Source organism: Lagopus muta, chromosome 12 (assembly GCF_023343835.1).
Source record: "Lagopus muta isolate bLagMut1 chromosome 12, bLagMut1 primary, whole genome shotgun sequence".
In the NCBI taxonomy this organism is placed as follows: Eukaryota; Metazoa; Chordata; class Aves; order Galliformes; family Phasianidae; genus Lagopus; species Lagopus muta.
In genome coordinates, this window is record NC_064444.1 from 16,031,077 (window position 1) to 16,149,513 (window position 118,437).

Sequence of the window (118,437 nt, forward strand, 5' to 3'; positions counted from 1 at the left end):
ATTAGATTAGGCTATGCCCCCTATCAAGTTCCTCTTAGCAGTCATCAACACCAGATGCTCCAGAGGAAGCCGAGACAGCTCTGGTATATCGTATTCCCCAGCAGACATTCCCCTCCTGTTTTCTGTAGTCAGCATTTGGATAAAGCACTGAAGCATCAGGGAAGGACTGCTTCCCTCAGTACTCAAAAGAGCTCAGAGGAAATGCATATAAGTTGGCCCCTGGCTGGTAGGTCTCTGGATCCTTTCAGAGTAATTCAGGGTTAGCTCTAGTCCAAAGAACGTTTCATTTGTAAATGTTTTTCATAAAGCCAGGGAAACCACCCACATTTTGCTGGGACAGTAGGGTTTGTGTTTCTGAGCTTTTGAAGGATCTCATTCCAGTGAGGTGCTTCTCTTGCAAAAAATGGGCACACACTAGCATCCTTTAAATGCTGTAACAAGCAGTAAGGGATATCTTGCATGGCAAGCTAATACATTTTTTATAAAAAGGAGCTAAGTTTTTGCTACAGAAACACACAACAGTAGCCCTAGCTCAAATGTTTATGCAGGACGAGTACACAGCCCACTTCTTTCCCTATTACCTTTTGAGAGACAGCAAGACAGCCTCAGGCAGACCACTGTCTCCTTGGGAACGTCACTGGGGAGCTGTACCACTTCAGACTTCTTCAAAATAAGAAAACATTTCAAAACCAACCACATACTTTAATTACTGGCAATTAGAAATTCCTGTTTTGTGTGTTTACAGCTCAAAAATGTTAATGTGTGCCAGTTGTGTCAAAAAGTTTGATTAAGCTTTTTAAATTGAGCTAGAAAAACTTAAAACACTCCAACAACTCTGTGATCAGAGTATCTTGGGGGCCTTTCCAAAGTGACTTGTGGAAGTCAGAATCCCTTTAATAGTCTCTTCGCTGTTCCCAGAGGACACAGCTTGTGTTACAAAGACACACACCCAACATATTTCACAGGAGACATTTCTGTCTGACAGCTTTACAAAGACTGGTCAAAAACTTAAGCATGCTTAAGGCACTTCTGAATGGCAAACCGGAGTTACAACTGAGGTTTAATTGAATATACCTGGTATGTAACAAGAGACAAGCTGCGAGCAAATAAGATAAAGGTAGGCTGTAAGTGTTAGTTTCTTCTTTTACTAATCCTAGAAAATCAAAGTTTGAAAGAAACAGCATTGATAAGAAATTGATGCTACATAAGTTCATAAACAAAATACAAAGAGAACACAAGGTGCTCTTGCTGGCCTAACAGAGATGCTATTTCTATAGATAGATAAAGGTTGATGATGAATGCTTGCTAAGGAGCTCTCCATGTGTCATAAAATATGAGCAATAAGATTAAGACAAAGAATTGAAAAGACAAATGACAAGCCTCTGTGCATCATTAATGAATGATGAGGGTAGAAAGACATAAGATAACTTTCCATGCATATAATAATGATGTCTTTGACTGGTGGTGCTTCTCTATGCTCGCACATTTAATAAGACGTGTTAGAATTAAAAATTTAAAAATCAAGTCCATGTGCTCCATAAAATATGAGGAAAGTAGCAACTCTACCCTAAGTTAAGATCTTTGCATTCCACATCTTATTAATGAGTGAGATGTGTTGATTTATGCAAATGCTCATAAGTGAAGCACGGCAGTATTCTATGCTGGCAACAAAACAAGTCACACAGTCAGTAACCTCACATCTCCCTGCAGGAATAATTTTGATATGCAGCCAAGAGTTGAGAGTTCACAGGAGTCTATGCATTGTCCTGTCCACCGACATTCTGCCAGCTGCTTTATACCTAAAGCTGCTGCAGACACCAGGCGAGCTACCAGGTGCCTGTTTGTTCCTGAATATCATGCGTTATAGAAAGGCCACTAAGAGTTTGTACTTTCATTGTGGCACTATCCATTGCAAAGGAACTGAACACACTTGATTTAACAAGCAAAACCAAATGGTGCAACTCTTTTAGTATCACACATGCTTCCTAGAGGACAAAGGAAAGCAATGAGTGATGGCTGACTTTTATCACAACTTTAGGAAGTGTTTTAATGCTGTGCTCTATACCAAATCAAATTACAACATAATGCTATCCAACCCAACATTTCTCAACTCGGAGTCAGCCCTGCTTTCTCCAAGCTTTCTCCAGGATTAATGACATATTCACTACGTTCCCACTGGCACCCTCAGACAGATACACAACGAATAGCTTTCCACCTGTCAATGCTTTGGAGACTTCTGAAAAGTAAGCCCCAGAATGGAAATGCCAACAAACTGGCCGAGCAACAGGTGGACCCATCAGCACTGAGCCTTAAAAAGCAAATGGATATCAGCGATGGAGATGTGCCGGGGCTCCTGGTAAGAGCCACAGCTAAGTGCAGCTCTGAGCTGCTGGCTGCAGGGTATCCAAAGACAAGAGTCAAGATGCATCTGGATCAGATCACAGCTTGGTAAAAGGGATAAAGACCTGCCCACTTGCCTGCATTTTGTCTAGCACAGGGAGGAAACAGCAGTATGTTTGAGTCATAGAGCCTATAAAATTGTGGTTTTGGGGAGATAATTGTACCTCTGTAACATCCACTTTGAGAGCGGTCACGGGTAGTCACTGTTCCATGCCACAATACTGGAGCTGTTAGCTTTACAGCTCACAAAGGGAGTGAAACAATCTCCGGCACATCAAACACACCAATTATGCAAAAATATTTTATCAACCAATTAACCACATATTTAGATTACCCAAATTTTGTCTGTTAGACCAAACCCAAACTATACTTGATATTATCCTAATCACATCTGGACTGTGCCGTGTTGTTTCTGAAAAATCCAGCACCATTGTATGTGGGTTTTTTCCATGTTATTATTATGATGGGTCTGTTCACAGATGTCGGGTTCCACTCTGTCTTGTTCATTTCTGCACACTGCTGGAGAGCTATCTCCTAACTTCGCCTTTGCTGTCTGTCATATTACTATCCTCCCCGTGCCTTGTTCATTCAACTACTGAAAGTCCAGGAAGGAATAGGCAGCAATCTCCAGTAAAAAATGTAGTGCTTCCTGTACTGTAGATACAGGGACACAAATAAGGGTGTCAGTATTGCTCTCTGGGACAGACGCCGCCAGCCTTGGCTGCTCCGTCACCATAACCTCAGCTGAACTGGCTGACTAAACAGCACTGACAATTGTTTTGCATTATAAGGCAGGAAAAAAAACAAAAACTTTCCGGCTCTAGCTCTGTATATTTAAAGTCGTGCTGAACAGCAAAGACATGGCAGATATTTAGTGTTCAGAATGTGAGAGTGGCTCAGCTCCCCTCAAGGTCCATTTGATGCTGTGTTTTCAGACATAACAAGGTTATTTTGCAGAGCACTGCAGCAGTGTTGGCTACCTGCAGACTGGGTCCTCCAAGTAACATGTACATTTGAGGAAGAAGATAGGGATGTGGCTAACACATGCAGCAGGAGGCTCCTGACTCACCTTAATAACCATTTAGCAAGCATCTTTGACTTGAAACACCAACAACCCAGTGGTTAAACCACAACAGCTTGGGTTTATTACAGCTGGTGCAAAGCATTCTTACCAAACTCTCTGAAACAAGCAATCACTTTCTGAAAAGTGCTGCTAATAGAAGTCTCCTATATCAACGTAACCAGAAGTAGGCACTGCATGATCATGGTGGTGCTCAGAGATATCACTGCATTGAGTTTTCCACTGAATGCCAACCGTGAGCTGTGCCTCTATATAGTATGCTGGAGGGGTAAAAGGAAAAGCATCTTTATGCAGCAAGATGAATGGATGAGGCTGAAGTCCTAGAGAGACACATCACGAAATAGGTCACAGAGTAAGAGCATGTCATATTTATTAAAAAAGAATGGCTCACAATCCGTCATGGTTTCTCTCATACCTCGATATATTTTTTTTACAATCACCATAAGCAGATCTTTTTTTTTTTCCCCCTTCAAACTCTGAACTTCAAAATAATGAAAATGTGATTTAATGAACCATTAGTCATCCACAGTGTCTTCCAAGCTACGTCTACTCAATTTCCAAAGCAAGTAGTTTTCTTCTTTCTTTTGTACTCTGCCAGCACTTCAGACATAACCTAGAACCTGAAGTCTTATCCAAAGAGCTCAAGTATTACCCTCTAATAAAAATCTGCTGAAATTTACCTGACAGTGATGCTGTTAACGTGCCAGACAGAGAAGAAAACTAAACTGCCAGAGTAGAAGACCTTCCCACTATATTGTCTCTTAATTGTTAGCAACAACAAAAATTCATCTCTTTCAGGTAAGCAGATATGTCAGACATATGAGGTACAGGTCTGTGGGATATATGGCATTGTTTTACAGTCATTTCCTTCACTGTTACAGCATTTGAGAAAGTTACATGCAGCATGTCTACTAGAAGTGGTATATGCATGCACAGCTCACATGAGAGACAGCTGGGCTAAGAGAAGCATCTGGCTTCTGTATGATAGAAATCTTAAACCTTAAAATAATGAAAAGTCTTTAAAGTAAGAAACCCTGTCCTCCTCTCCAGAGAAATGAATGGCTGACTTTCCAAGGTCTGCAAAAAGAAGAGTCCACCATCAGAACTGTGAAAAGCAAACAAGCAGCTCTGTGTTGTACCACATTTGGAAAGTTCTTGACCAGAATACAAAGATTTGTATTGTAAAGAACTCATAACATCATGGTTCTTAGTTATGCAATTTTCCATGATGAGAAGAGTATTTCTAGCAGTATATTCTACATGTGAAGAACTGTTAAAAATCCATTCTCAGTCTTAAAGAGGAGAGAAAGGACAGCTAGCATCTTTAGCACACAGGGTCTGGGAAAGAGAGGAGTGTCCCTGATCTGTGTGACAGAAGGTCCTGCCCATGCTTCAGGGGAGAACTGTATATCCATTAAAGAAACATGGCATAACTCTCAAAATGGGAAGCAAGTAACATAATTCACAGCTATTATTATATACCAGTAAGAAAGAAATGACTTTCCCAAGTCGCATATTTATTTTAGCAGTGCACCATCACCAAACAAGATGACTTAGCTTGTCCTGTTCAAAGTTAAGACCAGAATTAATGCAGTAAAAATTAAATCCAAAGCTTGGTGTTATAGGAGAGGAAAAGGCAAACCTCATGTGAAACAAACAAAAAACAACGATCAAAACTGCAGAATGATGAGAATTGTACAGAAATCATACATAAAAATTATCTTTCTCCAGCTGAATGGCAGAACTTGTCACTTCCATATAGTACAAATGACTGAGTAGTTGGGATGAGCAATAATACCACAGCAGGTTGAGCCAAGCCACGACTTGATTCTTAGCTCTGCTACCAATTCATGCAGATAAATCATTCAAAGTCTTTGTGCTTTGACTTTCCCATCTGAGAAATTCAGCTTAGTTCACAGAGCTGTTGAAATGTTGATCATTGTTATTCATACAGCAGTGTGAACTCACTGGGTGAAAGGTGCTTTGAAGGTATTAAGCATTCGTTTTGCTATTATGCCTGCTTTCCTCTTCACACTGTTTATGAGTAGTACTGTTCTTCTGACTGAACTTCAACATATTAGAAGTTGATAGTATAGGATTTACATTATTTGCAATGATAAATACATTTAATTTTCTTCCCCCAAATGCATTCTAATCCACCATTTAAGCATATGAATAATCTCTTTAGTTTCATGTCACTTTTGAGTAAAAGCAAGTGCTTAAGCACTTTGTCAAACTGAGGCCAGAAGAATAAACTGCCTTTGCCAGTTGATCCCTAAGATTTGAAAAAAATTCTCTTTCAAATCTTGAGTAAATCATTAATAATTTGGTTACCATTCCATAGGAAGGGCCATGTTGTACTATCTCACTCATACAGGTTAAAAAATAAATAATAAAAAGATACTTCCAGTCAATCACAGTCATGATTCTTCCCCTAGGACTGCAATATTCCCTGTTACAGATTGCTCCAACTTTGGAAGTAAGAGAAGCACCGACTGCACTAACAGTGTAAGAAAGTTTGAGGCAACAGACTCTTCCCTTCATGACCCTTACAATGACTGGGTTTCCTTTCATAGTTATCTGCGGTGTAGTGCATTTTGTGAAACTAGGAGAATCAAATACACCAACAGTTTGTTTTGCCAGCTCTGCTGTCTTTATGTAAGAAAGCTAAATACTACTTTTGGGTAAAGCAATCAAAGAGTTGATCAAGGGTAGAAGGTTTGTGCAAGCACTGAGGTGAAAACCTGTGAAGTCTTCTGGAGCACGTGCAATAAGCTATATCCATACATGTTTCATGGGCTCATATTAGCTTATTCAAATTAATAACAAAAAATTGCTATGAATCAGTTCTAATTATATCTGTAATAAACCAGGAAGCAACAGAAACAATGCTGAGACTTTTTCCTGAAACACTGTATTAGGTCAGAGATGCACTGTGATGAGGTCAGGATCTTGTGATCTGCAACACTTTGGGTTATTGGGATTTCATCTGACCCAATGAAAATATATTTCCTTGATTAGAATTAAAACCAAAAGGGTAGGAATGATTTTTCTTTTTTTCTTTTTTTTTTTTCCCCCCTCCATGTCAAAACTTTGAAATCCTGAGATATGACAAACCAGGTAAATACAGCTCCAGCTCCAAACCCTGTGCTGGAAGCCTTAAAGATCATCTTGGAATCATCTCCTCGGTCTTATTGAAAAGACAAATATGATGAACTTAAGTTCATCATATTAAACATATGTAGGTTGGCATCTTTGAGGTTGTGGATTTGTTCCTGAGAGCTCTGTGATGGACCAATGATCTAGTACATCTCTTTAAATGAAAGTAAGCTGACCTTGATATCTAGTAATACAAAAAAGGCAAGCTGCTAAATAAAAGCCATGAAACTGGTGTACTTAGCAGCCTTTTCAAACAGTTCCTGCAACACATACAGTGCCTGTAACCACCAGAACTACCTTGGTATAGACACTAAGCATACTCCCTGCTGATCTGATCTTGAAAGTAATCCAAAGGTTTTCTAATACGATGCCACAAACTGCTGCTCAATATGACTATGTTGAAAAATAGCGTTACTGTGCTCTTTTTATCTGTTGTAGTTTCCATGGAGATAAATAGGAGGCATTACTTTCAGAGCAACAATCACAGACTGTCCTTCACATGTGGGATGGGGAAATTCAGCAATTCCAAACAATCAACTATTGCCACAGACAGGAAGACCCAGCACTCAGTAGTTCAGACAGCAATCCTTAAAATACTGCACACAGCTGTAAAATCAAAGCCACAAGCATCTTCTAAACCTTTACCCTAAGAAGGCAGAGGGACCAGTAAGACAACAAAGTCCATTCAGAGGACTTATGGAAGTCGGTGCAATAACATGACAACATACAAGGCCCCTAGATAAAAGCGTATTTGAGAAGAAATTTAAGTGGCTCATGGGATACAGTAAGACCAAACTGAAACAAATTGAATTGCCCTAATAAAACCACATTCCCCTGTACTACCTGTTAATCTATGAGCAATGTACTGTTACATATTTGCTCAGGTTCAGCTACCATAACATAGTTGAGAAAAAGATATAATTGATGATCACTGCACCTCTCTGAATTCATTAAAACTACATTAATTTCCCCTTCACTGCCTAAAAGCAGTGCATTGGACTCGATGATCTCTGGAGGTCCCTTCTAACCCCTACAATTCTGTGATTCTGTGATTAGTTTCCTTTTGTGTGAAATAAGAATTTGCCTACTGCTTTAACAAGTCTTTGAGTGAGTCCCTGATACATACACAGCATTTTCACACACTGTCTGTATAAACATCAAGCAAATCTCTGTCCTTCTATCTTGTTTCTACTAATACAGACATGTAAAATATATGAGCATTTTAGAAGGAGAAAAGGGGAACTGGAGGATGAATCAAATGACTGCAGGCCTTTTGGCCTTACCGTTTTTCAGAGTCTATAACAACAGGGACCAATCTGTTTCAGAAAAAGCCCTTTCTGTTCTCTGACTCTGCTGTGATGAAATGGAATTTGCATTCAGCATACAGCACTGGTGGTCAGAGGGAATCACTTTCTCTATCAAAGATTGTGCACTTTAAATCCTTTGCTAGTTCAACTGCTGTATATTTGATTTTAATTAAAGTTCTGTCATGAATTATAAAAGACCAGATCTTCAAAGTCATTAATTAAAGCCCCTTGGTGTCTGAATACTAACATTATAATGACAGGCGAGATGTACAGTGCCTATCAACAAGCGGCTGCTCAGCAGCAGCAGCAAAGCAAGCAGAATTATTCTGACATGTTTGGGACTGCACTAACTGGTTGTTCCAACAAAGGTATCTCTCATGAAGCCAAACAGCAGAGCAGTGGGAATAGCCCAGCTTTGGCATGGCCCTGTTTGCAAGCACCATGCATCCTCCCAGTTCTTGATAAATGGGTCACTCAGCGAGGTACTCCTTTCGAAATCTGAAATGCTGAAGTTACGTAGCTCACTACCGTGTGCCTTTGGAGCCCATCCCAAAAACACATCAGCTTAGCTCTCCTCTTATTAATGTGTGCAGTAATATTATGGCTACCTTACCAGCTACGGGCTGGGCAACATCATGCTTTCTCCCATCCTTCACGACAAGGTGCCTCATGAAGATCAAGAGGGTCACTGACAAAATATGTTGCAAGCTAATGTCAATACAGATTAGTGGCAGGATCCAGCCCAGTGCTACTTACAACCATGCGGAGTTTACCAAACTTAAGCAAATACATAACCATCAGGACTTCACTCTTCTGCCAAGCTCCCAGTGATGTGGAGCTTTAAAGGCAAGTTCATTCTGCATGCTTTATCCATAAGATCCAGCACATTTTCAAATAGAGAAGCTATTGGCCAAAGGTCCCCCTCTCTTCGTACAAGAAACCCCGTTCATTTTTGAGACACTCACAAAGTGAAATGCAACTGAACACACAATTACTAGCTGTTACAAATCATAAACTCACTTGTAAATTATTGTGTAATTAGATGCTTGAGAATAGGGGAAGAGCTAATAAGTAAAACTGGAGAAATAGAAGTATAACATCAGGTACTAATAGTCACTAAGTTTTTCTTTGAAACACCCCAAGCTGATGCAAGTGGAGTGCTTGTGAGTACGTTGGAAATAACACAATTTTTCTCTGCACTTCACAGGTGCACTGCCTTCAGAGAATCCTGATAATTCAAAACTAAACAAAAAAAATCGTTACACAAAATCAGTTTGACTCACTTTCCAAAACAAGGTTTCCTCATACTCCTCTGCAACTGAAAGCTTGACACTAAAACCTTGTTCTTGCCTCGCTGCTGAGGGGCAGTTGAACCCTGTTTTCCCTTTACACACCAGAGGGTGCAGGGACAGGCCAGGCCTGCAGGAGCTGGCAAACAAGGCTCTTGAGAAAACCAGAGACAACTTCACACTGGGTTTGGCTTTCCTTGAGCAGCTTATCTTGACCAATCTGATTTTCTTTACATTCAACATCTCTACAAGCTACAAGGGAATTACTTGAGCTTGTGCTAAAATCATATCAGCACACTATTTTACAATAAGCCAGTCTCTAAACAAACACACCTGAAATTCAGGGAGGATAAGCAGGTAACAATCAACTTCTAGCAGAAGTGTTTGAAATTACACAGGTTCTAACCAAATTCATTCAAAATTCTGAACTAACTAGCTAGCAGAATGCTCAGCAACAAGTTTCTAGTGGGAACACATGCAAACTTGGGCTGGGGTTTGATTGAAGTTGTTCAGCGTATTTCTGCTGAACTAATTCACCCAACAGAAGCTTTGCAATGTCAATTAATACCAACTGAGGACACAAGCAGGAATTTCTGGGTTGGGCAGAAGCACAACAAACAGATGCAGTGAAAAATACCTTGTCTAGAGGTATCAGACTTACTTAAAATTCATTTCTAATTTAGTAGTGAGCTAACAAACGAAATCCATGTGCCAAAGGAACTTCACATCTCTGGAAGCTAACTTCCTAAAATGGAAGGCATGAGAAAAACAAAAGCAAGAATACAGCTATAGCTATATTGCTACCTTATAAGGTACCTTATACTTTATAAGGTAGCACTAGCTATATTGCTACCTTAAATGCTGAAACTCATAACTCCTACCAACTGTTGACCATTCATATATTTTTCATCCTTCTTTTCTCTCCACATGCACACACGTGTGCAGCGATTTCCAAAGTTTAAAGACTCCCTCATGTGGTGGTCAGATACGGTGACTGGGATCACAGGAGTCTGAGCAAGCTACCGAGAGCATATCCAGATAATAAATTATGTGAATATTTAAGGCGTATGCTATGTTAGGATCAACTCTTCACCACGTGTCTTAGATCAACTCAGTTGACTGCAGTGCAAATGACTTCTTGCTAAAGTTATTAAACCTTCTATACCCAAATGAACACTGCTATGAGTAATCATTGCGTCCTGAAGACAAGTTTATTGAAACAGATAAAGTGCTAATATTTGCCTTTCTCTGTCCCTACAGAGGCATATACCTCTATCAGTCAACAGCAGCAAACTCCCACTTTTTCTCTTACAGGTGCAGAATAACACACCTGCAGCTTAGTGTCTTGCCAGCATAAAACACCAGAAAGAATCTATTCCAGTACTATATTAATACAATTACTTGCATAGACAGTCTATCTTCAGCAGAGGTGCCATTAGGAAGTGGTAGTGAGTAGCTAATCGAGTCATATGCCCTCAGGTTCAGTGGAGCTTCAGCCTGGAACTACTATGGGAGCTTTTCTACTCTTTACTGCAGCACCCTACAAGTCAGACATGTGGCAAAAAGCAATTTAAAACACGAAACCCTGCTATGATAATAAAAAACTTACTAAGAATAAATCCATCATCCTCCTATGGACTGTGTTCACTGACATTCTGCCTAATATATTTCTCTGGAACCTCCAGGAAATCATCAGTTTTTGATATCATTTTGGAATTGACAGTATGAATGACAATAGGAATTGCTACAGTATATTTCTGGAGGGTTGACTACTGTGTCAACAAATTGCCCAGGACATCATCTGAAGTCTAATTCAGAAACCGCTGAGTGTTCCTGAATCATTTAAAAATAATTATCTGAAAACATAATAATCCTTTGATTAAAACAGCATGTTAGTACATACTCATGTGTCTCTTATCACAGTCAGATCTCCTAAGAAATGTAGCTTACGGCTCAATAACAGAAGACAACATGATTCCCTTTTTATTGTTATTACTGAAGTATGTCCCAAAAAGAGACATATGCCATCTTAGAATGTGTGGTTTCTGCCATACAGTTCTTATTAATGCATGGAAATATGCAATTGAAAGGCAAATCTGGCATCATACTTCTTGAAATAGGTGGTTTTAAAGCCTCAGTATAGAGTGATTCTGACCTGAACCTAACATAATAACCAGAGACCAACTTTTTATGATTCAAGAGAGATAATTTAATATGCATATTCCATACATATCCTAAATTATATAGATTTTATGTGCAACATTGAAATATTTTTTCCACAAATAGATAAAGGATGTAGTTGTGGCTATAACTGCATTTACTTTACATAGGTAATCCAGAGGTAGCAACTGTTTGCAGAGACAAAAGCGTTTTGCTGAGTACGTACTAAGGTAAGAGGAAGGAGGTCTACATTATGCTTTCAGCTCTTCCATGAAGTAGGTAGTTGGCCTTACGTTACCTTCTCAGGGAGCCTTGTTCCTCTTTCTCAATTTGCCTTTTTGCTTTCTCCCTTCACTTTTAACTGATTTTGAACTCATCTAATCAGAGAACAAAACACATCACACCATGTTATTTCCAGTTCAGCCAGAAACTAGAAAGGACCATGATGTGATTCAGCCTAGCCGTGGGCTCAGAGCAAGGCTGGTCCTGAGGCTCAAGAACAGCAGCAGTTCCCAGCTCCCAGGATTTAGCATCACTGCAGTCCTAGCACCTGCACAGCAAGTTGAGTACAGGATGGTCCCATGGAACCCAAAGAGAAATCTATGGAAACAAGAAACGTTTTAAGCCAAATTTAATCATATTATGATGGTCTTCGACTCTCAGCTACAATCTGATAAACTGCTACTAACTGCAGTCAATGTATGAGTTCACCCAGTAACCACCAATCCAATATCCCTGTATGTTTCTTAACCGAATACAACTGCTCACTAGCTGAAGCAGCACCAGGAAAGCAGTTTACCAGCAGAACTGCTGTCAAAAGCAAGAAACAATATCCCACTCTAGGTCTGTATGCTTCTGCTGCGGATTCTTTGAGGAAATGTATCTAAATTTACCTACAGGGACTCTCACTGCCAGCAAGGATAAGTAGTACTGTAATACAGAAATACAGTGAGATTCTCAAACTGCAGGGACCTCGCAGCCCACACACAGGCTTTCCTCATCCATTGCTGATGCTCTGTTCACAAACAAGAGCAATCATCACAAAGCAGGAGAGCCATTCTCCACAACCAAGTGCAGGTTGTAGAAAAACTTGATGAGATTTTCAGAACTGCCACTTATTAAAGCAACTACCTGAAAAGACGATGACAATCTCAAAGCTGAACCATGAGGGGAAAGTTGTTCACTTTAACTCAAGTGCCATTGGAATCACACGCGGAAGGATTGGAGAGTTACTTGCTTGCAGAGAAAGCCCTGCTCACAAAAATTACTGCAACTCTTTTTTTCCCCTCAAACACTAAGGACTGCTTCCCATGGCTGTTCAGCCAGTGGCTGAGCATAGAACTGCTGTGCTTCTCAGTCAAACTGTACGAGCAGCAAAACCTCCTGTGAATGTTTTTTTTTCCTGAAGGTCTTGGCCCACGGTTTGCAACCCTTGTCTTCGTATAAGGTTCGTCAGTTCACAGGCAATAGGCTTCAGTTAGCAAAACAACTCAATATTAGTGTAAGTCAATGAACTGTCAATACCAAATATTCCAATTAAATATCAAAGTACTTTGAATAAATACCAAACACCAGCAGAGTATTTACTTTTCATTAACAACACTACTTGGTAACAGGAGTTATACCGAGAAACCCTTAGTTTAGAAACATTCAGTGGAAAGCTGTCACAGCCTCACTGCTGACATACGGCTCAGAGGAACCCTGATGGCTGGACTCACCTTGAATAGAAACTGTTCTGTGACATTTGGCTGGCCAGAACACAGTTTGCATTCATGCAGAATTGCCAGTCTCCTGTCTTAAAAAGTCGTGAGCCAAGCCCCTAGATTAAGGCTATTCAGCTAAAATAATATTCAGCTTGTATTAACACCTCAAAGCTGGCAGTATTATGAAGGCCAGCCATGACGAAGGCAATATTTGCACCAGAATTTCAGACATACAGCTGCACCAATGCACCAAACTCATGGTGCAAGCAGACCTGGAATTCTGTACAAAATTACCCTTTGCTGCTGAGCATAGTTGCTACTTGCTGCATCTGCGAGATTCTCTCTAACTCCATAGAAAACCAAAAGTGACCCACCATGCCTATTGGTGGCAAAGCTTTACGTTGTTACAAAAGCTGCACCAAGCCCCAGGAATCTTGTTCAGAGCTCTGGTTATTCTCTGCACAGAGCAGGGCTGGAACGGTGAGTCCCATACACAGACACCAATATGTGCAGCCTGGGCAGGAGATGGACACAAAGCCTCTGCTGCTACACCAGCCCATTCAGGGTCTGCCTTTAACTATGTCATCAAAATGGTCACCAAGAGACACCGTGTAGGACTGTAACCACATCTCGCTAAAGAAATACGTGGCAAGAAAATAGGCTAAAGAATAATACAAACGCTTAGGAAGGAAAATCATGTTTGGGGGTAGTTCTTTTGTTCTAATTTAATTTGTTCTGTTCTGTTGTTTGTTCTAATTTAAAAAATACAAGAGATGCTTCAGCTTTAATGTTAAATCAGGTCTTGCCCTTTGCTGCTTTCTGGCATAACTAAAAGATTTAATGTATGCAAATGAGAAGAAAATGTGGCTTCATTCAGCAGTAATAAGTATCTGCCTGTTGCTACCTTAAAATCACAGCAATCACATCTGGTAACTGCCCTTTTCTCATGTTTCCACTAGTTTTCAGACTTCCTCTTGTGGTAGCTTGAGACTGCGCATCTGGATGTTTTAAACATACAAAGGAATTGCTAGAGCAAGCAAAAGGGAAAACGGTGCAGAGAGTTAAGATGTGCAGATAAGCAACTAGTGCACTGTACAGCTAAAGTAACTGACAGCCAGTTAGAAAAATCTTTTTTCAAAGAGGATTGCAAAAATATAGGCAGAATGAAGACTCACAGTGTATTTGGCTTCGTTTTTAAAGTACTATTAATCCAAGTGTATCTTTTTAACAAAACTTTAGCTGCACCGTCACCAATCATTAAGTTCCCTGGGGACAGCACTCCAAAAACAGACAAAGAGCTAGCAGTGGTAAGTGTTGGTTTCATCTTTGCTTCAGATTTGTTTTTCTTTCATAAGCAGATGTTTCTTTCTTCTTTCAGCTGAGGCTAGGAAATGACTGTAGCGCTCTCTCTCTAGTCTCTGCTAGTGCTTGCTAGCTAGCAAAGGTATCAGCTTTCAGAAGTAAAAACTAGAGCCAAGTAATGTTTCTCCTCTCATAAAAAATTTAAAGGCAGCAAAATCTTTTTCTTTTTCCTTCAGTCTAAATGTACAAAATAATTTCATTAAATCATCGTAACTGTAATCAACAGATTCCAGTGGTAAGAGAGGAAAAGGGCAAATGTCTAATTTTTTACTTATATCAAATAGAACTGTGGGCTATCAAGATTCACTTACAGAAATCAGGGCTTAATGCATGTATCACACAGCTTTCAGGATCTTGTTTTCCAGACTGTTTACTGTGCACTGCATAAACACAGCTTTAAGGGACAATTACAATTGAAAGCTGGCTCGAGTTTCAGAAGGCACCAGGACTGGTTCTGACTTCAAAAAAACCCTCAGAGGTTTAAAGAAATATTCTTTTCCAGATTAATAAAAAAAAAGTTTGGATTTCTGAATGTGACGTTAGCAAATTATAGCTATAAATCTACAGTATTTTATTCTAACTTCATTTTAAGTCCTGTGGACCTTCATAAAAACAACGATCTATGGGGAAGTCCATTTAAGGGGAGATTGAGATGGATCCTAATTTTAGCATGTAAATTATAGACATTTCTCTTCTTCAGCAGTAACTCCATTTTAAGGAAGATTGAGATAAATTATTCTTATTTCAGAATATAGAGGGTTGGAAGTTTGTCACTGTTCTTTAGGAGCTGGTGTGCATCCTGGGAAAGCTTGCCAGGCTCATGGTCTGGGGGAGGGTAGAGAGAGGAATTCCAGATGGGAGCTGTGGTGGAAAGTTGAGGAAAAACAGATAAACTGACCCCAAAAGGGCACTCCCCAGCCTTTAACAAGACAAATTCACCAGAGCTTTTGTCTTGGCAGCACAGCAGCCAGGGGGTGGGGGCAGCACGTGTGGGAAAAGAAAGGGGAGTCATACATGTCTAATGGTAATTTAACCATCCTGAAAGAATCTATTTTCCTTACACACAGTTAAACTTTTACTAAATAGCAGCAATCCACATCTCCCCTTGTCTCTACTTCTTTAGAACAACCTATTTATTATGTGTACTCAGAGGAAAATTACAAGCTGGTTTAACACTGCAGTTCTGCTTTGTCTTTCTGGTAATATTCTTGGGCAAGGTTAACTGGCTCCTTTTCTCTCACACCGTCCATCTGTACAGCCCCAACACTCAGAATCAGAACACAAATTGCTATGTTGCAGCTGGACCCTGTTTCATTAATGGGCTGGATCAAAATTCCAGATCACCACAGCTCCCTGCTGACTCTGGGGAAACTGAATTTTGCAGTCTAGGCCAAGATGTGGTTTACACAGACACTGCATTTTCTTCAAGATTCTCTCCTCATAGAACAGCTGGTCATGTTCATTTCTCATCTGCAGTAAAATCTCCATTTTAGGAAAAACTGAGAGGGGGGTTAGCTTTTTATTCAGAAACTTAAATACAATTCTTTATTGTGCCTCGTTTTCTATTTTGTTCATTGTTTATCATACTTGCAAACCTAAAATGGCAAGAGCAGCATCCTCTGTCCTCAGTAAAGTTCAGTTCTGATGGTATACCATCAGAATACATGGTGCATCACTAGCAGATACCATGGTATATCACTGGCGGATACAAACAAAAGTGTAAGACAATAGATCAAGCTACATTAAAATTATCATTAGTATAAGAACAAATGCTCCAAACTGGCTTGCTTATGTTCTTAGTGCATTTCACATTAGGCCCTAGGCCCCATTTCCTCTGAGTAGACAGAAACTTGCTGGTAGCAAAGGTGAAACCATTGCGTATCCATTTCTTGCCAGTGTTGTATTCTCCTCAGGAGAAACACCATATCAGAATTTGATGTTATGAAAATTATTAAAACTAAGCAAAATCTGTGCTTAGTCAGTAGGTAGATGGAGGACCTCCTGAAGGAAATGGTGTAACATCCTAATTAAATTATTTTCTGATTCAACTATGAACTATTTCCTTTACAGGGTAAAGTGAGGTACTCCTGGACTTAATGTTGATGAAATCCAGGTTCTGACAAACTGCAGTCATCAAATGACATTTCGTATGTTTTGTTGATGTAGATGATGATTAGATACATAAAGTAAGGTTTCCCTCAGGAATATTTATGGCCCAAAGACTGAAATGCACAGTCATTTTGTCAAGCTTCTTAGAATCGTTGGTAAAAAATAGTTCTGATACATTTACCTTGTTTCTTACCTTGGATTTGTACTTAATAGTTTGGATACAATACCTGTTGGTCTCTCCTTCCTATGCTAAAGAATTTTACCAGAAAAATCAGTAACCCACAACCTTTCCATCTACCAGCATCACTGGGAATGGCTCAGCTTTGTGCCATGCTAAACACCGGTCCAGATGGCCTACACACCAGTTTGGGAACACTCGGTGTTTGATGTGGCTCTAGCACTTCTTTTAGAGCTAGATGTAGAATACTGTTAACCCAAACTGCAGTACGGAATTACTGAAAGCTCAAGTGGAGAGAAGGAAGAAGAAGAAGAGAACTGCAAAGTTCACTATATTGGATAAAGCCTATAAGTCCTGACTGCCAGATTGTTAGTCAAGCTGTGAATGAATGATAGGTAATTATCATTCAAGATGTTCCCAAATTAGCATATTCATCAATCACTTTATCTGCTCTTCATAGGAAATGTAAATTTAGCAATCTAAAACTGTACCTAGCCTAAACAGTGCAAGTGAACCTACCCTTGTAACAGTCCAAGCAAAGGCAGCAGCTTGAAAAAACAGGTTTTCTCAAATTTAGTTTGGATCCAAACACTGAATCCAAATCTTCAAAATAGCCATCTGTCTTTGTTTCGGATTTGTTAATTCCCAGATAGGAATAGAGTTGATTAAGATTCTACACAGTTGAAGATATAACTGAAAGTTTTATTGTCTGACTCTTATGAGAGGTCACGCTTTTCTTTGGATGACAATGTTGTCATGACAGGTTTCACCACATGTTACAGACTGCCAGACTACCGGGCATTTGCAGAGGGTGTCTGCCCAAAGACATTCTGTTATTCTGGCACTCAACGCTGAATTTAAGAGGAAAAAAAAAAATACTGAATCCGAAACAGCTTATGTGTGTTCTACACAGAAGGTGGAGACCATGAACAGATATTTAGGACCACAGCTATTAATCTACAGTTCAAAATAATTATAGAGCTTATTAACACATTTGAAAGACAAGTTGCTTAACTGTAACAATTGCCAGGGAACAGGCAAACCCACTGGTCCTCTGGGACAGAGGGAGCAGATCACAGCAGGATGATTTAATACACTGAAGTGGAACCACAATGGTGTGTCTGCAAATTTCATCCAGTAGGTCAAAGGTATGACCTGACAGTGTGTCACATGCTCTTTGCCTCATTTATTCCTTTTTTCCTCTTTTTTTCCCCCCCATGCATCCCGTGGAGCTTTTACGTATGCACATACTGTTCAGATACAGCGTTCAGCCAACTGAGATATACCAAAGACTCTTCCTCAGGTCTTTGCAATGGTTGACTCAAAAACAAACACACATGACATTCAAAGAGCTGTTTGTGGTATGAATTAATGATTTTTTTGTGTGCGTGGCTGCTTTGATACCTTAACTTGACAAGTTGCTCAATAATTCAGAGTCTTCCAGGAAAAAAGTACATGTGATCTAAGACTGTAAGCAGATTTACACATCATAAAGAAACCAAAAGAGATAAACTCATTTTCACTTTGTAGTTCAACATTAAAGGTCTTTGCTTGACTTATTAATAAAGCAATTCCTCCAATGGCTAATAGTGGAAATTATTAGGGAATTAGTAATGTTGTGTGATCAAGGATGGTTTGTGTCAATTGAGGAGATTCTGCTGGCCTCTGAGCTACTAATAATTGTAATTTTGAAAAGAAAACTTGCAAATTTCAGATGGAAAGCTAACATGGAATTACAGTATTTATTTGTAATGACTACTTATCTCTTTTATGAATTTTTAAGTCTTTGTTCTGTGCTTTATTATTCCCAAGCAATACCTGAATAAATATTATGGATGCCCAAAAGACAACTGCAACTTATTTGTACTGAAAGATACTTTGAAGAAAATGCAGAAGTTTTTTGGGCTGCCTGAAACAGGAGATTTGGATCAAAACACAATTGAGACAATGAAGAAACCCCGCTGTGGTAACCCAGATGTGGCCAATTACAACTTCTTTCCAAGAAAGCCAAAATGGGAAAAGAACCATATAACATACAGGTACTGTCTGGGTTTTGCTCATACATAACCTGAACACACATACATTAAGGACCAACCAAACAAGGCACTTCAAAGTGGAGAAGGTGCTCAGTGGGTTACACGGTATTTCTTGAATTACAGTCTCGTGTTTGGATGACTACTTTACACAAACCTTTAAACAAACATCAGAAATGTCCATTAAAAAGTTCCAGGAATAATTACCTAAAGCTCAGTTCTAGGGTTTTGGTTGGGCCCAAAGAGATTTTGGTTTTGTTCTTTCTCTGCTGCAAGCATCCTATGGGATCTGGAGCAGGAGCGCATTACTTGCCCATCTCCTTGATGGAGACCAAAGGACTCACTGACTGCACAGAAGACAGAGCCCTCTGCAGTCAGCAGTCATAAAAACATTGCTCATCAAATAAGTTATAAAGTAAAACAAATAAACATATTTATTATTTATCAGCTGATAATCTTCAACAATCAGGAACCCAATGAAATAAAATTCAGCTTCAGTAGCCAGTCAGTGAGGAAAAAGTTGTAGGTAATAAAGGGAGCAAACAACTAAATAAGGCATGGGATGAGCATCTATCCACATTAAACAGATGATCTATCAACATAAGGAACACAAAAAGTTAAATATATTAAATATGCCCATTTGTGTACTGCTTCTGAAAGTTTGACGCTTATTTATGACCACAGAACTTTCTAATGACTAAGATGCAATCAAGTTACCACAGTTTGGTAAAGCACCAAACTTTTTTTGTGTTTCCATACCTTGGTCAGTAGCAAACACAGCAGATTCCAGCCCTTATGAAAGAAGGCCACAGTATCATACAGTTGTTTGGGCATCTAGGTTGCTCCAAAGTTACCCTACATTTGTCACAGACCAAGCACATACATGCAACCAGCAGCTACTGTCAGGAGAAATCATTTAAAGCAAGACTGTTTTGATAGGTTTGACATATTTTCATTTTTCAGTCATACTTTACGGAGTCATGAACCAATATAGTTAAATTCAATAATAAAAACATTCCTGTGGGTCAGATGGTCTGGGACAAAACATTTAGTAGCAGCAAGAAAAAACAGCAGATTTGTCTTAAGTGCTTGACTTGGTCTGCTGCTCCCTTACTAGTTACAATTCTACATACTACTCATTTTATGACAGTCTGATGAATGCTGGAAACCACATTTGAAGTCTAGGGCCTTATCCTACCAACACACTGCTGAAGATCTAGCAATCAATTGGCATAAAACAATATATAGCTAACTACCACAGTGAGAGAGAAGGGCTGCTTTTTTTCAAAAACAATCCAGTCTTGAGACTGTCAGAATTTTAGTGAGCTCTTTATCTGGCAAGTCTCAGAAAACAGGGATGCATTGGCACGTTCAGGTCTAAAGTGACAGTGTGACTTGCAAGCTTGTTAAGTAGTTTACAAGAACACAAATCTCAAGTGTAATGGAGAGAAAGAATGTAAGGTGTTGTCTTGACAGCAAACCAGCACTGATGCAAAACTGAGTATCTTATGCAAGGCCCACCACCATGCAAGCCTTACAGCCCCTGACTAGATAGTTAATGATGCTGTGTCAATTCCAAACAAAAACTGAGTAGCAACTACCACCTCTGAACGCCCTTGGATCAGCATAAAGTCTGTACCTCATGTGGAGCAGCATTACTTCTTTAACCGGTTTCAAAGTCTTTTCAGCATTTTGATCAGTAAGCAACATATACTGGGAGGGAAGGTATGTGTTTCTTAATTCTCCTTTTTATGTCTAAGGATTATAGGCTATACCCCGGATTTGGATCCTGAGACAGTAGATGATGCCTTTGCCCGAGCCTTTAAAGTCTGGAGTGATGTCACACCACTGAGATTTAACCGAATAAACGATGGAGAAGCAGACATTATGATTAATTTTGGCCGATGGGGTATATTTTCTATTTTTACATGTGTTTTTGGTTTTGTTCCTTTCATTAATCCTTCACATTGGAATGACTTACCCTCAATAAGGAGGCTCATGAGCCTTTCTGGCAAATCTTGTCCTGGCTTGCACTTGGCTCATGCTGGCTACGATCTAATTTCACTAAGACTTTTTTTCCTAAAATATATATACATATAAATATTTTTCTCTCTAACGTGTGTGTATAACATATCCTTATTCTATATTTATCTCTGCAAAAGAGGATTATTAGGAGTAACATTTTATTTTTAAATTTACAAACCAGAAATAGAAATGGGAAATATTGATACAATTTTCAGATGCAAGATGGCTTTTCACAACAGAAGACTACGTAATGCCATCATCTTCATTGACACCTCCATGCTTGTTTTTCCAGTGGTAGTGGCAGAGGTCCTAACATATGGGGAGACCTTAAAAACAGATTTGAGACTTTCAATTTATCTCCATAACTGGTCTCTGTTCTTTAGCATAGCAGACTAGAGACTTTCAACACATTCTTTGGTCTTGAAAAATTTCTAAGTATGGCTCTTAAGCTGAATCCTGGTTTTAGTCCTGCTGATGATAAGCAACTTGATTCATTTCGGTTGCGCATGCCTCCTCAATTAATTTTGGTTTCCTCTAACAGAACACGATTTTCAGTGTATACCTGGGCATTTCAATTTCTAACAGTCACAGAATTTTTAATACTAATGAAGACATTTCTGAAGCCAGTCACTTGGGAGGTAGACTTTGCAAGTGAAGCAAACAGTTTAAAGAATAACTGAGCTCTTTGTAAAAGCCTCCATTTCGAGCTGGTCTTCTTTGCTTTAGCTACTGATGAGTTGACTTCAAAAGCTTCAGAGATTGTGCACAGAACCCAAAACTTCAGATCCTCATCCAGGCTGGCTTGGTTCACAGGGCAAGCCTTACAAAGGCAGAAGTGTTCCTGCTGATTTTAGCACTTGCAGATTACACTCAGCTCAGAAATAGTGGGAGAATTTTTCCCACAGTCATTCATTCTCATCATCTTATTGCCTACAAATTCACAGGATTCGGGACATCCACAAAGTTGTTCATTTTTCAGCTTCTCTTAAGCAAAGAACAGGAGTAAAGATTCTAAATTCACATCAAACTCTTGCTCCCTGAACAACTGACACACTAGTCTACTGAAATGAATGAACTGAACTACTATTAAGAGGCTGACAGCAGCATGAAATCAGTGCAACAGAGCAGAGATTCAGGCCTGTGTATTGAGGGTTTCTGTTAAATGGAAAGACATCAGACTGAGAAGCTTGAAATGATGCAACTGGAGATGCTGGCAGCCAGCTTTGCTGCACAGGTCAGTGTGGTGGGAAAGCTATGAATACCAGGGTTATGCCCTTGCCAGCCTGCCTTACCCACACACAGTGTACTTCCAAGAAAAGCCTACAGTGCAATAACAGGAGAGTTACTTAAAGTGCTGTTGCCTGTGAGCAGCCTGCATCTCAGAGTGGTTGATGTGGGGAAGGGACAGGCTCATTCACAGGACTCCAGGTGTTGAATAAGAGCTAGAGTTCCAGAGATTCTCTACTGAGAAGCACTCAGATGATTTGCTTTCCCCAATATACTATGCAAAGAAAATAACACAGCAATCAGAGGTGTAACGGACAAAAGAAACCGCAAAAAAGAAAATCCACCTTTACTTTCAAATCTGTGTTTCAGACTGATGCAAACTCTCTGAAAAAAATACCTCTCATTTGCAATATTTTACAGCTCCTGCTAGTCTCCACTGAGAAATAACAGCACACGTGTTGTTGCACATCCAGTGTACAACATTTCACTGCTCTTCACAGTCTGATTCCCTTTCACAACACTTTTGTTATATAAAATAACATGTTGCCACAACTGCAAAACTGTCACTTGAAGTTCTTTGCAAGAATTGGCTTTCTCTTCTCTATTTCAGTCTTGCGAGCCCAGCCCATACCACTCGCTAGAATATCTATTGCAGTCTTGGATGAGAAAGTGCATATAATCATCATCATTCATGTATCCATTTTGACAGCTGAGGTCATTAGAAACTGCTTTTTTGGTCTGATTTCTCCTGCAGAGCATGGTGACGGCTATCCGTTTGATGGCAAAGATGGTCTCCTGGCTCACGCCTTTGCGCCGGGGCCAGGAATTGGAGGAGACTCCCATTTTGATGATGATGAACTGTGGACTCTTGGAGAAGGGCAAGGTACTAAACTTCTTCATGTTTCAGAACATACGTCTGCTAACTGTTTCAGGATGTTGCTTCAGGAACTGCACTAAATGTTTTCATTGACACGTCAAAAAGTCTTAGGAGACAATATCACTACAGATGAAAATAAGTTCATACAATTTAAATTGTTCTCAACAAAATGTTTATGTAATTCCTAAATGTTTTCTAGAATTCCCATTCATCTCCTCTATCATTACCCCTTGAAAAACTGAACTAATAGACCTGATACCTCAAAGCCTTGCTGAAGGGTGGAAAAGTACAAAGCCATGACTGATTTTGAATGCTTCAGTTCTCAGGTGCCCAAGATGCAATATTGCTATTAGGAGGCAGAATGCTGGGAACTTTTCTACTTGTATTCTCTTTTAACAGAACCTAAGCTATGATTCCAGTCTTTAAAAATTGAATGAACCACCTGAATCATAACTTATGTACTCATGGTATCTGTCAGAAACAAATGAAACATAAACCCCTTGTGCACAGTGGGTTAAGAACAACTTCAAGAATCTTTAGTAGGCAGTAATCTTTATAAGGAAGTAACCAAAGACCCTTGTGTGACCTCCGACAAGTGAGACCAAGCAGTAGTAGCATGGAACACGTTTTATCTGCTTAAGCTTCTCCACAATCATATATTACTAACTGTAATTCTTTCACTGTGAAATAAATTGGGAAGCTAGAAATAAGAATACAAACTCATGTTAGCTTTTCATTTCAAGATCTAGTTTTCCTCAGCTGCCCTCCCACTCAAAGGAAATCACTGAACTTCAATACAAAATAGCCCAAACCCTTCACTTTGGCTTTATTTTATCTCCAGCACAAGCACTGATGGGTAGCTGTAAGTAACTGGTAAGCATCCCTGCCTCAGAGCAACAACAGTGAACAAGAGGAAACTTTTTTCCACATGTGCAGATATCCTACACAAGCATCCAATTAGTCACTGCCATTAAAAGAAATACTACAGATATGCCAGTTTTTTGTACAGAACAGAGCACCAGTACTGTAGACTTAAGTGTTTAAGAAATAGAAATAAAACCCAGGATCTGTGTGTGCCTGCATTACCACCAATTCACTCAGTGCACCAGCAGATCTCATTCAAGTCAAACTGCAAATACCAAAGTCATTTATGAGGCACGAGGTATGTTGGATCTCATGCTCAACATGAACATGCTGCCTAGAAACTTTCAAAATATACTGAATATTCTAGACCACATTACCAAAGAAACTCAATTATTAAACATATTAACAGCATGTATATAAGTTTGCATTGCCAGAGTAACACCACTGCATTTATTTTTCTGGGCTGATTTTAAGGACTGTTCATTCTAACACTTCACCATGAGTAATATCTATGTAATTCTTTCAAAATTACCAGTTATTACTTCAGCTATGATCACCTTGCCAATAGAGAGACCAATAACATATAGAATTTCAAAGCAGAAATCCACACTACATTTACACCAATATCCTCCAGTCAGTGACTCATTTTAGCATTGCATCTGTTCTCTTTGCAGTGGTTAGAGTAAAGTATGGAAATGCAGATGGTGAATACTGCAAATTTCCCTTCTGGTTCAATGGTAAGGAATACAACAGTTGCACAGATGCAGGACGTAATGATGGATTCCTCTGGTGTTCTACAACTCAAGACTTTGATGCAGATGGAAAATATGGCTTTTGTCCCCATGAGTGTAAGTAAAAAGTCATTTCTAGTGTTCCTCTTCCTCCTAGATTGTTCCCTTACTTGACCGATCTATCCATTCTCCTTTTACTTTTCTCCCCACTTCCCTTCTGGTAGATTCAGATTTACTGGTCTTTAGTATCCCCACTGTAATTAAGCAGAATCAATTGGTGTAGAAGAGTATGTAATTGATAATGGCCCAGGCCAATTCCTTTTTCTAAACACAAGAAAATACTGAAAATATGCCTGAAGCAATGCAGGCTCCATTCATACATCAAAGATACAAAGGTTCAATTTCACAATCCAGGAACAAACTACATTAAGGATAAGGTCAAATTCAGGAGTGCACTGAAGGACAGAAATCTCTCCCTAAATTGCAGGCCAGTCCACTGATAATTGCACTCTTTCAAGAGCAGCAACTGCTAAAGTCTGGCAGTTAGGGATGAAATCCATTCAGGCAAATTTCTAACCTCACGTATCAATTTACTTATTTTAGTAACTGGTAGCCCAAGTCAGCCCAGTCTGGAAGCCCTTTTCATGTACCATGACATTATCATCACAAATCATCCTATAAATGCCATGTTGCTGCTTTTCAAAATAAAAACAATTGAATTTCAAGTGGTTATCCATGCTGGTAAGAAGGGATTTTTATGTTAGTACATTACAAATTACTAGCCAGAACAGCATGCACTTTTGTAAAGTTTAGATTTTTATTTTAATGTATGCTTTAGGACCCTTCATTAATGAAGTAGTTCCAATTGCTCGTTTTACATATAGCATCAACACTATTTCAGAGATCATCACTGCATCATCACCTGGGCAAAAATGTTAGCGGGCCTAGGATGGCTAGGATCATACTTAATTTCTAGCTTTTTAGAGAATCCTTGCCTTTACAAGTAATTTATTTCATGTTTGGACTTTTAGGATACAATCATTAACAGACAGGACAATTTGTATTGTGCCGTCATGCTGCTATTACTTTTTCTACAATACACAAAGCATGATTATGATTTTAAAATGAAGTTATAAGCCAACTTGTCCCCCAGTAAATGTTGGGAATTTATTCATGTTCTTGAAATTCTTGATTAATCTGAAATCTTGTGTCCAGTAGATAATTCATTACTGTACAAGTGTTAATTTGATCTCCTCTATATCACACAGTAGGGAGACTTCAGAGAAGCATTACGTATAACTGGCTGTAGCCTTGATAAATCAATGCCAGAAGAGAAAAGGATAGAGAAAATAAGGAGCTTTTAACCATTAGCTTTGTTCCAGTACTGCAGTTTCCCATATTTATTTTTGCCCTTTGTACATAACCAATTGCTGTAAACTGCTGGGAGCAAGCAGTGTTTCATCATTCCTATTACCTGACACCTGAGCAATGAGCACACAGCACCACTATAAGTGCTGCTGCTATGACAGAGCAAATAACGGCAGTTATGAAAGAGAGCAAAACAGAAAATAATGGAACTTTCGCTGGACTCATGATAATCATGTTTGGAACAACAGCACTAAGTTTATTTTCAGGACTACACACTTCCCAAAAGAAGAGAATATTTCTGTATAAGCAAGCTAACAACTGTCAGAGAAAATCTGTTGCAGAATATGAAGAGTCTTTTAGCATTTATACATGTACAATCAATGGGTGTACAACTGTACAATCAGTAGGTGTACAGAGGTTAGGTTTAGTAAGATTATCATGCTGGAAAGGCAACCAAAATAAACAGAAATGCTCACCAGTGTCGTAGGGTCACAGCAAACTCCACGAGGAGCGATCTCCAAAAGAGATCCTTCCCCACTGGCAGTCAGCTCTTAAATGGGATCTAGGAGAGTTGCAGCCAGGCTCCCTCCCTTCCAGTAGCACAGAGGAATTGCCTTCACCTGTGCTCCTGCAGCTGACTCATGGCTTGCCTCAGGTGGTCAATCAGAGGTTCAGGACGTGATCAACAGATCCCACACAATATGTTAAAGGAAAGTATGCTTTTCTTTCCAAAAACCTAACTGCCCATTCTATACCACATCTAGAGCTGGGATCTATCATGGTGATGACTATTTCTATGGGCATAGCAGATGAAGAAGGAAGAGCTTGAACTTCTACCAGATTTCAGTTAATGACAAGAGATTCTGCAATTACAATTAGCTACATTCCTTGCAGAACTCGCCTCTTCAGTCTAACGTTTACTTCAGTAAATGGCATGTGCACACATGCACAGAACTGCACAATCATTCTTTCTTTTCCTCAAACTTTGCCTTCTCCTTTACTCATTCTCTCCCCACCCTTCCTCAGATCTCCCCTCTCATAGGTTAATCCTTCCAGCTGGAAAAGAGCAGAATTGGGTTTATTTTTTTAAGATAGCTGAAATGCTCAGAGGCTATATGAATTAGGCCTCTATTACAAGAAGCTGGACAAACAGACATCTGCATACCATGACTGATACCTTTGTAAAATGCTGAAACCATACAAGACAGAAAATATGAGCAGTGAAGCACTCTCAGTAGGAGTTGGTTCTGGAATTTGGTCTTCCTGGAAATGCTTGTATCAAGGTTTCTGAAACGGAACAGAACGATTTCAGCCTTTTGTTTCTGATGTAATTGTTTTGCAAGATCCTTGAACAGTTCTGCACAGATGTTTCTTATTAAATTCAGAGCAGCATTGTTCACTCATTATTCCAAGACTCCATTTGCTAAACCCTGTTAATAAATTCAGATAGGGAAGGATTTACATCATACAGCTTGTATTGGAGGCAACATTCCTAGTTGTCAGTGTTCGTTTCTGTCTTTTAATTCACAAAATTCAATTCACCTCAATATGCCACAGTGCTCATTTGGAAACATTTTTCTTAAAGCTGTGGTACTGCACTAGGCCTTTCTAAAGTTCATCTCAGATCTGTACCCTCATTTTGCAGGCTGACTCAGAAATCATTTTTTATGGGAAATGGGAAAGCAGAAAGTTGTCTATGTACTACACAAATTTTATACAGCTGTGTAAAACCTCTCCTTTGCCATATGGGATCAAGGGACGTTGAATCACTCTCCCTACCAAAGTCCACTTACACTACAGGGAGTTAAGGTTCCAAATCTTGGCCCTCCAATACCTAACATTACTGCTATCTGTCTTACTCCAGAGCTTTCCACATCAACAAAAGACACATAAGCTAACCAGCTGGTCGCACGTAAAAGTTCATTTAACCCAGTGGGGTTCTCCCTGCTATGCCATCTTTAATACCAAGATCTTGATTCAAGGCAGCAGGCTGGACAATGTCCTGAATAGGAGAAACAGAAAAAAAATGTGTTTCCTCTGCAAGTCCCACAGGCCAGAAACCTCTCCTTGCAGCAGTCACCACCTCCTGTAGGCTGTCACTGCAGCTTGACTCACAGGTTGGTTACAGCCAGCCTAAATCTGCTGTTGCAACTGTAGAACTTCACAGATTTTGAAACTGCTGAATTTACTATGAAGCAGAACAAGAGACAGGCCCTTTTAAGATCTTACAATCCACTAAGCTCCTTGCTTATTTGTTTTGGGGAAATAGTCCCTTTAATTCTCATTTACATCAAAGCAAAGACTTTTCTAGTAACTGCTGGGGAAGGAATCCTTGAAAACTTAAACCTCTGATATTACCATCACATGATGTTACGTCAAACAAAATGAAAAACTGTCTTTTGACTGTGACTCAGAAGGACTCCATGAAAAGCTGTGCAAGACCGACTTTCTTTATGTTTTCTGCAACTAAGCCATGTTTTAACCTTTTTTTTTTTTAAAAAAAAAAAAAAGCTATTAAAATAGAATTTGCCAGATCCAGATTTGGAAGCAGCCCATGTGGTAAATGAGTCATCTCAAAAACTTAGATTCATTTTGCTTTCCAAATCTATCTTTTAAAAAGGTTTTCTCCAATCAGCACAGACACAGTCCTAGTAAATATGTTTCCTATTTTCTTGCAGAATATTAAAAATACAAACACTTGCAGCTTGCTCTTTTGGGGAGGCACAGTGTGTGCTGCCGTTACATCAGTGAGCACCTTTTGCCTAGAGATAGGAACTCTGTGGCTGCCTCCATGTCAAAGATGCAGAAGGACCTAGAGAAAAGCTTGGCCAGATCTGAAGTTCAGAACACCCGCCCACGTGAGCCAGGCCCGCAAGATCCAAGTCCTCTCTGTACTGGGGTAGGAACTCACGTCAGTAATGTAGTGGTTCATATTCTTGATTCTGTGGCCAATTGCTGATTTAAGTGGAAAAGCAAAATGAATCATTTGTGTCACAATATCCCATCATCAGAGCCCTTCTCAGCTACCCTTCAGCCAGAAAAAAATCTTGGCTTATTATTTATTCCTACTCTAAAAGGTAAAGCTTGCTCATAAACATTGTCTCTTCCCAGCTGTGTATCAGACTAAGCAAAGACATAAACCCTCAAAACCTACACAAAGACACTGGGGCTACAAGAGCTATTTGGTCATCAGAAATGATAGCAGCAAAGTTATAAACAACTTGGTAAGCCTTCCTGCATAACATTTGGGTTTTAGCTTTGGATTTATAGCAGGGGAGGAGGAGAAAGATATCCTCCTGGTGATCTTAAAAAGGCCAAATCATGCATTCTTTACACTGGGAATTCACAAAGTTCATAGAATCATAGAATGGCTTGGGGTGAAAGGGACCTCAAGGATCATCAAGCTCCAACCCCCTGCCACCAACCTCCACATCTGATACTAAACCAGGCTGCCCAGGGCCTCATCTATCCTGGCCTTGAACACCTTCAGGGACGGGGCATCCACAACTCTCTGTGCAGCTGTTCCAGCACCTCACCACTCATAGTAAAGAACTTCCCCCAGTAGCCAATCTAAATCTTCCCTCCTTGAACTTAAAACCATTTCCCCTTGTCCTGCTATTATCTACCCCTGTAAAGAGTTGATTCCTCTCCTGTTTCTAGGCTTCCTTTAGATACTGGAAGGATGCAATAAATTCACCCAGCAGCATTCTCTTCTTCAGGCTGAACAAGCCCAACTCCCTCAGTCTGTCTTCATAGTTTCATTCTGACGTGCTGTGCTTAAATCTCAAGGAGAAATAGTATGTGGCAGCTTGGAGGATGTTTCTGTCTCAGTTTGGTGCAAGTCTGGCCTAGCCTTTTGCCCTGAGGTTTCCTCCGACCAGCACAGGGCATTCACATGGACAATTGTACCACTGAGGATTCCTGCCCATAGAGTGGCTCAGAGAAAAGACAGGCAGATTCAAATCTTTTGAACGCTCTGAACCATCTATATTTTCATGCAATTCAGCTTGGATGCAATTCCAGAAATTTCACTCCAATCCTAGAACAGGTCCCAGGACTCTTGACTCAGTTTAACCTACTCCATCTATGTGAGAGACTTGCAGTTCTCACAGATGAGCCATGGGACCTGTTTGTGTATGTGCACAGACAACAATCAGCCCCTAGAAGATCAGCTTGGGAGCACTAACAAAGCAAAAGGCAGGAGGATCTCCCAGTGTTCAGCTTTGTTAGAGGAATCTTGCTTGTCTAGGGAGTGCTTGAGCACAGCTGTGTGGATGCTTGGAAATGAGAAGCAAAGCCTAAGGGAAATGCCTCCAGGATATAACATCTAACTAACTCTACCACAAGCTAGCATCTTAAAGAAGCATGAAACTCAAACAAAGAGCTATTAGGAAAACTGTCCAAGGCTCTAGAGAACATTTTTGATGAAAGGTAAACTAATTAGCAAAGCACTAAGGAACATGGATGATTTTATCAGAATGGTTTTCAGAAACCCTGATTTAAAGAAGATATATTAAATGTTTTATGTAATGGGACAGGCTACAGAGGATTCATACAATCCATACTGCATTCCAACAGCTTAGTAGAGTTCTCTTCCTTCCCAGTTAATTTGTAGTTATTCCTTTCTGCTCTTCATTTCCCTCCTAGTGATACACTATACCACATCCATCTCTCTTATCAAAATATTTTGGGTGTAAAATAGAGGCTTTAAGTGAACAGTGCACACAGTGTGTACCTAATCACTGTCAAGACCTCAAACATCACCACTGGCACATCATGATTTCTCACGGATTCTGAGCACTGTGTTTTAATATTTTCCTCTTCTGGTTTCCCAACAGCACTTTTTACAATGGGTGGCAATGGTGACGGACAGCCATGCAAGTTTCCCTTTAAATTTCAAGGCCAGTCCTACGACCAGTGTACAACAGAAGGCAGGACAGATGGATACCGATGGTGTGGAACCACTGAAGACTATGATAGAGATAAGAAATATGGATTCTGCCCAGAAACTGGTATGAGGAACACTGTTTGCATAACAGTGTAATTTGTCATTGTTTTAAATAACAAAAATACTTTTTACACCTTTACCAGAGCATATAGAAGTCAGTGAGCCAGGTACAACTTCAGTATTGGTGGCTATGAGCAATCTGTGTAAAAGATACTGAATGTGGCATGCAGTACTACACTACATCTATCCAAGATACACAAAAGTCATCGAACCATAGGACTAAATGTCTACCACTGCATGATAATTATGAGTAGATTACAATTTGTTAATGGCCCTAAAAGAGAAGACTCGTGACAGAATAAAGCATGAGCAATATTTTAACTAGCAACTCTCAATAAGTAATATTTTAACATTTTCACATGGGAAAAAATAAATCCTGTTTAGTATGGTAAACTTGACCTAATGGATCTTTTTAGCAGATCAGGGGAACTGAGGAAAATGTTTCATACAGGAAAATAAATCTCTGCTTTCTTTACAATTTTTTTAATGCATATATATTTTTAACTTGAATTACATGAATTTTATTACACAAAAGAACAAAAAAATAGCTTTTTGTAGCTTGGCATTTTTCAGTTTAAGGATACTGGCTACAGATACAATTATTTAGACTTAATGAGTTAGTAGTTGTGGTTCTAAAATCTCAGCCTTTTGCTGGAGGCAAGGTGAAGCTATGCTCATGCACAACGGGCCATAAGCCTCTGTGCACAGCTGGCACAACCACCAGCTGAGAGCACACGGGTGTACCCTGCTTTTCCAGTCTTGTGAAAATGCCCTATCATTTGAAATAGGGATTTGTATCAGTGTTTGGTTTCCTGATACTTCTGATATTCAGGAGTAACCTTTCAATTTTACCTTACAAATGATTTAAAAAGGAAAAAAATAAAATTTAAATTGAAGAAAGGATCAAATTCTTTGTAACATGCTACATAGTTGAGAAGATGAAAATCTGAAGCATAGGTCAACAGGCAAAAGAAGCGATAGAATTCACAGCTCAACAAGAAACTAGAATCTATATATCAAAACTCCTGGATAAAGAGTCTCTATTACTGAAGCAATGAAATACATGTTGTTTAAACTTTTTTTTTTCTTTTTCTTTCTTTTTTTTTAATTTATTATACATTACCATATATTTTGGAGCTCTGAAAAGATTTAGGGGAAATTTTTTGCAAGTTTCTGCATCAGTATTGTAAAAAAAACCAAATGTTCAATTAGAGAAAGTTTGAAACCATAGGTTTTCAGAATGCGTCTTGCTGTCAACATAAAGCAATTCCTCCATCTATTAGATATGACCTTTTGACTTCTCCACTGGACCTTTTTTCTATGAAAGCTTATATTTCAGTGGGACAACTAACAACCACTTGATGCTCAGGGGCCTTCAAGTTTTCTGACACTAAGCCTACTGCGAATCTTCCTGAGCTACATTAAGACATCAACTGGAAATTATCAACAGCATTATCAAAAGGACAACATAAAGATATTTGCTATGCAATCTTCCTCCTCGAAACACTGCTACCCATTTCCTTCTCAAAGCTGTACATATCAGGCACTTCTTGGCCAGCACTTCTCCTTCCCACCAAAACAAATGACAAGTTCATAGCAATGGCAATAGCTAGACATTTCCCTCTTTTCTGTGTTAGAGGGTTTTCTTCTTAAATAATGCTTTTAATCTTACTCTTGACATTGTTAAGAGTATTTCAGATTTTCTGCTCACTTTGCCTTTTAATGTTTAGCTTCAGAAAAGAGACATCAGATTAAGCTTACAAATGGGATTCCCTTCTCACTATTTCTCTACCATTTTTCACAGCCATGTCAACAGTTGGTGGAAATTCAGAAGGAGCTCCCTGTGTATTCCCCTTCATCTTCCTTGGGAACAAATACGACTCCTGTACAAGTGCAGGTCGCAATGATGGCAAGCTGTGGTGTGCTTCTACCAGCAGCTATGATGATGACCGCAAGTGGGGCTTTTGTCCAGATCAAGGTAACACAGAGCCATACAATGGTATCAACATTCTGAGCTGGAGACACTGTGAAGATTTCATTTTCATCCATCATTCCTGTCTGTTTGACTACTTCCTCCCCACCCAATATCTGAGCAAAACCTTTACTTTGGAATCTGAGAAAAATCTTAAGAAGTTCCAGAGTTGGTCGGCCTGAAACAGATTTTTTAAAATTGTGATGAGAACGTATATGTCTAAAATACAGTAACAAAAACATTATAAAAAACAAAACTCAAGTTTTTATTCCATTACCAAATTTTCCCTCAAATTTAATATCCACATGGACTGTAGTATAGCTCATTATATAGTATTTCTCTCATTATACAGGAATGAGACTCCAATGCCAGTCAAATCAGGAACAAACACTAAATGTAAAAAATGAATCCATTTGGAACAGATATTGCCAGAGATGAAAGGGAAAAAAAAAAAGAGTACTGGGAATTGGAGAGCTCTGCTAAGTTTATATAGTGAATACAAGTATTGAAAGTTAATTGTGTTAATCCTTGCCCTTCTTCGTAACACTGATAAAATTAAATGATATAAACAGTATTTTACACATCTACAAACAAGTGCTAGATTCAAGTTTTTTATCATTTTCCTTTTTTCTTTTAGAAGGAAAACAAATGCCACATTTTGGAGACTGTTTGGACATAACTGACAAAAAAAATGTTCCAATGGCAAAAGATTTTTTAAAACTTAGTCTTTGGTACAACAGGGCTGATTCAGGCTTCGTTTAGACACATGACCTGTTCGAGACTTTCATGATTTGGGATTTAGATTGCAAGTTTAATTCTTCTGTGCTTAAAAAGTACGATTTTATTTATTACACTTTCTCGTTTCAAGGAGTTATTAAGATTGACTGTGTTCAAAGATACATGCAAAACTCCAGCAACATCAGCTGTAGAAGAGGTTTTAGACTCTCCTGAAATACCATTCTGGATCTATGTATGACATGCATATTTGGAGGCTGTAAATGCTAACTATTTTGGTTAGGATTGGGAGACTTTTGACAAATGGCGAGGAAAACAAAACAGAGACTAACCTGCTTGGTGCCTTTTTATTTAGATACAAGGCAGCTGATACTAACTTGCTGTGTTATCCAGGATACAGTCTCTTCTTGGTTGCTGCGCATGAATTTGGCCACGCTATGGGATTAGAGCACTCGGAGGACCCCGGAGCTCTGATGGCACCAATCTACACCTACACCAAGAACTTCCGACTTTCTCAGGATGACATTAAGGGGATCCAGGAGCTATATGGTAAGTTGTCCCTCATCAGCAGAATTCATCAGGAATGTATGGAGCACAGGTTGAGTTTTGGGTCTCAGAACTCGCAGTAGATGACAATGCACAATACCACAAATGCCAGAAACTTCCTCTGTTTCTTTCCCTGGTTGCTCCATATTACTACCAGGGGTCTTACTTTAAACAAATATCACAATTTAAGGATGAGGAGTCATTAAATTTATTGCAATAACAAGAGTCTCCAAACCCCCCTGACAAATGGCTTTCCAGGACAATGAAATGCTGTGTTTTCCTCTATCTTGAAATATCTGATGTGGGTGTTTTTGTCTACACAACCCTGATCTTCCTGGCTCACAACCCTTCCCCACAAGGGCAAGAGTTTGTTTCCTGTCCCAGCTGGAAAAGAGTTCACGTTGACTTCCCGCTACTCAAGTTATGTAGTCACAATAACATTTGCAGATAATGTGTGGGAGATTACAGCTGTGTGTAAACAAATTTGGAAGGCTCACAGATAAGTACTTTTATGCTGGTATATCTTTAAAATTCATTACTTTTCTCACAGACACTTAGTAAAATGCATAGAAATAATTATGATTGAAGGCCCTTCTTTTATCCATCTTCCTCCCTGTGGAGGCAAAAATATCCTACAGTCAATTAAACAGTCTAGAAAAATGCATTTCATTTCTCTTTCTGCACTTCATGCTTTTCTACCAGGATACCTTCCTATGACTACATGGCATAGCACTCAGGACCTCAGAAATTATTATAAGGATACATCAAAATGATTTCCACATGAGACCTTCTTTGCCAAAAAACAGATTTAACTCTTTTCTTGTTTTGTTCTTAGTTGCTTTAATTAACACTGAGAATTGAGACGTGGGCAAGGTTAAGTGAATTTTCTGAACTCACCCAGCATGTCATTGATAGAGCTCAGAATTTTACCCAGTGCTCTCCAGTTACATCAAAAGCCAAGACAAAACTATGATGGTTCTTTTAATAACACTTTGAAATAATACTTAGACAAACTGCATTCTATATAAAATAACTGTTTGGAAAAAAAATAATTCTTCCATTACTGTTACCTCAAATCAGCCACTTGCACATTAGTGTTTAACAAAGTTGATCAGTCTGATGTCTAGGGTAAGCCTCATAACAACAAAAAGTAAAGAACAAACCAGGCAGCAAAGAGCATGTTCTGAAAAGCACGTTTTCCTTAGTGTTAAAGACACAGGGACCATACACAAATTACTCAAAATTCATCTTTATAATCTGCAAAATATTAGCACTTGTAAAAAGAAGAAAAATCCATTTTGATGCCTCTCTCAGCTGAGTTGCAGAGAATTCTGAATAGAAGGACTTGAAGGTGCATTTCTCTTCATTCTACAAGTCACTATAATAAAAAATGTAATGTTAACATTCAAACTCATAGTCAACCCTGGATCTTTCACTTAAACAGACAGACAAACAGCTAGGTGCAGTGTCTCAAATGGCATCACAGCACATTCAGGCAGGACTGGAAGCTAAGGCCTTCTCACCTGGACACAGCCACCCTTCTTTATAAGACTTCATTAGACTTTTTTGCTCTTCAAAATCTTTCTCAAAGCTATTCCCTTGTATTCATTATGATCATTCATGACCTCTGTTACGGATGCAGCACTGCATTACATAGTAGAACACCCAGCATCCCTCTGTTCACTCTTGCAGAAGTATCACCTGATGTGGAACCCGGACCAGGGCCAGGACCAGGGCCAGGACCACGTCCCACCCTTGGACCTGTCACTCCAGAGCTCTGCAAGCACGACATTGTATTTGATGGAGTTGCACAAATTAGAGGAGAAATATTTTTCTTTAAAGACAGGTAAGTGAGATAAATTGCTTACTGATGGCATCTGAAGTATCAGAGTTCACCAGAGTCTAGGAAGTTGTAATTAAGTACAAATTTATTTCTTCTGTATGCTCAGAGATAGCAACATGTCCTCATCAACTCCTAGGAGAAAGAAATGGCACATTCTCTTGTTATGATTAGATAATGCAGCCTCCTGTACACTGCTGGCTCACTGTCAGACCAGTGTTCACCAGGACCTTGCCTCACCAGTAAGTAGTGGTGCTTGGGGCTGTTACACCTTGCAGTGTGCAGGACTTCCCAGCCCATTGTGTAACTGCATGAGGACCTGTCAGCCTGCTTCTGCTGCTTGTTGAGGTTCCCCTGGATGACAGCTCCAGGTAGCCCTCTCAGTTTTCTACCACCAGCACGCTTTCTGAGGACACGCTGTCCCTTCATCTAGGCCATTAACAAAGATGCTGAACAGTGCTAGATCCAGTACTGTCCCTTGAGGTACACCCGCAGCGACTGACCTCCAAACAGACATCATACCACTGATCACAGCCTCCAGGGCCTGCTCTTCAGCCAGTCTTCAGTCCACCTCACTGACTGCTTACCTAGTTCATGCTTCACCAGCTTCTTTATGAGAATCTTAATAGAGACAGTGCCAAAAACCTTTATGGAGTCCCTTCCCCTCATTCACCATGCCAGTCATTTCATCACAGAAGGTTGGTCCATGCTGACTACTCCCAGTCACCTTCATGTCCAAAAGGTTGTTTGTAATTACAGCCAAATGAGGTAGCTCACATGAGCAATCATTTTGAAATAAATTCATCTTCTCTTAGAGCTACTCTCAAAGAACTTTGAGATTCTGGAACTTTCAACCTCAATTGTTTTAATGATTTTTAAATGATTTTTAACTTATGGCTTCTGTCTGCACTGGGAATATTCATGCCAAGATGTTATGACAGCTGGGGTGGTACTAGTCATAACCAAAACCTGAGCAAAATGCAAGTTACCTCAAGAAAAAAAGATCCTGTTCTTATGGTATCTTCAGCCCAATTTTACAGACTGGAGAGCTAAAATTAATCTTCGTGTCTCTGCAGGCTTCTACAGAGTTGCAACCAGGTCAAAAGTTTCAAGGAGCTGGGAAACATATCCCAGCTTCTAAATGTTTACACAATATCTGACCCCCCTCCCACATCTTAAGAGATTTACCATTCTGTAATGTTAATCACAAAATTAGCAATGGAAGAGATGCATTATGCAGTCTATTACCTGCCAAAAAAGGATTCACTCCCTATAAAACATTTCTGAATGTTTCTACAAGGATAGTAACTCAGCACTGGAAATCCCATTACTTTCAGCTGAGTACAGTTGTGGAGGCACTATCCTTCCTTATTTCATTCCACATAATCTGCACTCCAGAGAAAAGATTCAAATCTGATTCCGGGAACATTTCCAATCTGAACACGTCTCAACAGAAGTACTCTATCCAGAACTGGTGACAATAATCTGCAATGCCTCCTCTCTCACAGAGACAATGTTTAAGCAAAACTTGAGTGTAGGCATTACAATGGTCTGGTCTAAAGAGGGTCTGTTTTTCTCCCATGTGCACATAGACACAGTTATGGAAATCTGCCAGCAAAACTGTCCTTGGACGGTTTAGTCCAAAGTCATTAAATAATAGTGTTATGTGGCACACAGCTGCCATAATTACACATCAAAGACACTGATGATTAGAACAGGCTCCATGAGTGCAAAGGCTCCACAGCAGAAGACACAAGAGGCCTTTTTGGTCCAAAAGAACAAATTCCTGATATGTGGCAGGAAAACGAGGCAGCTGCACAGCTGCAGCTTCCACTGCCTTTGCCAGGCCCTGTATTACCCAGCTGCTCAGCAATGAAGAGCATCTCCTAAAGACTATGAGACTTGGCATCACCGCGCTTGAAATACTCTAAAGCTCTACTTTCCCTTCCGTAAATCAATGCCTGGTTGATTCATTCATCCTCAGTTGCTGAGAACATTCTTCCAAAGCAACCAAAGATCTAGGACCGTGTATTTTCAGTGTGTATGCTCAAATCAAACATCATTTCCTTGCATATATAAACATACAAGTATCTCAGACCAACACACTGAAACTCACATTTTCTTTGCTCCTTGACAGATTGTCAACAAATCAAAAACAACCTTTACTGAATGCTTTCAGTTTCAGCAATGCAGAGGCTGTGATTATGTTATTGTAACTGGGAATTATTAATGTTCCCCATTTGTATTACAACTACTATAAGCAAAAAGGATTTGTTCATTACATCCAGGGGGCTGAGTGCAATACCTTCTGTACTGAGCAGACTCTTGCAGCTGCAGGCTCCTTACAAGCCAGTCATCTGTAATGGCTAGAAATAGCCCCTGCTTGGCCAAGAAATGGTCCCACTCTAACAACAGGCCAGCTTCACAGAAAGCCAGCTTCACAGAAAGCCAGCTCTGGACCCTTCCTCCAGTAAGCTGCAGAGCTGGCCTCAGTACCATAGCCTAACAAGTTTGCCAAAAAAAGTGTTCCCTTCTGTTAGCATACTGAGAGAGCTAAAGTATTCACCTCAGCTCAGTGCTTTCAAAAACAAAAGCACATTCTCAGAGCAGTAATAATCCTTACAAGTTCCACAGCATCCTTTGGCTCACCTGTGGGCTTTGGCTTTCAGCCAGGACCTCCACCTCACTTCTGCTGTTGTGAAGCAGTAACCACACAAGGATTGATTCAGCAAAGAACAATTTTAAATCAATTTCTAAATCAGCAGAGCAATTCACTACTCTTTGTAATCTGAACAAAATAGAAGCATTTTGCATTCAGATCCAGTTGGTCAAAGAACTATGCAAATACAAGACAGTCTGTTCATCTGCCTCACTCCTGATCTAACATTCAGCAAAAGCAGACAATTGTTTAATTGTTTTGCTCTGGAACAGATTTGCCTGTCAGTCTTACGGCTTTCAAAATATCGGGCAAGCAACATTATGATTCACTTTTGGAATTCAAAAAACAAAATGTCTCTTTTGTCATGCGACTTCTATGATTCCCGAAAATGATCCCAGCTCTCACATAGCCGTAAGGGGCAAGTAGCAAAAAAGGAGATCAGATCAGATGAATTCTCTCAAAAAATAATTTTTCCTTTTCCTTCAAATGGCATCTCAAACCAAATAAACAAATGGGAATACACAGAGAACCACTGAGCCTTTCACTGGGACAGTATTTTCAAAGCAACCAGAATGTTTGACTACAACCCACCAGTTTGGTCCCTCTATATAACTGCATATAATAGTAACAGTACAAGTAATGATGGCAAATATTGTGTTACAGTAGAATGTAAAATATTGAGCATAAAGAAGTGCAAAATGTCTATATATCTAATATTAAAATTTAACATGAATGAATTTAAACATTTCACAATTTTCAAAGAGAAATGAGAAAGCCAAAGAAGTATTTCCACCATTTCCTCAATAAGAGGAGTAGAAATAAAAACACTTCTTACTCAATCCAAAAACAAAAGGAAATACAACTTCGACCAAGTTTCCCTTTCCAAGAGAAAACCTCACCATTCCAACGAGTCCCTCAAAATGTGTGCTTTAAGAAAAGCTCCTGTGTTCAAGTCTCCATTGGCTCTAAAAAGTTTGGAACTCGTGCAGATAGCAATTATTAGTGCTGACTCAGCCATAAATCAGAATTAGACTAAGAATCCTATAACCTGCATTCTTAAAGGAGCTGCTTTTATGAATACAGTGTTGGAAACATTCGTTATGTGGATTTCCATTTTATATCATATTAAATCTAATTTTCTGTCTAAAACAAGATGCACAAAATAAATTTTATCATCACCTTTTACAGTATTTCACATGCACTTTAAAACTGTCCTAAGAGTAATTAACTAAACACCTTGTTTTTCTCCTCTTTTCTGAACAGAAGATTATGATATGCTGATATATTTTTGTATACACTAAAAATACATCTGTGCTTGCAAAATGAGAGTGAGTTGACTTATTACTACATTAATTATTAGTACCATATGTCTGATTTAATTAATATATATTTTTAATGGAGAGAGAACAAAACAATGCACTTTGCCAGCTGCACTGTTCCTCATTTCAAACATTATCTTAATTCAGTACACGGCAACTAATTATACTTGCAGATGCATCTCAAAATGATTTATTTGTCCTAGCTAATACTGTTTGTTCACAGTCAAATGTCTGTTAATAAAAACACAGGAATTTATCACACGAATTTAGGAGTGATTCTCCAAGTTTTGGATTAAAATATATAAATAAATCACTTTCAGCTCTTAGGGTTCTGAAAGGTTTAATTATTCTGGTTAGGAATGGGTAATGATAACTTATTCTCTGCAAAAAAATCGTATGCCAGTAGCACCTTGATCTTTGGCAACAAAATAATAGTGAAAGCTGCTTGACCTGAGAATTTCATAGCGACAGGCTTGGGGCAAGAATGATTCCACAAGCCTGCTGATTCTTCATTTTATGACAGTGGCAAAACTTCTATTTTGCTGAGGAAAAAAGCTGCTTGTTCTGTGGAGGAGGAAATGGCAGTGCCATTTGGAGTACCAAAGGCCCTCAGCATAAAGCTTTGCCATTTGAAGATAATTACAGCTTTTTAAAGTTTAACTCAAACGGTGATCCTACTTACACAGAAAATTTCCAATGAATTATCCTCTGCATTTCTCTAATGAGCATTTTTAGAGCTAGCAGTTTCTTTTACTGCCAAGCTCACTTCCAAGCAGACTGATACACCGCTGTTAAACTTGAACCTCTAGTCACTACAATAGTAATTGCAAGAGCAATCCATGGAACGCCCATCTCTGCTTTTGTCAAATGCTCATCCATCTGCTCCACACACAACAGCAGGAGAGCTCTAATAGTTTAAATGCTCTGTAAATGAGTTTATTTGTATAATCAAAGCAGAGAATACATTTTGTTCTGATGCAAAAAGCAACATGTACTCCAAAGCAATCAGCATAAGCAATGTAGTCTGCAGTCCAGCTTGCAACTTATGCAACTGTTTTAGCAATACATTTCTAAATGATTTGGTTTTGCAGCCACTGCAGGAAAGCAATTATAAGTGTGTGCTGCTGCTAACGTGTGTGCATGTACGTGTATACATGCACATGTGGCCTTTGCCAGAAATGATGAGAAACAGATGTGCTGGTGAATTAGTTCATTGTAAACCTCTTACTATTCTGTGTTCTGCTCAGATTCATGTGGAGGACTGTAAACCCTCGAGGAAAACCCACAGGTCCTCTTCTTGTTGCTACGTTCTGGCCTGATCTACCAGAGAAAATCGATGCTGTCTACGAGTCCCCTCAGGATGAGAAGGCTATATTTTTTGCAGGTACTGCTTTTAGTTTTAAAATATAATTACGCATTTGCATAAATGCTGCATTGAAGTTCAGGTTCCTCTGAGTTGTAACTGGGCCAGGGAACAGTCTGCTGAGAGTAAGCATAGCCAGTGGGTATGGATGGCAGATATCAAATATCCTATGCTGAGGGCATCGCAACAAAAGCTGCATCTGAAAGGCTCCAAACAGCATACAGCCCCCATTACAGCAAAAGGGAGCCAGCAGCACCCAGAAAGAAGCATTCAACAATAAGCAGGTCTAAACCACAGTTACTGCTTCATACACAAAGCCACCCAACAACCATTCCTATGTTTTCTTTCTGTTTCCTCTCACGATAAGCTATTGTCTCTGGGCATGTTGCTTGGGAATATTACATCTTTTGTTCCCATGCTTCTCCTCCTCTTCTCCTTTGCCAAACACTGACTTCTACTCTAGCATCCAAGGATCTGCCTTGGTGGCTCACCAGCAGAGGACAAAGGGGCCGTGCTCACTGCCTGCACCAGAGGAGGAGATCAGGCAGCACTGCAGCACTGCTCTGGCCATCTGGAGTCACACGTATGCTTCAGCTGTACCAGCCAACTTAGCAGAGCTGGGAGGCTCTATGAAAAACTGAGCCAGCAAAAACTAGGCTCCAATATCTACCAAAAACATGACTAAACATCTCCAAACATATAAAAACCACATGGCCCACGCTCCTGTACATTTTCTGTACGGGACGGAAAAGAGTAATGGTAATCTATTCCATATATCTCAGAGGCTATTTCCTTTAGTTTACATGAGAGAAAAAAAAGCTTTAAGATGTTTTATTTCAGCCAAGTCAAAATGCTTTAAAAGTTGGGTATACTACACATAACCCATTACATGTGCATCTCTCTCCCTTTCACTATATTTTCCAGGAAAATAAATATAACTGACCTGCTTTAAATAAGAACTCTTCAGACCGTCAAAGACTGGTTTGAAAGTGGCCTGTAACTTAACTATCTCAAAATGCTTGTGAGTGAGAACCCTCCTTTGCTTCTGAAGTGGCAACTGCTCAGGAGCTCAAGTGCTACACTTCATAGTTTTCTTCTATTAAATGCTTTCCTTCCCACTATCTGTATCACAGAATCCAGTAAATCTCCTTTCATGAACCAGTCTTTCCGTGGCTTTCAGTGAATCTTATTAGGTATTTACTAAGTTACAAATCTATGTAAGGAATGTAGAAATAGACCTCTTCCACCACAACGTATTTGGAGAGAAATTAGAAAGTGTCATATGACAAAAAAGACAACACAAATATGAATTCTGGGCAAAAACATCCTGGTAACAGCTCAATAAAGTTGCTGAAGAAAACAAACCAAGGAGAAAAACTGCTGAAGAAAACAAACAGGATGAGCATGAGTTTCTGCATTTGATCCATGTTGATCCAAGTCTGGTTAACAGTGTGTGATAACACAGATTACCAAATAGTAACTATTTGTTTTACAACACTCAAACTATACTTTTTTTTTCTTTCTTTCTTTTTAAAGAGCTGTACATCTGGCAATCTCTTTGGCTCAGAGCTCAGAAAAATGAAACAGACAAGAAATAGGAAGCAAAAGCACACTGAAATGATACATTTTACTGAGAGGCAAAAACAGAAATTGTGATCTCAGTACATCTGCACTCTAATTTAGTACTCTAATTTACTTTAATTTTTTCTGTCGCAGACAGAAAAATACTACAAAGACTAGTAGTACAGTTAGCACAATGAAAACTGCCATATCCAAGTATAAAAGAAGAAATATTCCTATGTGCCTGATTAAAAGCAGTTTGTTTTTTCCCTTTCTTAGGAAATGAGTACTGGGTTTATACAGCCAGCAACCTGGATAGGGGCTATCCAAAGAAACTCACCAGCCTGGGACTACCCCCCGACGTGCAACGCGTTGACGCAGTCTTCAACTGGGGCAGAAACAAGAAGACATATATTTTCTCTGGAGACAGATACTGGAAGTAAGAGACATGGAAGGGGTGGTATGCTGTTAGACAAAACTATATCTCTAGTGTTGAATGCACATTCAGGTTTGGGAGACAAGAATTAAGCTGATCGTTTTCATCCCTGGCCAACTCAAAATGAGGGCTGCTGGGACAGCACTGACAGTGGAGCTGAGCAAGGGTGGTGAGAGAGGATGCTGACCTGAGAGATATGGCCAAGAGAGAGCTTCCATATGGTAGCAGGAGGTTAGCATGTAATCGAGGTAACAGCTTCCAAGAGGAGATCTGAGTGTCCATATCAGTCTGCCCCCCACTAACAACTTACCCCCTCAAGCCCTGTGTCTGAGCAGTCACTCCAGTCAGTCCCAGCTCTTAAGAGGGGCACAATGTCTCCACAGTCAGTCCAAATCTGGTGGGAGAAAGCTCTGAAAGGACTTCCTAAACACCGGGGTGATCATCAGCCACCTGAAACTAAAAACTGGATTCTTGCACTAAGCCAAAAGGTTTGAAGGCGCTGCATGCGAAAGAAACAACAACCTGTGACTAATAAAACACACTGCAGATGACTGCAGGCCCATTGGCAGTTGATGTACCAGTCACTAATGCATCTGTCTACTAATAGAATTGGCACTGAGGAGATCTGAACAAACCGCAAAAAGTCTGTTAGTACTTTGGGAAAAATCTAGGCTTCTATTTGTTTTGACCATCTTTGCCATCTTTTTCATGTTTCCAGTACATCTCAGGGAAGCTTTGTTGCAAGTAAGACCACAAATATTCACAAAAGTCTTTACATGTGTATTTGGGGTAGGTCTCCTGTTCAAAAGACTGTCCAAGATGCAAAATATGATGTAACTATCAACTAAGCTCTTATGCCATTTTATTATCAAAAGAATTCTTGGATTGCGATGGAGACTAAACACCCTAATCAGTATGGGATCTAATTGTGTTAGTATAACCATCAACAATTTCACCAGAGGCTTCATGTTTTAGGTAAATAAGGCTAGCAAGGGCCTATTTCTAAGGAAGGAAATAAGATGCATGGACTTGCCTAAGGTTATACAGCAACCTGGGTATTGAACTACATTTATCTAAGTATGTAAGTATTTCAGGGCGCCCAGACTGCAGTCGAGCTGGCCAGCAACCTGCTGCAAAAACACACTGTGCAGAAAAGATATCAGACAGAGATGAGGAAAGAAATGTCAGTATCTTAATCACTAGGAAGATGTGGCACAAAAGATCATTTTAAAAAGCAGACACTTTGGCACTTTGAGGAACTGGGTGCTGCCCATCAGAACAGGGTGAGACCAGAACAGAAACACTAACTTCAACATTCACTATCAGAAATCTCTTCCTGAAACAGGACTTCACTCTAGGAATGCAGCCATTAAGCAAAGGGCAGAACGTTGAACCACTCATAAACTGACAACATAGAGAAAAGTTACAAATCAGAAACATTAACCATGAAAAGATTCACAAGATAGGAGTCCTTGCTGAGACACAATCTATATAGAAATATAAAAGAAAGTATAACTGAGTCCATTTTCCATAAACGTTAATTCCATATTATCATCAAATTGGATTACTGTCTTTTTTATAGCCTATTGGCTGGGGATTCCCATAAGTAAATAACATATCATTTCACAACTGCCCATTAATCATAACATTATGACAGAGCACTGGAACAGGTTGCCCAGAGAGGCTGTGGAATCTCTTTCTACAGAGATTCAAAACCTGTCTGGATGTCTACCTGTGCAACCTACTGTAAGGAACTGCTTTAGCAAAGAGACTGGACTCAACGATCTCTTGAGATCCCTTCCAACCCCTGCAATTCCATGCCTCTGGGATTACTTTGAAGATGCTTATCCATTACCTCCAGGAAAAATGAAAACTTAAAAGCTAAAGATCTTACTCACTTTATAATGTTGCAGAGATCATCTTGTGAAATGAATTCAGGCAGTTTTAATACAGTCATTTGCAGTACTTGCAATTCCTAAAAAGAGCTACAGACTATGAGTTAGCAAAACTGCTGGTCTGTATTAAACATTGTTTTGATTAACTGTACTCCAGGGCCCCCAGGTAATTCATCATTCTAGCCACAGACTGTATTCCTCTCACAGTACCTTATCAACTGCAGTCACTGCAAAATGCATAATTTATTAAGAAATAAGAATAACCTGAGATGATCTGTATCTGTTTAAAGATGAAATCAAAATATTTGAGGAAAAAATACATCTAACAGATTCAATAACATTTGAATCTTTTTTATTTTATACAAGGACTCTGCCACAGAATCGAAATAGTGACATACCATAATACTCTCCTTGCTATTATCACGCTTGCTTTAAATGGATTTTCCTCCAGCCTCAAGCTGTTTGAGTGTTATTATAACAATATTATTGAGCAAAGTGAAGTTATGCGAGGCAGAGGAAGAGAAGCTGGCTCAGGTTCCACACCTGAAGTTTTAAAGCTATGTAGCAAGTAACTGGATTTTCTTTAAATATCCAAAGAAAACACAGGAAGTAATTTAAATTAATTACACAAATCATTTTTAACCAAGATGCTGCTCATTTGTAGCAGCGTACCATGGGATACAAACCAAGTACCTCCAGGTGGTAATGAGGGAAAGGTGACCAAAAACAGAAAGATCATACAGACCATACACACTTTCCTCCCTCCAGTGTTAGCCACAGACAACCTCTCTGAAATCTGCTGGGTTTGAAGAGATGCTGCTAGAGTGACTGAGGCTTCGTATGCATTGGAAGCCAAACTACATCCTGTGTCACTGCTCCCTGGGGCAACCCCACCTTTCAAACTCAGCACCGATTCCAAACTTTAAGTCAGAAAAAGGGGGAAGCACCTTCTGCAGAACCCCTGATCATCTGCAGCTGCAGATACATGCAGGCCCACTCACTTCTGCAGGACTTCAGCTACAAGATTTATTGAAGTTGTGTGGATTTGCTTCAGATGAGGTTTTATTTTCAAAGCACAGTGTGAAAACCATTGTGTTTTCAAAGAGATGAATATATTTTTTAACGTGGCTTTTATCTATTGACTGTCACAAAGAGAAAAAGAACTGTGTGAAAATAATAGAGTTTTTAAATGAAAAGTTAAGGAAAGTAATTTGTAATTTAGTAACAATCCATCAATCAAGTGGTGTACAAGCATAAAATTTCAAGTAGGATTGTTTTTAAACCCACATTAAAACCTTCACATGTTGGTTGCTGCTTGAAAAGCCGCCCTCCCTGGAATTTGGCATTTTGAAGCTATGCTTGTGAAAAATGTTTTGCTAAGCAAAGTCTCAGTTCAGTGAGAGCTGCGTTTCCAGAAGAGATTTCACAGGGTGTAACGTTAGTCAGGAGTAAGGACAATGAAATGGAAGCAGTGTTACAATCTCAGTTATCGTTTCCATTGGATTGCTTTGCACAATCACAGGAGGACTCCCTGCAAAATTAAGTTACATTTCTACACTAAGTACAGATATGTCAAATTTCTACATTAAGTACAGATTTGTAATGTATGAATATAATTCACTTCAGGTACAATGAAGAAAAGAAAAAAATGGAGCTTGCATCCCCAAAATTCATTGCGGATTCTTGGAACGGAGTTCCAGATAACCTCGATGCTGTCCTGGGTCTCACTGACAGCGGTAAGCTATCGTCTTATTTAAGTCACTAACTCTTTTATTGGCCTCCTGTGACATTACTGGATACTTCAATTTCTTCTGGTCCATAAATAAGAGCCAAATTGCCATTCAGATTTGCAGGCTTCCAATTCAAACTTCATATTTTTCCACTGAACATCAGTTGATAACTACATCCTACTGATCACAGCTTAAGCTTTTTGAAATGAAACATTTACAGAACACAACTTCCCCTGGAATTTTTTTATCCAAACAAGTAATAATATTTCCCTAATATCTCTTTTAACAAAGCTTATTTAATTTCAATTTAATCAATTTCTATCAGTTACTTCCATTACACTGAATACTGTGCAAATATTAAGAAGGCAAGAAACAGCCTTTAGGAGAATTTTACCCCTATTCTTTCCTTCTATTTTCTTAACAATAGTAACAGCCATAATAAGGCCATATATGACTTGTTAAGGTGCTTTCCATCCATATGCTGTTTTGACCTAGAAACCTCCTACACAAATGTCAAGCTGTTACATAAATGAAGAGCTACCCATAATGGAGTCACTTTGAAAAACTAAAGAAAACCTGCATTTGAATCTGTGACAATTTGACATCAATTTTGGCATGGGGAAAATCAGCTTGCAGGAGAACTCTTTATCTCTTATAGCTTGAGAGAACAAATAAGTGGCTTCTGCCTTCCAGCACCTAAGGCACAGGATGTCTTAATGCCAAAGGCCACGATCAGGCCAGGCCCAGCTGCTTGAAAGTCTCCCAACTTCTTGACTACCCTTCAGGCATGCAGACCCAGCACATTTTCTGCATCATCCTCTGGTGGCACAGACAGAACTAGAGCATGATATTCCCTTGATCACAGACACAAACAGGTGGCATTTTCCTTCCCCCACTTCCCAATCTTCATTTATTTATTTATTTTATCCTATCAATTGCAGCCGAGAGCTGGGCCCAAGGTTCCACATGGCCTCTTATGTTGCTCAGATAAGTGTCAATATCTGGAAGCATCGCAAACCTCACGAGTCCCAACTTGATTACAGTTTCAACATCAATTTTGCCAGCAAATATTTCTGCCTGGGAAGTTCTGGCTCACAGAGTGGTTTTAAAAAAACAAAATACATTTTTAATGTGTGTAAATATTTCAGGAAATAGCTCCTGTAGTTCATTAAGATTTGTGAAATTAAACAAAAAAGCTTTGATCAAAGATTTTGTGCTCTATAGTTGATTGAGTGTATCATTCTGTTTACCTTCACAGGGTACACCTACTTTTTCAAAGACCAGTACTATCTACAAATGGAAGATAAGAGTTTGAAGATTGTTAAAATTGGCAAGATAAGTTCTGACTGGTTGGGTTGCTGAACTGTAGAATATATTAATAACCAAATATTTACTTTCTTGTTATATACCTTATCTGTAATTAGAAATAGATCTGAATGTCAATTACTGGACCAGTCTGGTACTGGCACCAAAACATTAAGTACCAGTACTGTACACATCTGATAATTTAAAAGTGTTTGCCTCCTCAACATACAAAAGATGTTTACGTATGTATTCTGGTACAGTTTTTCAGTTTTTGTGCTAGTCGTAGCAATGCCAGTAACAGAACATGCACGGTTCTTTCTTTCCCTGGTGCTTGAAGAAAGCATTGAAATCATTGGAGACTGGATCAGGCCCCTGTGTTAGATACATCTCAAATAGCCTCAAGTAAGATGTACCAGCAGTGCACTTTGATTTTTTTAATTTTTTTTTTAATACAACTCTTTTATAAATAGATGGTTTGTCTTAATGTTTTTAACCCTCTTGCGAGTTTGATCATTACTTCCATTTATTTACATAATGATACAGAAAGACTGTCAAAGGCACAGGTTGCCTCGGGATTTGATTTGTATTGATGCATGATGGAATCATGGCAAGAAACTGTATTAAAGTATTGTTTTAAAGTACTTTCTATTTTAAAACCTTAGTTCAACTTAGCAATTTGCTTCCTGCACTTTGTTACTACTCTATAACTTGTCTATACAGACAGAATGACTCAGATTTTTTAAGTCAATGCATTATACACAGAAGTCAAGTATTACTGTTTACCTTGTTTTATTTTTCTGTTCTTTATAATATTGAGTTTTTGTTTGGTTAGGCTTTCTGCTTACGCATTGGGAACAGAAGGAGTTCTTTTCACATTTGATGGAATGTTTCTCATTTAAAAAAAAAGTAAAAATAAATTCAGAAAACAACGTCCCAAACATGAAATGCCAATGATACAAATAAAATTAAATTACACTGCCAACACTTCTCATGGCTGTGCTTCCTTGTATCATTTGGAATTAGAAATTCAGTAGTACATTACAGTGAAATAGCTGTCGAGGGATGGGCAATATAGGATATAAATGTGTACTGGATTTATTTAGAAATCTAGGTTAGCTTTTCTATCACTACAAAGCCCTCTGCCTTTTCAGAACAGTTTACAGCCTATTATCCACACTTTTCCTTCTTTATCAGCAGGCTACCCCACCATAACATAGAAAGATACAATCAGAATACAAATTGTATGCATATCTTACAGTGAACATAAATTGGAGAAACAGAGACTTAAACCTTTACTCTGCACATGGAGCCAATGCTGTTTGGAGCTTATTAACTTCATGAACACGAAGCACTTCACACAGATATAGGTTGCATCATGCACGTGGTCAACCCAGCTCCACGGGGTTCTCTCAGTGAGAGACATTCTCAACATGTCTTTGAGTTCACTGAGATCATAAAACTGGCTAGTAATCAGCTAATAATCAGTTTATAGCTGATGTCCTCTTCACACTCAGTGCTTCCCTTTTATAACTAAAGGATTGTTTTTACTGTTGTTTTGTGGGGGGGTTTTATTGTGTTTTTCTGTTTGTTGTTTTTTCCAACCGTATTCTGAGAAGATACTGCTTCTAAACTGGCTGCATTTGCCAAATAATCTGCACTGCACACTATCCAGACATAAATCTACTTACAGAGAACTATCACGCGGATGAACCATTACTATTTTCACCAATGCCAAAAGCAAAGATAGCTGTCTCCTGAGAATCCTTCTCTGTAGCCTTCCCAATTAGTCCTGCACCACGGTCAACAGCTGTTGTTCCTTGAGCTGAAGGAAATTTTCCACCAGTTACTCCCAGGACAGGTCCAGTGCACTCAGTAGGACAGCTCCAATCCAGTGGAGTAAAGGGCAGTGGTTTAGTAACCATTCTGTCACAACACATAAAAGGCAGCCAATGCTTCAGTGAAATGCCACGATTTAAACACCAGTCTGAACTAAGAATCACGCGTTATATTTTGTAACTCACTAACACTATTTTTTGTTTAAGATGCATTTTCTTCCTGCTATTTTGTCATGACTTAACAGGGCAATAATCACCTGTAAATGTAAGCAATTAACAGCAACAGTGCTGTTCTGTAAATCAGAAGAAAGTACATCCTTTGGGCTGATTTTAAACAAATTAGTTCTACTACAAACATAAGCATGCATGTTTTTAGCAGCAAAGAGAGAATGAAAGAACATCCTTCTGAGTTTGGAAGAGGCTAAACCAACAAATGACCAGGCACTGGGTGCTGTGGGATGTCTGCAAGTGGAGAGATGTCTACCTGCAGAAGCAGTCTGCTCCAGACTGGTCATATAGAAAGCTCTGAGCACTAAGGTATTTCAAGGTAGCAAATTGTAGGAATGACAGAAATACTGAATTAAAACAATCCTCCCAAACCAACAAAAAACAGTGACTCTGAGATTGACAGAAATATAAGGGAGGGTCGAGCAGAACTGGAAGCATCTCAAAAGCTGCCAAGAAAGTTTCTGCAATAGCAGAGCTTGCCTCATGTGCTGTTACTTATAATATATCTCCCTCTGGCACTACCATTTAAAACACAAGTGAGAGCAAAAACGGCATACCAATATGACAGTGGGAAAAAGAAAACAACTAAATGCCAATCAACCTCAGTAACCTGCTCAGCACAAAACTTCCTCATAAAATACACCATATTCTGTACAAAAGAAACGTATTCCTGAAATCTAAAGTATGCATTCTTCCATGGGAGCAGTGCTGGAGATAACAACCAAGAATTCAAGATTTCAAGACTTGGGAGTTTACTTATCCACAGCCACAGTAACTGAGTGTGCAACCATTCAACAGGACACCGCAGCTTCTGCATCAGCTTAACAAACACTAGGAAAGCTTTATCCTCACAGCCTGCTGATAGAGCCTCAGGATCATCCTTTCACCTCTTTTTGCAAATGCCCAGATTGCTGTTACACTTCTAACACTTCAGCCAACTTGCCCATGCTCAGACTAACAGACAATCAACAAACCACTCTGAGAAGATAAGAATGAAAGACTGCACGTCACTACAGTTCCATGTTTCCTCTGCTAACCCTGCTGCAGACTGTCTGCACAATGAACTGGAGGATGACAAAACAAATCTCATGAGCTTTCTGCTCTCTGTTGCTGCCCAGTGCTTTCCTCTAGGTTTCTCAGAATTACTCCTGAGTGACTAACTCACTTGGACAGCTAAAAACTTCAGAATACTGCCAAAATAAACTTAAAAAATTAAGAGGATAATTCTTTTAATCTGTATTAGCCTGGAGCTTGGCAGCACGTTCCTGGAGTTATCTGGAGGTGGTCTCCTCTTCTACCAGACAGGAATTCACAGTATTAAGCTGAGTGGGCTTATGTGGGGGGTTTGTAAACACTGCTTTAACCATGGACTGCCTCACAGCCTTATTCAGTCTTCCCCATGCCCATTACAACCACCATAACACTGCTGCCAAAAGGGCTGAAGCTAGAAAGCAGCTCTGCATTCTGTATTTGGAGACTAGACAACAATGAAGAGTGGGTGCCTTGATTGCAACAAGTTTCTGATCACTGCTAGCCAAAGAATTAGGAAATTCAACCATAGGTTTTCCACCCATTGTCACATCACAGTCAGTAAAGTCATGGAGACATTATTTCTCCTGTGGTTGAATTTATAACAGACGATTCTGGCCACTGTCTCTCTCCATTGTTCTCCTTTCCAAGTCCCTCTATTTGTCCTGCACTGGATCTCACCACAGCAGAGCCCACTGCCACAGGACAGCAGCTGACTATTGCATTAGGAAGCCAAGCCGAAGTAATTTATGCAGAGGCAAGCCTTGAGTATAGAAGGAAGAAATTCATTCTGCTTTCTAACTGTGCTCTATGCTCTAACTCTTAATCTTTTAAAGAAAGAGGGTGACTTCCCACTATTTGAGGCCTATTTTTACATGGATATTCTGTATTATGGATGGAAAAAAATAGGAAATTGGTAGCAAGACTGGTAGGGTCCATGCTTGATTTGCTGTATTTGTATCTTAAGTGAAACCAGAACATTATTAAATAGAGCTTTTTCATTTCAATCTCAGTACTCCCTTGGCTATCAATAAATGCTACACAGTCTACCTTTCAGTGATAGTTCAGTATAACAAAGTACCTACAACCTAAAAAGTGTTTGAGTTGGAAAGCCATGTAATCATTTAAACTATAACTTCATTTATTATATATTTCTCTTAGTAAATACACATAGGCATTTATAGAAATATTTAATATATGCAGTATTCATTTAAATATGGTGTAATTGTATTAAGCAGAAGTTCAAAATTTTAAGTGGACATGCAATGCCTGGTAAACAGACAGCAAGAAATGTCAGTGTGTCTGAAATATTAGCATCTAAAATAACTACAACCGTGTTGCAGAAAACAGAGAAATTAGGTATAGTAGGGCTTAGACACTTATTTTATCTAAATCTCACAGAAAATCTGCTACAGGCATAGGAAATCAGTAGCACATCAGGATTTAGGTCACATGTTCTAAAATATTTAGGAGCCAAAAAACTGCAGATTAGCCTAAACTAACCCACATAATCACTTCCTGCTTAACCCCATAGCATTTTATAAAACACCCAGCAGGTATCTAGCTATTTTGCCACCTTATTTTTGGCTATTCTATACATCATCACACATACTGATGTGGTTACATTAAACTGAAGACTTCTAAACAAGTCTACTTTATATCCTTTTTAAAACCATTTACTCTTCAGCATATACTGATGCTTTTCACCACAGAGTCATGCTCCCAGTAGGTACTCCTCACTTTATCTGCAATAAATACAGCATATCATACAAATGATACACAAATGATTTTGAGGCAAGCATGCTTTTCTGAAACATAACCAAGCATAAAAAAAACTCGAGCAAAAATCTACAAGATCATCGTATGAAATCACAGCTGAAGTCACTAATGAACTGACAACTTCTGAGCTTCTGATATCCCTGATATCCTTCTGATATTCTGATATCAAGATCTGAATCTGCATTTCTTCTTTACATTGCAATCCCAACTGACTTTTAGAGGTGAGAACAGAGTAAAGAGCTGGATCCACCACTCCTCATGTTTGGGATCTGAAGAGGAGTGAACATTTCCACATGAAGATGCCAACAGCATGCATGAGCTGATTTTAGCAGGGAAGTGCAAAGCAAGTTTTCTTTTCCTAGTAAATAATCAGAGATTTGGAGCAATATGAACACATCATCATAAATCCTTCATTTGGGATCTCTGCAATCATAGATAATAACTACACACCAGTCTCATAGACACCTGCAGATTGTATTCCTATCAGATCACCTTCAGTACAATAAACACAATTGATTTTTCTACTGTCTTAGCAATCCTTCGCATTACATTATTGAAAGCCCCACTCACCAATCCATCCAGAAAGCTATCAAACATGGACTGGTGATAATTCTATCAGATCTTTATTCACTCATGAGATAAACAATGTGGTGGATTTTAACCTGTTGAAAGCTTAAGTCGTTTAGGGCTAATAACCAAGCCATGCAAAAGCATTTATCAGTTCTCACAACAGATTAAAATAGCAAACAGAACTGGACAGGCAGGGTAAAACTCTGCAGCACTCTTCCTGTGCACAGTGGGAAGCTTGCCTGGCAATCTGACATCACTCCGTGCCTTTGTCTATACCATCACTTTTCCAGCTGTGAAGGTAACACCAACAGTTCTGAGCACAAGTGGTTTTGCAGCTGTGCAATACTAAGCTCCCACAACATAAAAGAAACAATTCTTTTTTCCCTCTTTGAGAAGAGTTTTTCTATCAAGTCTGGCTTGAGACTGCACATTTGAAGTCTACTTTTCTTAAAGGAGGAGGAAATCAAACAAACAAAACCAAACAACACACTGGTAGCTGCGAAGTTGGCCCAGATGATGTCAAACAACCCAAGCAACCACGGTTTCCTCTGGCTTTTGCATGTGCAAAGGAATCCTATCATGCTACAAAGAAAGAAACACATCGTTTTGGAGAAAAGGGTTCCATATAACTTGTTCCCAACATCCCAGAAGGGAACATGTCCCCCAGACATCCTTCCTTACCAGACATCTCTGGAGAGCAGGCCCCAAGTATCTGAGACTGCCTTGGTCCAGTCACAGCTTCTACCAGCACAGTGCTGCCTACTGGGAGCCACGCAACAGGGAACACCAAGAACAAAAGCTACACAATGAATTCTGTTGCTAAACCACCATTCAAAAAGCAACCTGAAAAACAGTTAAGCTGAACTGCTGATGATACTTTGCAATTAACGCAGGCCAGTGTGACTTTCTCGGAAAACTTAGAAGCATGAAAGTCCCAGCACACTTTGCTTGAATGTGACAAAATACACTGGAGACACAGCACTGCAGGCAGTGCTAAGTAAAACTATTTGCACTCACTAAATAACTTCGGAGAACTTATTTGCACTAATTGACAAAATACGTAACTCCAAAGTTAAGTCTGGATTCAATTAGGAGGAAAATCCCGTAACTGGATTCAGGAATGTGAAAAGTTCCTGCAAACACAGGAAAGAATACTCCCAAAATTGAAAGGTTTGTGGATTTTGTAACCTCACAGAGCCTCTGTGTGTGAAAAATGAAAATATTTCTTTTAAAATAATCCTAGTCCTTCAAAAGTTCTGCTCCATAAATTCCAGCCGTGCAAAACTAGATGTGGCCTCTGGAAATTAAAACTATAATCATAACAAATATTGTTAAAATATATTATGTTTCTGGGGCACACTGGCAGCTTTTAGTATTCCTGAGAAAACTCTGTGTCTATTCAAAGGCTGTTGCACCCACACAGTGATGTTCTGAATTCATGGGGATTTTTTCTTTCCTTTTATGAAGCTGAAGTGCTCAAGAGTCAAGGGAATGCATCCTTTCTCTCCTTTTTCAACCTTACAAGTAAACACTAAGACTAACTCACCTTCCTCATCTCTCTTAGGAATATTGAATTCTTCTTCATTAGTACTTTACTCACTGATGGCAAAGGTTATGCTTTACAGAACCTGAAGGGCTTAAGAACATACATGACACAACACCAAATTAGTTGTTCATTTCTGAAATTAAGCAGTTCTTCTCACATATTGAATTGGTATTGATTTCTCTACTTCAGAAATTAAAGACAGTGATTAATACCTCCAGTGTAAGTATACAATGAATCCTGACTAAATACTTCAGTAGCTATGTGAATAGGTCTCCCAGTGCAGTAAAAGAATCCAGACTGCAAGCTCCATATTCCTTCCTCAGCATAATGCAGCCTCATAGGAAAACCACCTTCCCGCATTTCCTAATCAAAATTTTATGAGAAAAAGGACCCTCCTGAGCTTCACACTTTTAATGGGAATAAATTTCAGTATTGCAAAAATGAAAATCACCCCAAACAGACCAACAAAAAATGCTGTTCTCAGGTATACATGGAATGTGCTACATACCATACACGGTTAGCAAACTACTCAAAACTTCTACTTAATTTTCTCTTTGAGAAGATCTATCGTTAAAATAACTGCAGTGGGTAAAGAAGTAGCCCCAAGAAACAGCCACAATGATTTAATACCTGTATCCTTACAAATAATGTAGCTCCCTTGCTTGCCAATGCTAAAATTCTTAAGAATCATATTTAAATAACAGAGTATGACCTGAATAACTGTGGCACAAGCTGACCTTAATGTAGTCCACTGTGAAAATACCATAGGAACTTCTGCAAAAGTTACTGAGGAAAGAATATAACTGAAGTTCATTCAACTTGAAGAGCCTCACTTTTTCTTAAGCTTGGAAATAGCTGGCATCGTCCTAGACCCCTACATATAATCCCAAGGCAGGCAGCTCATTCAGAAGGGCATTTATGAAGTGTATATGTAAACTGCAAGCGTCCCTGAAGTTCAACAACAGAAAAGCTTTTGCAGTGCAGAGAAGCATCGTTACAACAATTGATGGGTTTAGGGCAAACCCACGGAGAACTACTGCAGTTGACACAGCATCGCTTCTAGCTTCATTTTATATCCAGACTCAGCACGCAGGCTGTCACATACAAACATTCGGAAAAACAAGAGTGATGTTCAAATATTTCGGCCGACGCGCGGCTTCCAGCTGAGCCGGACCCCGAGGCCGGTACCCGGGCGAACGCTGCCGCTCGCAGGCTGCAGCGGGTCACTGCACGGCCAGCGCGGCGCCCGGAGCGCAGCGAGCCTCAGAGCCCGGAACGGCTGCGTCCCTCCGACGCGCCAGGGGCTGCCAAGCAGTGGGCTTGCAGGATTTTGTTCTCTTTGTGTCGGTGATTTTGGGGTAGTACCAAGCTATTGAGGAAGACAAAGGGTATTTAGAACATTAAAAGGAAAGCATATTTTGTTGGGAATAAGTGTGAAAAGGCATTTACAAAGACATCGCTTTAAAGAGAGGGAAAACGGTCACACCGCCTTCCACGACCCTCCCATACAGCCCCATATACACTCCATACCGACGCAGGGGAAGCGTTTCCCCCAGCTCGCTCCCCTCCCCTGCTCATTTCGGTACCCAGCCGCTCACGCCAAAGCAGGAACGGCACCCAACACCCCGCAGCCCCCAGCCAGGAGAGGGCGGGGAGGGGCTGAAAGCGGCTGCAGGCATTTCCTCCTCGTGGGAGGTACGGCCCGCAGCGCCGCCTGCCAGCCCGAGGAGCAAAGCGGGTCTGTGGAGCGGCACGGCGTGCTGCCAGTAAAACTCTGCGCCTCAGCAGTGTCCCAGCCATGCTCTGTTTGTATTCCAACCCATTATCTCTAGTTGTTCTTCCAAACGTGCACGCTGTTAAACTATGTTTTAAACAGACACCGCCTAAATGTAATGTTAACCGGTCGTCTACCCAAGCATAATTCAACATATGATACTGATTAGTTCACTCTAGAATTGGCCTTCCAAACCTTGCCAGGTTTTGGTTTTTGTTTGTTTGTTTAATAGAGATTTTGGCACATGACTAGTGTGACCAATGCTCAGCCTGGAGAAGAGAGATTTAAGCAGGCTGTGCCTTGGAACGGAGCTGCAGCAATTGATGGCTGCTGCACACTCACTCACACCCCTACACACATCTTAGAGAACAGATGAGGGCAGGCAGTGCCAACACAGTTTTGGATTCAAAACAAAACTGCAGAGTTACAGGCCAGTCGCTCCAGAGGGTTAACCAAAACGTACAGAGGCCATAAGTGAGGATACTGTAAATGGCAGAGTGCGTCAGCGCCCTAAAGCAGCAGCCACGTGGTGATCTCCATAGACATGATGGCTGTTTCTTCTTTGGGAAGCCAGTATTGGCCTCGTCTTCCCAGTGTTGCCCCACCCTGTCCATCACTTGGCCATGGATCCTATGGGGAAGCAGCTCTTCCTCTGAAACCACACAGCTGTCCCTGCACTTAGTTAGACTGCAACATTTGAAGCATCACAGAAATGCCAAGATTAATGAATTATTGACAGGATAACGTAAATACTCAAGCAGCTCAAAACTTGAAGATGAACTACCTTATTACTAGGGAGGAAATGCAAAGGTCATCTTTCTGCTTTTTATGCAAGAAAAGAAAAGAAAATCACCCGAAGAAACGTCACAGATGAGGTAACAGATAACATACTATAGACTGAACTACTGAACTCCACTCCAGCATTTGGGCACATTTCACACAGTTATCATGATAGAAAATCAATTCAAAGCATGCTCCTGGTAGGCTCTTTACTGCAGCACGTTTGTCAATGAACAGAAATGTAACTGTGTCTCTATGGCATTTCATTATTTGGAGCTGAAGAATGCCTCTAAATAGTTCCCTCTCACACAGATTAATCTATTCTCTCCCAGTTTCTAATATCCATCGTGACCTAATCTACATCAGCAAGATGCCTTCATTTCCCAGATGAAATGGGTATATTCTATTAACATGTTTTATCAATACCTCAGTCCTGGTGGCTATTTGCAAACATACTTACAGTTTACCAGCGTGCAAGGTTTTCTTACTTATTAGGGGAAAAAACACTGACTTAAACACCACAGCCTTACATTACAGAAAAAGGTCAGATGTCCTTCCTTTCCATTTGCATGGCACTTTAAAACAACTCAGTTTTCACAACAGCTTTGGGGAAGGAAGGGTTAAAGTGAAGGTGTTCCCCCCACCAAGTCCTTTAGAATACCACGTACCCATTTCAACATAAAGTGCTTCATGAAATTCTAACTGTATTTGTGCTGAGTATTGGTTTGGTAGCTTTTGCTCATGAAGGAATGTTGAGATAATTTAGCCTGAACTCCTTCACCGACTCCTCAAATTTCAGCCCACTGATTACTACATTGTTGTCACTTTTAGATAAGGGATAACTCTTGATTTAAAGCCTATAAAATGTCAAGAACTTACCACATCCCATGACTTCTCCTTTAAGCAGCTCTGTTTCCACAATGCCATGAACAACAGCTTATTTTTTTATCCAACATAAAGGATATGAAGAAACCACAGGACATGACTGGATTCCAAATCCTGCTGTTTACGAAGTATGTGTAAACATACAAACCCTGGTAGCTGAGCATCTATCCAAAGCCCTGTATCACATCTCAACAGCTTAAGAGTTATACTGCTTATACAGAATTTCATTTCAAGTACAGACTTTGCTTTCAGTGAATTCCTTCATTACACACTTTTTACCTTTCCATATAATTGTCAGCACATGTATGTTAAAACACACTTCACTGTAGTTGGTTGTTGGCAACTTTGTTTGTAGAGTATTGGCTAACTCAGGTTCTCAGTGGTGCCTTAAGCAGAAGCTACATCTTCCTGGAACCGAAGACTAAACAAAGCCAACTTCACGTTCTCAGCTCAGGAAATGGGGTGGGAAGAAGGGAAAGAGGGGATGAAAAAGAAAAAAAAGAACACTTCTACAAATCTTCACCACAATTACCAAACTAAAGCACTTCTTTCTGCCGTTTATGCACAGCTTGACTTCTGGCAGCTGAGCTGCGCTCTCAGACCACAAAGTAATTGTATTTTGGTGCATTATGTACATGTTGGATAGATAGGCTACAGCATAGCATTATGTTTTATGGCATCATGCTCTGTGTTATTCAGATTTAATTTATGCTAACTTAGCAGTACTACCACTGAACTAATTAATCCTCAGGGCGTACCTGGGGAGTCTGCTGTGGAGCTGAGGAGACATCTGCTAATCTTCAAGACTTGAGTGGCAAGCCATGGACAAGGCATGGTGGAAGGGGTCATAATCATCACTTCTCCAGAAAATAACGGGAACTTCAGCATCCATGGCAGTATGTTCTAGCTTATTACACAAGACATTCCCAAGTGAATGACAATCAATCCAGCATGCAACAGTGCAGCTCAAGATAGCAGTCAGCTTCTTCTTTATTTCAGCAAGAATTCTACCCATTCTGTACCACAGAAATACTTAGCAGTATTTGATCAGCCTGCTGTGTACAGGACATCAGCAATTATTCACATTGCTTTTTTTTTTAAATGAAACACAATAAGTTGGAATGTTATTGCATGACTGCATGCTAAGATCCATGACTTTTCTTGTAGAAGTTCCTTAAACATGATTAGCTTCCCCTCCTTGATATTTTAAACTTGGCCAGAAACCTCGAGCTCAGCTTTGCTACAAGAGGAATTTCCTCATACTTGGGAGAAGCTCTGCAGTTCAGGCTATCCAGGCATCCTTAGAGGTCCTGATATATACTTCAATTTGTACATGCAAAGACAGAATGTTTGCTTTCAGATAGAGAACAAGAAACTGAAATCTCCAAAAATAACCTGAGACTTTTCTGGTGTTTCCATCCCTCCTTCACTCAACTTCATTCTTCTACAATTACATGCAATCTGCTTTAGGTCTGTGTGAAAAACAAGCCACTTGGCTTTCATGGATAGGCACTGCTGCAATGAAAGATTTGCTAAACCAGCTTGGGAATCGATCCAACCTCATAAAAAAAAAAACACCATCAGATTTTAGAAAATGACAACGCCAGGCTTTTTCAGTCCCTGAATAACTAAGCTGTCAACACAACTCCGAACACAACACAGGTAGCAATATTATTATTATTATACTAGCTTAGTGTTTTTCTCTGGAAAGAATAAGAAGGGGAAAAGAGCTCAGCTTAACAGATAAAGGTTGTCTCACCTGCAAAATTACACAAAAGCTCTCAGATGCCATGCAGAGGAGGGCAGTATAAAAGCACCAGCTGAATATAAAGCTAAAATTGAGACCGTGCCCTTCATTCTGAAAGTATGATTCAAGTGATACTTCTGCAAAGAAAGGCGTCACAAATTCACCCTGTTAAACTCTGTCCTCTTTACTTGTCATCCCACTTGCTCCTTCAGTTGACCCTTAAGAGATCTAAGTGAAGCACACAGAGATGACTGCCAGAGAAATTTGCAAACATTTAAAATATATCTGCAACTGTTCTACAGATGTCCCAAGGATGTAAGCCTGATTTCTTGGGAAACCAAAAGCTGTGACTGAGAAAGTTCAGGAGAGTTATTGAGGGAGATTTCAGACAAGGACAATGCTGGCCTTGCACTTAGAAAAGTCCTTTGACACCAGAGATAGAAACTGAAACACAACTGGCAGCAAAGCATTAACACCTCCAGCACCCAACGTGAATGCATTAATGATTACCCTAACCCTTGCCACCCTCTGAGCAGCGTTCTAAGTGGGTAAAAACGCTATCAAGGAAAACGTGAATAGAAAGCATTCTAATGGAAAAACTTAAATGCCTTTTACTAAGGTGCGATAAGCACTCAGACATAAATCTTGTGCTGCACCACATCTGCTAAAAGTGAAGCTATAAAATCTAGAGTAAGATGTTAAAAAAAAAAAAAAAGAGGGGGCTAAATGAGTTCATTAGTGTCCTTTAGAAGTTATTGGCTTCCTCCCTTCTCTCATTGTCAAACCTTGAAGGTACATAAAAACTTAGTGAAGATAATTCTCTACGGCATTTTTGCTCTATGGCCATGAATGGCAGCCCAACAAGTACAGAGAGAGATTTCAGATATTGAATTCCATAACTCATGGCCCATGTGTTTTAGTTTGCTTGTAGGGATTTACCACTGTGGTGAGAATACTTTTTTTTTTAAAGAAAAGGCAAACATTGCTATTTACATCGAGAACATAATTCCCTGCCTCCTGAAACGTGAGCTCTTAAGAAAAGCGTTCATTGAAATCTAAATGCAATAAGGCAGGGGTTCTGTAGATTGCAGATATGCATGGCAGCGTGGTTTTCTTGAGAGGTTCTTTGTTTTGCTTTATCATTTTTGACATTTCATATAGCAATTTATGAGCTTTTGCAGAAGAACACCAGAGCAGCACAAAGCACAGGGGTGGGAGAGGTTCATGTTAAGTATTATTAAAAGATCTTCCTTTCCAAAATAAGAAATGAATGCAAAGGTATAAAACCATCTGCCAACACAGATCCTTTACAAAACATCAGAAACATGGGATACTCTGATACTTAATAAGAAAGTCACCTGTAACATCAGTCCAAGTTCTACTTGTTTTATGGGTGTTCAGTGGTCAGATGAGACACTGCACCCTGATTTAACAAGACAGTACACAGAGCTTAGAAGAACTTTCTGGATTTGTCAGTCATTTGTATGGCAAAAGAATCCAGCTGACATGGCCAAAGCACAGCTTTGCAGGTCCAATTCTGAGGAGTCGGAAGCCCCCATCCCAAAATCAAAATCAGATTTTAAATATTTACATTAATATTCACTTTCATAGCAACACTGAGATTAACATTACTTTTAAATCATGATAAAGGCAGCTTCTGGAAGTGATTTGTTGCTCTGCCTCTCCAGCCCATTTGGTGACTGCTGTGATATATAAATTGTTCACAGATCTACATACCCTGAAATTCTTCAGAGCAAGAGCCACGTTTCTTGTTTGACTTGACTGTCAGAGACATACCCCAATTATCAATACATATTAAACTATACTTATGTTGGGATAAATTCCTACAGATTGTTTTGCTGTTGTTTTTATTATTTCCTCTCCTTTTCTTTCTGTTGAGTTTCTCCCCATCTACCATTGCTCCCAATTTCTACATCAATGATGCGCAGTATTTGTAACTCCTTTCATGGATCATATGATCTATTTTAACTGCATACATATTTCTATCTTTTGTTCACTTACTGCCAAAATGTCTATAGGCTGTTCAAGTGTTCTTCACATGTTTTTATATCTGGAAACAGCACTAAACATAGCAGTCTCCTTCAAATTCTGGCTTAATAAAACCCTGAGTAATTCACTAACATATTGAGCTGTACTGCACATAGAAAAGTCCTTTGACACCAGAGATACTGAAGTACTGGAGCTAGGACTGGCACTGCATAATGTAGCTTTTCAGAAATGCTAGATCTCTTGTTTTGGAAACTCTTTCATTTACTTAAAGCTTCCTGATAAATGGCTGGATCATCTTCAAGCTGAAATCAGTGACATAATTGCCTCTGACTGTACTAAGAACAAGGCTCCAACACCACCAACCCAAGGCTTTATGATTTTCAATGGCTCTGTACAAATCGCAGGCATTAAGAAATGTGTCTCCACCTCAAAATTAAATCCTTTGGGTGTGCAGCAGTAGATAAAACCACTTTGCACTGAGATAGCACTTTCTATTTCAATGCCTTTTACAATTGATTATGCCTTTGAATCCCTTCTGCAAGATAGCCACATCATACTGGAAAACCAGCACAGAGATGCTGTCGTTTACCCACTGAAGCATGGGTGAAATTCCAACACCCAGCCCCTGTGGGTCCGTGCCCCTTTGCTGATGGGAAGAAAGCTCACAAGTCTCTGTAACGAATCATCATTTCTCTTTATGACAACGGAGCTACAGCTCCATAATCCTCTGTTAACATCCACATTTGTGATCTGATTCTACTGGAGAAAAAGAAGTTGTTGCTTTATTGTTCGAGGCACAATTCCAGGCTGTTGAACCTGCCTCATTTTGCAGCTTCCAAAAGCTTTTCCAAGCCATCTGGAGAGAGTTTAAGCAGTGTTTCTAATCCTAATGCATATTTCCAAGCTGAAGCCTTATTTGAAATAAGCAGCACCAATGCAAAGCACCTGCAATCAGTATCTGTAATTTCTCTGGCACTTGCACACTTTTCCATAGAGCTTCTTCTGGCTTTTGGCATGCCACAAGCTTCAGTTACACTCAACAAGCAGCAAAATTCTTGCTGTCAACCTAGCAACAGGTTCCTGAAAACCAACAAGTTCTATCGAGCTCTTTCTCTAGTCTTCACACCTTCTTTCTTGGAAGAAGTACCCCAGTATTAACAATACCCCTCTACTACATGCTTTACAGCAAAATTCTAGCCTGGACCCTACATGAGATATCTTCCTTTCCCCCCTTAATTATAGTTATGGTATCTTACTCTTCTAGATACATCAAGTGAGTCGGTTGGAAATACTTGCTCTTGCTTCTTCTTCTCTCAACTACTAAATTTCTGTCAAATACACAAAAAGAACTGGCCTATTTGTGTACTTGATCCCCTACGATCACAGTGCACTTAGAACTTCAAACATGACAGAAATATGCATCTTTCTGACACGTGGATGGAGTTCTGCAGGGCATATAGTTGTGGTGAGAGCCGTTTGTTTTCCTTAGCTGGATACACACAAGCTGTACATTACAGTGAGGCACATTATATTTGCAACTAAACTTGCCTTATTTGGACTTTCATCTTCTCAGATGCAGAGCAGAATTGTGACTGCATCTGCCAACTAGTTATGGAGTGGTGATGAAGCACACAGAACTTTGCTGCTTTCTGGAGGAAAGCTGCTGGTAAACCAACAGGCAATCACATATTTCTGTTGTGTAATTTTGGTTTTAACTAAAATGGCCAAAATACCAGACCGTACTGAGAGAATCTCTGTTAAGCAGCTCATGTTTAAAGTGGAGTTTATGAACTTCTGTCTGTGACAAGGCAGCCATTAAAACCCTTTGGCACTAGAGTCAAGAAAATACAGTGAAGAGGCCATATCCTTTGTCTGGTGCTTAGGAAAAAAAGGGAAGACTAATTTCACTTAAACAGAGCAAGTGAGGCCAGAGTTTTCTCCCAGAACTCCTCTCTGCTTCTCTTCCAAGCACTGCTTGTTGACTAAGCACTTACCTCTTGCATTGCAGTTATCAGTAGTGCAGAACTGGTGCTATGCTCAAGGACAACTCCGCCTTGCAGCATGCAGTCCCTGTAGAAACTAGGGCTGAGGATGGGGATGACAGTCAGCAGAGGTTTTTACAGGCAGGATAATAACAAAAGAGTTAGCTAAGGGTTAGCCCCACTTTCTTGTGGCTCCTTTCTAACACAGTCCTGAAGTAATCAGACTGGGCAAGGGGCCAGACAAGCCTCTGGATTCCTGCAACCAAAGACTAGTAAAAGCTGTTGAAAGACAATATAAAAGTGTCTTAGTTTCAGGTGTCTGAGACAGACCTAGAACTCCATTCAGACTGTAGTCTCAAGAGCCGTGGGTTTGTCTATCATTTAAAGGATATACTGGAAGTCACATCATTTGAGGCACTGAAGCTCAGCTGGACACTACTAACACCTCAAGCAAATGTCTCCATGTGCTGCTGGAGACTTTGGACATCTCTTCATTTTTCACATTAGGACACAGTGAGAGTATTCTTCAGAGGCCATACTGTACAGTAAATTATTAAAAGTCATTCTAATACTGACAGCTTAAAAACTGCATGAGCTGGGTTGTTGGAACTGAAATCCAGCTCCTTGAAATAAGTGAGCTGGAAGAAACACTACAGTAACATCAACAGATCCATAAAGTAATTTACTGTTCTGAACCAATTCTTTTTTTTTTTCCCCCATTATTCCTTATTCTACATGAACTTCCTAAATCTATTCTACTGTACAGCAATAAACAGAAACTACTGCAGGGAGACAAAGTGAATAAATCTACATATTTAAAAGGATAATAACATGCTAATAAAATTCTCTACATAAAAAGAGAAATCACAGTGCTTACAGCAGTTTCCCATGCCAATATTTTCAACACATTAAGGCTTAAAGTTGTGGTCCTTGCATTTAGGTAAAATATCATTGCATTTAAATGAGTTGTAACAGAAAAGATACTTTGATGGAGGCAAAGGATCAAAGTTAATAAACTGAAAATTCTGACTTCCAAGGACTGTTTCACCGTGAGGAAGAAATAACACAACAAAGTTTAGGAAATGGGAAACTCTCCAAGTACACTGAAAATCACATTATTTGAGGCATTTGACATGAATCTGAATGTAATCCTTGTAAGTATACCATGAAGAAAACATTTGTGGTGGGGGCAGTCCTCTAAATAACCTTTCCACGTGTAGTTCGTACTGCCAATAGGATCTGCAGTGGTGTGAAATGACCTGAGCCTAGCCTGGACTTCCCATAAAACAACAGAAAAGGTGTCACAATATTTTATACATGTCTCTCTACATATCAGTTATCAGACAGCAAGATGCTTGTTGTGCAGTAACTGCTGAGCACTCAGTAGCGGCTGAGTAACGATGACTGGGGATTTATCGCCCTCTTGTGAATAGGAAAAAAGCTGCAGTCTTTTGGAAAACGTGTGAGCAGTGCTTCATACTAATGAATGCTGTGATAAAAACACATCTGTACATTAAAGACAAATTTGGATAGCTCAGAGGGCCTACCTTTAACAGTTCAAAGGCTGCTGTCAGCTTCCTCTTTAACTTGGTCTGCAATGTAACTGTAAGCTTTCCCAGGCAGGCACAGGCCCTTCTTAAGTGCATGCACAGCACATCCCATGTTAATACAAATTAATTCCACTTTTCTATCACCACACCTAGCAGCAAGATGGCTTTTTCCTGTAGTTCTTCAACAAGGAAATCTTACCAAAATTTTCTCCTGAGATTATTATCAAGCTCTTGTATCAACAAGCCGACTGCCATTTAATCATGAACAACAGAGGTCTCTCTTCATACAGAAGCAGGAATAACAGTTTTACAGTAATTTAAAAACTTTTTTCTTGGCAATGCTGCCTTCTTTAATGTATATTAAACAAAGCATAAATCCTATCCAAATGAAGGCACCCCCAAGTCCTCCCAGCACAACATATTAACTACTTCCACAGAAAGCTCTGTATTACTACCACTTAGCATAATAAATACTTAAAGCAATACTGCAATGAAGAATACAAATCCACCTATGACTTCCCTGTTCTTCATATTGACACTTAACCAACACAGCTTTATAGCTACTATATTTAAATGCAATTAGTTCCATACATTTCCAGCTTAATAAGAAATAATACATATTCATTTCTGCTCATTAACAGTCAGTATATAATTCTTAGCTAATGAACATTCAATTATGTTCCCTGAATACATTGTGGGATAAATTCTCTTTTTGTTGCTCATATCAGTTCACTTCAATTCATTGGCTTCTAATTAAAATTCTTTTGCCTCATGTAGACAAAACTGGTTTTTTTTTTACTCCCCAGAGACTTCTTTAAGAGTTGTTTTATCTTTATGTACAGTCAGCTCCCTAATTAATGCTTTAAATAGGGTAAACTTTACTGAGGCTCCTGGGTTCAGTTCAAAGGGAAAAAAAACAGTTAATTTTATATCTCATTCTCACGCAATTCACTGGAGTCACTCTTTTTCTTGTAAATCTACTTTTTTCTTTTGTTTTCAAGTGAATTCAATAATCAGGGAAGGCACTAGTTTGGGAGCACTGGGATTTGGAGATCCCCCATCATTAGTCCAGAGCTTTCCTTACCCAGAGAAACAGAAGAGAAAATCTTGTCAAGTTGTCCAGTTTTGCAGCCACCACAGGTGAGGAAATGTTTTGGAAGGGTTCTCCAAGGGAACAGCCCCAGTGGATTCCCTGAGATAAACACTGCCTTTATTTTCAGACAGCATCAGCAAGACACAATGTTAATGTGTTTTTTCCCTTAACTCGTTAGCTGAGCTAGCTCAGCAATCTATCTGCCAGACTAGGACCTAAAATCTAACACAAGTCCTACTTCACCAGGATGAACAACATGCAAGGTAAGCATTTATTCAAGTGCCTGCCTTTGTGCAGGACTTTATCAAGTATAACTCGCAAACTGAAGTGGCTGGGTTCTTGCCTCTCGTGTTACTCGTCTTCCATCAGTTAAGCAATGTCAAAAGAAAGCAATTCAGTAGACGCAGCTTCAGGGAACTCTTAGCACGAAGCTTCTCTCTCTGATGTAGCACACCAGGACATACTTGTAGATTATTTTATGTAGATTAGGGAATGGGCCGGACTCCTATCATTCAGACTGGGTACAGCAACTTCCAGTTAATAAAAACAGCTATAAACAACTCTCAAATGTGATGAATCATTTGAAAACTTACCAAACATTGTATGAACCCTACACGCACAATTCTAGCACAGAACATCTAACGTTTAAGGAACAAGGGGAAGTGGAAGAGAAAGGAATTTCTGTAAGAGAATATGTCAAGCAGCATCCAGGAGGCACGTTAGCTTTAGAGGTGTTTCAGTTACATTTAATATTAAACAAAACCCAAAGATACATTTATCTCTGCAACTGATTTGAAAAGAGAAAAGCAAAGCATGGGGTGGTTGTGTATGCATGCATGCACATGCATGTGTTTGCTTGGATGGATTATGTATGCCTGTCACTACATCCTCTGGTCCACAAACACTTGAGCGCTGTGAAGGAACAGGCCAGAACTGCTTCCATTGTTTACAGTGACACAGAAACAATAAATTCTACTGAAAGACATGCAGAGCTAGATTCTCAGCAGTCTGAAATCGATTGATGAAGTCCTAACAAATTACATTGTCTGTTATCTGGCCCATTGAACATTCCCACGGATGGCATTTTTTACTGAGTGTTAAATAGATATTAGTTATAGAGACTGTTAAGTAATGTTTGTTTCAGTTCCCTTCTACAATCAGATCTTATTTCCATTACTGTATACCACTTAATTAGTCCTTTATCAGTACTTGAAAAAGTGATTTTGATTCCTCTTTCATGGTAAGTATGTTGTTTACTATTGCAGCTGCTATTAACGACATGACAGGCCATGTTTACCCCTGTGGACATCACTGGGGAGACAGGTATGTCCACACTGCTTAGCACTGAGTTTGGGTTTCCTTGGAGACTCGTGCTGGCTTTCTGATTCTCAGATACAATCATCAAAAAAGCCTGTGGCTTTTTAGTTTAAAATATCTGTGGCAACCTGCCACAGTGCCATTAACATAAGCACGCCACAGAGGTTTTGTTGTATGGCTGAGGTATGAAGACCTCTGAGGATACATGACTTACCAGGATAACACTGCAATGCTGTCTCAGGTGGAGAAAAACAAACTTGATGTGACTTGCCATTCATGCTATTTGGCTTCACTGGACACTGGAGAAAACATCTGCCGTCTGCACCCAGGTTTTCTCTTGGGAGGGATCAGTAGGCATTGCTCCAGGAGGGGAGCAAAGAACGAACTGGTGTTAGTAGATGATGATCTGCAAAGAAAGAAAGGAGAAGTTAAACTCACAGTGGAAACACACTAGAAATCTATTTCTGATTTCATACCCATTATGTAAAAGTAGCTCACAATCAATACCACAGAAAGTAAGACAATAATCAGAACGACACTTTGCATGAAGAAGTTTTGTAGTATTCCTCGACGAAGGGTCGTGCTTTTCCTCACATGTAGTTCAGATTCTGCCCTCAATTTTCTGTGCAGCGGCATTACACAATTGCGGCCACAAGAGGGGGAATGTTCATCAAGAGCAAGCAGGGAGCAACTCAAACACGAGGCGAGATTTCCATTTCCGTGTTAAAAATGCCTTCGTGAGTGTTTTATAAAGTTAAGGCAACAGGCCCAATTGAAGAATTAAATATGAAAATGCTAACAAGGGAAACTATTTAGAGTACACACTGAAGCTACACCTGCTCTAGAGCCTCATTTTACAATACAAGACAATCCAGGGTAAAACACCTTAGGGAGAACATCTACCTTCCTAGGGACCTGCAGAAATAAAGGTGGGTGTAGGTTCAAACATGGAGAGAAAAGAAAACAAAAAACACCTAATTGACAGCAAACTAATGCTACTGCTCCCATCTTGCCAATCTGTAGTATCAGATGCTCTGTTGAGGTAATGGTAACTGAAATGATTGCAGAAATCAGTTTCAGTTTTAGTTGTTTCGTATTAGAGGAACGTGAACCAGTGTTCATTCTACCATAGACTGGCAGACCAGACAGGAATTATTATGCAAGTGTGACTGACGTCAGTTTAACCAAAGGATCACACCTTCACACATTCTGAAGATTAGAGCATTTTTGTTGCACTGTTCATACCTCGTAACCAGTGAAGTTAAGCCTTTTTGAGGTCACTATGGCTAATCAGCCTTAGATAAGTAAATATTTATAATCAGTACAATTGTCTTTTAACAATTCTTCTGCACAATAAAAGCATCACATTTGTAAAACTAGATACTTTAGTATCCCAGGTTCTAGAGGCAGGATTGGATTTGATAAGGACAAATGCAGTGGCTTGTTCTTAGAACTTCACATTTTAAATGACAAGTAATTGTGCAGAAATGCATCTAAGCGTTATCGTGAATCACAGCGTGAGTCACAGAGCCAGGGCAGTGAGATAGAAGCAGATACTGTACGGGGATATATAAACTTGGCAGAAAGTAATCCTTCCTGCCCAACCACCAGCACTGGTCAGCCCTCCTGGGGAGAAGTGCTTCCAGTTTAGGCACCTGAAAGGTCTGGAGAAAAGCCAGAGAGAAGCACCAGGAATAGTCAGATCTTTAGAAACTGTGACCTGGGGGAGAAAACCTGAAAGCACTCAACTGCTGAGTGTAGTGAAGGCTTGAGAGAATCATGAAAGCACTGTAAGGGTATGCAAAAAGTAACCGCAAAGAAGAAAGGGAACAGTTCACATCCACTAAGGAAATGGATATAAATTGCAGAGAGAAAGGCTCTACTCAGAAAATATATTTGTATACATGGGAACAGATTGGCTAGGAAAGCTGTGGGATTTTAGAAAGAGCTTGTACAATGATCTGTTAACGAGGGCAGAACTGAGCCGCCTTCTCTGGGGTTCCCTCAGCCTTATCTTCCACACAGCACCGGTTCCAAGGATCAGTGGTCACTGGGTGACCCTGGAAACCTGCCAAGGGAAATCCTCCACTCACCGCATTTCTGTGACGCGCAGGCTCCAGTTAACCCAAGGATATCATTAGGACTACTCCTTCAGCACACCCAATTCAAACCACGGATAATTTTTAGTGTTTACTAAAACTATATTTGGTGGAAGCAGCCACGCCAAACCGGGAACTGAACCATAAGATTTATGTGATCTTTTTACAGCAATACGAATAGTTGGTTCAGCAAGAGATTGATGTGGGAAGAAGTGTCAGTATTTTCACGAAGAACAGATGTGAGATAGAACAGAACACCACAGCAAAACACGGTGCCTGCGTAGAGAACACATGCCACTGCTAAGGCCAGGTCTGGGAGCAGCTCTGCAGACTGCCGTCCTGCTGGCTCACCCGCAGCAGCAGATCAGTGCGTGAACCCAAGCACGTGTTTCCTAACCGCGGTCAGGCTGCAAGTTCCTTTAGCAGAGGAAGCAGAAGCGTCTTGGGGTGCAAAGAAAGGCACGTGATGGGAAACAAGGCTCCGTGCAGCTGCCACAGCTCCTGAGCCTCACCCAGCCCCTCTCCAGGGCCGCCCTGCAGGCGTTGCACGGTGTGACCCGGGGCCAGGTGTGAGCCCAGCTCCCGTACGGACCGCCCTCGGCGGATCTCCGTACCTCATCTCACACTACGGCTCTCCGCAGCACGCGAGCGCCATCCTTCGCTCGAAAAGGGCTTCCGTCGCACACCGTGAAACGCCAATCTGTCTCTTATCTCTCACATGTCAGCCCTCGTGGATGCCGAGCACCGCTCGCGTTCACGGGAACGCCAGGGCTCAGCCTGCGGCAACCGCCGCCTCAGCACCCAGCGCTGCGATGCCGAACGAGGGCTGCGGGGAAGGAGGGTGCCGGGCTACAGCTCGGGAAGCAGCGAAGGGAGAACGGCAGAACGGCAGAACGCCGTGCGCTCCCGGTTCCCGCCCAGCAGCTCGCGCCTCAGGAGGCGCGCGGGACCGTGCGCGAGCCCAGCGGCTCCCTGGGCGCGAGCGGTTGGTTATGGGCGGCTCGCCGGGCGGGGCAGCGCCGGTCAGCACCGGGCACGGCTGTGGCGCCCCCCCGGCCGCGGCTCATGCGCAAACATCGCCCGGGGCGTCGGCGCGGCGGTGTCGCGGGCATGGCGCAGCGCGCGCTGCCGCTGCCCCGGCAGCAGTCCTTCTCCCCGCCCGTCGTTCCCAACCCCTTCGTCCACCCGGGCGGACCGAGCGCAGGGGACAAGCTGCGGGTAAGGCTGGCGGCGCGGCGCGGAGCCGGGATCCGAGCCTCCCGCCGCGGCGGCCTCGGCGCGTGTCGGAGCCCGCGGATCGTCGGCGGCGGGACGGGCGAAAGCCGGAGGCCGCGTTGCGAGGACGGCGCGCCGTGCCGCGTGTGACGGCGGGGCGTCCGGAAGCCGCGCTGTCCGTTAGGCGTCGTACAGCCGGCAGCCCGCTCCGCACCGTGCGCAGCCTGCAGCTTCAGCCTCCTGTGCGGGACCGAACTGCGGCTGGTTTGCACCGTGACTGCAGATAACGCGCTGCTCTTAGGGAAAACGGAACGCCTGCACCCTGCGTGAGCGGCCGCAATGCGTTGCTGTGCGTGGTGTCGGCACCGCTGCACGGCGGGCTGTCGGGGGCTTGTGCGGTGAAGAAAGCAAACAGCTTCGTTTTAAGAGCTGTACTCAGTGACACCTCCGTGAGGACGATGAGCACATCGCTGTGTAGGAACTCACGGCAAATTTCTGCTGGTTGTTATGAATGAATATTTTATGTTTCATATAGCTCTTCCGAAAGTTATAAACAATGTTTGCCCTGAAGGAAGCTGGGGAGAGGAAATTTGAGGAACCTGGAAAACAGTTTCAAATCTCTTTATCCCTTGTTTTACTGGTGGCCTCAGACACATCTCAGGTGCATCCGAACCGGTAGCTGCAGGCATGAAGCCTGGGTACTGATAGCAGTTTCCTGATGAGGTTCCAGACATGGACAGTGTGCTGGCTGTTCTTTGCAGGGGTGCACAACTACTAGTGCATACTAGTTTTAGGCTCCGATTGCCATTTTAGCTACCACAAATATATCTTTTCCTTCAGGAAGAAGGGATGAAAATCATGGGATGTTTTAAAGCAAAGTACATTCCACACATAGCTCCACAGTGCAGCAGGAGGAAACGGTGCTCTGCTGGGGCAGGGACTGGAACCAGTGAGCTGTGATGCAGCTTTGCAGTCATTGCTGTTGACTGCGGCAGTGAAAGGTTATGTGGTTACAGGCACCTTGCACAGAAAGAACTAGGTGATTCCTCATTTGGGGAATAGTGCTTGAGATGACTCAGGGCAGTTCTGTCTTTGTGACTACTGCATACAGAAATGAGTGACTCAGGTCCTACTCAGTAGTTGCTGAACTTTGTACCTGTGTTCTGTACATTTTTCTCTAGCACTTTTCTATCCTACCTTGACCTTTCTCTTTTCTGTCCTTTTTTTTTTATCCACCTCTGCAGCTGATGGAGCAGAAATCAACTCTGCCTCATTACACAGTGACCTAGAAAGCTGACAGCCTGCATCAGCACATCAGCACCACCTGTGCATCTGCCTAAAATAGATTAATGAATTTATTAAAGTTTTGAGGGAGGAACTGTTTTGCTTCTGCTACCGCATCCTTGTTTTTCATTGTAGGTCAGTGCACATTCAGTCCTTTTTTTTTTTTTTCCCATAAAGGAAAAAGATCGTTTTAGTGAAAACACGCTTAATCCATGCTTACACCTCCTATTTCATACTAGAGAATACAACTGAACTGTTGAACTGGATTTATAGATCCCACTAGAGTGGATGCATGTGATAGGGAGTATCTGATTTTGAGAGACTTGCTACCTGAATTCTTCATATTTACTGTGTCTGGCACCAAAGAGGGTAGGAGCAATAAGTGCCCAAATCCAAATCTCTCAAGCCCAGCTGCTGACATTAGTCCTTTCGGTATTGTCCATGAAGTTACTAATGCACTTCCCTGACTACTTATATACAACTTTAATGTTAGAATAATTGTATGCTGCAAGAAGCAAATTATCATGCCCAGCTTATGTGGCAGCGCTTACAGATCTTAAGCTGCAACACCTTCTCCTTATCCTCATTTACAGTGTGCCCACTGTCAAGTTTGATAGGTGGTCACTGTGCCTTTTGCAACATGTAAGAGAGCCCCAAAGGCCCAAAATTCCTCTTAGTCCCTGTCATTACAGTTGGGTTTAGAAGACTAAGGCCAGAGCCTCTTCTGGATGTTGACAAGAGAACAGTAGGAGGACACGAGAATGGAACTGGAAAGGAGTTGAGGGGCAGAACTGTGAGGAAGAACTGTATTGATGAAAGGAAAGCTGGATCCAAGCTAATATATTCAAGAATTGGATTAGTAAGACTCGAAGATGCTTATATTGCAAATGTACTAAAATAATTTGTTGCTTTTGAAAGAAAAGAGGTATTAATTAATACTCATAGTTCAAATATTTAAGTTGCAAACAATTTTGTAAAACTTACTCAAAGCCTTGCTTTTCCTGTACAGTAAGCAGTTGTTGCTGAAAAGCTGACTAAAAAGGCTGATTTTGAAAGAGGAGCACTATTGTTCAGTTGTGGTAAAGCTCACAAATTAATTATCTGATATGACATACAGAAACCTGTGTGTGTTCCTTCACCATATTCAAATCCACTGGTCAGCTGTTGGCAGTTTGTGACTACAGATCATTCAGATTTTAAAAAGGAAACGTAACAGATGACTCAGTAATTATTTGAATAGAACTGGTGTAAAACTTCAGGTTAAAAGTCATGAGTCAGATTCTTTTTGTCATTTTACACAGGCTGATACCTCACCCAAAAACAATTGAATAGCAATGCAGACTTCCTGGATGAACTCACAAGGTGTGTTACAGCATCAGAAGTTCTGTAGAACAGTGGATGTTACTGCAGAACTGCAAGCTAAGTGCTTATCAAAATCTGAAAGCTGAAACTTACGTATTATTGAATAACTTTACCATATTTGAATTGATGGAGCTGTCAGTCAGTGGCTGCTGGCACAACCAAATGCTAAGTTTTGAGGAGCACTGTGCAAATGTAAAAAAAATGCCCACTCCAACAGTTCTGCATGGGTATGTATTGTTTTGTGCCATGTACGCACACAGAGCAGCTCACAGCCTGCCAGGAAAGCTGCACTGACTTCCCCAGGCTAAGGCAGCTCACCTTCCACCCAAGCTGTGCTTGCTCAATCTGTGTAGCACTGCTGTTGTGCCACAAAGGACAGCCTTCAGGATATGGCTTCTAAAGTAATTTACTGGGGTACAAGAATAAAGAATTTCTTCCTGCCCTGCCCTGCACTACAACAAGCTGTTAACAACCTTGTACCAATACACCTTTTTGCTGGAGCTGTGCATGGGGAAAAAAAAGAAAAAAAAAGCAAGCTAAAAATTCCTTCTTGGGGGCTGGGGCTAATATTTGAGGATTATTTGCAACCAGGGCATGTAAGTGGCTCTCGTGCCTCCAGCTCCCCATATAATTGCATTTGGAGAACTGACCAGCAGTGTGAGCCTGGGTCTTTCTAGACTGACTTTGGTACCTAGCTTGGAAGGCTGCAACCATAATAAAACTCTCCCAAAAGTTTGCTTCAAGTTAGAAATGGTCTCCTGATTGCGAGGAGGAAAGGAACTATGATTTTCCAGCTTATTCTGAAAGATTAAAGGAGTGCTAGGGCAGAGGTTAACAGACAGGATGCTTAACGCAGACAGGAGACAAGAAGTTAGTCTTCCTAGTAGCTGGGTTCTACTGTCTGTGTAGTGCAGGCTGTGAGCAAACTGCTTCCAAAGGCAATCAGCCTAGAACTGCTGCTGCAGCTCCTAGGGCACTGTAAGGTCTGAACCCATGCCTTAAAATATGAGTGTGGTTTTACTGAGAACTCCTGTTTGCCTAACGGGAAATGAAGTCGCGTTGCCTCTGCGCTGCTGCGAGCCGTAGCAGTGAGAATCGCTCACAGCAGTGCTGTGGCTCAACACAAGATTGTTTTTAAAAGGTTGAAGTACACTGTGATCATCTTAGCAATCCCACTTGGCTTTTAGACAGATGGTGGTTGGTGATAGAAGCTCTGTAGTGGAGGTACACAGCAGCTGGTCAGACTCATCTGACCTTGTTGTATGCTGCAGACCAAGTCTAAGTATAAACTATGGCAAACTCTGATTACCTTCTCTGTTAACAGCATCCAAGCCAAAAACCCAAATAATCAGATGTTCCACTTCCAGCTGAAATGGTGATCTGAAAATATATTTTGAAATGCTATGAGTGACTAAAGTTCCCTGTATGAAAACTGGACTCATTAGTACTAGCATACATTAAGACATATAGTAGTAATTTCTGTGTTTTAGAATTCATAAAATGTAACTGCATAGATATTTGTTATTTGTTTTGATGCCATTTCTTCAGAATTTCCTCTCTCTTTTTCCAGCTTGTTCTTCTGGGGATTATCTTGGTACCTCTTCGTGCCATATGTATGGTAATCCTTTTACTGCTGTCCTGGCTGTCTGCATCAGCTGCAACTTTCTGTCACGCTGGAGGAGCATCAGTGCCACTTAAAGGATGGAGAAGGTAACAAGTGACCAATATTTGTTGAGCTCTATGTTTGTGGGCTTTTTTAATAACACAAAGCCAGTGTCTAAAGTATTTTTTTCCTCACACTCTCTTCCTCCTTTTGATTAAAGAGGAGTCCTCTGTCAAATCTTATTTTTACTGTTGCAGGGGAAGCAGTTTTTTGATGAGAGTATTTTACAACCATAGCAAAGCTTTTCAATAAGTAAATTTTTGAGTTCCTTGAGACTGAGATACATCTTTATGAAAAGCATTATTAACAGACTGTCAGTAAGCCAGGACTTATTTCAGTAATGATGCAAGTAGGAATATTTGAGAAAGAAAACTATTTTAAAAAGTATTTGGTAACATTACTTAGCTGAACGAAGCTTTGCTGAATTTTCATGTGGAACAAAATTAGCTTTGACAGTTTCTCTCTTAGCTGTGATGCTAAGGAGGAGTATTCTAAAGCTGCCTTTGTATGTTCTGGTTTTAGTCACTCAGCTTCTGGGTCTCTTCTCATTGCAACACTTTGCAGCTACGTGCAGGAAGAGGAGACACATGAAGTGAGCAGTAACCAGGCCAAGAAATGATAGTCCCACTGAGGGAGCTCGTCCCATTTATGTTATTTAATCTTACATGATTAAAAATGATCAAAAAAGAACAGAACTGGAGTGATGTATGTTCTCACAACAATGATGCTGAATCTGCTAAGCACTTATCCTGCCCTCTCAATAGCATCGTGCTCAAGTGCTATAAAATACAGCAAGAATAATAGCATACCTGGGGAACAGGGGGGAACTGTACTGGAGAAGATGCTTTACATTGTATGATCTTTAAAATTGTAAATATAATATTGTAAATGCCAACATAAAAAAAAAAAAAAAAAAAAAAGCCTCCAATGCTCTCCTTTCGAGTAGTATTGCTGTCCTGTGCCTGCCCACAGTGCTGGTGAGAGCTAGGTATTTGTTCAGAGTACTAGCTGTAACCTGGATGATGTTTTTGTGTTTCTGTTCACAAGGAGGATGATCCAGACAACCCTCTCATGCCTAACTCGTACCCTGTTCTTTGTAATGGGTTTCCAAGTTAAAGTAAAAGGGAAAGTGGCGAGTCTACAGGAAGCCCCAATCTTTGTTGCAGCTCCTCATTCAAGCTTTTTCGATGCCATTGTTTCTGCCTTAACTGGAATGCCATCAATAGTATCTAGAGCAGAGAACCTTTCAACTCCGGTATTTGGCAGTAAGTATTTATGAAAAAATAATATGTCTTATCTCTGAAACTGATGAAGGAGCAGGCTTTTTAAATCCTTAAGTTCCAAAGATACTGATTATTTTCAGTGAAATCACTGGGACAGTTTGTCTTTCTGAGTTGGTCAGAGTATGCTGTTGCCTTCCAGGCATGGAATGTAATACCATTTAAAATGTACTGTACATTGAAAACATGTTTCATAGCATCTCAGAATAGTAACTTTCTCTGAAAGTCTCTCAGTAGGTAGCTTTAATAATCTGGCTGCTGTTTTTTAACAGTATGGCCCATAAAGATAGAGTATGGATTGGTGAAGATTGTTTCAAAACAGACTGGAACTACATCAGTCTGGAAAATATCATACTCATAAGCTTAAACTTACAGCACTGCTATGTTGGTTTTTTTATTTGTTTTTTAATGATAGTCAAACAAGGAAGGAACAAAAGAAAAGTTACTGAAAAAGGAAATGCAGAGAATGGAAAAGATCAGCTGAATCATGCTTCTGTTATTTTCTCCTCCTTCTGGAACACAAAGGAATCCCAGTTTGCGTTATTACTAGAATCAGCATCAGGCTTTCTGCTTGCTATATCTCTCTTAGGGCTGTTAAAATAATAAGCCAACAGTAACCCCAGACTGAACTCAGTAGGCTACATAGACAAGTGTCCTGGTAGGAACTGAGCGTGTATTTATCTTTTTTTAAAAGCACAGGAGTGAGACACAGAAGATAATTCTTTCCCAACCTTCTCATCACATCTCAGTATGTCCACACCTTCTGATACAGACCTCATTAAATTAGTTGTGCTTATCTAGTTGGTTTGTTGGTTTCTTGGTGTGTTTTTTTCCATGTACATACAAATATGCTTTGTAACTGCAAAGGGACTTCCTACTTCTTGGTTGTGGGCTCCGACTGCTTCTTTGTTGCAGTCTGCATGATTTAGGCCCAAGTGAGGCCCATGAGTGGGTGCCTGGTCAGGTCTGTTGCTCAAAACTATGGGGAAATGCTCCATGAAGGATAACAGCCCTATTAGTAGAGCATGCTTGAGTGAATTTGGTATGTTTATCCTACTGCCAAGCTCCTCAGCTTACAGTTGTATGTTTTCTGTGTCTTATTCTTTTGCAGAATTAGGACAATAATACTTTTCTTATCTATTTAGTTTGAAAGCTGTTCGTGCAGAGTTTGTCTCCTAGTGCGAGAATACCAAGCTTTTATTACAAGGTTGCCTTGAACTTGTGCAAAACAAATAAAATTTGATCTCTTTCACAGCAATTTTAAGTTCCCTCCAACCTGTAGCAGTTTCTCGTCAAGACCCCGATTCACGTAAGAATACAGTCGCTGAGATAAGTAGCCGGGCATTGTCAAGAGGCCAGTGGCCACAGGTAAGAAATATACCACTGCTCTTCTGTAATATATCCATATACTCTGTGCATCATAGTGTCAGGCAGTGCCTAGCTGAATAGCATCTTGGCATCTCAGATCAGCTCTCAGGTCTATGACGGGTTTAGGAAAGGAAGAAAAGAGGCTGATCCCCCAGGAAATCTGGTCATGACATATGAATGATTTCAATCCAGACAGTAAAAATTTCTGTTCTAAAATGCAAATGCTCTTGAATTTCTTTTCCCAATTTTTATTCTTAACATACTGCCTTCACAGTAGCATTGGTATGTGTGAATCACTATTCTCAGGACAGCATGTGTGAGAAGCTACATCACAGAGCTGTGCTTGTAACAGTTGAGGAGTAATCCAGGTTGTGCAGGCTCCATTACCAGCAGTACTTAGGCTTAACACACCCATTTCACATGTGATAAACAGCTGAGCTGAAGGTCAATTTACTCTTTGGGTTAATAATGCAGTACAAACAAAGGCTTTTAGATTGGTCTGAATTGTGGAAAGATTTAAATCTGGAAGCACCAGTTCTGCACACTGTTTCTCATGGTCATTCCTCAGCAGCAAGCTGCTGTTGTGCTTCTAGGCCTTGGCTGGCATTCCATCATGAAGACTTAAAAGTTCCTGGGACAGGGATTGCTCTGAAGTAGAAAACAGTTGAGGCAGAAATGCTACTCCGAAAGGCAGAAGTCTGGGATGGAGATCTGCATCCACTGCAAGAGGAAAGACTTGGCAGAACTATAAACTTACTAACATCTCATCTAGCAGCGCTTTTCTGCGCTCTTCCATTGCATTGACTGTGGTCTCATGCTGCCTCCATTACTTTTCAGCTTGTCAGCTGTGTGGAGGGTTTTAAATCTCTGTGTGTGAAAGCTAGCAAAGCTTTTCTCTTTTTTTTTTTTTTTTTTTTGGTAATACTATTCTTAGAAACTACACTTATGTTTATGATTTGCTAAGCTGTTATGGATTAAATGATTCCAGAAAATAATCTCTGCTGAAAGCTGCATGGGAAGGAAAGGGGAGCTGGCTTTACACTAATTCTGCCTCTGTGCTATGGCACTAATATTGTATGATTCAATATCCAAGATTTTATTTTATTTTTTAGCAACTTGATCACAAGATGATGTCTGTGATATCCTCCTCAGAGTCTGCATTCTCTTAGCACAATAGGAAAGGACTAGCTGAGTTCCCAGTTCCTTTCTCCTAAAATCAAAACACAACAGGCTAGGCAACACTTGTGCTTATTAATAGCATGAAGTCCTGAGTACTGCTTCTCCCAACCCTGTACCAAAACAAAAGGGGAAGGAAAGTATGGTTCAGACACTGATTTCTTTCCCAGGGTTTATGACATATGGCTGAATAGAAGCATTTCTGTTTTTATGTCCGTAGCAAACAATTTCTGATTGTGGAACATGCAGTGAAGGACTAACTGTAAAACAAATTGTGTAGCTGTGTCTGTTGTACTTAGCACAGCCAATATCTCTTTTGTTTAGCCGTGACCCATTCGTTCATACTGAAGTGGGAATAGACCCTGAACAATTCTGATCCAGACCAGTTCTTGTGCTGAGATTTTTTGGAATGCTGCTTATGGTCAATCCTGTATTGATATAAGAAATACAAAGCTTCTTTGTATTCTAGAGGGAGTTGAATTCAGTGTGTCACACTGCATTTAATCCAGTATCTTTCAGAATCTAATTCAGAGTCCTTCTGGGTGTTCAGTGTGTCTGAATCATTCAGAGGTCGTGCAGGGTGTGACACTACAATAGTTCTGCTTAAGAAATACACCTATGCTCCACCTTTTGCTCCTAGCCCTTAAACCATGATCTTCTTATCACAGCTAGCATACTCACTCATGTTGATAGCATCTGTGCCTTTTAATGTTCGGGTACCTCCTGCGCTTCATGTCAGCCCAGACTCTTGATGTTTATATGGTAAGATATACAGTCCTCACATTATTAGCAGCACTAAACATTTCAAGTCAAACACTGGAAGCTTTTTGTACCATAATTCTGAACTGATAAAGGCCATTCCCCATATTTCTCTCTTTAAAAAAATACATTTGTCTCCAAGATAAATCAGGTTGTTATTACTGTGGGCATCCTTCACTAATTCATTCTGTTCTTGTTGAGACAGTAATGGTAATCTTGTGATGCAGTGTAACATATCACAGAGCTTGCATAAACATTCAGCCTTCCCGTAACCGATGCTGAAGTATAATCCTTCTATGATGTGTATATATTTGCTTTCTTTCTCTTTAAATCCAAGATACTGATTTTCCCAGAAGGCACCTGCACAAACCGATCTTGTCTGATCACATTTAAACAAGGTGAGAGATTCTGTAGTATTTCTGGTGGAAAATACTGTATGAAATACTGATCTGGTAGCTCTAGTAAGGCCTATACTTCAACAGATATATCACAACAGCATTTTACTAATGTCTTATATTGTTAAAGCTTCAGTATTGTAGTAATGACATTTCAGTGGCATTAAGCCCACTGTTTTGCACTGTCATTTTACTTTTCTCCCTTTTACTATCTTATAGGATGCAAAATATCTGTGATGCATTCTTAACAATGAAAGATGCTTGATAGCATCACTGACTGTTGTGCATACTGATAGTTGTGCTGCACTTCAGTTACAGCCACAGTGCTCTTTCTTACTGTTGTACAGTTTCTTTGGTAGCAAAGTTACAAAACCAGTGCTACGTGCTCAGATCCATATCGCTTACTAGGAAATGCCCAGTACCCTTGTGAGAATCTGATCTTTTTAAACAAATGATGACCAGTGGGCAGAAATGCATAGAAAATCAGTTTGAACAGTCCAGGAATCTGAGGCAGCCCTTTCTCCCTGAAATGGAGTTGAGCTGTTTTCTGTTTTGACATCTTGCTAATTGCAGTGATGATGTTATGGAAAGAGAAAAATTCTTTCCATTCTTCTGGTCTTTTAAAAAATGTCTCCTTCCTGATATCATGTCTGATGTGAATCTCTTAAAACTTCTAATTGCTGTATAAAGCTCAGCCTTAAGAACCAATACTAATTTGTGGTTGCAGGTGCATTCATTCCTGGAGTTCCTGTGCAACCTGTTTTGCTCCGATATCCCAACAAGCTGGTATGCAGCACAATTTTGTACTACTAATCTGGAGGTCAAAATATTGACTTCAAATGTATCTAAGCTAAATATTTTGCTTTGGCAAAAATTTGAAGAATTTATCATCTCAGTTTTAACACTGGAGGATTCCAAGCCTCCCAAGAATCAGATGGACTAGTTGCTATTCTGATTGTGAGAAAATTACTTTTGGGCTTCTCAGCTGTAGTAAAATAAGAGGAAGTGCAGAGCAGTATTGCAGCGGAAGTTAGGAACTTCCTACAAAGCCACAGAGCCTGGACTTTGAAGTCTGAAATGCATGCTGCTTCCTTACCAGTCATCCTTTTCTGGGTTAAGCTTAAAATACTCTTACTGCAAATGGGTTTTCGGAACAAAAGCGAAGCTGAACCATGCAATGCTTCCAGCACCCCCCTTCCTTCAGGCAGCTGGGGAGGGCAGCTTTGCAGATGGTTCTCTTTGTGCAACTTTTCTTGTTTTGCTGGATACATGTTTGCAGTCTCTGCCAAGTACAGGACTGGAGCCATATGGCTCTGTTTCCCTGGCAGGTGTAATACCAGGATATGAGTCTAGCAGACTGTTATTTAGTTTTTTATTTCTTCTTCATCCAAAAAAACCCAGGCCTGACCAAAAGAACAAAAAGACCAACATTTTCATTCCTAGTGTCTTTCAAGATGGAAAACAAGTGATTATTTTTATTTATGTTGATTCCCTTGTAAAATCCTTTTGCATTTCTGTTTCTAAACAGTGAACCGCTGAAGGGATTGATGCATTTTACCAGTAGGATTTAAGGATCTGCAGTATACATTGTAAGAACAATATCTAGGAAGCAATAAACATAGAACAAGAAGAAAAAAAAAAGCTCAAAAAGCAAAGAAAAAGCATGATAGGTTACCTATGCAAAGATATCCCTGAAAGCTATTTCCAGAGTATTTCTGAGGGTGCCTTTCTAAGTGGACTGGCAGAGTTTTCTGAAGAAGTCTTATTAGATGCTCTTCTACTTTTCTGCTGTTTCAGTTAGAATGATGTAAGAAGCCCAAATAACCACTTAATTTTAATTCCCAATTATTCTTTTTTTCCAAATTTTTAAGGCAAGGAATCCTAGTTGTATTTACACCTTCATTTTCTCTACAGGACTATAAAAGCATCATCTGCTCTTACTAAGCTTATGCTTGTCTTATGCTGTAACCTTTCTGCATTTTAACTCTCTTCTGTTTCCTCAGACATTTCTGTTTTAATTTTTTCCTTAGGATACTGTGACCTGGACATGGCAAGGCTATTCACTGTAAGTTTCTTAATCCTACTGAAAATTGCATGGATATTTTTTTCCTCATTACTAAACAGTCTGCCAGATAGATTGGGCTAAGCCAGGGCATGTGATCTCATAGATCTCTTTTTATGAGGGGAAAATATTTGATGTAATGCTGTAGGTATCGTATCTGAATGGACAGAAAAGGAGTTTGCAAATGAGAAAGTGTTATTTCTAGTTCTGCCACTGTTTTGTTCAATTTTCTCTGCTGTTCTGCACATCACAACAGGAAAAATTTGAAATGATTTTTTTTTTGAAACAATCAGTCAATAGTCATCAAAACCTACAGATGTTAACAGTTCACTACATGATATGCAAACAAGAAAAAATAAACGTCATTTTATACCCTCTATTTATTCATTCCTCCACCTTTTTTGAAGAGTCACACGACAGTAAGTGGCTGTGGGCAACACAATGATTATTATTTCCCCATCTTTCTATTCCGATGCCTTGGACTCTTCAGGTTATTATTTTTGCTGGACTCAACAAAAGCAGTTGGTGTTTCGGAATGTCAATGAAGAAGCTAAATTTATAGTATCTGACATGGAAACAAAGAAAAATGCTTCAATAGACCATTTAGGCTGTGTATCTCTGCATTTTTTTCCTCAACATGGGTGGCCTTCTAATATGCTAAAATACTGTATTATAAAAAACTCTTCTAACCAGTACAGAAAATATTAAAATTGTCTGGAAAACACAGCTTATGAACATAAAAACATGATGTGGATTTATGTGGGTTCATGCACCATGTTTTCATGTGGCATATGTAATGTATCAAAGTGCACTAATACTGATCTGTTAAGGGACCAACATTTTAAGGCATATCATTTGGAGATATATCTCAACTAGTGGAGTGGATCATAAATGCCTTGTAAGGCATCAGTAGTTATTGCTAGCAGCTGCAAACTCGGACATTTTGAAAAGCTGACCTACACGAAAATGTTCATCTTACTGAGTTCCCTAAGATATTTGTTTAATTATTGTTGTTGCTGTTAGCAGCACTTATCAGCATGCTGATAGTAATGCATATTGCAAATTCAGTAGCGTAGTATTGATTATTCCTATGAAGCATTTATAGTGAAGACTGAAAAGGAGCTACATCTTTAGCTTGAGAGAAAAGGCAGACCTGGCACAGTCTCCGTAAAGCTTCCTGGCTATTGTACCCAGGCTGGACAGCACCAGGCTCCTCGTGGAAACCTCCTGACCCATTTCTGCCTTCCCTTATTGCTTCTTCCCCTTCATTTTTGTGTCATACTGAGAGGCATGCCTAAAATTATGGAATAGGAAATCAAGCAGTGAAGTATTCCAGCAGAGAGAAAGGATCGCTTAGATTTTGCCTTTCTCTTTATTTTTTCAAATGCACAAACAAAAGACTTCCTGAAAGCTTCCTACTACAATTTACATGACGTAGAGAGCAAGTGTATATTTCTGCTTAAAAATGATAGTGAACAAACCAGAAATTGAAGTGACTGTGCTTACCCTTTTCCCCAGCAGGTTCTTCCTCCCCCTACCTCTTAATATTAAAATTTCACCTTACTGCAGACCTCAGACACACTGGCACTTTGTCAACACATTTGTGCAAACGTTACTATAATTTGCAAAATGGCCAGCAAAAATTTACAAATCCTTGCTTCAGTTCTGCTTCTGCTTCTGCTTCAGAAGGAAGTTACTGGTTGTTTTGCAGCTGTGAGAAGGCAGGATACAGAACTAAAGCTGCTGCTTAGAATCAAAGCCCTTAAATCTTCAAAATCCATTATGTGTTCACATCCTTAAAGATTAAGTAACTTATATGTATTTTGCTCACCAAAAATTTTGCAGTATTGTTGATAAGCATGACATCTGATAACAAGTTGCCTGCCCAGTGAGCAAGCAGCAGATACATGCAGGAGCCTTATAGAAAAAAAACCTCCAATGCAGCGTTTCAGGAAGCTTCCACGTACTTAAAATCCTTGTCCAATATTGGCTGTGTTTCATCTGCTGATTGTGCAAATACTTTGTAAAACATAGTTTTAAATTCTTCCTTTCTTTTTTCCTCTCCTGCAGAAAAGAGCTGTGCATAATGACACTGTGTCAGCTCTTCACAAGAGTGGAGGTTGAGGTAAGAATCAGAAATATCTTTCTACTCAGATTCAGTAGCCACAGAGTTTATACTTCAGCATAAATACATAATCCACATTATTAATCATTGTTTGTGAGCAGTAAACAGCTGTGTCAGCAACAAGAAGAGAGTCATAGAAGATTTTGAGATTTGTTGGCTAGATCTGTGTATCACTTAACCTGATGAGTTCCTCAATAAAAGCTGTCAGAAATACTTTTATTTTTAAAGCACTGGAAAATCATTGCCAACTCACTGGTTACAAATTTATAACAAATATAAAACATTCTATTAAAGGCAACTTCACATTTTTTTACCCTACCTTCTTATTTCCCTGCTCTCTTGAAAGCATCCTTGTCTTACTCACCACCTTCCCAGACTGAACGCTAAAGGGTTGCTGCAAGTAAGAGCTTACTTAGGGACTCTGGTGTTTGTTCTGGGAGAAAGCTGAGCCTCGTATAATGAACCAGTTACCTTGATCATTAAGGTCAGCTGCACGGCACAAAGACAGATAAATGACAACTGACACAACATATGCACTTCATATATCAGTACACTTACTCTAACAGCTTGCTGCCTGTCAGAGTCAGCATTCAGAGCGCAGTAGTGAGGAGAGAGATAACCGAGGTATGATCAGTTTGCTGTGCTTCACATTCCTGAGCAGACCACAAAGATTATCCGTATGGATTATGTCAGTTTAGGGACCTGAGCATTGGGACACATTCAGATAGGTTTTGCTGTTTATTTGCAAAACACAGAGTTCAGTAAAGTAGTGCTCTGTGAGCACAAGCTGTGTTACTGCTGCTAACAATTAGCAGCCAACTCTTTGTTGTGAAACAGAGAAATTCTTTTCAGGGGAACATCTTGTATATTATAATACGTGCAGTAGACAGATTAACAGAGTATGTACTAAAGATAAAATTCTCTTTATGATTTTGTACGGAAGGATACATCTATGCCATTCATACAAGTGGGAACAAGAAACAGTGGAGCCCTTCTATTAGAATGTTTATTTCCCCCTGATTCAGAAAGGAACTCAAACTTGTCTGTTAGAAAATTGTGTTCCCACAGTGAAACTGAAACGTGAAGAAAGATGCAGCTTTCACAGCAGTACGTGTCACCAGAGTGGAAATAACTGCTTAGCATCAGTACAAAGGTTTCCAAAAGGCCAAAATTGAAGGGACAGTTTTACCCAGAGAGGGAGGAAATCACACTATTAGTGGTCACTGAGTAGTTCACTTTTCAGCAGCAAACACTTCAGTTACTACCACATACTGTGAACAAGCTGCCTCTCTTCCCATTGGTGTTGCTCTGGCTCTACCTACAATGCATGGACAGTGATGTTCCTGTGGTCCAGGAAGGAATTATATGTGTTTCTAGATACAGCCTAAAAAATTGTGTATATTGGTAATTAGCTGATAAAAATGGCATTGAGTTTTATGTCTGCCAAAGGTACAGCATTTGGCAGATATCACAGGAAGAGAGACTAAGCCAAAAGCAGATCAGAGAAGTGTTTCTGCTACTGAAAGGGCTGGGAAGAATCGTTCTTACAGGACTGCATTTTGACAGCAAAGGTATACTTAGCAGTCATCAGCAGATAAGCAGCTGGGTGTGTGTGAGATCCTGCATGCCACCTCAGGAGGACAGCAAACCAAATTCATCACCTCCTGCTGTAGTTTCTGGCAAACTGGTTTAATCATTAATGTTAAGCAGGTTTCTTAAATGAGATGTTTCAGCTACCAAAAATCTAACTTGCGGTCTGAGGAAGACCTCAGCCTCTGCTGACATAATGACCACCTTCAAGAGCAGGAACCATGTTTGCATAGATAAACTTCTTAGAATTATGATTTTGTCTCAGCCAATGATAACACAATTCTTTGTGTTTGTACAGAGTGCCTGTGCTTCCTCAACCTAAGAGCTGCATGACTTCTGCAGGGAAGTTGTAATGAGCCAGAATCTGTGTTAGAATGAACAGACCTGGTAGCTGCTTGTAGAAGGAATGAAATCTCAACACTTTGTGTGAGCAGCTGGGCCCCTGCTGTCCGTACCAGAGAGAAAATGCCCAGCTACAAATAGAAAAGTGTCATGGCTATTTGATAGAGAAATTATTCCATAAATGTCTGGATTTGGTCATAAAGAAGCAGCATTCCTTGAAATCAAAGGCAAAGGCTGTCCAGGATGGACTGTATTTAAATAGGACTTAGGTACCAATATATTGATGCATCACCAACAACTAAAATGTAACTGAAGAAATACGTTGACACATAGTAACTGTGTCTTCCACTGAACAGTGTGCAGCATCTAAATGATTCTAGAATAGCTATACTCTAGGATTTAAGGGCAGGATTGCAGGGTGAGAAGTAACAGAATTGAAATAACTGATAATCGTAACTGAGAAGAGGCACAGGAAACAGAGCTGCAGGCCAACACTGTGTCGACTGAAGAAGGACCAGAATACACATCCACACAGTACTTTGCAGACAGATGCCATTTGTGGCATGGCAGATAGTAATTCACCTACGGTACATTGCTAGCATAATGCTACTCCAACTTCTTACAAAACAACATTGAATAAGTCCTTAACAGTAAATGTGTCATGTAGATATCTGGGGTAGATGTCTTGGTTTGCAAGGCTTGTAAAATTCTGTACCAATTTAGTATTCTCATAATTCAGAACTAAGATTCCTCAGCATTTTCACCACAGGCTAGAAGAAACTTACAGAAAACTTACCAGTCACATCCTGACAGATGCAGTTAATGTGTACCAGGTGTAACTGCAGCATGTGTGAAAAAAACAAACACCACACTGTAAATCTTATACACATTTTTCTGGTATATAACATCAATTACAAAGAATCTTTGAAAAGAATTTCAGACTCGTTCTTACAGACGTAGTGTTTAAACCTCCTATGATACATGCATTTACTTTCTTTGGAGTTTTGATTTTTATTTTTTATAGCTGCTTCTATCAATCTCTAAGAGGCAGTTTGGATTAAAATCTTACTTGTGTGGCTAGTGCACTTTGAATTGTTCCTAAGGCTCTTGAGACCTCTGGTGTCCAGCTCTGTCATTGCATGGCTCATTTTTTTCCCCTCTGTTTTTCTCGTTGCAAAGACTAACAGGAAGTTGTCTATTTTGTTAACAAAGTTGTGACTACTGAATTGATTGGATTACTCATCTCTTTCAGTTTCTGCCTGTTTATGTTCCTACTGAGGAAGAAAGAAATGATCCCATTCTTTTTGCCAATAGAGTCCGACAAACCATGGCAACGTATGTAATGTCATGAACAAAATCTTTGAGAACATTTCTTTCATACCTATCCACCTTCCTTCTCTAGATGTCTGTGTACAGCCCAGCCATAAAGTACACCAAGTACCCTGCCCCACCATTCAGTCAGGTCCTAGGTACTGTATGTAGGTGTCTAATTCTTGTACCAAAACACCCTTTGATTGGTCTTATGTGGAGCATAAAGAAGGCTGCCTATGTTGGAACATAGTATGTTTGATACTTGGAATGCTGGAATAAAATGCTCCCTTACTTGCTTGACAAGAGTAAGGATGTGGTTTGTTCTCAGAGGCTACTGGGTTGCGTTTACAAAACTGTGAATATGAAAACATCATGAAATTACTGTAATGTCATTTCACAGTGCTGCTTCACAGAATGCATTGCTCTATGCTGCCTGCATCAGAAAAAGAACAAATTATCACTTGTTTTGTATATTAGCATTAAGGCAAGTTGTGGTGGTGAGAACAGAAACAGTCAACTAAAAGTTATTTTAGTGTAAGACGGTGATTGTCTTTTTCCTTCATTTCCTTAATTTTGTTTCAGTGCTTTGAAGGTGCCAGTCACTGATCATACTTTCGAAGACTGCAGACTGATGATTTCAGCAGGACAGCTGACTTTACCCATGGAAGCAGGGCTGGTGGAGTTCACCAAAATCAGCAAGAAGCTCAAGTAAGGGAAGTTAAGCTGTTGATAAGGGAAATGCTGCAGTTGATAACAGTGTACAAAAAAACAAACTACTTGATGAGCCACTGATTCTGATATACCCAAGTATAGAACTGTCTGCTTATAATACTAATAATCGTGGGGGGGCAGTCCTTAATTGCTGATTTCATATAAAACATCAGCCTGGATGTACAGCATTTAGAAATACCTCCTCTCCTTCATGTTTGCTTAGCTTAAAATGGAACCATGTGAGAGAGCAGTTGGATACCTTTGCTGCTATTGCAAGTGCTTCCAAAGGGGGAAGAATTGGAATTGAGGAATTTGCAGAGTACTTGAAGCTGCCTATTTCAGATGTCCTCAGAGAGCTGTTTCTACTCTTTGACAGAGTAAGTAGTCTGTTAACTGACTAGAAATCTTGTTTGCAACGTTTTGTTAAGAATTACATACAAAAAGAATACTTGTTTTGTTACGTCAAGCTTAGTAAACACTTCTTGGCTAGCAATGTGTACAGGACAGATAGTTGACTCATACAGTTACCTTTGTAAGTTTGAGTGAAAAGAAAAGTTGGTTGGTTTGTAGCTTGTGAAATGACAGTTATCTCTTGGAAAGCTACAGCATGAAGATAACCATCTTCATTCTGCTGGTGGCTGAATATTTCCTTTTGCCTATCCCAGATTTTGAGTTCATTTACATTCTAACTGTTTAATTAAGCAGTGTAGTTGTAAGTAGATAACTTAAGGCAGATTGAAGCTTAATAGACTGTATAGAATCTGAATCATAGAATTGCTCAGGTTGGAAAAGACCTTAAAGATCATCAAGTCCAACTGCAATCCAACCATACTACTCCAACTCTAACAACCCTCCGCTAAATGATATCCCTGAGCACCACATCCAAACTGTTTTTAAACACGTTCAGGGATGGTGACTCAGCCACCTCCTTGGGGAGCCCATTCCACTGTTTAACAGCCCTTTCAGTAAAGAAATATTTATGTTGTGTTTGTGAAAGGTTCTATTATACATTCTGAAGACTCCTATTGCCTGTCTTCAGCCATAAAGAAGGAATGTGCAGGTGCTAATCTGATTATTTAGGCTTTTCTCCATAGTCAGTAGTGATCTGTTTCATGTTATACTTCTCCCTGAAAGATGGGAAAACTTGCTGTATGAATGTGCTCCCTCTGTCTACACCAGCAGCCCCAGTGATTAGAGCATAGTGTACAACTCGTTTTTCTTTATGCTGCAGTGCAAGCAGCATGCTTTATTAGAAGTGCTTATAAACTCAAGTTTGCTTCTTGGCTTGGGAGCTTTCCTAACACAGCATCATTCTTCCCAATCGAGTTAACTTTAGCAGTACACTTGGCACTAGGAGGGCATTTTGTTGTACATGTTGATTTAAACTTGCCAGATTTTTCCAAATATAAAGAACTTACAGACTCTAAAATAGAGATATATATTCCTGTAAAATATATTCCTGTATTTGCTGAAGGCATAGAAGCTCTAGCAGATAAGGTACTCATCCTTTCCCCGTTCCTATCTCCTCACCTTGGACCACTGGCTCCTATGAACGCAAAACTGAGTTCTGAAGCACAGCACAAATACAAGACAAATACAGTGTGGCAACCAATGTAACTAATGGCAGTGAAGACTCTTTTCAACTCACCTATCTGGCATAACTGCTTCAGTGACTAGAATTAGCACACAATTAACACACAATTCATTAGAAAGCTAAAGACATAAAAGTTTGCAATCACAGCCAAGACTTTAGTAAGCTTTCTTGGTGTTCATCTATAGGGAGATCTGCTTTACTGAGAAGCAGTCACACTGCCAGGGGTCTTTTCTAATTATTTCAGTTATAACTTCTGCTGTGTGGCTTTCAGCATCGTCAGGTTTTGTGGGTTTTTTTGTTTGTTTGTTTGTTTTCAACAAAGATTTATCAAATGTCATAAAGCTAATTATGCAGAGAAGAAGAAAAACAGGAATGTCAACGGCAGACAGAAACTACTGAGATCTGCAGTATTTCTGGCCTCTGGAGTCATGCACAGGCATGATTAAGCATGTAGATTAAGCTGTGTTTTGTCCACACCCAGCTCATACACAACACAGCTCTGGAGAGCTACAGAAGTGCAAGATCTCTGAGTGACTCCCTTCGAAAACACTTGTGATGTTCCTTGCTAAGGCTTTGCTGAGCGGAGGAAGTGGTAGTGGTCAAGGAGGGAGCCTTGTACGTGGCCTGGGAGGTCTCCTAACAGGAGGCAGACATGGAGGAAATCTTGGAGGACTTGTTGGAGGTCTTGTGAATTTGATAAGTGAAGCAGCAGCTCAGTATAATCCGGAGCCACCACCACCTCGCAGCCATTTTACGAACGTGGAAGCTCACGAGAGTGAGGAAATCAGACAGTTCCGTCGCCTTTTTGCCCAGCTGGCTGGAGATGATATGGAAGTGTCTGCTACAGAGCTAAGAAATATCCTGAACAAAGTGCTTTCCCGACATCAAGACTTGAAGACAGATGGCTTCAGCTTAGACACGTGCCGCAGCATGGTAGCTGTCATGGATACCGACACAAATGGCAAACTGGGCTTTGAAGAGTTTAAGTACCTGTGGAACAACATCAAGAAATGGCAGTGTGCGTACAAGCGCTGCGATACCAATCAGTCCGGCATTCTGGAGAGAGCTCAGCTGCCAGCAGCCTTGCAGGCTGCAGGGTTCCAGCTGAACGAACAGCTCTGCCAGGTGATCGTGCGCAGGTATGCCAGCGAGGATGGCAGCATGGATTTTAACAGTTTCATCAGCTGCTTGGTGCGACTGGACAGCATGTTCCGGGCCTTCAAGGCGCTGGACCGCGATGGAAATGGGCAGATCAAAATGACCATTGAGGACTGGCTGCAGCTGACCATGTACTCGTGAAAGCAAAGCAGAAGAGAATAAGCTTCATTTGAAAGATATAGGTGGAAGACTACAATGCTGTTGTGTTATAGAACTGTAGCCGTTGCTTTATTCTAAGGCAGATATAGCTAAAGATATTTTGCTTAGCTGTGATTCCTCTTATGTATGCATTAGCCTGCTTTTCTGAAGTTGTGTAAGTTGTCAGTTGTACAGATGGTAAGAAAATTATCTCTAGACCCTGAAGTGAGGGAATATGTTGAAGGATCAACGCTTAGTTACTTCTTCAGTAAATGTGGGCTTATAAAGGAGTTTAAGTATTATATAAAAAACTGTAAGTTTGGTAGTATTTTGTGATATTACTGTGCCAATTTGTCAGCATTCACTAAGCTGAAATAAAGCTGTGCTTGCCTGAAGGCAGTCACTAGTAACGTTCAGTAGATGGTGATGGCTTAATGGCTTAAGTGGTGTGGTTATTTCTAAGCAGGGGGATGAACATTAAAGTTGCAGTGACTATAATGACCAATTAATATTTTGCTTCCTTCCTACTACTTTTTCGTGCTGGTCTGCTGAAATAAAATCTGCGTGGTATTGTCAGTTCTACTTGCTGGCAAAGACAAAATTAAAGATAACAGGCTACCTTAACAACCTTTTTCTCCATCTGCAACTCTATTACTAGTCTTTTCTCTCTCCTTGAAGCCTTAATATAGTTATAATGAAAACAGCTTAAAATATTGCATTTATATTTAGCTTGCTGTAACAATGTAGTCACACAGCAGCCAGCCAACAAAAATCTACTTGTAGCTAGCAGAGGTGACTTTCGTCAGAGTGCAGCGTCCCACTTGAGCTAAGTGTGCAGTTTTGAGATGTCAATTTTTGAGTAATAGAACGAGAAATAACACGAACTGTCAAAGGCACACTATTTCTGAAATAAGGATTATGTGGATGATGACAAGCAGCTTTTTCACTGTGGAGTGGCAAGGAAGGTTTCTCTGCAGGGCTCTGCTGCTTTAAAAGAAAATTGTCTAGGGCGTGTGCTGGCTGATTGGAATGTGAAATGAGGAGTGGAGCAGCACAGCCTGCGCAGAGAGTCCAGATGTAAGAGCCCATGTGCCTCCTGCCCTCCTCACAGAGGTATCAGTGATTAATAGAGAAATACCACACAGTATCTGCAGGGCAACTGAATACTAAAATGGGGTTCTGTGGTTTGATTTTGTTTCTAAATTTCCATAGCTTTGATTTCTAAATCTTACAGTCAGCAATTAATATTTCCCAAGCTGATGAAACCTCGTTGCTGCTATGTTTGCAAAAGCCTTTTACTTTTAATTTTGGAAAAAATAACTTACAACTTTTGCTTGGATTTTTTGGTTCAAAAAAAACACAACCTACGAGGTTTGCATCAGAATTTCCCTTTTGTTACTGGTTACAACTTGCATGTAGCAACAAGCAGCTGAAATTTTGGAGTTACAGCAATGGCTTCTTACATAATGAGCCTGGATAGGAACATGAGATGTGCAACTGCAGTTCCTCTCCAGGTGTTCCAGTTGCAGCTTCTCTGTAAGCAACTCAGGGTGACTTGGCTGATCAGAACAGGAACAAGTCGCAAACACATGAGAACAGGAAGAGGAAACTAGTTTCCTTTAAGACAACAAGGTCTGTTGAGAATACACTATGCTTTGGATGTTTTAATGACATAAATACGAATTCATGAATGTTAATGTTAACTTCCGATATTTAGAGAATTAGAACTTAGCTGATGTTGTGTTTCCTCAACATATACTTGGGTGCATAGGGTGCAAGCAGAGCGAGGTATGTGTAGAACAACTATGGCAAGTCTTCTTTGCATTGATGCTACAGAAACATGGAGGATTTTCTAGCGTTTCTAGCGTTCAAATGGCTGGAGTTCTCTGTGTCAGACTGCACACAGTTTTGGTTATTGGATTTTAATGCTTCAGCAAAAGTAACATGAGCCTTATTAGCTCTTGTCATCTTTCTCTGGGTAGCCAAAGCTGTGTTTACTGACTTCAGGAGTAGTTTCTGAATGAAAACAGCACTTATGAGAGAATGTTGCCCTTCTCTAGCGATGAAAAGCTGACAAAATTTATATATCCTTTGACATGCAACTATACCTTTGACATGCTACCTTCAAGGTAACTTAGATCTATTCCTATTTTTGCTAAAACATTTCATTAAAATTGTAGGTCTTCAAAATATAGGATGTTCAAATGGTAGATGCCTTGAAAAAGATTGATTGGACCATCAGTGTAATGAAAAAACAGTTATCTGTACAAACCAGTTCTGAATTTTTTTGAATGGTAACTAAAATCGAATCTTAGCAGTTTAAAATCCTGCCAAATGTGAAGCTTCCTGAAGTACTGAACGCACTGTGATGCTGATCAAGGACTATCCTAAGATCTAAGCTCAATATCAGAAATCCGTGTTTCACAGAACGCAAGACTTCCAAAGCACTTTACAGAACAGCCTCAGCATTTGTCCACTGGGGAGCTCCATATTCCACTGTTCAGTAGGAGGAAACTATGAACAGAAAAGTTAAGACTGATATGCTAGAGTGGGCATCGGAAGCTGGTGGGAGAGCCAGGAATAGGATCAAGATCTGGCTGTATGAGACAGATTTACCCAGGAGACAGCCCGTCTGTTAATTGCGTTGTCTGTGCTGTTCTCAGACTTAGGGAGCCCACTCTTTTGATAAAAAAGAAATTCTTCTTGAAATGTACAGTGCATTATCCTCAGAAGGAAATCTGCTTTATGTTTTTGTTTCATTTTAGAACGTTTTTGACGAGTGTCCTTTTGGTGAATATTCCAAACTATGGGCTACCAGTCAGGACAGCTGTGCTTTCATTAACTGTGTCCCATTGCAACGCTTATGGAGGCTTCTTGCCTACACTGGATGTTTCCTAAAACCCTCAAGAAACTTTCAGGGTGGTCACAGGAACATTACTGATTTAAACATGTATTTCAGTGGATTTCCTGTCTGGAAATATGATGCAGTTTACATAGAATTGATCACAAATCCCATCAAAGTAAAATTCAAGTGTTTTGTTGGAATGGCTTTGTAGTGAGCACATTCAAATGTACTTTCAGATCAAAACTGCAATTATCAAACAGGCTGCTACAATTAATTAATTGCATTTCTGGCTTACAAAGTAGGACAATGTATTTGCCTCAAAATAGCATGTAGGGCAATGCATTTGCTTCAAAGAAAAGCTTAAGAGAGACCACGTGCATCATCAGGCTGTACTTCTGCTGGCATATGTTTTACTGCTTCAGGTTCTTAGGAAGAATTAACTCCAGACAGACAGCAGTCTCAGTGTTGGCCTCTCTGTTCTGGGATGTTGCAGTGTCTCTTGAGTTTCACTAAGTGCCAGCGCTCCACAAACTGTTACCTTTACCTTTAGCTGGTGTATTCCAGTTCTTGTTCAGAAGCTTCTTGGAGGCCATATGCTAACAAAAGTCTCCTAAGTTATTTCCAATCTTTTTTTGTTTGGGTGCTTATAAGATATTGGAAACATGTATATCCTACTTCATCCCCAGTAATACACAAATTTAGAAAGCTGTATTTTCTGCAGGAAGAAATAATGATTTAATGTTGCATGTTCCCTTAGTGCATGCTGTATATTTGATTTGTACAACCGCTTCTGAGGTGATATGCACTGTTAACTGTGACTCCTGCCATACATTTTTTGGTTACAGAATGGAGATGGCACCATTGACTTCAGAGAATATGTCATCGGTTTATCTATCCTCTGTAATCCAGCCAACACAGAAGAGACCATTCACATGGCATTTAAGGTAAATTCAAATTAGTGTAAATCTACAAGTCTGACAAATGAAGACTGACTGTAAATCTGTTAGTTTTCAAATCATAAGTTTATAGCTTCAATCTGATATGCAAATGTGAGTAATTCTCTTAAACCAATTGACATTTAGACTGTGAAGGGGAGGCGGAGAATTGCAGTCATCAGCTTCATAGAAAAGGGTTTGAAAAGCCATGTGAAGGCACTAATGAATATGTAACTTGGCAGGCCAACTCCAAAATGATTCAGCAGCACTTGTGGGTTTTTGCCTGAGGTTTTTTTCTGCTGGGATTTTCAATGCCACATGCAGACAATAGATGGAGCAATATCCTCTGTAAGTCAAACACTCAATAGAGTCACTTTCTACAAAAATGAAGAGAAGGGAGGGAAATCAAAAAGGGGTATTTGGGACAGGCACATTCGAATTTCGGCTGCATCCAAGATCATCCATTTGCTTGTTCCATGGTTTTCTGATAGTTTGAGCTGTCAAGGAGCTGTCAAGCACGCAATACACAGTCGGGGATGCCCACATTTTGAATCTCTGAACACTCAAATGCCCAGGTAATTTTTTCAGAGGATATTTGACACAGATTCAGATATTTTACCCACTATGTATTAAGATAAAACCACGTTCATCTTACACTGAATATGTTTTAGAATTCATTTTTATGGCAGCCCAGCATAGTCATTGGCTGCTTTACAGCTAAGTGTCACAGCTGCTCAAAGTAGTTTGTATTTCTGGTTTTTTTTTAATTATCTTAGATTCCTCAGAAGCAAGTCTAGCAGGTATCTTTGATGTTTTGCATTGATTATAAAATGTGTAATCTGCTACAGTTCCTGACTTGAGCAGGAAATGCCTAGTTCAACTGGTAAAAATTCCATTTTGGTGAACTGTGGGCTTTCTTTTGCTACTTGTTTTCTTTGGTACTAAATGCACTCTCCATCACAATGGGACTTTTCGCCCATAGCAATTACTTAAGAATTACAGTCATCCATTTCTTGTATTTCTCAAGGGGGCGATTCATAGCAGCTGCTAACTGTCACTGTGCTGGGAAGGATGGTACGATCAGTGTACATCTACTGCCTGCATTCCAGTCACCAAAATTCCTTTTCTAATTACAGTAATTCCTTAGTGGGTGGCAGGTCACATATACTAAAAGCTAGGTATTTTATGTCAGAAGATAAGCTATGGCAAATTTACCAGCTGCCAGGTATGCTGCAACTTAATGAAAAGGAAGACGACCTAAGGTATGCTTGCATAGAGTGGTGCAGCTCATGGTGACAAATAACATTAACCTTTGTTTATAAGCATTGGATAGGTTTTATTAGCTAGTGTTACAAGATTTGTTTGCTGTTGCAGGTTTTCTGCATACTTTTCCTAGTACAAAATATTCTGATCCTGACTACAGCATGTACTTCACTGCTAAACTTCTGTCTAGTCTTATGCAGAAAAAGTGCATAAAAGCTCTTGTAAGAAAAAGTAGCTGAGATGGAGCCCTACTGTTCAAATACCAGTTGTTTGCAATTCACCTTTTGAATACTAGAAACCTAATATGGTGGCTGTTTTGCACACGGAAGGTTCACAGGCGAAGTAATGTTTCTGTGCATATGTCTTTTCCAGCTCTTTGACCAGGATGATGATGGCACTATAACAGAGAAAGAGTTTGCTTGTATCATTCAGTCAGCTCTGGGGCTGCCTGACCTTGATGTTTCTAACCTCTTTAAAGAAATAGATGCAGATGAAACTGGAAAGCTGTCCTATGGTAAGTTACGTCCTTTTATAACAGTACTCTTGATAGTCATACTGACAACTGGGAGTTCCCAGTGTCTTTTCTCCTCGGAAACATCTGATGGCTCTCATACACTGTTTCTGAAAGCTGTTGTAACACAGACGTAGGTACTTTGCATGCAGTGCTTGAGATGCTTTTGAAAAGCATAACTGGAGATCATCTTCATTTCCTTGGATTCTGTTGCTGCACTGTACTATCTGCGGGTTGGTTTTTTTTGTTTTTCAGATGAGTTCAAGAACTTTGCACTTGAACATCCAGAATACGCCAAGTTGTTTACTACCTACTTAGAGTTACAGAGAAATCAGGTAGGTATGGCAGAGGAAGATGACAGCATTCAGTCATCTGAAGCCAAACACACTCCAATTAGAAAGAGTGCAGTCCTAGGCTCAGAAACAAGACCAACTGCAAGAAATAAAGTCTGTCCTGCAGACTGTGAAGAAGATAACTCTAGTACCTCAGACAAAAAGGATGACTAAGAACAGTCAAAGAATTCATCTCTTGAATTCAGTGGGAGTATTCTTTCAACCTATTAATAAGCACAATTGATACAAAATAGAGATGAAAATTACTGTTAAAAAAAAAATTGCTTCCTTTTTTGTTATTGTTTTTTTTTAATTTTCTATTTGGAGGAGTTACTCCTGTTTGAATGTAAAGGAACAATCGCTGTCCTTGTTGCCAGTATCACACTACTGGGAATGTTGTTCACTGTCTTCCAAGGTCATGCTTCCACAGAAGTAAGATGTGTGCTAAGAGGCTCCAGTAATGACATGACCTCTCAGTATGGAGTCTGAGGAGATCCCTTGTCTAAAAACAGGTGAAATTTTTTGTGGCCCTCAGTTCTTCTGCATCCCTAACATGTCTTAAGGGGAAAAAATATTTATTCCACAGTGTTTTAATTTGAAAATATCCTTTAGGCTTTTTGAAGCTTCAGAAAGATAGAATTCAATTACAGGACACTGAAAGCTGAAACTGCTGTCCTTAGATTTCCCTTAACTGTGTGTGAACTATAAAGCCTAAGCTTCTGAACAGTGCATGCTAATTCACTGATGTTAACAGAAACATCTTTAGGATTATCGATTAAAGATGGGAATGGCTGCATTTCTATGTAACAAAAGACTGCCCAGAATTCCAAGATAGCAGCTCACAGTCCACAGGAAAATGTAAACAATAAGGCTTCAGAATAAATGGACTATTTCAAAACAAATAGAATGTTGCTTACAGTTATAAATGCTCAGGACAACTTGGGAGGAGCATTTCGAACTTCAGCATATTTTTAATCTAATAGTTATCATTAATGTTACCTTGCTCTGCAAAACTTGAAAGATGAATATGCTATCAAACCACAGTTCAAGTAGTTTGTATCTACTCTGAAATTGTCTCCTAGAAGCCATATTTGTATTACTGTGCCATTACTCATTATGGGCTTAGGCTCTGACTTGAAACCAAGTTCTTTCTAGTTAATGATTTGAGTGTTTTGCCTCAGTCCTCTCTAGTGCACTGGAAATTGAGCCTTTTCCTTTTTTCTATCCTTCATTTGAATGCACTTTATACAATATTTTAAGTACATAAGTATTTATGCAAGTAACTACTAAATAAAATCTCAGAAAGTATGGAATGACAGAATATTTTTAATATAAAACTGAGATGAATAAAGTCTAGAATGTCTAGTACCAAAAAGAACCAATTTCCAGCTGGTTTTCGTATGTGAAATGTTAACCTTTGCCTCTAAACTACTGCTTGTGTTGTCAGGCTGTAAGTGCATTGCCATGTTTAACCTTTTCTGTATTTGTAACTGTGCCTATCCTGATGTTTCATGTGCTTAAAATAAACCTATATTTTTAAAAGACTTCACTAGAATAATGCATGTCTTTTTGATATAGTCCTAAGGGTATTCTGGCTACCATGAGGAGCTCAGGAGCTTCCAGAAAATCTTCCTCATGATACCTTACCTCAATAAATACATGCAACTTGAATTCAGTATTCTAATTTTGGGTGTGATGGCACTTTTCTTTATGGCACAGCTAGAAGAATAGGACAGGACTGATGTTCTTCCAAAGAGTTACTTCTGCTCAGTACCTCAGCAAGAGGGAACGTGATACAAAGGACCTCAGTTATCTGGAGAGATCTCTCTCTTTTCTGGCAGAAAATAAAGCACTACCATTTACATTTAAAATGAGTGACTCCAACCACAGCTGAGGTATAACAACCCTGGCTTTGTGTGATTTGAACATTAAAGAATGAGAAGCAGGGTGTAAATAGATGTTAATTCCTTGGCAAGGATCTTTTTTGCCTATCATGTTAATGGCTCAACTTTCCAACCAAGAGCAACCTTTTTCAAAGAAGGTTTCTATTCCAACCAGTAAGAAAAAGATGGATGGATAAAGATGGCAAAAACAACTACTTCAGGTCTTTGACTGCCAAGGGTACCTTACACTTATTGCTGTTAAATTCAGCCACACTTCACAACTATGCTTCTTCACACTATGCTGCCCACTAGTGTAGCATATTCAGTGATTTTGTATATACATGCAAGTCACAAATGCTTGGCAATTAAAGCCAAAATACTGTGTTTACAGATATACCTATCCCAGGAGTTTCATGGGTTTGGCATGTAGCAGTGATTCAACTAAGGTCTGAAAAGAAATTAGCTAAATGTTAGGACACTAACTCAATAGACACACATCTGCTTGATTTGCGGGAAGGGAATACATTAATATCTAGGCATCATTGCGCCTCGGGGAGCTTTTAAAAGGAGCAAACTAAAAGCAGGCTGCAGCAAACGGGCATTACATTAAGTGGCAGAGCAGGAACTAAATAGAAAGAGAAGCCTGAAAAACTAAACAGAAAGTGGTTCTCAGTCAGGCATTGAAGGATGACACCTTTCAGTACCTGCAGGGAATGTTGCCTCACTGCCTGACACTCCCTGACATGTGCGATCCTAAGCCTAAACCACCCTATTTAAGGACTGTTTAGAGTAGCACACAGTAGAGCTACAAAGCTATTTTCAGTGTCATGTAAACATTAGAAATATCATTTATTTAATTAGTACTTCTCTATTTTGCTGTAAAAAGGATTTGATAATACCTTCTCAGATGCCAAAGTAAGACATGGAACCCTACAGAAACTATCAATCTTAACAAGGATGAGAATCAGGTGAGGACAAAAGTCCATTGTAAGAGGAAAACACAACTAATTCTCAAGAACTGATGCATACAGGCTGCTGCTGTTCTTTATGTTTTCCAACAAAAGTGTACATGCAATACAATTAGTATGAATTGTAAAAAAAAAGCTTATAAAAGCTGGGTTTCTGTTTCTGAACACATGAAAGGCAGCCTGGAAAAATGGCCTTCCTTGTTCACCTGGAAATGGGGAATATGTTAACACCATACGTCCTGAGCAGTTTGTTTAAGGCGAATCAATATAGTCTCCACTGGCCATTCCAGTGGCTGATTTCTGAGGGATAGCTTTTCTGATCTGAGAAAATGAACAGTGAAGGGCCGTGTTGTCCAACAGGCCTAACAGCCTTTCCTAGCCTGCTGCTGGTTGTACTCCAAAAGGTAAGGCTGCTTGGCCAGATCTGTCATCTGCTCTAGCAATTCCCATCTAAAGCAAAGCATTCCCTGTGTATCAGATGTTTGAGAAACATCTGCTGAGTTGGTTTTTTCTGTGGTAGTCAACACACCAGGGCCCTATTTCTGGGTAACTCCTCGGGCACTATGCCAACATAAATAAATACACCATTCTGCCTCAGTAGGCTTCTGGTGGTGCTCACATAGGGGCCAAGTGCTACTCAAGGTAAACGGATTTGGAAAATCAGAGCCTGAAGCTTAGAAACTCAAAGTGACAAATGCATGAACATGCCTGCACCCCTCTATGAGCACTGCTTGTGAAGTGTCTGACCACAGCAAGCAAAGCAGCCCCCAGTTCCATGCTAAGAACTACAAAGCTCTCACTTCCAGAACACCATAGGAAAAAAGAATAAAAAAAAAAGATTACTATGAAAGACTTGGGGGGTTTGTAGTTACACTGCACAAGCTGCTTGGAAGACTATGTTCACAGTGGCCTTTGGCTTACCTTTTTCCTATCAGTTTGCCATCCCTTGCAGTAGCCTGCCTTTCTCTCTACTTTCTCCCCTACATCCCCTGCCCAAAATACAAGCACCGCTGCTGGAGGCTGTATTCCACAGGGACCAAAGTAAGAAATCTAAAATATACACAGTACTGAACTGGCTGGGATTCTGGAGGCACGTACAAAGCATTCATGAACTACCTCTAATAGTCTGCAGCGAGATCGAACTTGTCAAAAGTTGTAAGGGATTTTAATGACATTTAATTAATTAATTTCAAACCTTTGCTCAATGAAATAACATTTATAAGACCGACTAGCAGTAGGGAGACATTTGTCAGCAGTGCTTAAGTTGGCGGACTGGCTGTTACTATACATAGCCAGAGAGGCAGAAAGTAAACATCTTATAGGATTAGCAGCTATGCTCATAGCTGAGATGAAATTTGGACATTTCATTAGTATAAGATTGATTCTGACATTTCATAAAGCCAAAAAGCAAACAAAAAATGTGTCTGATATAAATACAGTATGCAGCACTTATTCAGATAAAGTTCAAGAAGTGCAGCAGGTTTAGTGCCATGACAAAGGAAATACAGAAGGGTCATTTAAGGACTCAACTTCTGCTAAGCACTTGCGTGTATGCTTAATCCTGAGGGTATCAATCAGATACTTTATGCTTATTAAAAGCACACAATAATACTAATAATTAGAAAACATGAAAAATTTCCATAGTAAGTCACTGTTAGTGGTGGTAAGAATTACAACCCCTCACCAAGGAAAGCAACGCTACAGTTGATTAAACTTCATGAAAGTTTTCCTTTCTTTGTGCCATCATCTTAGTCTGAGATAGTCTGTAATAACCACAGCCTGACTGTTGAGACTTAGAGACAAGTGACAAAGAAAAAAAGTGAGAATTTAGTGGATTAAACCTAAAGGCCGCTGCAGGGGATGACTGCCTTGTCGCACCCATTGCTTAACAATTTCAGCTGCTAGAAACCTTTTCTCAAGATCTGATATGAACACGTATGTGTCTGAAGCCACTACATCTTGTTCACACCTGGCTCAAAGACAACTGCTATCTATGTCTTTGCAGAGCATCTTCATTTCTACCTGTACGTCCATGTGCCGAGATATCAGCATGTCTCTTTCACTCCTGCCTCTTCCAGCCTTCTCTTCGGAGGCCCAAGAAGCAGAAGTTGTTCCACTCCTTCCTCAGGGATTGCACTTTCTGGACTCATGGTTCTTTGTGTTCAGGCTCTCTAGAGGCAGCACTTCTCCCTCAGCCCTACCACTTCTAAGCAGACTGGAAGGATTTCTGCACATAGTTTGTAGCCAACATTCGTGCTTCTGCACGTCCAGTGTAAGGTTTGGCTTTTTCAAGCCCCATGGCATTACCCACACATACACAGCTCTCACAGCCTGTAGGCCCCAGCTGCCCTCTGAAGGAGCTGCTGCTTAATGGACTTCCCCCTCTCATTCTTCCAACTCCTCGTTCCTGCTTAACTGCCATCTCTTAGCTTTGTCCTTCACAAACATGAAGATCAGCATCACGAGAACATTCTGATCAGCTCAGATTATTGATAAAATGTTTTTTTTTCTAACAAACAAACAAATTCCTTTTGTTAGAGACATTATCTTCTTAAAACTTCACGAAGCATCTGACAGTGCACTAGAAGAAAAGCACTACGAATTAGAGAGACATGATGAAAGCTTTGAGTATATAATTGTTCAAAAAGAATAATTTCCTTTTCCAAGGTAAACACCAGCCTTGCAGACAAAGATAAGGCCGAGTGCACAGTTAGATACACAAGTCTGTGTTTCTGCTCATATCTCCTGATATCAAAGATTGCAGGAAAATTCAACATGTTTTCTTAAAACGTAAAAAAAGAAACGAACAGGAAAAGGTGCAGGAGACCAGAAGGAGTCACAGCAGAACTGCCAGCAGCTTTTAGGAGAGTTGTTTGCCCCAGCGCCGGAAGTCTTTGTGAATTTGGAGATAACCAGCCATGAACCGCAGCAGCTATTCAAAGCAGAAATCATTCCAATGTTTAGATTTTGTACGCTGCTCTTTTGAATGAAAGCATGCCAACCTCTATACTGTTTAATTACGTTTCTTTGACAGCCTGTCTCTTGGAAGCAGAAAAAGTATATTGTCAATAGGCAGAGAAGAGAGAGAAAATGGAGCACTTTCACCCACCCAAGCCGAAGGCAAGTTTGGACCACTACAAACTCGAAACAACATTAATCCTACACCTCTGAAAATCAACACAAGTGGGAGCTGCTTCTTCTACCTTCCTTACTGCCAATTTTAAAGACAAAATTTGATGCTTCATGTAGTGGAAACATTTCTGTTAGTAGAAAAGTTGCCCTGTGGAACAAATCAAACCAGCTCTTCTGAAAATGTCTTTGACAAAGCTCTCTTTCATTATTCATCTTATCACAGTGGGGCTTAGCAGATGAAACAGCCAATGAACTAAGTATTGTGTAAAATACAGACTAGGAATTTTGACTTTTCCTTAATATTTAACAGTTTATAAACAGACAGCAAAAGGAAAGAGACTGCCTTGACTAATGCTAGAAGAGAGGTCAGGTGGGGCACAGACAGAAATCCCAGTGCTCTGAATCCTGATAAAAAAAGCCACGAGAGCTCATGGTGCCCCAAACCTGGTCACTTAATGTGATGTTCTTTGCTTTAACACTCCCACTGATTTGGTTTTTTTGTCTGTTGTTGTGTTGGATTTTTTTCTTTTCAGATGCAAAAACATCAATTCAATCTAATCATAGAAGAAGAGATTAAACAGATTTGATCATTCTTGGCAAGACTGCAGAATCACAGAATCATTAAGGATGGAGAAGACCACGATGGTTGTTTAATCCAACCCCAATCCTTCTCCACTGTGCCCACTAACCATGCCTTTCAGTGCCACATCTACTCCCTGCTTGAAAACCCCCAGGGACAGCCCCTCCATCCCCTCCCTGGGAGGGTGGATTCAGATGGTGTGTTTAGACTCCTTCAGCATCTTTCTCCACACTGAAATACTTGTACTTCTTAATTGCAGCACTCTGACTTGCTTGTTTTCACTAAGTATTTTGAGCGATATCAAGCTTGATCCCTTCTTCCATCACTGTGGCGCACACTCATACTCAATAGAAAGCTTTCAGGTCTCCATAGGGTTATCGTGGGTGCGGAGGCAAGCCCTGCTCCAGCAGACACAGACCAGCCAGCACCCGACAGTGTCTGACCTTCTGCTGGAGTCGGTCAGTCTCGATTTACTCTTCTTCCAGCCTGATGTGAATAATTTCACAGTAGACAAAAAGACCCCTCCCCTCCACCTAATCTCTTATTATTTTCCAAGTGGAGTCCATCTAGCTTACATCAAAGAATTGCTCTCGTTTAACCATTGTTTTATAAGTCTGTTAATATTTTTCCTGTCCATAAGACAGAAGACACTGCTGATAGAAATATGTCAACAGGAAAACAAACAGGCAGCATTTGACATGCTATTAGTCCAAGTCTGGGCAGATAAATAAATCATAGATCAAATATTAATGAGGGGGAGAAGCAGTGTTTATTTCTACTAGGTTCATTACGCACACGTCTCCCATACGGCACAGCACATCTCTGAAAAAGGATGTCACAGTGTACCCAGGGAAGGACTGTTAATGCTGAGAGGACAATGTATTCCCTCCTTAGAAAGTGCTTCAGTCTCTTGGGACAACGTCACAGCAGCCATACAGAACAAAGCCAGCTAGAAGTCTTTCAGTCCATCACAGTGTAAGGCCAGGGCTGCGGGGAGGAAAGCACTGCTGCCCCAGTTGCCATCCCTGGGCAGCCTGCTTAGCACACACACACAGGCTGTGGGACTCTTTGCTTCTGTCATTGCATGACCAGAGTGCTGGGTCTGCTCTATCTTTAATTGCTGCCTTGCTTGCTCTGAGGAGCCCAGCTTGAAGATAAAGAGCTGGCCAGGCCCTGCAGTGCAGAAACCCAAAACAAAATTACAGCATGGCCCAATTCAAACAAATAAAGAGCACAAACTCAATATATTGAGACATTCAGAATCTGAAGTAACATCAAAAGGCATATGGGGAAGGCATTGCCAGAGATGCATCAGTCATGCTGCACAACATGACAAATCACACTTTCTGTAGTAACACGCAGATATGAAGGAGGAAGGAGATGGGACCAACGGGCTGCAGAGGAGACTGAGACCAGTACCTGGTTACTGAGAAGAAAGCCAACGCTGCCTGCTGCCAGCACTCCCCAGCTGCCTCTGCTCTGGCTGAACTGGCTAGCTTGCTGGAAACAACATCTCTCATCTTTCCACATATGCCATTAAGTTGTTAACCATCTATGTATGTTTTAGCTCACAATGCTCTCCATTACGCACAATACTGATGTAGCAAAATTGAACCCAATTTGTTTTGGTGATGCTTCTTAATTAAAAAAAAAAGTAAAGAAACCACCTTGACATTTGTGTTTTAGATGCAATCTTATCCACAATAAAGGCAAGGTGATAAGTTTAGCATCTCTTCTCTCCCAAAAATCCAGTACAAATGAAATCAGCTCATGCAAACAAACTGTAAGGAACAAAACACATCTAGATGGGGAGCCTCAGTGTAGCTCACATCTTTGGGGGTGAATTAAAGCATCAAAAGAGATGCATCACTTGGGTTAGAAGATGCCTGTGACTCATTGGTAGCATCCACTTTCGGACAGTGGGGAATGATTAAAAAGAAGACAAGATCTTTTTTCTGTTTCTTCAGAAGCTGCTCTTTCAGAGGACGCATCTCAGATCAGTAAAGATTTACCTGGATCTGTAGATAAACACTGCATGGAAGTCAGCAGAAACAGAAGGTCATTTTTGTAAAGCTCAAAGGTACCTCTGTGCATAAGGCACCATTTTCCAAAAGCCACCTTTAGCTTAGAAAACAAAGTGTTGTTAAAATGTATTTTTACTTTGTTCTTGTTGCTGCTGCTTTCTTCACAGAAAACACAGTCCAATAAAGTGCAGGGCACAAGTAGGGTGAGATGGAAAAGGGAAATCCCTATTAACTCAATTAATAGCACAAGCCACTCTTTCCCACTGCTCTTCTATAGCAAAGATCTCAGAGAAGCCAGGTATCATCCACAGCATTGGTGGAAGAGCAAAACTAGTCCTGGCAATCAGGCACAGCAGCAGCGTGACGCAGCCTTTTCTGGCTTGCAGGTACCTCCTCTTGCCAGCTGCTATGTAATTTCCAGTCAGCCTTGATATGGGAATAATGAAAGGTGTTTGCCAGCCAGTGCAACAAAGCCAGTGTATTTTCCACACTGAAAGCCTCATTTATTCATGATGAAGCTCATCTCATTTCTAGCTCAGCAGCACACTGACTTAGTTATTGCCACTGCAAGCTGGTGCCTGCTAGGAAGGCAGGTCTGTGTACGTAGGCATGTTTCCAGCAATGGCAATTTCTCTGATTCCTTTATTATTTAGTTCTGGGTGAGGGAATGCAGCCATAGTGTCATATTTTGCTGTGGCCTCTCCCTGCTTATGGCCTTCTACTATAACTGGCCAGTGTTCTTCATCATATTCACTACAATCTTGGTCTCCCATTTACTTATAAGTAGTTCAAAAGGCAGTGCTTATTTTCTCTAAATCCACCTATTACAGGGTGTCTAACGAGTAGTTTTAATGAAATACACTCAACCCCAGTTAGCCCACAGACCTTTCTCCACACCTTTGGTCATGTTTACCACTTCTACCACACAATCCTAATTCTGTCAGCTACTCCTTGACCACATTAAATTATTTTAAAATACACAGACCACCCCAAAAGAGGAGGGATTACAAACAACCAGCAGAAACAGCAGCTTTCCAGGAAATGTAATCCTCTTCCAAGCAATATTAATGCTAAAATCCAGGCAACTTTAGTTGCATTGATGAATGTCACACAACTAGCAAACCTGAATCTCATTTATTCCTACACAGCATAATAAACTGAGCTCAGTTCTTTTAATTGAAGAGAAGCACTTCCCAGACCAGTGTTTGTTACTCACATATTTAGCCAGCTCTCGGTCTGAAGGTACAAAATTGTCTCTCTTCCCCTTTACCTTCACACTTTCCATTTCTTTCTCTGTGCAGAACATTAAACACTGGAAGTTACACAGACATGTTTGCATTTCAAAAACTGCATTTGGCAACTGGAAGCAAAGGGACACTTAGTTTCAATAAAAAAGAACTGCTTTCAGCTGTACTTCACAGTAGTACATGAGAAACAAAAAAATGACTGAATCCAGAAATGCAGCAAAGGCGATGCTTAGTGTTAAATGTCTAGAAGTGCCCTATCATCCCTTCTTTGGGCAGCACTAAAGGAGTTTCATCAGAAGCAAGTGGGCTGAGGGTTGCTCAGACAGATGCAATGGGACGTCCTCCTCCAGGAACAGGTCTCACTCGTTTGGTCTAAGAGCCATTATGCAGACCTGAAACTCAACCACATTCTTCCAGAGACACTCTAAGGGTGATTTTTTTTACATATTACAGACAAATGCTCATCATTAGAAACAAATGTGTGGGTTTTGGGTTTTTTTTTTCACTTTTTCACTATTAACTCCGAATAAAATCAAACATCAAGTATGCCAACAAGGTTGCAACTCAGTAAAGGATGCATTCCTAACAGGAGGCAATAAAGGGGATTTTAACAAATTTAGCAAGTTTCAGGGAGGATCTGGAGAATGGCTGCTTTATTCCTGCCAAAGGAACCAATTAATGACTCAGTGCCAAAAGGAATTGTGAAGGTATTACTCTTGAATGAAACAATGTTTGAAAAAGGAAATGAATTTGTTTATGAGACACATTGTTGGCTTTGCTCAGTTTTACCACCGCAGTTTTCCTCCAACAGGAAATACAGCATTAAACAAGAAGAAAGCCTCAATCAATCCCAGTAAAGCAACCTAAAGTTCATGTTAGCCATGACATGATAAGGCTCTTCTACCAGTTTTATTGGCATTTTAACTACAAACCCTCCAGAGCTGCCAAGTTTCAATTTACATCCAGACTTCTTCAAAAAGCTTGGGATTTTGACTCGAGCCTATTACATTCCCTTATCTGTTTTTTTGGTTTGGTTTTGTTTTTTTAAACCGGAGTTGTGCAGGGCTTGGACTGGCCTTACATTAGCCATTTTACAGAGCCTGTCGTAGCAGGACACCAAACCCCACCAAAACTCAAACAATAATTTATTCAGCACAGCAATTCGACCCTTTAATGTACAGTTTTTGAGGTTGATGTCAGGCATACCTGTCAAGAAACAGGCCCCAGAATGTAGGTCTATGACTGCAAACCATACCAGAACCAAATCATTACACTGTATGACAATGAACTGGCACAGTTAAAGAAGCATCAGTACTGCCTTAGTGGTTCCTAACGGTAAGAAACTGAATTAGTGTGCAGTCAGAGCTGTGCTATTATACCATGGAAGATGAGCACTGAGCTCCCAGCACTGCCCTGTTCCTGTCCTCCTGCCCGTTCCAGTAACCCAGCCGTGCTCTGCTGCTCCTGCTGCCCCGGTTTCCCCTCTGGGATCCCTGCAGAAATCTGTTTGGCAGCGGGGCCTGGAGCAACGTGTGTGCTGAGACACACCTGGGGGGGGAAAGAGAATGAGAGTAATTGAGAGCAGGGAAAAGCATCAGATAAATAATACTGGAGAGAGTGGTCCATATTAAGGGTTAATTTATTGAGAATGAGAATACTGAAGTGCCACTGCTACATCAAACCCTGCTTATGGCTCCCTGCAGACACACATCAGGAGCTGCAGGGGCTGGACCACCTTCCCTTAGCAAATGGAGCTGCTGAAGAAAACTGCAGCAATTCTAGGACTGAAAGAAGCAGATGAACTATCTGCTGATCTGGATAGAGGGAAATACAGGGAGTGTTGCATTCAGTAGCTTTCACCCTTACGAAGCCACCAACCAGATTAGCTTAATTCAGCTCAGTCTTCCTACTCCTGTCAAGTCAGCATGTACAGACAAAAGTGAATACACAATACTTCTCCAAAGAAGAAATCCTAATCTTACCTAGGTTTCCTAAATCACAGGCCTGATCAATTAGAAGACATAGGAAGCTCCAACCTCCCATCCTCACAGACCCCAAAATTTCCTCTGTAGTTCTTAATTTACTGAACAGGCTCCTATGCTAACCAGAGAGCACAGTCCAACAAATACTTCAGTCAGTTCCTCTTGTAACCTAAATAAACAGGCAGGCTCTTAGCTGCCAGTACTAACAAGCAGTACCTACCTCATTTTCTCTATTCCTCATAAAGAGAAAAACAAGAAAGGAAATCAAATTTCCCAACTTCCTCCAAAAACGTTGAGTCTAACCAACTCAACTCATCTGCTGGAGACTGCCTCGGCCCAGAGCCCCCTTTGGAAGGGATGGTGTTCCACCCAAGGAAATCACACTGCTGGGTGGCCCAGCGAGTCTGTGCCCTTCATAAAGAAGCACTGAATGCATTCTGCATTGCCTGCCCAGAAACACTGCAAACTGCTAACAAGATGCAGACACCAGGGATGATTCTGGCTCCTTGATTTCCTTTCACACTATGCATGGAAGCTCAGGCAGATCCTTGTCCTTGGAAATAAGTAAATGGAAACAAAACTAGAAAACACTGCGATTACAAAAATGCATTAACAAACAGAATCACTGACATTAACGTGCAGGCTAATAACTCACAACACCCTGCCATCAAGAATAAAAACTTGTAAGGAATTGGGAATTAATTGTTCTGTGCTGTTCAGTAGTCACACCATGTATGCCAGTGCATCCTGACTTTCTGTAACTGCTTGGTGTGCATCATTCCACTTTTGGCCTGACATCCTTCCACACAACCTTAGCTCACTCTCCCCATCTCACTCTATTCTCCATTTCTTTAAACACTTAAAACTTCCATGTGCTCCTTTGTGCAGGAAATACCTGCACTGTGCAGCTGCAGGAGAGCACCGTGGAGCAGAGCATCGTGCAATTAGGGTCTGATGCCCTTTGCTTCTCCACCTGCTTGTCTGTACCATGGCAATCCTACAGAAAGTGCAGTACCTTAGAAAAGTCCTGCAATGCCTACCCAAATGCACAGAAAGTTGTTCTCTGTCCTGAAAATATTCAAAAACACACTAAAAAAAGCCTTCCTAAATCATGTTTGTTTTTCTTCCAAAAAATAGCAAAACGTTTATTTTTATTAGCCTTCTGTTTTTGAGTCCTTATGGTTGACATTTTCAAGCCCAAGAGCTAGAAATGTCTTTTCATTCTTGAACAGAAACTGCATTTTTAATGGAAGCACATGAATTCAGAAGCTGTGACTTTATGAGAATACTCTAAAAGCTGTGAGGTCTCAGCAGTGATGCCCACAGAGGAGGGTCTCTGAGGGTGCAGTAGAGCAGTTCCCCTGCACCCCAACACTCCCAGCCCCATTGCTAGGAGCACACTGGGACTGGTGTTCCCTCATTTTCCCTTTTTAAAGAGATTCCCTTCTGTAGAAGGCCCTTCTCAGACCATGCACAACTGTCCCATCCTGTGTTCGCTCGTTTCCTCTGCGTGACCAGAAGAGTAACTACAGTTGTTGCATCCCAGTTCCTCCCCTTACATTGCGATGGCAAGCCCAGGTCCAATTTCATTCCTACTGCACTGTCCTTACCATACTTTACCTTTCCAGAGCACAGTCACATTCTCTAAGCTTAATTTTGAAATATCTGAATTGTAGTCACAGGGGAAGTAAGCAGAAGATTCTTCAGCTGAGATTACATGGGCGAATCCCAGTAATAATGATCTGTGAAGGGATATAAAAGATCACCTGTGGGATAGAGAATGGGAAGATTGAAAATACATGTATTGACCAAGAAAGGAGCAGAGCTGTAAGCTCTTCTTGACAGGGTAAATTCTCCTTATACCTCATGAAGAGGAAAGAGGTTCTGGTTTTGTGGGATCCCAGTGCTACCATACTCACCACTGTGATCCCTTCTGGGAATGATTAAAGCTTTGCACTCTAACATGTACCAGAAGAGCAATTATCCTGATACTAAGCTACTCAGGAGATGGACTTCAAGTAGAATAGACAGTACAGTCTGCAGATGCCTCCTCAGTTCACAGAAAAGGCACTAATTACCACTTCAAAATCTGTGTTCTTGTCTGCCCAGGGCACAGAACAATCAGACAAACTTTGGTTCTAGTTTTAAAGAAGTTGTGTGGAATTGGTGATCAAAAATGCTCTAGCTTCTGGAAGTGGCAAAGAGCACTGGCATATGCTGAGATCCAGCATCACTTCTGCCACCACTTGACCTAGAGCAAAGTCTTAACTAAAATGCTACAACAATCTTGGCAGCATTTCTTAAATTTTAGATGCTTGACTTTGCACCAGGGACTGGCTCTTAACACTGTAGTTCATAGTTCTGAAATACGTGCTCTAAATCAACATAGTTGTTGCATCATTAGTTTTCAAAGCAGAAGTCTTCAAATTCTCCAGAAAACCACTGAACTCCTGCCATTTCTGGAGACCTAATGTTTCAGGGGAGGAAGAGAAAAGGCAGGTAAGCCAGGATCCCACTCCTCTCACACGTTAAATGAATACACATGAGTTTATCTGGAGTTACTCTCACTGTGTGAAGTTTGTCTCTGGCTTTTCAAAGAACAGAACCAGCTAGAAAAACACTTTTCTTCACTCTGTTCTATAGCCTCCCACTCCAGTACTGCTCCATGTATTTGTATCTATTGTACCATGTGTCTTCAGAAGGAATTCACTGTACCTGCATTACCGGCCAACATTTTGGTTTTACCAGCTTTGACACACATGCACACTTAAAACATCAGCTGCTCCATGCAGTGCTGTGGTCACGATACAGCCTTTGGTTTAACCCTCATTGAAACACAGTGATGCACGTGGGCACATGCACGACTGAGAGTGAGAACTGTGTGTTCTCCATGGTTTTCAATGGCTAAGGATTACAGATGCAAAAGCTGACATTTTTTTTTCTATTGGTGGTGGGGTTTTCTGCCCGTCTTTGTTTGCTTTGCATGCCCCTTCTGCAGGGCTGTGCAACTTGGCACCACGAGCTCTGCTCACCCCCCTTGCTCCCCAGAATTCCCACTGCTTTGGAAACTCATAGCCAGTGCATTTACAGAGCACAAGGCACCACAGTCCCTCCCACTTCTAGGACCTTAATGTCGGCTTCTTTTACCTAGACTTGCTATTTCCCAGGTTCACCTTCCTTGAATTCAGCTTCTTGCTTCTAACCTTTCAGCTTATCAGCATTGATTTATTTAATATAAAGTAGTGAGGTTACCTTAGATCAATTATACCTTCTTTTCTGTGCAATTTCCAATGCTTAATATGTCTGTTACTGCTCAGCCGCAGGGACAACTTGTCCAGCTGGATCCTAAATTATTTCGATCCTTAATTCAATTGTATTTTTGCCACAGCCCAGCCAATGAGCATAATTCTTTTATGGCTAAGAAGCCTCTTTAGAAATAATCCAATAGCCCATATTAAAATATAGGTCATTGTGAAAACTGCCAAGTGCCTGACTTGTCATAACTTCAAAGGCAGGCTCTGAGTCTCCTTTGGCACTGCTGATTCTTTCAGGGCTCGAAGGCTTAATTTTAAAACAATCAGCTCAACAGAAACAATTTACTTGTAACTGTCCAAACTAGTCAATGTTAGATGGGAAGCTAATCTGCTACTTTGTGCTGCACTTGGAGAAATGCTACCACTGAGGGCAACTGGAGGTTTCCGAGCACTGTATCAGCTCACAGTACTTGGATCTGTTGCTATAGAACCGCAAAGGCTTTCAACTGTAAAAATAAGTAAAATCTATTCAAACCTGCTCATGATGTGAACACCCCTGTGAGACAAATGTGTAAACTCACACAGGCAAAACATACAGAAGTTCTTAAACTTTGAGAAGTCAGATTTGGCACTACAACTAATACATGTGGTAAGACTTGGGTCCTTTCAAGTGTGTATGTTTATACAGATCCCCTCTTTTTAAAAGAAATAAAGAACTGGCCTTGTTCAGTGTTCTGGAGGAGACTACCTTCAATTCCCTGCTGTTCTTTCTCCGTCTCAAAGAGCTGGAATCACAACATCTTAAAGAATGTTTAAGAAAATCAGTGGCTTGTTTTACGAGTGCTCTTAGAATAAATGAGAAATGAGAAAATTGCATAGGTGAGGCTTTCATTTCTACATCTCCTCACCAAGTGTGTGCTTATCACTGCCACTGGTCAAAAAAGGGAGTTCTGGTTCTACACCAAAGAAAACACTTTAGTCCCAAATGTTAATATTAGGTCGAGAAGAAAGCACTGTCACTGAATAACAAACATTCTCAATGCTTGGGCTTTAGAGTAACCAGTGAAGTCAGATGCTATGCATTTGGAAAAAGAATGACCTGTCTGATTTATTGTCTTCAGATACATGTGCATAATGCTTCTTAAAATGAATGAGTCTACATAAAGACTGGCTTTCAATTTGTCCAATAGCCAATGTGGTACACAACAAATTTAAGGTCAGAAAGCCACATTAAAGGGGCTATTTCTAGTTAAGGAAGATACCAGTACTCATTCTCAGTCTTTTTTGCAGCCTGCACAATTAGACATGTTTTACTTGCGGTACAAGCAGAGATATCAGCGAGAGACTGGCACGAAGAGGACGGACAGGTTCTCCCAGCAAGCAAGGACAGATTGCTTCTGTTTTTTTGTTTAGTCTTTTCAACAGGAGAAAAATAACACCCAGCACCTTGTTATTAGCAGTGCAGTAAAAAAATCTACTCATGTGAAATTCAAGTTTTCGTATCGGCACACATTTTGGGACATCCCTCCATCTAGCTCTGGACATTTAGGTGTCTACATTAGGGTCTGCAGGCAACAGAAATTACAAAGTATTTTTGTGAAATCCTCGATTAGGGAAATGCATGTAATCCTACGACCATGTGGAGTTCCCATTATCCTACTCCCATTTAATAATTAGGCTGTTAAAACACTTCACAAAACCCAGACTTCCAAATGAAGCCAGATTAATCTGGTATCTTATTTTGATAACTGCCTTTTATAAAAACAAGGACAATGAAGTAGATATTAACCTATCAGTAATTCAGAAAAGCAGTTGTTACAATGACAGTTTAATTGTTAACCTGAGCAGAGGAGGTGAGAATAAATAAAAGAACCGTTAAGGCAGGAATGAAACTGACAACATAATAGTATGTTGTGTTGTAAGGATAATTATAGGCTTGGAATGAGGTTATACATCCCAAAAGATCTGTTATTGGGAATGAGCTTATTTAATATTTGCATTAATAATACACACACATAGAAGTTTGTGCTTGCTAATTAAATTTGGAGGTGGTGAAGTTGGCAGACAACAGCAAAGGTGAGAAGAATGGTGCTCACACAGGAAAAATTGATGTTCTTAAGCCCTGGAATTACAAAAATGGAGACAAGATGGAAATGAACAGAATAAAATGTTGAACCTGGTCTTCAAGGATTAGAAACAAGAATATCTTCCATAAACTACAGGACTATCACCTGGAAATGACAGAGTAGAATGGGTGTTCATAACTGCTTCTGACCAAACTTTAAATACAGGTGGGAAAAAAAGCAAGCAAGATCCTCTTAGGATGAAGGTCAAAGCTGATAATCATAAAATCAGAATCCTTAGAGTTGGAAGGAACCTTTAAAAGCCATCTAGTTCAACTCTCAGCAGAGCACAGGGACACCACAGCTCCATCAGGCTGCCCAGGGCCTGATCCAGCCTGCCCTTGACTGCAGTCTGCAGGACGGGGCAGCCACCTCCTCTCTGGGCAACCTGTTCCATGTTGGAATTATTTGTAATTCACAAAATGCTGAGAAGACTTCATCTGAAATTTAGGCCGTTTTTGTTCAAGGAAGGTTTCTTTTAACTAGTAAATAGAGATTGCACGTAGATAGAACAGGATGGACCAAAAAGAAAGATCACAGCAGACCCAAGTGTTCTGGTTCCCTTACTGCTCAAAGCAGACCCTAGGTTGGTGAGCGTTCTCACCCTTTCCTGGCCCCTGCACAAACCCAGGTGAAAAGAGGAGGATGAAATGCACTTCATGCGGTCAGACTGAAACAAGATTTTCTCCACACTGATTGTATATTTCCTGGTTACCTCAGCCATTTTACACAGCGCAACACCCAGGCACAGAGCCCCAGCTGGAGTGATCCAATATATCTAAAATGAATCAGGTGCCATGGGATATCTGCCTGGGTAACCCTGATGGCTCCCTTGCAGAAGGCAACCAGTGCTGAGGTAGTGGGTCCCAGGAAATAAGCCTGGGAGGTTGTGATGATCTCAAACAGCTTGACTGGAGAAAACAACAATGTTAACATAGTTATAGGAAGAGGCCTTATCTTTCCTTTTAACCTGGTTTTCTTTTGTAAATGCAATGTCAGCACATCCTATAGAACTTTTGTAATATCTGCCTTCAGCCTGAAGGCAGTTTGTAGTACAACAGACCAGCTGTCAATATGCAGACTTGGACCAACACGGATGGGCCCTCTCAGTGAGAGAGATGTATTTCTTTGGTTGTAGGGAAGAGATGCTATAACAACAGCCTCCTAAAAACACAACACAAAGCTTCTAAATGCTAAGTAAACTCAACATTTGGAATGGCAACGTGATCTTAGAGATACTGAAAAGCAAAACTTCCCAACCTGCACACAACAACCAACGAACTGGAGCCGATACATCTGCTGTCATCAAAAGGTGTCTCATACAGTCAGCAGCACAGTGTCCCCTACCTGATAACCTAGAAAGATGGGCACACCCCTGCCACTGCCATGTTCCTATCGCTAGAAATTGATTTAACATTGATTTAGTAAGAAAGCTGTTCTCTACTTTGCTCCCAGTTCCTACCGCAATTGGCTATTGTCCGAGTTTCTTTTATCACAGAATAACCAAACCTAACTGCATTCAGCTTATGCGGTTCATTTGAAAAATGTTTAGTCTTTCAGTGCTGATAAGCCCAACAGCCAGAGTGAGCTCAGGGTTTCTGTGGATATATCAGGACATGAAATCAAAGAGGTGGTTCATGCATCCTATGTCCTTTTTTAATCTTTTCATGATATATTGGATTACAACAAGAAAGTGGTGTCCTGGGCCTCCAAACCCAAGCTCTCACAAGCAACATTATCATGCAACCCTGTCCATTAAACAAAATCCTACAACCCTCTATACTCACTGCTCTGATACTTAGAACTCTTCTCTTTATCCAACTACCTTTATCATTACTCTTTTGTCCTCTGGTTTCAATGCTGCTGCTGTTTTGTTACTTGCTTTCTCAGTGATGCTTAATAAGGCATTTCCATCCCTTCTCAACCACTACTTAGTCTGGCACGCGTGCCAAGCTCTTTCAAGTACAGCAAACTTTGCACAACGCAAGACCCTTCTGAATGCACCAGCTGTTCTAAGACACACGGTTCGACAGAGCCCCTCTGGTGCTGGTTCACGGGAAGGACAGCAGCCAGCTCCTGCAGTTCTGCCAGATCAGTGGCAGAGGGCTGTGCTGTGCTGCTGGAGCCTGTGGATGCAAGCCCTGCTGTCAACGAGACTTCACACCCGCAGCAAACTGAGGTCTAGGGGCACGCACTGAAGTGTTCATTGGGGTTTTTTCTACATAGACGTGAAGGTATGACAGTGACAATCCCAGCTTACTATTACAACACAGAGCATATTCTCCTATACCTTACCAAGAGAATGACAGACACGCATTTAAATAATTAATGACTAATCCAGCTATACCTGACTATTTTTTAAAGTAAGATATCACCTATTTTCCAGTCAAAAGTGGAACACTGCTAACAGCATGCCATCTTGCCTGTCTCCATTGAGATTTCTAAATACAATATTCCCTTCCCTGACTGCCACTCTACCTGCTGTCAGGCTCCATTAGGCATAACAAGATCCAGACAGATTCAAGATTAAGCAACTTTTTTATAAAATCCAATTGAGGACTTTCTTACCTTGAGGGTGCAGCAAATATTACATTAACCAGATTGCACACACTTTCCATGCAAAAACTAAAGGCAGATACATATATATTTATTTATATATATGCATGCACACAGTGATTTAGTTCTCCTAGGAAATAAGTGGGGGCTTTCTAGATTCCTCCCACAATAGATATCATAATCAAGCTCAGCTAATTGAGACCACTGTGGGGAAAAGGGTGTTCCTTAGTAAGGCCCTATTTTTCCAGAAGCAATATGTGAGTGCCGCTGCCTAGCGTAGGAAGTCTGTGCAGATTAGTCACGTGGAGAGAGAGGAACAAGATTTAAAAAGCTCCTTACTGGCCAAGCTACAGCTTTGGTTCTCAGCGAGACTGCAGACCCGGAGTGGCAGAAGCCAGAAGAAGGAATTCCCCCTCCATCACCTGCCCCTGCATACAAGTACCAAGGAATGGGCCAGAGACATCCCCAGTGCTACCTGGTGAGTGTCAGCAGGATGGCTTGGGGGCTCTTGGCTGGGAGCAGGCGCTCTCCTCATGCCCAGAAACAGCTCATCCTTCATTTGCCGCATGAGATGGGTGCAGGCTCAAGAAAACGCAGGGGATGGTGGGCACATGTAATAGCACTGCATGTAAATGGAAATATGGGTGCTTATGTAGTGCTTTATGTTATTAGGTGGCTGTGAGTGATGGGTGGCGTGAGGAGCAGGCAGCTGTGCAGAGCGCGGGTGTAAAGATGTGGGAGCATGGCATGGACAAAGCCTGAGAGCTCATAGAGCACTGTGCAGGGACTGCATATGGGGAAAGC

General features: G+C 40.4%; 3 protein-coding genes and 1 long non-coding RNA gene across 6 annotated transcripts; 3 read left to right on the forward strand and 1 right to left on the reverse strand.

Moving 5' to 3' along the window:
* Positions 1-14,068: 14,068 nt before the first annotated feature.
* Positions 14,069-49,228, forward strand: MMP2 (matrix metallopeptidase 2). The gene is made up of 13 exons (XM_048958918.1): positions 14,069-14,406; positions 18,561-18,787; positions 20,542-20,690; positions 22,788-22,916; positions 24,449-24,622; positions 30,712-30,885; positions 32,686-32,859; positions 33,982-34,137; positions 35,827-35,980; positions 41,200-41,336; positions 43,155-43,314; positions 46,833-46,942; positions 48,195-49,228. The coding sequence occupies exons 1-13, from the start codon at positions 14,263-14,265 to the stop codon at positions 48,296-48,298; spliced, it is 1,992 nt and encodes a 663-aa protein (XP_048814875.1). The 5' UTR covers positions 14,069-14,262; the 3' UTR covers positions 48,299-49,228.
* A 118-nt stretch (positions 49,229-49,346) lies between these two features.
* Positions 49,347-71,391, reverse strand: LOC125699412 (uncharacterized). Its single transcript, XR_007379550.1, has 3 exons — positions 71,080-71,391; positions 68,581-68,772; positions 49,347-50,164 (listed from the first exon to the last, which is right to left on the reverse strand). It is a non-coding gene; the product is annotated as an uncharacterized LOC125699412 (long non-coding RNA).
* Positions 71,392-71,515: 124 nt separating this feature from the next.
* On the forward strand, positions 71,516-99,428 carry LPCAT2 (lysophosphatidylcholine acyltransferase 2). Of its 3 annotated transcripts, XM_048958920.1 has the most exons (15): positions 71,569-71,683; positions 72,925-73,099; positions 75,897-76,036; positions 77,037-77,254; positions 78,525-78,637; positions 80,910-80,970; positions 81,695-81,753; positions 82,998-83,032; positions 85,100-85,154; positions 88,339-88,421; positions 88,980-89,105; positions 89,332-89,485; positions 95,689-95,787; positions 97,414-97,555; positions 97,808-99,428. In XM_048958920.1, exons 3-15 carry the CDS (start codon positions 75,942-75,944, stop codon positions 98,056-98,058), a joined length of 1,491 nt encoding a protein of 496 aa, XP_048814877.1. In that variant the 5' UTR covers positions 71,569-71,683; positions 72,925-73,099; positions 75,897-75,941; the 3' UTR covers positions 98,059-99,428. The 3 variants fall into 3 exon arrangements, with proteins under 3 accessions (XP_048814876.1, XP_048814877.1, XP_048814878.1); XM_048958919.1 differs by lacking the exon at positions 72,925-73,099 and having other exon boundaries at positions 71,516-71,683; XM_048958921.1 differs by lacking the exons at positions 71,569-71,683; positions 72,925-73,099 and adding an exon at positions 73,610-74,326.
* CAPNS2 (calpain small subunit 2) lies at positions 89,493-93,295 on the forward strand. Its single transcript, XM_048958931.1, has one exon. The coding sequence runs from the start codon at positions 91,258-91,260 to the stop codon at positions 91,999-92,001; it is 744 nt and encodes a 247-aa protein (XP_048814888.1). The 5' UTR covers positions 89,493-91,257; the 3' UTR covers positions 92,002-93,295.
* Positions 99,429-118,437: the final 19,009 nt, after the last annotated feature.

What these genes read in the sequence shown, in the direction of transcription:
- MMP2 (XM_048958918.1), top strand. Translation starts at nt 14,263, where the DNA reads ATGAAGACTCACAGTGTATTTGGCTTCGTTTTTAAAGTACTATTAATC. An exon ending in GATTAATTTTGGCCGATGGG is followed by an intron (nt 20,691 to 22,787) that starts GTATATTTTCTA and finishes TTTCTCCTGCAG; the next exon opens with AGCATGGTGACGGCTATCCG. An exon ending in CCTGGGTCTCACTGACAGCG is followed by an intron (nt 46,943 to 48,194) that starts GTAAGCTATCGT and finishes TTACCTTCACAG; the next exon opens with GGTACACCTACTTTTTCAAA.
- CAPNS2 (XM_048958931.1), top strand. Translation starts at nt 91,258, where the DNA reads ATGTTCCTTGCTAAGGCTTTGCTGAGCGGAGGAAGTGGTAGTGGTCAA.
- LPCAT2 (XM_048958919.1), top strand. Translation starts at nt 71,531, where the DNA reads ATGCGCAAACATCGCCCGGGGCGTCGGCGCGGCGGTGTCGCGGGCATG. An exon ending in ACATGGCAAGGCTATTCACT is followed by an intron (nt 83,033 to 85,099) that starts GTAAGTTTCTTA and finishes CCTCTCCTGCAG; the next exon opens with AAAAGAGCTGTGCATAATGA. An exon ending in AAAATCAGCAAGAAGCTCAA is followed by an intron (nt 89,106 to 89,331) that starts GTAAGGGAAGTT and finishes ATGTTTGCTTAG; the next exon opens with CTTAAAATGGAACCATGTGA.